The sequence below is a fragment of the Acomys minous genome (genome assembly GCF_964271855.1).
Source record: "Acomys minous genome assembly, chromosome: 7".
Lineage (NCBI taxonomy): Eukaryota > Metazoa > Chordata > Mammalia > Rodentia > Muridae > Acomys > Acomys minous.
Genome location: NC_140488.1, coordinates 49,261,187 through 49,405,365, shown reverse-complemented (window position 1 = coordinate 49,405,365; position 144,179 = coordinate 49,261,187). Strand labels below are relative to the sequence as shown.

Below are 144,179 nucleotides of genomic sequence, written 5' to 3'. Positions count from 1 at the left end.
TCTGGATTTTTAAATGGTCTTGAGGCTGGGGATTTTTGAAGTTGGACTGTGCCATTCACATTATGATGTAGCTACAGGCCTATGGGAGCCAAGGAGTGGAATGTGGTGGTTTGAATGAGAATGGCTTCCATCGACTCAAGTGTGTGAATGGTTGATTCCGTTGGTGGCCTGTTTAGTAAGGATTAGGAGGTGTGGGCTTGTTGGAGAAGGTGTATCATTGGGAGCCAGATTTGAGGTTTCAAAAGCCAGTGCAAGGCCCATTCTCACTTTCTCTCTTCCTCCTACTTGCAGATTGGGAAGTAAGCTCTCAGCTACTCTTCCAACACCACGCCTGTCTGTCTGTCACCAGACTCCTCACCTTGATGCTCCTGAACTAAGCCTCTGAAACTGTAAGCAACCCCCCTAATTAAATGATCTTCTATTTTTTCCCTTGGTCACAGTGTCTCTTCACAGCAATAGAAAAGTAAGAAGCTACTTATGACAGCTGATTGCATTTCTCCCTTGGCAGCTTGCATAGCACCATTGAATACTGTAAGAACTCATTCTTGGGGAAGAGACTTTAAGACCTTTTCCACTTCAATTCCTCCAACTCCTGTGCCTAAAATACATGCTGTCTTCCACAGTAGGGTCATACCTTCAACTCCAAGTCCAAGGGCAATGGCAGTAGCCTGTAATGCTTGGAGAGTTTCTTAGCGTTCCCGAAACTGATTTCAAGAATTTTAACATCCTCCCTGATTTCTTCACTGACCTATTGATCATTGGGGTGTGATATTCAATTTTATCTAGACTGTTTCATTTCTGTCATTTCCCTTGATGGTGATTTATAGTTTTACTGCTTTATGATTGTGTAAGATAGAAAATGCTGCTTTTATTTTTAATAATTTTTTACTTGTTTAGTGACCTAAATTGTTATCTGTATCACAAATTGTCCCATGGACTGCTGAGAGATGTGTATTCTGTAGCTATTGAATGGAATATTGAATGGAAAACTGTCCTAGTTTGCTCTCTTGTTGCTGTGATAAACGCCATAACCAAAAGTAACTTGAGGAGGAAAAGGTTTATTTTACCTTCCAGCTCATAAGCCGGCCTGGTACTTTCTATGTTTTTTATTGACTTAATTTTCAGAATTTCTGCTTGTTCTTTCAAACTCCTTATGGCTTTCTCATCTATATACATGTTCTGAGTTAATTTCCTCACTTCATTCATATGCAGGAAAGTTCTTGAATTTTTTCCAAATATACTTTCTTTTTTAATAATGTATTTAATTCTATGTGCATTAGTGCTTTGCCTGCACGTACATCTGTGCAGGTCTGTTGGATGTCCCTGAAACTAGAGTTACAGACCGTTGTAAAGTTGCCACATGGTGGCTGGGAGTTGAACCCAGATTCTCTGGAAGAGCAGCTGTTGAGCTATTTCTTCAGCCCCCTCAAGTATACTTTCAAACTATTTGTCCAGCATTTTAAACACTTCAGCATTTTTGTTTTTGTGGGGTGTTTTGTTTTGTTTTGTTGGTATGGCATTTGCTGAGATATATTCATTTTCCTTGCATTTTCATATTTTATTTATATTTCTGTGTTAGGATTCCTATGTGATTTTGGATGTGTATGTCCTCAGGTTTACCTTTTTTTCCCACTAGATAACTATCTGTAGAGGGCTCAGTCTTAAGTCCCAAAAAGAAAGAAGAAAAGAAATCACTGTAATAGCTAATTAAACTATACAAATGCAGAGAAAGTATTAAAACCAACTACGGTTCCCCAACAGCTATGATGCAGATACTGGCAGAAATAGTGTAGAGTAAACTGTGAAGTTAAAATTCAATGTGGGTAAAAGGAGAAGCATTAATTGCTAGGAAAAGAGCACATATAATTGGGAGGAGTTTAGAGGTGGGGATGGATCTAGGAGGATTTAGGGACAGGACTGGATTTGAATATGAACAGAATACATAGTATGCATGTATGAAATTTTCAAATAATTAATAAAATGTTCTGTTTTAAAAGTAGGAATAATAATAAATGAATGAAATAAATAAAGAGGATAGCCAAGAGTAGGAAATAGAGCGCTGAGATTTGTGTTGGGATTTTGGTCTCATTGTGTTGTTTTTTTTCTTGGCCAACTGTAGACCACCTGTGAGACGGAGGAGGCTGCTGCCCCTAAGGCCTTCGTGGACCTGAAACTCAGATTCGCAGTTTCCCCAGCATTGAACCATACAGAAGGTAAGTGGTTCTGGACGCAGAGCTGCTCTGCCCCCTCCAGCATGGGATCCTTAGTGCCCTCAGTTATCATTTGGTGCTGGACCTTGCTTATTAACACACATGGGACATGACCTCTGAGTGGTGGCCTCTACATCACAGAAGGATGCGATTCTCAGAGTGTACTGGTCTGTCATTCGCCAAACTCATCACTGCCTTCTACAGGGGTCTCCCACAAAGCTGCTCTGCCAGCTGCTCCTTTTGCAGTTGCTCCTTGTTTCCTTATTTACCCCAACATTTTTATCTCCAGGAGTTGGCCTCTCTCAAGATTGTACCTTGTTGGATAGCCCTCTGAAACAGCAGAGAGGGAAAAAAACTACATTTCCCCCTCTCCACTGCCAACAGCAGGGTCACTGTTGCCAAATTTCCGAGATTGAATTAAGGCTTGTGAGACTCATGGGCTGACCTTTGGGATTGGAGTATCCCCTCCACCGCCCACCTTTTTAAACTGGAGACACATTATATTTGGAAGTGCCTTTTCCTCATTCCTACTACCCTCACCATGGAACTAGTTGGTGCTGGGGCTTTTGAGATCTTGTTACTCTTGGATGAATCAATAGCCCTTCTGTGTTTCAGTACCTTTCAGTCATCCTAGCGTTTCCTTTGTGATTCCTGATGTTTTAATCTTTCTCCTTTTTAATAGTCCATCTTTTCTTACCCAAACTTGTCTTTTACTTGTGGATTTTGAGAAAGAATATCATAGAGCCCATGGTGGATTTTTAACTCACTGTATAGTTGAGAGTATCTTGAACCATCTGCTCCCACCTCCTGATATGCAGTCACACTCAGGTTTTACTCTAACTCTTGCTGTTTACCAGGTAGTATGCAAATACCTTCTAAGGTTATTTTACCCTAGAGTTTCATGGTTTATTATGACTGTCTTGAAATTGTGCAGTTGTGATGTAAATGCCTGCTCTGGTGGCATTCATACTTGCGTCTGTGCATTTTGGTGTGGTAGATATGTTCAGCATAGTGTTTTAGCAGTGGCTAATAAATGATACCTGACACCAGACATGAAGTCCTCATAAGATGCAGGGCTGCTGCTTTAACAGTTCAATTTTATTTCTGTTTTGGGTATGAGGAATATTACTGCTACTCAGATAATCCAATATAAAACGTGTATTTGGAAGAGTACCAGTCCTTCCTCATCCTCCCTACCCTGTTGTTATTTCCTTTTTTCTCCCCCTTCACTGTAGGGATGGATAACATCTCCCTTTACTTTCTTCTCTAATATTACTTGTATTTATTTTGCACAAAGGAAATGTAACGTGCTTTCTCTCATTGCCTTCTTACATGAGAGAATAGGATGCATTTTTTTATTTTTCAACTACCAAAACTTTTTATTAAGTACGTTACTGATTTACTTTATATATCCCAGATTGCAGCTTCCCCTCCCTCTTCTCCTCCTAGTCTCTCCCTCTCACCTCACCTCCCCAATTTCCTCCTGCACTTTCCCTTCAGAGAAGCATGACATCGCATGAGTATTAGCCTACCTTGACATCAGGTTGCACTGGGACTAGCTGCATCTTCTTCTATTGTCCAGTTAGGAGAACGGGATCCAAAAGCAGGCAACAGAGTCAGAGGCAACCCCTGTTCCTGTTTTAGCGGGTCCCACATGAAGATCATGTTGCACATTTGTTACTGGTGGGGGGCTAGGTTAAAGTCTGTTTGGCGGTTCGGTAAGCCTCTTTGGGCCCAGGTTAGTTGATTCTATGTGTTTTCTTGTGGTGTCCTTGATCCCTCCAGCTCTGTTTATCCTTCTACCCACTCTTCTGCAGGATTCCCCAAGCACCACCTAATATGTGGCTGTGGGTCTCGGTATCATTTTCCATCAGTTGCTGGGTGAGGCCTCACTAACAATAGTTAAACTCCTGTTATACTCTCTGACAGCAGGCTCCTGTCTGGTTGTCCCTATAACATGGCACAAACAGCAAATCCTTGAATACATTTCACTAACATTTGTAACATTGTGTGAAATCAACTACTTGGCTTCTTGATACTTCTCAGTCCCTTTGTTTCAAGACTATTTGACTTCTGCTTCACACAAAAGAAAGTTCTTCACAAAGATGTAACTAAACTCTCTTGCACCCTGAGCTATAACTGAAGACCATCTTTCTTAAGACCATGGAACACATTTTCAGCACTGCTTGAATGTTGTGTCCCTGAGATTGAAATCCTGGAAGCCTCAAGAAAACATAGCACTTCTTTGTTCTTAGCTATGGTAATTTTATAGTCATCAAGTTATTTTATCCAAGGACAATGTTGTAATGTGTACTGGATGCTGTAGCAACGTACCATACTAGGTAGGTGATAAGCAACAGTAATTTTCTGTTCTGATGGTTTAATGTTTTGGCTTGGAATTTTTCTTCATTTTTCTTATTCATACTACATTGTTTTATAATTTATCTAATTTAATCATGCTATTTTCTGTTCGTTGGTGTTGTGTAGGCGTTTTAGGGGGGTTGTTGTTGTTGTTGCTGCTGCTGCTTCTGTTCCGACAGTAGAATAAAATCTTAAGAGTGTTGTGACAATCTGGACTCAAAGAAGCAGAAAACTGAGCCCACCAGACAGGTGGATCAGCCAGTCTAGATTTCTGTGAGGCAGCCAAACAGCAGGAAGCAAGATTCTTAATTCTCTCCTTTTGTTTCTTTTCCCATCATTAACAAATTTTCTTGAGTGCTTCTCCTACCCACATCAGTTTATTTTCCCCCAGAGACTGTGTTTTAAGTATTGCAGTTCTAAACCATCCATATAGCTTAATTTATACTCATTTGATATTGATTATTTGTAATGCATATTCATAATACATCTTAATGAGATTCATTGTATTATGTTAATACCAGCTTCTAGCTTACATGAATCATATCCAACTGTGCTTTGCCACCCCAACTCCTGGCACCAATCCCAGATCTTTATCAGATTGACTATCTACTTACCACATGTGAGACAGCATACAGGTTTAAATTGAACAGTTTTTTTAAGTCTCGGCCCTAAACTGTACCCTGTACCCCATTTTTTCTGATTTCTTTTTCATCTTTAGGCTTAATTTGTGACTAGTTTTTCTGAATTTGTTTGAGGACAATAAGCTCTTAACCATCCTTCTTCATGTGTATCTTGTACAGTTTTGGTATAACTTCATCTGCCACAAATATAGTGATAGGAGTATGACAATTCATGGCCTAGCATGTCATTCTTTTTCTTTTTAATCAAATTAATTTGATTCTTTAACATTTTCTGTTGTTCCACTTTCTTTAGATTTATCTTTTATTTCACCATGGCTTGTACACTGCTAAAGGAAAATACCAGGAGCCATGTAGTAGCTAAGTGACCAAAATTTTTTCTGCTTACTTACTACCCATTTCAATTGTGTTTTATCTTATACATATATCATATACATATATCACATATATATGTATATATATGTGTGTGTATATATATATATGATGGAGTAGGCAATCTCCAAAAGGAAGTAAATAGTCACACACATACACACACACACACACACACACCCCTACCTTTTACACTCACAAGTCAATTTCTATTCTGTGTCTATAGTAAAGGTATCTAGTGGTGGCCATCTGAGTCACCATTTAGTTTTTAAATGTTCTACCATTTGTTTCAAAGAAGAGACTGTGTATTTTCCCAGAACTTCTAAATGTTTCTCATCCTGATGTAGGTTCACAAAGATGGATGCAGAGACCCCAAACACACTGCTGAATCTTGCTATGCAGAGTCTGCTGAGCAACGAGTCTGCAGCTATCCAAGCTCTGGGGGATATTCCAAGAGATCTTTTTGTTCCATTGTTCATTGCTGCCTTCGAGGGTGGGCATAAGAATGTATTGAGTGCGATGATTAAAGTTTGGCCCTTTTACTGTCTCCATATTGGGCCATTAATTATACAGGATGCTCAACATGAACTCCTGAAAGCCATGATTGAGAATCTTCCAGTATGTCCTGCACAGAACTCTGCTTCTCGGTAAGATCATATAATAGAGACATAGTAAGACACAGGAGGTTATACCACAGCATACTACTCTCCTGGAAGTAGTAGCTAGTGAATGCTGAAGATATGTGTGTGAGGCTGTTGGCCAAATGCTTAAGTTGAAGACTTAGATCTTCAATATTCGTTATGAAAACTGTTATTAGGGGAGTATTATTGAGGGGTTTATGTAACATGAACTATTACATAAGAGAAAAAACAGGAGCTTTAAGACTAGAGACGAGGGGCTGGAGAGATGGCTCAGAGGTTAAGAGCACTGGTTACTCTACCAGAGGTCCTGAGTTCAATTCCCAGCAACCACACGATGGCTCACAACCATCTATAATGTGATCTGATGTCCTCTTCTGGCCTGCAGGGGTACATGCAGGCAGAGCATTGTATACATAATAATAATAAATAAATAAATCTTTTTGTAAAAGACTGGAGATGATTTAAGGTGTATAAAGGATGGGGGGAGGAGACTAAAATTTCATAGGAAAGAATTGTTGGTAATTAGTATACAGCTATGGATGAAATGATTTGTTCTTGTATGTCATCATTGATCATACTAGGTTTCATTATCATTTGTTATTTCTCAAATATTCTATCTCCTTTTATCCCTACAGGAGAACTAAGTTGAAGATCCTAGATTTAAGGCAGGACACTGACTGTAGGACCACATGCCCTGAAGTCAGCAGCAAATCACCATTCTGTTTTTATTCTTGTGCTTTTTCTGGCCGTTCTATCATGAAAAAAGAAGAACTGCCTTCTACTGTAAATTCAAAGTTCAAGACTCAGTCACCCAAGCCTGTAGAATTACTGGTAGACCTTTCCCTTGATGGCTCCTTAATGGAAAGGCAATTTTTGGTTTTGCTTAAGGGTAAAATCGCAGAGAGTGCAGGGTCTTTGCATGTGTGCTGTCGAGATTTGCAAGTTGAGAACTTGTGTGAGTGCAAATGCACCTTGAAATTTCTTGATCTCAAATGTGTTGATCAGTTGTCAGTGGAGAAGGGCTCGCTGAGTGGTATCACCAGCATCCTGTCTCGGATGGTCCACTTAAAAAGCCTTAGTCTATATAATATCACTTTTAGATCTCTGAATGGGAAAGTCTTTAAAATTTTTCTCAGTCACTTGCAGCGTATGGAAAGCCTCAAGGAACTCAACTTGACTTCATTCCGCCTCAAAAATCATCTGGACAAAGTTCTCAGGTAAGAGTTTGGGGGGTAGATCCCTGGGTTTCCTCAATAGCTTACTTGAGACTGGACAGGAAACATTCTTTTATATACCTAAGCCCCTCAGAGCTTTTTATGCATTCCACTTTGTCACTTATGGGAAAACAAAATGTGAGTACAAAAATCTAAATTTGAAAAAAAAACACTAACCCTCTAGATATGAGGAAGAGGACCGAGATGGAGGAAGACATTATTCCTGTAGCACTGATGCACATAATTATAGATGTCCATAAGTGCATAATGTTAGATCACTTTGCTAATCTAGAATCTCCAAGATATAGGCCATGAAAGAAGAGGTTGTTCTTTGGTCACTGGCCAAAGGGAATTTTCAGTTCTCTGCTCTCTCAACTAAAAAGGTGAACTAAAATCTACAGTGGATAATATTGTGAGTACTGAATTATAGTTCTTAGAACCATCAATTATAATATATTGTACACAATCCTAAAGTTGAAAAGAAATTGTATCTCACTGTTGAAAACTAAACTTACAGCTGGGCATAGTGGCATGTACTTTTAATCTCAGCACTCAAGATGCAAAGGCAGATAGATTCCGTGAGTTCAAGGCCATCATGGTCTACATAGTTCCAGGACACCCAGAACTAAGAAACAAAAATTTCCTTAGTCACAAAACTATTAAGTGAACTAAAGCACTTTGATACTCACATATAATACATGTGGAAAGTACTTTATTCTAGATATAAAGGTATAGTTTTCCTCATTCAGTCTTCGTTCTTCAGAATATTTTTTTTTGTTTTATTTTCTCCCTACAGAGTCCTACCACCTTGTTTGGAATTCTTGTATCTGCCATTCTGTGATCTTTCCTACAGAGACTTCAGATTTCTGTCCCTGAGCCCTCAGGTCACCAGGCTAAAGCTATTGAATCTTAGTAACAATGCAATGTATTGGGATAATGTCGAGCCCATTCACACTCTTTTGGTAAATCTCTCTGGTACACTTCAGCATCTAGAGATAAACCACTGCCTTTTAAATGATTCTGCAATTTCTGTTCTTATCACTGCCCTAACTAAATGTATCCATCTTCGTGTCCTGGCCTTTGCTTCTAACCCCGTCACAATGCCTGTGCTTGTGAATGTCATGAATAATTTGACACCTTTGATGGAACTAAAATACGTGATTTATCCTATCCCTATACATTGCTTTGAACAATGGCATTTTCAGGGCAGTTTAGACAGACAGAAGTTTGCCGTTGTACAACTACAACTGAAGGCAATGCTAGAGCTTGCACAGAGGGGTGACATGAACTGGATCACTTACACTGAGTAGATTTCACAGTCCAAAAGTGTTTCAACCTGATATGTACCACTTAAGTACTATATATTATTCCCTGGGCCAATAGACTCAATCCATAAGGTCCTTATGTTATAGGAAATTATACTTAGGGAGCGTAGGTATGTAACTGCTTCCCATAGAGAATAGCTTAGGAAAAACTGGGGGACTTCAAGAGTTCCTGTGTATTTCTTGTTATTATTGGTATATTTCATTTTACTGACCATGGTGGTGTGTAAATAATATAGGATAATCAAATCCTGCTATGCTATTATCTTTGCCCATCGTGTTTGGTTTGCTGGTGGGCACATCACACAAAGCAGGACAGTGACAGCTTTTCCCTATCTTTGTAGAAAGGGTGGTGGGTTTTGAAGACAATATTTTCATCCCCTGAGTTTTACATTAGGCTGGTTTTGGTTGCTTATGGGAGACTATTGAGATTTAACACTGGGCCAGTAAATAAAGATAGCAGAGGCCCTGAGGTTTGAATATCCCCCCAAGCTACTTCCTTGATGTAGGCTCACTGTAAAGTTTCCACCACTTTCCATTAAGGGTGGGTATCCACCCTTTGTAATTTTGGGTGGTATTTAGGATCTTTGCAATAATATCCCCTTATTTCTTTTAGTTCTCTTACTCTATACAAATTATCTTAATCCTGTACATTTCCTTAGCTATAAGTAAGTCCATGTATGATATACACATATATATGTGTATATGATATCTGTGTCCCATACTACTAACCGCATTTGAGTACTGAGTCCAACTTATTTTAGACTCTAAAATATGGCATAATAATAACTTCAATTCATATACCCTAGACTTACTCAGAAATAGTGTATGTAAAGTCAGTAATTAATAATTTTCACAAGGTTAAGGAACTTGCCCAGTCATCCAGTTGCTTACCACACAAGCATATCTGTGCTTAGATCTCTAGTATTTGTGTAAAAGGTTGAGCACCAAAGTGCACAACTTGTAACTTGAGTGCTGAAAAGGTAGAGAAAGAAAGATCCTTGGGGTGGCATAGCAAATAAAATGCCAGATACCTACTTCTGTCTCCCACATGTACACACACACAGAAGCACATGCATCTTCTTCCACACATGAACATAGATACATAACAATATCTTATATTGTTTGTTTCCTGAAACAGCATAATGTGTTGCAAAGATATCATAAAAACACATTTAGCATTTGTTCATTTCACATATTGAAATGGCAAAATGACTGCATTGCAATGACTGAGTAACAAAAAGAATACAACATAAGTAATAATTTGCATATAATGTTTTCCCATTGACATAAATTAGTAATATTAATGGCATATATATTTTATATTTTCTTTTTTAAGTGAAGTCATACTTGGTTTCGGTCTGACCACAGATAAAAGTAATTGAATTTTGTTTTTGGTAGTAATACTGGCTGGCATATATATCAAACTATATTTTATAGGCATAATATAGTAAGAAAACTGTCAAGGTAGTTAATATTTCTTTTCTATTAATTTTTTGTTATAAGAGATTGTTTTTCCAGGTTAGTAGGAAAAGCATGTTAAAATATGCTATAATTCATTTATTATATTTCCTTTGTGATATAACATTTCAAATATGTTCATATTTTTTGTAATATTTCTATCATGGTATCATGCACAACTTTCAAAGATCTATTGATATGCCAGTGTAATGAACAATTTGCTTACATTGTTTCAAAGTTTAAAATTCGGTTATTTTTGGTACTTTGTAGTAAATAAATGTTATTAAAAATTAAGTTTACCTGGTTTTTTTGCACTTTCTTTTTTTGGTTTCTAGTTTTTCTCATAAAGCTTTTATTATATATTCTCTGAATAAGCTGGGATCTCATTATCTCAAAAGCACAGTTCTCGCCAGTCTGTTAACAGTTGCAGAAAACTGAGGAAAATGCAACAGTATAAATATTGGCATATTTTTGCTCTTTCCTTCATCCTTCCTTGGTGCCATATTTCTCTCTGAGACACTGCACCCGAGGTGAAAGCTAGACCCCAAAATGAAGAGAGAATTTGGAAATCATTATTGTTGAATTGACAGTGTAAATTATATTCTCTGAAATTCCTATTGCAAGAAAGTGCTCTAGATACTTTGTTTTCAATGGATTTGAAATATAACCTAAGTGACTGTACTAGATTCCTTCTATATTGCTGTTATAAAACACTGTCCAAAAGCAACAGAGGGCCAGGGGGTGGTGGCACACACCTTTAATCCCAGCACTTGGGAGTTTGAGGTAGGCGGATCTCTGTGAGTTCAAGGCCAGCCTGGTCTACAAAGCGAGTCCAGGACAGCTAAGGCTACACAGAGAAACGCTTTCTTGAAAAAAACAAAACAAAACAAAAGCAACAGAGGGAAGGAAGGGAGCACTCACAATCGCAGCCCATCATTGGGGGGAGGGGGCGGCAGGAACTTGAACAGGAGCAGAGGCAGGAAAGATGGAGGAAAGCTGTTTGGTGGGTTTCTCTGGCTTGCTAGGCTATCTTACCCAGCCCAGGCTCAGGAGACACTGGCCGTAGTGGTCAGAGCTCTCCCTCATCAACCATTAGTCATGTCCCATGAAAGCCTTCACTTACCAGGAAACTGAGACAGAGGGAAGGACATCCTATTGGGACTCTAGATGACAGAAGCATGGGAGAATGGCAAAGTAGAAGGATCTAGAGGGTCCTAGAAACCTACAAGAAGAACATTATGATAGGCAGATTTGGGCACAGGGGTCCCGCTCAAACTAAGGCACCAGACAAGGACAATACAGGTGGTAAACCTTAAACCCCTACCCAGATCTAGCCAATGGACAGAACACTCTCCACAGTAGAGTGGAGAGTTGAGTCTGACTTTCTCACCAACTCTGGTGCCTCATATTTGACCATGTCCCCTGGAGGGGGAGACCTGGTGGCACTCAGAGGAAGGATAGCGAGTTACCAAGAAGAGACTTGATACCCTATGAGCCTAAACAGGGGGAGGAGGCCCCCCCTCAGTCACAGTCATAGGGGAGGGGAATAAGGGGAAAATGGGAGGGAGGGAGGATACAAGGGAGGGGATGAATAAATTAATAAAATTAAATTAAAAAAGGAAAAAAAAGAAAATGCCCCATAGGCCAATCTGATGGAGGCAATTCTTCAACTATGGTTCCCTCTTCCTCCATATCTCTAGGTGGTGTCAAGTTGACAAAAAACTAACAGTACAGTTGGCCCCTATCAACTTGACACACAAACATAACTATTAAACTATAACCTGTGTTTGTTTATCCCCAGTATCTCATGTTAATATCACAATATAAAACAAGAATATTAAAAAAAAACACCACAGTCTTTATTTTTTCCAGTACATTAAAAGTACAAAGTCTCTAAAAAATTCAAAGATGCTTGACTGTAATTTTCTGTAAAAATTAAAGATAAGTTTGTGAAATTTCCATAATGAAACCTATTATTTTATTCTATAATTTAAATATATATTATATAAATTTCATAAAATACATACATTATATAAAATACATTTAAATTCTATACTGTTCTATTCAACACATTTTAATATTTTGTCACATTTAATATTCAAAATACACCTTTTATTTAAAAGTTATGTTTCTATTTTAATTAGTACACATGGCATATGCACATACATGTGGAGTTCAGAAGCCAGCTTGCAGGAGTTGGTTCTATCTTTCTGCCATGTGTGCCATGTAGGCTCAAGGGATTGAACTCAGGCTGCCAGATGTGGCAGCAGGAGCTTTTACCTGCTGGGCTCCTTCCCACCCACCCACCAGGTGACAGGGTTTCTCTGTGTAGCGTTGGCTGCCGTGGACTTTGTACACCAGGCTGGCCTTGAACTCACAGAGATCCCCCTACCTCTGACTCCCAGAGAGCTGGGATTAAAGTCTTACACCCAGCCCTGGCTCCTTTTAATTGGTGTTTAGTGATCCTCTAGTAAAGGGAGTGGAGGCTGTCTTTGACATGGACTGTGTTGCATGCTCTCTGATCACTTACCCCTGGCAGGGCTGCCTTGCCAGGCCACAGGGGAAGAGGAAGTACTCATGTACTGATGCGACTTGATGAGCTGCTGTGGGTGGGGAGGGGAGAACCCTGCTTTTCTGAGGAGTAGGGGAGGGGCATGAGGTAAGAGGGATGGAGGTGAGGAGGGATGGGGCTACCACCATGATGTAAAGTGAATAAACAAATTAATAGTAAAACATTGTTTTAAAAAAACAAAAAGAATTAAAAGGACCTTCATTTGTAAGACAATATAGATTTATCTGGTTCCAAGTTACGTGTGATAGAGTAATATAATCAACTTACATCTTAATTTGCTATAAATCACTTTGTGTAAACCTACAGCAAAATGTTTTTTTTTTTTAATTTCCTCGGCCTTAATTCCCAGAGTTAACATTTGAAAGTAATGAAAGCCAACTACTTCACTAAGAGAAGCAAAATGAACATTTCAGTATCTCCATTTTAGTTGGACCCAACTGAGATAAAGACTTTCAATAATGACTTTTTCTTCAAGGGCCATACAAAGTGCAGAGAGGGGCTGGAGAGATGGGGCCATGGGCACTGGCTGCAAAGAGGATCTGGGATTGGGTCCCTGCACCTATGTAGACTACCTCACAAATCCTGTAACTCCGGTGCCAAGTTAATCTGACACCCTGTTCTGGAATTTGTGTGCAATTGCACTCACATGTTCAAATACTCACACGCAGACATACCCATATACACATAATTAAACATAAGAAAATTTAAAACTTAGGTTGCCAAGAAAACACAATAATGTTTTTAATGAGATCGTGTAAATTGTACATACATTTGTAGAGAATTTTTATTCCAGTCTTACTGCATCTTTTCCTACTATATTATAAAATATGCTTTTCGTTGTTCAGAGCTTCTTTAGTTGACTTTCAGGAGTTTTGAAACTTTCCCTCTGTTTGGCAAAGCAAAAATCAGCTCCTATAGGAGAACCCAGCAGATAGAATCATATAGCTTCCAGAAGAAGAGCTTTCTCTGCTTTGTTTTGTTTATTTGTGTGTGTGTGTTTGGGGGTGGTGAAGGTTACAAGAGCAAAGGGCAGATAAGAGGGCTGTGAGATGAGTGGGACTCACAAAGAATGATGTGAAACTCATGAAAAATCAACAAACTGAAGTCTAAACTGGCCCAGTTTTTCACAACAGCAGAAGACTGTTCACCCTAAACCAAGGATAGAAAGAAGGCCTTCTGCTTGACCTTGGCAACATAGGTCATTTTATAAGTTAGAGCTTAAAGGAACTTTACTACTCTCAATAATTTAGGAGATCTTTAGGAGTATTTTTTAAAATAGACTTTGGTTTTTAAAGAGCTTTATATTCACAATAAATGAACAAGAAAGTACTACTTCCATCTACCATATTTTCTGGCGTATAAGACAACTGGGCATATAAGATGACCCCCAACTTTGCCAATTAAAATACAGAGTTTGGAATATACTCACCATGTAAGACTACCCCTCTTCCAATGCACACCTTCCTTGTGCAGCAGACGTGGGCATGTGTCTAATTACAGGCAGGGCACAGACAGCCACGCACTTTAGTAAACTCTAGCAGAAAGCCACTGCTAGCCTTCACTGCCCCTTTAGGGGATGCTCCACACTCAACCCAAAGATGCGCAGCCCTCCAAGTCCAATGGGCAGGTTCTGTTGGAGAGCCAATCCACTCTCACATTCTCCTCCTTGAGGTACAGGAAGATGTGTGCAGCTTGCTCCTCCCTCCTTCATGCTCCCCACACAGAGCGGGAGAATCAACCACAGCACCCCCAACTATAAGCGCCAGACATAATGAAGCAAGGGGAAGCAACTGCAGGTAAGTCCCCTACCTATGAGATGACTCCCAACTTTGGCACAGATTTTTCGGGGTTACAAAGTTGTCTTATACTACACCACAAAGTATGGAACTTCCTGCCTCCCTCTTAGATATAGAAACCTGTTAGGTGTCAAAACTCTGCAGCAAGGTGGCTCCTTTGGGCTAATCAAGTGAGAGCAAAGACAAACCTGTCTTCCAGATGGGGAGAATGACAGTTTGATTTTTCCCAGAGGAGCAATATCAAACTTCATGTGTAAGATGATGAAACAACCCAGAATGTGGAGAGCCTTGTAGCTACAAAATTTGAAACTCAGGGGGATCCTTGAGATTAAATAGCAGCAACTACATTATGTTTAATAGTCTGGGAGTAGTTAACAAAATGTTGAATGAAAACACAATCATGTATATTTCAGGCACTCATATAGCTGTTATTATCATGCCAAAAATCTACAAACTAAAGCATGTTAGGGCATAATATATAATCCTGTGTTATGAATGTGAAATTGGAAAGAGGATTGTAGCGCCTTTTTCTCTATTTTAATGGGGCTCTTAGCTCTCTCAACTACTTCCTGCTGGTTAGGGTCCTTGGGTTCCACAGGGCATGCCCAAGCTTCCTTTCAGGATATCTCCAACTTCCTCTCTTCAAACTGCATCAACAGCAATCAGAAACAGCAGGAAGGAGCACCAACATTCCTTTTCATTCTTGGAGCATCCTTGGCTCTCTCTCCCGGCTCTGGCAATTATGCCCTCTCAGAGTCCTCAGAATTAAACTATCTGCAGCTGGCTAAGATCACACCCCTGCCAGAGCACAAGACTATCATAGTTAACAGCTGTCAACAAACTAAGGCAGCCCCATACCCGACACCTGGGATTAAAGCTAAAATGTGTTTATATCACATAACTGAGTTTTTAAAGTAACTAAAATGTCTACTACAGAGGATACACAATGAGAAGAAAGGAAGGTGAAATGGAGGGAAGAGATAACTCTTGTGGCTGCGGGGATGACTTTGGCATCTGAGGAGAGGCTGTAGAAGGTGCTCCATCTTTTGAAACTTGAGTAAGTGTGAAAACTTAATGTGAACGCATTAGAAAACACTTGAATCTTAAAGTTGCCAAATATCCCATGCTTGTTTTCCTTGGATTTCAAGAAACACCTGCAATGATAATACAGGTTATGAACGTTAGTTTCATTTGCCTGAAGAGAATGGAAATCTGTGAAATAAAAGTTAGGAAGGCATTGGTCATTCGCGTAGTCAGCACGTATCTGAGATCCTGGCCTGATGTTGGCTACCTACTGATAGATCTGAGGAGCTTTGTACTGGGGCTTGTGGGATGGGTTGAATGATCCAGGAAAGCTACTACCAGTATCCTGTGCAACCTGGGGTCGGCCGTTAGGCAAACCCTGTGACTTGAATCCCAGATGTGATCTCTCACAGGATATTCCAAGAAAGGCCATGGACATAACTGGATTTCTCAGAGGCATGTGGTAGAAAAGCCCTTATCTTGGACCCAAGACTGGAAAACCTTATTCCCAAGAGGTTGAATGCAGAACACCCAAAGGCATTGCTTCATTAGTGTATGTGCCTGTGTTCTCAGTAGGAGAAGCAATGAGAAATGACTGTCAATATGTCTGACTTAAGCCTCACCAGGCCCCTAATGCTATGCCTCAACATCCAAGAAAGATTTATGTTCATTTGTATCCACGTGTGAGTGCCAGCATGGGTTATGTGCACCATGCCCTCTTGGGATGACCACAGCACCCACAAGACAGCATCAGGCACCCTGGAATGGCAGTTGTGAGCTGAGAACCGAATGTTTGTCTTCTGTACAAGTAGCAAATAATTTTAACCACTGGGCCATCTCTCCAGTCCCCATGTCCCAACATTTAAAGATCCATCTGGGCCCCGGCGGCCCTCTGAGACCCATCCCTAAGGGAAGAGCCTCACTCCAGCTCCCAGGCTCCATCCCCTGGCACCCCACCCCCACCTGCAGTCCAGGAGACCTGAAACCACCAGGGAACAACAGAGCCTTGCCAGCAGAGGTGCAGTCTGCCCCTGGCCATCTGTGCCAGGTCCTCAATCAGCATCCCCATCATCTTTCACGCACCTCCTTCCTTCCATGGCACAGGCTGTTGCTTCGCAAGGAACTGCACAGCCAGCTGCCATTTTGTAATATGGACCCTCAGAGTACAACATCTCTGAATTGACTCTGGAATGTTCTCCAGGGATCTATTTTTTGAATCTTTGTTGTCAAGGTAACATCTTTGGGGAGATGCTATAACTTTGTGAGAGGCTCCCATGCCATCAGACCTGCACCTCTGAAGGGATGGATCTAGGGAACCCTGTCCTGTCTCTTTAGCCTCTGCTCCCTAACCATGAGAGGGCAGACTTTGCTCTACTGTGCACCCAAACCAAATGATGCAAAACCCAAAACAGCAGAGCCCAACAGTCCAGGACTGGAGGTCTCAACACTAGGAGCAAAACTGTCCTTTTTCTCCTTACAAGCCGATACTCTTTTAGTCTTAGGTATCTCTTCCTGCAACAGAAACCTCACCTGCAAAGTCTTCTTTAGACCTATTGGGGCTGTCAGAATAATTAAATCCTGTACGCTCTCCACACAGCTGTGGAGGAGATGCTGCCCATTGGCTAGATCTGGACAGGGGTTCTCAGTTTACTGCATGCATTGTCCTTGGTTGGTACAGTAGTATGAGCAGACCTCCCCACCTCGGGATCTATATCCACCAGCCTTGATTGTCTTCTTGTAGGTTTCTGGGGCCCTCTGGATTCTTCTATTTCCCCATTCTCCCTTACCTCTCTCACCTGCAGTCCCAATAGGAAGTCCCAGTATCTTTCCAAATCTCCTGCTAAGTGAAGAATTTCAGGGGACATCCATGTTGGGCTAGTGTCTAATTATAAGCGAGTATATACCATGTGTTTCTTTCTGAGTCTTGGTGAACTCACTCAGGATGATCATTTCCATCCATTTGCCTGCAAATTTCAGGATTTCCTTGTTTTTAATAGCTGAGTAGTATTCCATAGTGTAAATGTACCACAGTTTCTTTATCTGCTCTTCGAATGAGGGACATCTAGGTTGTTTCCAGGTTCTGGCTATTACAAATAAGGCTGCTATGGACATGGTTGAGCACATTTTAAAAGATAATCTCACTATACCCTCACTGGCCGGGAACTTGCAACAGACATCAAGCTGGACTCAGATTCATAGATATATGCCTATTCATCCATCGTGGGTATTGAAATTAAGAGTGTGCAAAACCGTGCCCGGTTAAACTGGATTTTAAAGGAATTATTATATTTTTATTTCTTTTTTTGGCGTGTAGAATCTAAACCCTGTGTTTGTATATGCTAGCTCAAAAGAGTCTCTGCTACTGAGTAACACTACCATCCCAGAATATTTTCGTTGTTGTTGTTGTTGTTGTCGTTTGCTGAGTCCATGCCAGAGGAGATTTCTACCACCCAGTAACATCCTCAGCACCTGGATGTTTCTTTGGAGCTCTCTGAGCTTTAGCTACTTTGTATCGTCATGCCACCTAGTGGTACAGTCCTGAAGTGCAGCCAGAAGACAACAGCGACTCAGGAAGGAGGGAAGTTCAAAATTTTGAGAGAGGGGCATTGGTGGACTCTAGGGGGTAAAAATTAAGTTCATTTCCTGTATCAAATAAAAAGTTCTGTGCTGCTGGAAGTGAAAAGTCTCTTCTGTTGCTTTTCTGTTTCGAGATCTCTGCATAGAGATCCACAGAAATGAAAGTGAGTGAGTTCCTGTCAGTTTTTGACTTAAACCCACAGCTCTCATCTTAAAGGGAACAAGAGATACTTCATGCTGGAGCCATTATGAGTGACCATGGCCTAGAAACACAGATTTAGGTTACCCCAAACTCCATGGCCCAACGGAGAAACAGGTTCTTATTTTTAAGTTTACAGCACAAAGAAAGTCGTAAGTCAAGGCGAGTTTAAACTACCTTGGTGGGCACAGCAGAGAAGCAGATACATTGAGAAGGGAGAAGGCTTTGTATAGGTCTAAGATGCTGCCCTGTGACGTCCTTCGCTCTTGCGTGGGTGGCAGCTAGTGCTCCGCTAAGTTGGTAGACTCTAAGGGGTTTTGCTTATTCTCACGGAGGATAACTCTAAGCTAATAGCTTCTGGAAGCCTTTGTTCTAAGCGACGTAAGTTCCGATAGATAAGGGGGAAAGGAATGCCTGTTTCTGGAGGCTAAAAACAGCCCAGGATAAAGGAAGTGGCGTCTGAACCTACGGAATTGCGCTATCTCCACAGTACTGAAATCCCAAGGGCCCCAGTGCTCTCTGTGAATGCGGAGGCTCCCCCCCCCCCCGCCCCCGGAGTCTTGTGCTCACGGCCACACACAGGTTCTTATCAGGGGTTTTCTTTCTCAGTCGCGGTAGCTGTGATAGCTCTTCCCACGGCCATATTTACGTAAGACTGTGCTTACCTGGCACCATTTTAAATGTTATCAAAATTTCAGGTTTGAGTTTTATGCCAGCAGGGTGACCCAGAGGGATACTTTGCTCTTTTGTCTTTTGTCTGTTTATGTTTTGTTGGTTGGTTTGGTTTGGGTTGGTTTTGTTTGGGTTTAGGTTTGGATTTTCAAGACAGGGTTTCCCAGTGTAGCCTTGGCTGTCCTGGACTTGTTCTGTAGACCAGGCTGGACTCAAACTCACAGAGATCCACCTGCCTCTGCCTCCCTAGTGCTGGGATTACAGGTGTGGGCCAGAAAGCCCAGGTTGACAGGGATATGCTAATGTCTGTCTCAACAGTGCTCAAATGATGGGGCTGTAGTTTCATTGCCATACTTTCTATTGTCTACAATGATACATCCCGCAAACACTTGTCTACAATGGGATCTTGCAGGTGTTCTTTCAACATCATAAAATCTGTATTTTATATTAATGCATTACATAGGGGAGCCCAATGACAAAGTGTATTTCTGACAAGACAATGAGGAAGTATCTGCTTTCCCTCACACTGGAGGCCATGAGAAGCACTGCTGCCCTGACATGCTAGAAATCATCTTCAAGTAGATTGTTTATAATCTACTCTCAAGCCATGCCTAGGATCCTGTCCTGTGGGTAGGACAACACTTATCATAACGCGTGTTCTTTAGATAGTTCCGACAATGTACAGAGAGAGGCTACCATCCTTTTGGATCTGTGCACTCTGAGGAAGCAGAGTCCACACTGTTGCTGGAGAATGTGGGGGACCCTTGTGCTGGATGCCAAGGGCTACTGGGAAAATTGGACTCCCCCATTTTCAGTACTTAGTCTTGTTAATAAATTAATTGAGAAATGGAGGGAGAAGGAAGCTCAGGGACGATTTTTATTTGGCCTTGAGAGGAGAAGCTCCAGGGTAGACAGGCGTTGGGTCTTACAGGAGGAAGCTACAGAAGCGGGCAGGGGAGAGGGGAGAGAGAAAGCCATGTAGTTTGTAGGCAGTGATATGGCAAAGGGGGTCAGGACAGCCTCGGAGAAGCAGAGAGAAAGCCCAGGGCACAGGAGAAAGCATGCTTAGACCCCAGGGAGCCTTAGAAAGCAGAACACCGGGAGGTTCCACTGTCTGACCAGGTTCTGCAGTGCTGTGGGAGGAAGGCCCTGTGAGCGCCTGCACTGTGCAGGGTGGGCTTTCTGAGAGGGACAGGCTCATCCTAGCTTTATGCAGATAACTCTTCTCCCCATCTCCTTAGCATTGCTTCCGGAAAATCTGCATGCTGGAGAGGCTGCCCTTTTGCCAGGTGACTGACAAGCCCAGGTGAACTAACTCTTGAGGGCCTCTGTGGTTGTGTGTTACAGCCCTTCTTTAGAGCACTTTACACTGTTGGGTTGCCAGCCACAGCCAGAAGTGCATTTCATTCTTTCAGTCAGAAGGAAAAATAGTCTCCCTTAAAGAGCCTCAACACAGTTCCAGTATCCATCCCCAAAGCCCTCCAGGGCTCCTGTCACAACGCACCCTTGGGAGTCCCTAAAATCCTTCAAGAGGTGGGTTAATAATGGGACATGGATACAGGACAATGTTACCATGGAAACCCAGATCCATGGTCAGAGGTGTTCTCCATCAAGGACCATGTCTCAACTGGAACCCCAGTCCTGTCTGCCCATGTCCTTCAAGCAGGGACGATAACTTAGGAGGAGGTGAGAAGCTAGCTTTCCCTTGTGGCATCCCTGGTCAGAAAGCCGAGGAAACTTCCCCTCACTTGGAATGTGGTGTGGACTGGGTGTTCCCTTCCACATCTCTCAAGTCTCCCTCCCCTGATGTTGGGTGCCAGTGGAAGAACTCTGGCAGGGCAGTGACCTGTAAGCAGACACAGAAGCAGAGCCCATGGAGGAACCTTGCTCATTACAGTCCTCTTCAATGTTTGCTCATCCAGGCTTCTGACATCACAGAGAACCACCTGCCCAGGGACGACATCTCTCAGAGAGACCAGGGCTCTTCCACACCAATCATTAACCAAGAAACTGCATCCACAGACTTGCGCTCACTTGGATGGAGGCATTTTGTCAACTGAAGTTTGACTTCAAAGGTTAATATAGCCCATGTGAAGATGACACAGAAACAAACCTACACAGAACACGTTAGATTTAAAGTTATTTTTCTTACCTATTTTTCAGTTGTGCACATACATTTGGCTGTGAGACGACATTCTACAGGAGTTGGTTGACATGGAGATCATAACATATGGGTCCAGGGCACTGAAAGCAGGCTATCAGGCTTAGGGGCTGCGACTTTGCACACTGAGCCACCTCTTGCAACATTCTTATAGGTCTTAAGAAGTTAAAGGTACCATGAGCTGGGTGCAGTGACACACGCCTGTAATCCCAGCACTCGGGGAGGCAGAGGCAGGTGGATCTCTCTGAGTTCAAGGCAAGCCTGGTCTAAAAACTGAGTCCAGGTCGGCCAAGACTACACAGAGAAACCATGTTTCAAAACAAATAACAACAACAATAACAACAAAAACCCAAAAACAAGATGAAGTAGAAGAGGAAGAGGAGGAGGAGGAAGAGCTGGAGGATGTGGAGATAGGGGAGGAGATGGAGGAGGAGGAAGTTAAGTGTACCTTCATTTGGAAGACAGTATAGACATATCTGGTTTGTCAATGGATAGTAAAGTTTGAGTTACTTATGATGAATTAGGATAATCTCTTATATTTCCATTTGTTATTAGTTCATGTAGTGGTCTCCTTTGTAAACCTAAAGTGTGTGGATTTTACTTCTCAGCCTAAATTTTCAGAATTAAGGTTCAAAAGTGCCAAATCCTGAATATACCACTCAAAGGGATCATTTCAGTATTCACAGTTCTGTTGGGCCTGACTGAGAGAATTACTTTGGAAAGTCAAAAAACAAATATAAAAATAAGCAAACAAAAGAGAAAAGCAATAGCCCTGACAGCCATCTATCATCAGTATTGAGTAGGCAAGTCAGGTATACTTTGAATGAGCCAGGTAGAGTAATTTTAAAGTGATGTGAACTTTAAAGATGCGTTAAGATGGGGGCAGAAGGCATGGCTCGGTGGCGAAGAGCACTTGCTGTTCTATCCAGAGACTTGGGTTTGGTGCTCAACACACACAAGAGAATTCACAGCCACCTGCAACTTCGCTGACACCCTATTCTGGCACCTGTGGGCATGAGGGGGCAAGTGTGCAGAAACAAACATGCAGGAAAACACCCATGCACATAACAATAAATAAGTCCAGAAAAATTCACTAAAATGATGAGGCTAAACATGCATTAGTCAGTCACTTTTGGGAATTCTAGAGGCTAAAATTGTGGTTTAGCTTAGGGGGTCATCGTGGTGGCTTAAACAAAAGGTAATGCCACGTAACTATTTCCAGGTAAGCATCCTGGGATGACTGATATGGACTTCCTCCCAGAAAGCCACCAATGAGCAAGCTCTTCCCTCTTGTGTGCTTTAGGTAGCAGCCCTGGAAGGAAGAGGCAAGAGGCATATCTCAGAGACTGGTGTGACCACACTTTATGCGCTTCTCCCAAAAGACCTGTTGGAGATCATATCAAGCCTTGAGGTTTGTGTCATCTTCTGATGTGATTCTCTGTGGTATTTTGAGGCCAGATACCACCTTACACCCCTGGAAACACTCTGCTCACTGGAATCACTCAGAGTGGGCTGGAAGGAGCCAGAGCCATTAGCTCTTCCCTTTGGTGTCCATGGAATGTGCCTGTGGATACATCTGGGAAGGGCTATTGCTTCAGCCATCAGCTTTGCAGCCTGCATGAAGCCAGTTAGCACAGGCACAGGCACACAAATTCACATTAAAAAGTGAATTCATTCAGAGTACACTGTCAAACAGTAAAAGGAGAGGCCAACAGGATATCTCCCTAGGAACCACCAAGATAGCCTAGGATTAGTACTTCTTGAGCCTTCACAAGTTACAACAGAGTTCTCTAAATGAAATTAACTCAGATTAACATCTTAGTAAAAACATTAATCACCATCTCACAATAAAATCCATGTCCTCGTGTTTATTCGAACACCACCCAGCAGAAATAGCATCAACTGGCACGTCTTAGGGGCTCAGGATGAGTACAAACAGCTTTCATACTGCAAACATGGAGTTAAAGATTAAGCCTGTGTGCACACAGATGCCAAACCAAGCTACAGAGAAAAGCAAGCAACATGAGTGTGCTGCCAACAAAATCAGAGTGTCCTGTCACAGAAGCAGCTGTCCAGGAAATGGAAAAGGCCTCCAAATGGACAGGCATTGCACATATACAATTTTTCACGCATTGATACCAAGAGCACAAAACAAACTGGGGTCCATATGGCATGGAGTAGGGGCTGGGGAGTGCAGTGTCGCGATAAGCAATGGAGAAGCCCATCGACAGAGGAAGATGAAAATGCTGCCCGGCCTGTACAGCAAAGGAGCTTGTGTGGGCAAAGCCCAAGAAATACAAAGAGGAGCTGGTTGCCATGTCCATCACGGATAGTGGCCCAGTGTTTTGGAGCATGTGGCGTTTGCCCACTCACTAGCCAACTCCCACGAGAGTGTTCTCCTCCTACACAAGTGGTCCTTATTTCTATCTGTAGCCAGGTGTCCCTGGTCCATTTCTGTGGACCCAGGCAATGGAACCTGAAAGCTTCATCTTCCAAACTGAGGCACATCTGCACCAGCTAGAACGGAGTGGTCAGGAGCTCTCCAGATCACAAACACAAAAACTGAGTTGCATTTCACAAAGGAGCCCAAATCAAAAGCCCAAGAGCATGATTCTGGTAGCAGCTCATCTGAGAGGGTCGTTATGTTTGCTGTGGAAGAAAGAGAGGGGCGAGGACGGGGCGGGTGTGGCCAGAAGGATGGGGTGAGGAGGAAAGGGGGCAAGAAGGAAGCCAAAGAAAAGCTGAAAGGGAGAGGAAAGGAAACAGAAAAGAAAAGCAAATCTCGCGCTACCCCCCACCCCCATCCCTCAGCCCCCAGCCAGAGCCGACTCCGGAATTACTCCATGCGATTCACAGAGAGCTTGTGGAAGGGGGCCCTACCCAGCCAGGATGTTTGTTCTCTACCTGCCAAGGCTGCTCTGGAATCTGGAGACAGACTCTGCTTGACTCGCAGGCTTCTGAGTGAAATCGGGTCACCTGGTTGTAAGCCAAGCTGTTTGCTTTTTGTCCAAGACATGTAACTCCCCTTTGAGTCTATAGATTCCCTTAGCAGAGCTATTTCTCAGAAGTGGAACACATTCCGTATCCAAACCGTACCAAGAATAAACAAAACTTGGCCAGGGAAGCTGATATTTTTACGGGTTGTGTGTAAATGGCTGAACAAATGTTCAAAATGAAAGACCCATATTTATGGAATCAACACAATCGCACAATTCCAATCATAGGAAGTAGTGACCAGGGACCTAATAAAAGCTGTACTTTTTTTTTTCCGAGACAGGGTCTCTCTGTGTAGCCTTGGCTGTCCTGGACCCACTTTGTAGACCAGGTTGGCCTCGAACTCACAGCGATCCACCTGCCTCTGCCTCCCGAGTGCTGGGATTATAGGCGTGAGCCACCACGCCCGGATTAAAAGCTGTACTTCTTTTTCAAAGTACCATAAGAGGATTATACACACATAGCCTTTGACTGTCATTCCTACTTCGGGATGTAAAATCACTTACTGCAATAATGAGCTTGACTGATGAGGAAGGAGCGAAGCTCTGATCTGTGGCAATAGCAGAATGTCTTTGGAAGTCATTTGTTTCTGTGTTTTTAAGAAGGACGGTGATATTTGGTTTCCCTTTTGGCCAATGGCCTTCATAGTCTCAGGTTCTTGGTCCCTCAAGCCCTGACAGCCATGGATGGGTTCCATCTTATGAAGGGGACATTAATTCCAACTAGAGAGGGGTTGGTTGCTCCCACAATGTTTGTGTCACTATTGCACCAACATGTCATGCAAACAGATTACTATTGTAAGTTTTAGGGTTGAGAGACGAGTGGGTGGTTCCTCTCCTCTGGTAGCGTGAAGAGTAACGTCCAGTACCATGAACATTATCGAGAAGGCTGAAAGCTCTTTTTACTCACCTGTTTGACTTCTTTGTGTTTAATGAGATATGTAAGTAATGTCTTCAGTAATAGAGCCTTACTGTGAGATTGTGGAGCGCAATCGGTAGCCTTGGAATAGCCTGGGTTGCTTCTCATGCCCTCTGACCAACAACTTAAGTAGACGCAATCCATTTCTGGCACTGGGGGTTTCGCTCGGTGTTAAAACATTGCCTCTACCATTATTTGGTGACTCCATTTAAATTTCTTTCATGTATGTATGTATTGTAAGAACTTCTTGCAGTAGTCGGTTTCCAAATGAGTCCTCAAATGACCCTTAGTGTTAGTGTTCCCCACTGTGACCCCATTAATGCCCCCTCTGCCTTTAATCCTCCGGCTCCAGCGTCATCCTGTCTCTCCAGGATGCTAGTTCCCCTCACTTGGGAGATTGGAAGGGTGACACTTGATCAGTGTTAGTTGCCGTGTGTGTGTGTGTGTGTGTGTGTGTGTGTGTGTGTGTGTGTGTGTGTGTTCCTGACCATTCTGATGAAGGTGCATGTCTCATGTCTTTTACAAAACCTACAACTCCAGGTTCAAAGCATAGCAGTCACCATCAGTTCTTTTAGAGAAAGCTTGTGGAATTTTATCTCCAGATGACCATGTAGGAAATCAGTTCCTCCTCTCATTATGTTAGTGGAGCTTGCAGACTTAACTGGTGCCTTCATTTTGTTGCATTTGAACCGCCCTCAGATGGACCTGCAGAAACTTAATTTCATGTGACTTTTGTGGTCTATAAGTGAGCAAGAGTGGAAGACCCTTCAGCCAGGAGGATCTGGATGTCCCACTGCCCAGCACCTCAATGGCTTCAGGGTCTTAACCATTACGTGGACTTGTTAGGTGTGTATCATGTACCAGAGCAGACCTGAACGCGATTAAGAAGTGCTCCCACATAATGAGTACCTCAAGGGGAAAAACCCAGAGGGGGCGATCTAAAAATGTATTTCTGGTCCGGGGACAGGTGGGGTCAGGGAAGCAGGAAATCCTGAGCTGTCAGAAACATCAGGAGATGATTCTCTAGCGGAAGGCTCGAGGTAACGAGCAGAAACGCTGCCCACTGCCCTCTCCAGGAAGCTCCCTCCCGAATGGCTTGCAGCTAGCCTGGGCATGGACATACCCTCCAGGACAAGGTAGCAGGCCTAGAGATGTCAAGAATGGCACAAAATCACCCTAAAATGTAGGTGAGCGCACTGGTTTCTTTGGCCATTACAGTTCTGTGGCACCTTCACATCTAGGTGAGCCTTGATGTCACAGCCACACCCGTAAGGTCAGACGTTCTGGCCAGTCTACCATCCCAGGTGTAGCTCTGTGGCTTAACTGACCTTTGACTCGTCCTCCATGTGCCCTCCATGCCGACACATATGGCCATGATCTAAGCTCTGGGCGACCACTCCCGTTTCCTTGCCTACAGCTTGACATTGTGCCTAGAGGACAGACCCTGTCCCATTCAGGGGAGCCTTCGCTCCTCCCCGTTCTCAAAGGCCCTGCTCTTCCCCTCCTCCCCACCTGCCATTCCAGTCGCCATCAATTTGCTGGATCAAAGGAATTCTCTTCGTTATATTCTTGCAGAGGCTCTCTGAGCATTCTCTTTACTCTTAGTGCAAGCGCTTTGCCTGCAGGTTCCTACCCGAGGCCAGCAGTGCTCACAGCAGAAATCATGGCTGCCTGGGCTGCTGAAAACAGCTTCAAGATGTAAATGGTGAGAGATCTGACTACATACACAAAATATCTGGGCAGCACAAATTGGTGTGGAAGGATAAGAGAGGAGAGAGAGAGAGAGAGAGAGAGAGAGAGAGAGAGAGAGACAGAAAGACAGACAGACAGAGACAGAGATGGAGAGAGACAGAGAGAGACTCAGAGAGAGAGATCCAGAAAGACGTGCCCCTTCTCAGAGGCTTCAGCATGTGCTATGAATAATGCCAAGGAAACAGCACTGAGATTTCATTGGAGACATTGATTCCTGTAACTTTTCCAAAAAGCATAGTATGCAAGCAGCAGAGGAATGTACACATGTGTTCATGTGTATGTGTGTTCTGTGTGTGTGTGTGTGCATATGTATGTGGTCGTGTGTAAAGATGGTTGCAGAGGTACAGTTTTCTGAAATATGCCTGTTAGTAGGAGCCCCTGGCATGTGAGGGCTTTTCTCTTCATGGGTGCGTCATGGGGGGGAAGGGCAGAAGACACTATGCAAACTGTGAGGAATGGAGCCCAAAGGACCTCCTTGAAGCTACAGACCACTCACATTAGTGACTGGTGTACAGGATCTGAGGTGCAGATTGTGGTCTAGTCACGGGCGAAATTGTCCATCTTGGCTTATCAGCAGCAGGAGGGCCTCTCCGGTGACATATTCATCATATGATAGGCCACACATTCCTTTACCTCAGAGCTTGGCCTGCAACGCTGAGAACATGAATGCTTCTCGGCATCATTACGTCAGGGAGGGGAAGGACACATGTGGAGAGTCTAGTTGCTTGAAGGACCTGGAGGAAAACTGATTGTTTCAGAAGTGAGGGGTCAGGCCACCAGTGATACTTAGTGCATCTCACACAAAGGGCTGGTGGTCTGGCATGTGGTCTTATGGGTGTAGGTCAAGCTCACACAGTGCCACACAGCACCTCAAAGATAGAGTTGCCTGCTGTGTCCTGTGTGGCTCAGGCCTGTAGTATTATTCCTCAGGCTTCAGGGTGTCTGGCATTAGATCCCACACCACAATGCCTGACATTTCAAATACCTGGGCCCAGGAATTAAACCCAGGGCCTTGCAGATACCAGGCTTTACCATTGACCTACACCAGAAGCCTTGATGTGACCTTTTCATTTGTCGAATGAAATTCTACATAAGAAGGACAGGTCACGGCCCTTTCAGTATTTACTTGGAAGCCTAGATGCCCTCTGTAGGTTTTCCTGTCTCCAAATGGTTAGTAATTGCAGTGTGTGCAGGCCTGCGTGCCTACGTGCCTGTGTGCATGCATGTGCGTGCACGTGCGTGTGCATGTGTGCAATAGCGCGTGCGCGCATGTGTATGTGTGTGTGTGTATGTGTGTGTGTGTGTGTGTGTGTGTGTGTGTGTGTGTGTGTGTTTGTATATTTTTAATCCTTGGGCTAGGTGAAGAGTAACATTGGTAGCCAACTGTGTGGACTCCCACGTCTGCCCTGGTCTCATATACATTGCAGCTCCCCTCCCTAATCGGATGGTGGTTGCTGGAGGAGACTGTGGCACTTGCAGTGTCTTCTTGCCTCAGTGTGATCGTTCACCGGCTCCACAGCCCTGAATAAGATCTGGAGTGGACAATGGTAGTGTGTGCTGAAGGTTTCTATTCTGACCTGGCAGGGTTATGGGAAGTCCAGCAAGGGCAGGATATGCACGTGGCCTGAGACCTCACCTCTTCCATGCCTGTTGGTACAAGAGTAATAAGGTTTCACACTCTGGTGGACCCTGGGCCCTGGCGACTGCCCGCACACATGAGGAATCCGCGCTTCCCTGTGTCCTGCAGAAAGGGGCTGAGGTGTCCCAGGTGCCACTTCTCACAGCTCCCGTAACCAATTAATATAAATTAATGCATGTTCATGTAGCAGGAACAAGGACACAGTGCTCAGAGGCCAGCCCGATTCTAGGGCTCACCTCCTTGTACCACCATCTCCCCCTTCCATTTAAGTCTGCTGCGTAACTAAGGCACACTCACTCTGGTCCACGTACGTTTTTCTTTTTCAGTCATACACCGTGGCCACAGTACCGGTTCCAAGAAGGCCACAGAGTCAGCGGTGTGAGCATTGAGAACTCAGCACTTTTAATCCCAGGACCCTGACCCCAATCGGGTATATGGCCAGGAGGATGGCCCTGAACCCTGAGCCCAGCCTCTCCCAGGACAAGGACAGAAAGAGTTCTGAAGTGAGGGTCTCTTAAGCTCTTAAGCCTGAGGTGACTCACAGCTACCCTTGCAGAACTGGCTTTAGGCAGAAGGGCTCCAGAGCCATGTGGGACATTCCAAGAATTCCTTAGGCAGAGCAAGGCCTTCTCAAACTGTAAAAGGCAGTGGTGAGAAACATCCCTGCTAGCCTGAATGCTAACTGGAAGGGACAGAGAAAGACTCTCTTCCGGGACCACACATTCTGCACCCGCAGATGTTGGACACGAGGTCCTCATAAAGCCAGCTCTGACTAGGGCCTCTTTCTCAGAGACTTCGCCTGCCCCCCATTTCTCATCTTCTTGCGCTTTCTGTGCCCCTTGCCCTCTTGCTGCCCGGGGCCAGGTCAGCCAAAGAGCAGCATCCCAATGGCTCCCTCCCCAGTCCAGGACACTGAAATCATGACTCGCGTTATCTGATGTGAGTCAGTGAACAGAGTAATCCAGACAGCAGGAATTAAGCCACCCTTGGGGCTTGCTTGGTTCTCCTTTGCAGACATTGTCTCTGGTTGGCTGCCAGAGCGAACGGATCACTGCCCCAAACTCAACAGGACCCTGTGGGGTTCCACTGACCATGAGCACCTAGTGAGAGCTGTCGGTCTTCCTGAGTCCTTTTTCTATATGCCCATTGCTATCCTTACAGTGGATCCAAGGTGCAGATTCGGCTTCATCCAGTTGACCCACTGTTGAAGCAGCTCTCCTCCTCCTCCTCCTCCTCTACCTCCTCCTCTCCCTTCTCCTCCTCTTCCACCTCCTCCTCTCCCTCCTCCTCCTCCTCCTCTTCTGCATCCTCCTATTTCTCCTCAGTCAAGTACTGAGATGCACTAGGATGTGCCAGACTTAACCAGAGAATCCCCGTGATGCAAAGGCGGCCATGCTCACTTTAATTTATTTCTCTGTCTGGCCTGGAGGCAACTTGAGCCATCTGCGGCCTTCTTTGATGCTCACTTTCGTCTTTCAGGTTTGGTCGGCTGTGGTTCTAAGCCAGATGGACACTGACTGCATTTAAAGGAGTAAGCCTGCAGTAGGTGAGTCTGGCGGGTCATTATGTGGGCCCCGCCCAGCCTAGCCTCCAAAGGTTTTTCTGTTCCACCGAAGACAGGAGCACCACCAGATGCTGGGATGCCCCACGCTCTGGAGCTAGCACTCTGCACTGTCAATACAGTGTCTGTGTCTCCATGGAGTAGGTGGGCTTATAGAGTTTGAAAGGGGATGAAACTCTGTTTCCTTAAATGTCTGCATTGCCTGAGGAGCCATCCACCTGACCTTACTTGGAGAAAACAGAAAGTTTGCCGTTATGGATGGGTCAGAGTAAAGGACACGGGCAGTTCTCTGCTCTGTATTCCACGTTTTTTTATTATTGTGTGAGTGTGCGCATATTGTGTGTATCTGGCTGTATGCGCTTGTGTAAGGGAGGGGCCTCGGCAAACAAGTGAGCAGGCTAGAGGAGGACGTCAGGTGCCTTCCTCTATCCATCTCCACCTTCTCTTCTGAGACAGGGTCACTCACTGAATCTCAGGGCTTCCATTTCAGCTGGGCTGTCTGGCCAACAAACCTCCAAGATCTGCCTCTCTCTCCCTGCACCAAGGCTGAGGTCACAGGTAACCTTAGCCATGCCTAACTTTTGTGTGGAAGCCTCTCGCTTCCACAGCAAGCACTCTGCCCAGCGAGGCCTCTCCGCACCATGCTGAACTCTTTTTTAAGATATTCCCCCCTTGGTTCCCAAGTGGGAATACCATGGAGCATAGTGAACACGTGAATTGAAAAGCACAGCCACCTGTGAGCACACAGAACCTTATCCTGGGGCTTAAGCCCTAGACGTTTCCTTGGGATTCCAGCACAAGTGGTTGGTATTGCTGGTACCAAGACAAAAAAAAAAGCACATCCTTTAGGAGGTATCAGATGAGCACGGGGCCTTCTGCATAAACAGAGGTTGAAGGGTGGGGAAATCTGGCGTCTGGGGTCACAGAGTGACAGGAAGAGACAAACAGAGAAACACTGGACAGGAGCAGGATGACAGAACCACTTGACTCCCTGATTCCTCTAGAAGCTCTTCAGGAGCGGTGGGCGGGGCTTATCCCACTTGAAGATGGAGAAGATGGAGGCAGTCTGGTGAAAACCCAAGTCCAGGTAATAAAGACCTTGCGTCTAGGCCTACTCTTCTCCATTTTCCATGCTGAGGGGACCATATGGCCCCCACTATGAGAAAGGGATGGAGTTGGTAGGGCTCAGGGACTCGTGACTATGAGGCACACAGGATCTGTGGCTTTATTTGTAGGAGCCTCCAGGTGTTCTTGCTGTGGTTACAGCCTGTGTGAATCTAAAGACACTGCCGAGTTCTAGGCACTTGAGTTTCAAAGCCTAGTTCCATGGCTCTCCAGATGGCTCCTTGCGAGGACTATGGCAGGGCTAGATGACCGAGCAGGACAGGCTCAGACACAGCTCTGCTCGGTGTTTGCCACCCCTCTGAGTTGTGTCCTGCAGGATGGGACTCACTCTGACTTCAGCATCCAGCATGTCTTACATCTGGACTCTCTCAGGAAGATGAACTTGGCACCAGTTAGCTCCAGTCATCCGTATGCTTTGGCCCCAGGAGAAGTGCCCAATCATCCCTTCCCGGGGTCTGCCCTGGCCAGTCTCTGACTGCATGCTCCCACCTAGAGGTCTGGCAGCTCTCAGATGGACCCTTCCCCATGCCTGGTTACTGCCTGTGGGTATTGGGTCAGCAGAGCCTCTGGTGCCGCAAGGGCCACTCTGGTTCCGGGGACCTCCCACATGGGCCACTTTTGTGCATGTTCCCATGCTGAACCATCCTAAGGAGCCTGTCTGGTTTAACCTATTGTTTTCAAATCTGATCCCCTGGCGATGCTTCACTTACAGGTAAGACTCCCTGGGGAACCCTCACTCCTATGTGAGATTTGCTTCTGCAGCTGAACTTGCAGGCGAGTGTCCCCTGTGCCCCCCCAACCTCTCAGAGAGTTATACTTCAGTGGGAGTGTCTCTGGGGCACCTTGACACCCAGATGGGACTCCCTAGTGGAAAGGCACTTTGAGCTGGGCCTGCTTATGTTATCAACTGGGGCTGCTGTCTGTGCAAATGAAGGGTCTTGGTGGTTCTGATCAAGACACAGGCCTAGATACACAGGGAGGTCTGTGCTTGCAGCGCTCAGTACCTTGTGAAAAGGAAGGATGTGCTGAAATGGTTCCCAGGCCGATCGCTGACCTATCCTGGCAAGTTCTCCCCCTGTGGCCTGGGTAGAATACAGTTCCAGACTGTTCTAGAGTTCTGAAGGCTTCTGGTGGCAAAGTTATAGTGCAAGCTGTTTGCAACACCCTTGCTGTAGCATCGCCTTCTCATGAGAAAGCTGTGTTTTGTCAGCAACCAGCTCCACTTGCTGTGTCACTGCCTCAGGGTTTGTGTACAGCGTCCAGTGGAACCCACGCAGACATGAAGGCTGTCTTGCTGGTTGTTTGGCTGTCATCCCTTCACTGAAGACAGCCAGGCCACACTGTGAAAATCTAGCAGCTGCTAGTTAGGAAGCCAATTTTCCTCTGCCCTCTTATTTCTTGGAGTTTTTAAAGAAAAGGGAGATATTTCTTAAAGCCAGAGTTTACAGTGATGGCCTATTGTTAATGTTAACTGTGATTTATACACTAGGTAAACTCCTGCACCAGTGCCCAGGAGTAATTGATGCCTTCAAATAACTGTATGGGGATGGGAGACTAGCAACATGGTTAATATATATATATATATACACACATACATACATACTGTGAAATTCACTTCTTTTCTTTCAGAGTTCTAGAGTGACTGTATTACTTAAAAATTCATATACAGGGAGCCAAAGACAGGCCAATATCTATGAGTTTGAGGCCAGCCTGTTGTACAAAATGAATCCAGGACAGCCAAGGCTATGCAGAGAAACCCTGTCTTGAAAAATAGCCCCCCGAAATTATATACTTAAGCATTAATTTCCACCGTGGTTGTTTTGTGGGACATGGCAGTTAGTGGCCTTTACGTGAGGTCACAGAGGCAGGAAGCTGGTCTGTTGGAGTCACTGTTTCTAGTGAGTAGGATCCTGGGAACCCTCTTTCCACACCCTGCCCTCCTGCCCTCCAAGTGAGAGCACAGTAAGAAGATGGGCGTTCACAAGCAAGGAAGACAGATCTTACATACATATATATCTTACTATAGCTCTGCCTTTCCCAAGGTGTGAGGGCGGGTAACTGTGTGACTTGACCCCATTGGTTCTGTCTTTCTTTCACACACCCTTTAGGATGACATTGCCTGGAGCAGATGTCTTTCCTTTGCAGCATTCCTCAGCGATGGCCAATGGAGGAAGTGTCCACAGGCTGAGGGTCTGTTCACATGCAGGCTGCCGGTCTGTTCCCAGGCAGTAGCATTTTCACCTTTTGACCTGTGTAAGTAAGGCTTCTATGGCAGAAGACCACACTTCAAGGAAACTCTTCATTTTTCAGTGTTCTCGTTAATTCACTTCATTTTGATGGGGTGCCTGTGAGGGTAGGTTGGGCCCACACAAATGGAAGCCTGGGACATTGCTCAGGAAACCATATGCTGTTGCCTGCGTTCTCCTGGTTCCTGGCCTATAGGTGACCCTGTACTCAGAGCAACCCAACCCTGCTACGCCTCAAAGGTTCCCGGTGCTGCTGTGTACCCAGGCTGGCGCTGTGGTGGGACAGTGACTACAATGCTTCACACAGTTGCACCTCAGGGTCACACATGTCTGCCGCCTGCCCTGGTCAGAGGTCCGCACAGCGGCCCTGAACATGAGAGGAGGCTGCCAGGCCCCGAGGCCACTACCCACAGGCACAGCGTGGTTGAGAAGCGGCTACGGCCACGTATCTCACTTAGGTTTCTGCCACTGTTTAGAGCTCCATGGCCCAAAGCAGCTTGGGGCAGAAAGGGTTTCCTTCACCTTACACTTCCTGGTTAGCGTGCATCACCAGGGGAGTCAGGACAGGCACTCTAGCAAAGCAGGAACCTGGGGGCAGGAACTGAAGCAGAGGCTGTGGATGAATGCTGCTCATTGGCTTGCTCAGCCTGTTTTCTCCTAAGGCCCAGGACCAGCTAGGTAGGGGTAGAAACACACACAGGGCAATGGGCCCTCCCACATCAGACATGAAGGAAGAAAATGTCCCACAGCGTTGCCCACAGTCTGATCATATGGAAGCATCTCCTTGATTGAAGTTCCTTCATCTCTGATGATTCTACCTCATGTCAGAGTGTCATAAAACTAAGCAGAAGACTGTAGCAGAATTCTTGAAATTTCTGTGTAGGATCTCCCCAAGAAAGTGCTTAATCTGCAGGTGCCTTTGCCTTCACCTCACATGAAGGTACCACACATGGATGGACACCCCTGAATGGGCTACTGTGAAACCAAGCAGTAGAGAAAAGGAGAAAGTCTTGGGGCCAGGCAGTGGAGGCCCATGCCTTGAATCCTAGCACTGAAGATGCAGAGGCAGGCAGAACTCTGAGTTTGAAACCAGCATTATCTACAGAACAAACTCCAGAACAGCTGGGGCTACACAGAGAAGCCCTTTTTCCAAAAACAAACAAATAAATAAGCATGAAAAAGAGAAAGACAGACGGGCTTCATTGCACTGACGATAGTCATGGTGCCACAAAATGTTGGGAGAGTAAAAATATCCCATACACCTTGCCAGGCCTCTCTGAACTTTGTAGGCTAGAACTTTGTTCCTGTTGTGTTAGGGGTGGGAGCTGAGAAAACTCACGGTAGACAAAGAAGCTTAAAAGGAAGGCTTTATTTTCTGAGTGCAGGGAGGTGGCCAGTTCGGGATCTGAACCATGTCACCGAAGGGAGATTGTACAATATTTTTTTAAGGATGGGAAAGCAAAGCGAGGGGGCGATGTAGCACTGTCCAATCATGTTTTGACTCAAGGGGTTCGGCAACGGGGTTTCGGTCAATCAGGACAGGAGCAGGTGCCTGAGCCTGGGAACCTGAACTTGGTTGACCCTGCCAGGAAGATGGGGAAGTTGTCCTTGAGTACCAGGCCTGCTCAGGATGTGGGCAGAAGCGACAGTAAGGAGGGAATGCATGGGAAGGGAGGCGAGCCTTCCCCTCAAGGCTGCATTGACAACGTAGTAGCAATTTTTATCTTAACTTCACGGGCCAACGCAGGTTTTTCCTGTAACTAGGGAGAGTGCAGCGTAGGGGGCTTCCCGCAGAATTGGGGCAGCGTGGAGATGCTCCAGGCCTTTCATCCCTACGGCTGAGGAGAGTCCGAAGACAAAATGATAGTACTTAGAGTAAGTTTCTTTTGCCCGTTCCCAACACTCCTGTAAGGCTGAGCACTGCCAGATGGTCCACGCCATATGTAACACAGTCCACACCCCACAAAGTGCCTCAAGACCACAGGTCCCCAAAGACAATGAGTCTCAGTCCTCCCCGTTTGGAGGACAACTGGCCCTTCCTCGTGCCTTCCTTCAAACTCACAGATTCTGGGGCCATAGGCTTATGCTGTCAGGCATGGAACCTAGGCTGCTTGCCTGGAGGAGGCCCTAACAGGAAGTGACATTGGTCTCACTGGCTGACCCTCCCAGGCCCTTACCCGTGTCCCACATGGGCTGCTGACTGACCGTATTCCCTTGCCACTGCTCCCTACATGATGGCCAGTAAACACAGGCCAAATTAGGGGCCCAGGGGATGGTGGACTTAGGGGTGCTGTTGCCAGGGACAGACACAGCTTGCAGGCTGAAGAATAGATTCACAGAGGGTCATGGGATGACCTCAGGACACAGATGCAGGCCTCTGGGTGACACTACCTGATGACAGCCTCTAGCGTTCCTGAAGTCCCAGGTGAGGCCCTCTCTGGCACTGGTGAGTTCTTGGTGGTGGAAGCCCTGTGTACCTCAACTCCAGGTAAGCCCAGCTGGCTGCCTGCATTCTCAGATGAGAAGCCGCGGTGCTCCTGGCCTCCTAAGTGAGAATTCCTGGTGCACTGTTCTTCTGCAGTAGACTCAAGGTGCTCCTTCCCCGGAGTAAGAACGCTGTATCCCCTGCACTTACAGTGAGTCTCCCGGGATCCTCTGCACTTCCGGGTGGGTCTGTCATTGCTGTGCAGGCCCCAGCTAGACCCATGCCTACCCCTTTAAGATGAGAGGGCTTAGCAGCCCCATGAACATCAGCAGTTTCTAGGACAGGCTTCTCTTCTGCTAAGGCAGCTTTACCGCCCTCCATGGGTTATTTGACTCCCAGGAGGGGCTAACCCCTGCACCTGACTCCCATAAGGCAGACTGCAGCACTTGCAGTTCCTGGTGAGAATGACCCCACTGAGGACCTGGAATCCCAAGGGAGATTTCTGGGTGCTCACACATTTCAAAGCTCCTGTCCTGGGTGTGTCTGCACTCCTGAATCCCTGCAACACACCTATTGATCACTGAGTCCCACTGGAAAACACACGCACACACACACACACACGCACACACACACACACACTTCCCCAGGAGACTTCCTGGTGAGCTCCTCTTCCTGATGGACCCTCTGCTGACTCGGCATTGTCACATGACAGTCTCTATGCCATTTGACCGTCGGCCACTGATGACTCCTGGTGCATGTGCACTATGGCACATGACAGCAGTACACCTTTGCTTTATGGGAAGTGACGCTGGCGTACCTCCACTCCCAGCACCTTCTCCCTAGTGAACACACACCTTCAGTAAGAGGGCATGCTGCCACTGCACCCCTAGCTGAGTCTAAGACTCTCACCTTATGCTGGTGTGTCCTGCTGCACCACAGCACTCTGCTGCAGCTCTCCCTGTAGTAACCGCACTTTCTGGGAGGCTCCCTGAAGCACCTGTCCTTCCATGGAGGCTTCCTGGTTCACTTGCAGCTGCAGGCCAGAAAGCCTAGGGCAGCTGCACTTCCTCTCATCCTGTCCTTCAAAGCAGGACTCCCAACTGCATCTAGAATCTTGGGTCAGATTCCACGAGGCGCTTCTGTTTCCTGGTTAGAGTCATCCGTGCATCAGAACCTCCCCCCCTCACCTCCCTGTGCCTCTCTGATGTCCCTGCACTCCTGCTACTCAATTTTCGTGCCCAGAACAACACATGACTCACCATGGCCTGGTTTCTAGCTGAGCCTCACTGCCATTAATAGATGCCTATCTGAGCATGCCTACCGCACGTGCACCTCTAAGCCTTGCTCCCTTGTGTTCCAGGCCTCTGAAATCAGCCACCCTGTTGCTCCTGCCTTTCCAGGTGGGCTTCCTAGTTGCCTTGAGCTCGCAAATGAATCCCGCTGCCATACCTGCAGGGCTATAGAGTTTTCAGATGACACACTGGTGCACCCCTCAGGTCTGGTTGACGCGTGCACACTTCCAGGTGAGCAACAGTCGTGCTGATGAACTCCTAGATGAAATAGCATGCTGCCACTTAACACACGGGAGAGACTCACGTGGTACAAATGCAGTTCACCCTGTTACGCCAGCTTCCCGGAGACTGTGCGGCCCAGGAGACCTCCAGGTCCTGCCATGTCACACTCGCATGCCTGTTTTCTCACAGGAGTCTCTCTAAACCTTCTTCGGATCAGTTTGAGATTCTCAAATGTGCAGCCACTGCCAGATGCCACCCCCTGCTGCATCTAATTGCTGCCTCCCTGGGGCACTTGCACTCTCAGGTGAGGCCCCTGTTGCACCAACACCTCCATGTGAAACTTCCTGGGGTACTTGACCCCAGAGGTGAGAATAACTGAGGCACCTGGTGTTTGAGTTGGGGATTCTTGGTGCATCGGAAACTCCCAGTAGCTCTCTCTGGACTCACAAGGAGTCTGCGCCTGTTCAAACCCATGTGATCTCACCTAGGGTGCATCTGCCCCTCCAGCTGAGCCTGTCTCTGCCCGTGCACTCCCAAGTAAGTCACCCTGGAACACCTAACAGGTCACCTCAACCATGGTGCTGCTTCTGCGACTTGCAGGTTACACTCCTTGATATATATACCTGCTTGTGTTGATGGGGACAACTGGCCCTTGTGCATCCAAGTGCTATTGCCTGGTGCCCGTGCACTGCTGGGCAACACAGCCTGCTGCATCTTCCCAGGGATGTGAAAGCTGGTGGTACACCTGCTCTGAGGATGAGGCACACTGGTGAAAATGCATGCACAGGCTGGACTGCTGCAACTGTACATGTGTGCACTTCCCCCTGGATTCTGAATTTCTAAGTGAGCAGCTTGTGCGCCTGACGCCTGTGTGATACTCAGCTACCTGAGTTAAGATGGCTTCACCTGAACTTCCAGCTGACTCTCTTTGCCGCATCTGACCGTCCCCCTTTTGCTCTCTGGAGAAGACGACCCAACAGGTGAGCAACTGGAATAGACACAAACAGAACATGTGGTCGTTGTGTCCTCTCTGAGCTTTATCTCTCCTTCAGTGCGATTAAATTACAGTATTGTTTTATGTTACCTTCATCTACACTGTTTCCCATGCAGACTTTCCAGCCTCTGTGTCTCTGTTTCTGTTTCTGTCTCTGTGTCTGTGTCTCTCTGTCTCTCTCCCACCCTCCCTCCCTCCTTCCCTCTGAAAGAAAGTTAAAAATGAGACATACTGTGCCTTTGTAGCCCCTTTCTGATGCCTCTGCAAAATATGTTCATGTTGCTATCTAACTCCTAGGAAACACGACAGGGCTGTGGCATTCATGAACTCACAACATACATGGCTGCCTGCACAAAGTCAAGCTACTCAGCACTCAGCCCCGAGGGAGGGGGACACTCTTTAGTCCCACCACTAGCTGAGGAGCTGTCAGCAGTTGCTTATGGATGCTGGGGGAGGCAGAGTCAATTATCCTCGGGGTGGAGCCCCTGGTAAAGCTGTCTATGCTCCAGGGGACAGCCCTACCCCCTTGGAATTTGCATGGTAGTTACTACCAGGACTCAGAGGATTGTGAAAAGGAAAGGAGAGGGGGACAGGAGATGTGGGGAGGGGTGTTGGCAATGTGGTTGGAAGGGGTCGAAGAAGGTAGTAAGGGGTATGTGTGACCAAAGTGCAGTGTATTAAATTCTCAAATAATAAACTTGTAGGTTAAGTCTCCCTGCAGAATAATATGCACTGGGCATGGCAGTGCATGACTATTATCGCAATCCCAGCGCTCTGAAAGCGAGGGCAGGAGGACTGTGCGTTAAAGCCACCTTGGGCTACATAATGAAACCCTGTCTTAGAAGACAAAGAAGAAGAAGAAAGAAAGATCCACGCTACATATGCGTGCTTTGCTCGTGGTTTTTCGCTTCTCCACTTCCAGGACTGCAATGGCGAACACAGTGGTTGACGGCGCCTGGCTTCTTTTTGCCACTCCACGCAATCTCTAACTTTTCCTCCTTTCCCCCTCTCTTTCAAACTGAACGGGTTGCAATACTCTTCCCCTGTTATGTCCAGCAGCCCTCAGCGCTGAGGAGCATCAGGGGCTGTTCTCTGGAAGCCCAAAAACGGCTTCCAGTAAAGTGAAGAATTAACATGCAACAATCTTGTTAATCAGCTCCTTACCCTATGACAACCCAGACACACTAGATATATATATTTATAGCGTAAGAACACGATATCTGGGCATTAAAAATCTATGCTGATGCTCCGTTGCCATTCCTCCCCTGGCCAAAATTCCCTTAATATTTGCATTTTTGGTTTTCTCTGGGGTTGGGTCTTTTCTCGTCAAGCCTCCTAGACTCTCTCATGGCAGAATCTCACTTTCTCTTCCTTCCCCACGCCTCGCCGGAAGTGATGCTCCGCGCTATTCTCTCCAATGCCCAGCTACTGGCTGGCCAGCTTTTCTTGGCAAAGCAGACAACGAACTGTGAGCATGTTTGCACAAACCTGAGACAGGAGAGTCTTAGAATAAACCTTACAGTGGGGGACTGAAGCCAGATAGTGGGATAGAGAAATCAGCATTTGAATAAACAGGGTAACTGTACACAGTGTGTGTGATAACATTGTGCCAGCAGCGTCCATTACACACGGAGAGCTTGGAGGTCTCAAGGCCTTGTACACTTTCTGTACCCACACTTTGTGCAGCCCCTCTTCTATGGTTCTCTGTCCCCCTAAGAATCCACCTGCCTGTGTCCGCAACAAACAAGGGAGACCACCTCGATCCCTCTAGTGGTCCTGCGAGTCTTCCATGCAGAATAAGGGGAGCGAGCCCGACTCTGTGGGACAATCACTTGCTTCTTGTCATCTGCTGCCTGAAAAGTGTTCGTCCATTAGTGAACAGCTCGATGTGGAGGGCGTTGCCATTGTCTGTGACCTCACAGCAGAAGTCTCCAATTAAATATTTTGTCCTGTTCACAAAAGGTTGAGTTCTCTATGCCTGACTCTGCTGCATGTACATAGTTCTTTAAATGTTTAAAGTTAAAGGGTAATTGCACCTTCCCCCCTCCTCTCTCCAGCACTACCACGTCATCTCTGCTCCCTAAACATGCGTAGCCTTGTTCCTGCTGAGACCTTGTTAGTGTGACTTGTACATAGACGCTTATGGCTCACCACTTGGTGGTGGATAACCACTTAGGGGGCTCATCCCTGGGAAAGGCTAGTCACCCCTCTGCCTGGCGCTCTCCCTGGGGCCCTGGGAGTTCTCCTCCACCCATGTTGGCATGCCAACCTATGTTGTCAGTCTTCAAGTCCCATGTAAACAGCTGCATTTTTGAGATGTCAAGGGTGTAGGTTCCCTGACATATAGAATAGGCCCAATCTTGCCCCAGACTTTGCTGGACTCTTTTGTGTGTGGCGGAGGGTGGTTGAGACCAGGTATCTCTGTGTTATCCTTGCCTGTCCTGGACTTGCTGGACTATTAACACAATCTCTCCACACCCTCTTCTAGTATGTTCTCTGTGCCTGATGGATCACGGCTGTGTTGTGGAGCCCTGGGGGGCAGGGCGCCCAAAATCAGTTTCCTCTGCATTTTGACCATTGTAGCATCCATTAATGGTCCTGAATGATGGAAAATAGAATCCTCATTTAAATTATTTTGTTTTGTTTTGGTTTGGTTGTGTTCTGTGTATGGGTGTTGTTCCTGTATCAAGGTCTATGTGTGTACCCTGTGAACACTGTGCATGCAGTTCCAGGAGATGCCAGAAGAGGGCATCAGATCCCCTGGAGCTGGGATTGAAGACAGATTTTGTCCAACATGTTGGAGCACAGGAATTGAATTCAGGACTTCTGGAAGAGTTGCAGATGCACTGAACCGCTGAGCCATCTCTCTAGCCCCGGCCACCTGAAAATAAGTTTGTGGTTTGTTTGTTTGCTTGCTTGTTTGATTGATGAGGGGTGAGGCCAATTCTTGTCTGTGGGTATGTGTACATAGAAAGTACTATGGAATTATACTGGTGTAAGAAAGTCGCTGTCTTGTGTTCTCCTGTGAGGTTCTCCACGACCTCACCAGACACAGGTAGTGGGCTACGTCTATAAGAAGAGGCATGGTTTCCCTCCTGTTAGTCAGACCCTATGTCCAACTACGCAAATGTTGCTTCTTCCCCGGGTGTAAATGTAACTATTGCACATTTAGGAATGTGCAGGCCTTGTTAAGACCCATGAGCAACGCTGCAGCATAGATCTACTGATTACTTCCTCCCTGGGCTGCTTGCATAGCACCTTCCCATACTGTGTAAGCTGGACCACAAGGAGAAGGCCTTTGGGTCAGATCTAGCTTGATTCCTCCCAGCTTTATGTCCAATGTCCCTGGTGCCTTCAGCAATACGGACTGCCTTCAAAGTCGGCTGGGCAAGGAAGGGCAACAGAAATTGCCTGCATTGTTTGGGGACAGTCTCTTAGACTCCTCTGAGCAATGACTCAAGAGGACCTTTCTCCTGCCTGGTACTGTGGGTTTAAGTTTCAGAGCACTCTGGCTCTTGGGACAGGCATTGTCATTCCAACTGGCATAATTTTATTTAAACACATATACAACACTATATGATCCATATAATTCTGTGTAACTGTACATGGGTTCGTTGTGGATATTTCAAGTAGCCTCATTGCCGTTCACATCTTGTCCCCCTGGAAGCCCATCCCATTTTTCCATTTCCCTCTTTGTAGCGCCCATCTCATGTTAGGCGCCTGTAGTCCCTTTACACTTTCATGGTTTCTGTGGTAACTCCACAATGAGCATTCACATCTGAAGAAAAGGAGTGAGGAGCCACTGATGAGTGGGAACATGTGGCCTTTGCATTTCCAGGTCTGGGTTACCTCACCCAATATATTTTCTGGTTCAAGCCAGTTGGCTGCACATTTCGTGATTTCATTTGTCTTTACAGCTGAATAGTATTCCATTGTGTACACTACCAAATTATCATCATCCATTAAGGGCGTTTAGGTAGTTGCCATGCTTGGGTGTGGGAATGAAGTGGTAGCGATCGTGGCTGAGCACCTATCTGTGGAGTAGGGTGTTGACTCCTTTGGCACACGCCTGCCAAGGAGTGGAAGAGCTGGGCCAAGGCCACATGGTATGTTCACTTCTAGGTTGCTGGAAAATCTTAAACAGCACTTTCTAGCAGCACAACAAAAAGGGACATGGCGAGCTGCCTGGTGCTTTAAGATGGTCACCCAGTGTCATTGCCTGTGTCTGACCCTGGGCCGACCCAGCTGGTGCCTGATTAAACACAGTAGAGGCATCTCCATTATACTGTTACTAATGCCACCAATGGGAACATTCTTGGTCATGTGCTCTTCCTGTTTCTGGCAAGTCACACTCCTCCTGCCTCAGTTTTCAAAGGGATGGGAGTATGTCGCAACCACGGGGAAAGGTGTGAGGCATGGCCAGAAGAACACTTGCATCTGCCCTTTACTTATATCTTAAACAGTCCCTGTAGCAGCGGAGTACGGCCTGCTTTCCATAGGAGCTGTGCCGTTGTTGCTAATGCTGTCCACCTGAGTGAGGGGACAGGCCTCTGCAAAGACAGGTGGGGTGGACCAGCCTTGGAGCAGAAGGGGCCACATGGGGAGAAGGCCACTCTGCAGCTGCTGGAATACATATTTGTCCTCCTAGAGACTGGGCTTGGACTACTAGATACAGTTGGGGGCCACCATGCTTTTCCATGTTTCTCTTTCTGACCCTTGGCTGCTTGCTTGTTCCTCTTACTTAACAGTTTCCCTGGACACAAGGTCACACTGTCACCCAGTCTAGTTAGCCACCCTTGATCTTCCTGCCTTAGTTTCTGAAGTGTCGCTGTCATAGGCACGGGTCACCACATCACCTCCATCAGACTTGTCACTTGGTTATATGACATATAGCTTGGTCAGGAATATCAGACTTTTTTGTGACATGAACAGGGGGAATTCTCTCTTTGGTGTAAACTCTCCTGCCCTTTTAATTTCCTTTCTGCCACTTTCCCGAACTTCCGTGTATGGCTATAAATTCATAACTCACTACTCCCACCATTTTCAGTCATGGGTTTCAGCTTTTGTGCCATATATAGACACTTTTCTCTCTCCTGGAGTGTAAGGGACTTCCTCCATTGCAAATTCCTCCGGTCAGTCTATGGGTTCACAGCTAAGTACAGCCTGTAATCTGTTGCTATTTGTTTTGAGATATACCAAGGAATTCAAATCCACTTTTCTCCTTCAAATATCCAGGCAGTGTTTTCCAGGATATTGGACTTGACCTGCACCCAGGACTCCTGGGAAAACACCAAAGACTATGCTACCCTACCCTGTGTTCTAAATTCAACTGACTACAGACACACACCCCGCCCCTGTGATTACAGCAGAGCGTTAGCTCTTTTCATCTGCCACGATACTAGGCTGAGAACCTCCAAACACTTGGTTCCCTGAGGATGAGCTGTGGCTCTCCTTCCCACTGACTCATCAGAAGAAAATGCCTGTAAGCCACCTCTCCTGCCAGGCCTTGAGAAGGGGCCCACTGGACCCGGAGAGCCGCTCTCTCTCCTGCAAAGAGGCCACCTTCAAAGGAGCATTTCCTGCCTCCATATTGTCCAGAAGCCCCCGTTGCCAGTCTCCACTGACTGCTCCTTTAACTACCCTTGCTCCTGTCTATAACAGGAAAACTGTCCAAACGTGGGAAGCCTGCGGGTCGCTGGGTCACAGCACTGGCCTGGGCCACCACTCACAGCACGTTACACAAGCCCTTCCAGCTATGGTGAGCCTTTTCTGCTTCCTTGCTCCCCTCCACACTTCAGTAGTTGCCCCTCCAATAAGTAACTGCCCCTCCCCATTACAGAGATCCCTCCTTGCTCCCTTTAACTCCTCCATTCAAACGAAGCCCCTCCGGGTGGAGTCCAGATACGCTTATTTGACAGTGGTGCCATTTCTTAAAGTCCTCTCCCCAGCAACCCGAGACTTCCTCCTCAGTCTGTATACAGTTATCAAGCCAGGCTTTGTTCTCATATCGGCTCCTCTGAATCAATGTGATTTATGTACAGCAGGTATCCACAGCAGCAGCATCCTCTGACCTTCTGCAGCAGTGTTTCTAGTACATTCTTTGTTTCTCCTATCCAGAAGTGCAAGTGGCTTGCCCTTAAAACTCTACTGCTGTAAGGCGGAGCATCTTTCAGGTACATGCCCAAGAGTGGTATAGCCCGGGCTTGAGGTAGCACTGTTTTGAATTTTCTGAGGAATCGCCACATTGATTTCCAATGTGGTTCTATAGGTTTGCACACCCACCAGCAATGGAGGAGTGTTCCTCTTTCTCTACATCCTTGCCAGCATGTGCTGTCACTTGAGATTTTGACCTTAGCCATTCTGACAGGTGTAAGATGGAATCTCAGGGTCGTTTTGATTTTCATTTCCCTGTTGACTAAGGACGTTGAGCATTTCTTTAAGTGTTTCTCAGCCATTTGATGTTCTTCTGTTGAGAATTCTCTGGCTAGCTCTGTACTCCCATTTCTCAGTTAGTTTACTTGGTTTGGTGGTGTTTAATTTCTTGAGTTCTTTATATAGTTTGGATATTAGCCCTCTGTCAGATGTACGGTTGGTGAAGATCTTTTCCCAGTCTGTAGGCTGTCATTTTGCTCTGTTGACAGTGTCCTTTGCCTTGCAGAAGCTCTTCAGTTTTGTGTGGTCCCATTTATTCACTGTTGACCTATGGGTATTCTGTTCAGGAAGTTGTTTCCTGTGTTAATGAGTTCAAGGCTCTTCCCCACAACTATGTTCACAGCAGCTTTATTTGTAATAGTCAGAATCCGGAAACAACATCCCTCAACCAAAGAATGGATAAAGAAACTGTGGTACATTTACACAATGGAATACTACTCTGCCGTATTTAACAAAAAAAAAAAAAAGGAAATCTTGGAAATTTCAGGCAAATGGATGGAACTAGAAACTATCATCCTGAGTGAGGTAACTCAGATCCAAAAAGACATGCGTCGTATACAGTCACTTATAAGTGGATATTAGACCATCATAATTGTCCTCTGAGAGACTTCACCCAGTGGAAGACTGGGACAGATGCTGGTACTCACTGCTGTACCCCAGGGTGGAGCTCTGAGAGTGGTAATGGAAGATGGGGGAATGGAAGGACCCAGAAGGTTCAGGAGCCCCACAAGGAGAACACCAAGGCAGGCAGATAGAGCCAATGGATAGCTCATTCTCCAAGGTTATGGGGAGAGTAAGGACTGCCTCTGACATAGACTCTGATGCTCCCAATTTGAGCACTTCCTCTTGTTGGAGAGGCCGGCAGGCACAGAGAGGAAAGGGAAGCCAGCTATCCAGATGAGACCTCATAGACTATGGTTATATGGTGGGGGAGGAGGTTCCCTTCTGTCAGAGGTCTAGAGGAGGGGAAAAGGGTGGAAGAGGGAGGGATGGTGGGAACGAGAAGATACAATCAAGAGGATAACAACTTTTGCAAGTGAAATTACAACCATGCTGATGGTGTATGTTGAGCTGTGGACCATTTTTACCTCACTCCTCTTCTGTGTATTCAGAAGGTAGAAGAGTGTTTTAATTGTTCAAAGATCCTTGACTGTCTCCTTTCACAGTTTTTCTATATTAAAGAGTCTTCTAGAAGGCCACTGTTTTGGAGTGAGGTCCTTTAGAAGGCCTTAGGAGATAGCTAGCTGCATCCTGCCTGGGTATAATGGTCTGCTGCAATCTTCTGCCTCCCTCAAGAGCAAGCCCCAAACTGGAGGCTCTGTGGCAGCGACAGCTGAACCTCTGGCCAGAACATAGGTAAGAGAGGTACCTGTCCCTAAAGGCTCCCTTGGAACTTGAGCTGCCTCTCCAAGTAAAAGGAGGCAGCATTTGCCCAGTCTCTGGCCCATAGCCTTCAATAGATGCAGTGAGTTCCCAACCCTTTCAAATGTGAATTTCTTTGCCAAGCACTGAGCAGTTTTGTCACTATTGTCCAGGCAGCCTGGGGAAAACATACAGATGCCCCCTGAGGCGCTGCTTGTTGAGATGAAGCCTGGAGATACTCAGTGACAGTTGTCAGGCTATCTGCAGCACTATGGGGGTTCTCCGTCATGGAGGCTAAAGTGCTCTGCTCCAGATGTGCCCCAGAAGTCCGATGACTGAATTTGTAGTCATTAAATCTGTTCTTTGACAGTTTTATTCAGGAAGGTCATTCAGACAGTATCATTCAGGCTTACAGTACATCCTGTTTACTTTCAACCCCATCCTCTCTTATCCCCACAGCCCCCTTCATCCCCCCTTCCTCCTTACAGGCCTCTTTCCCACATGCATGCTTGCACTTTTGTTTTGTTTCCCGACAAATCCTCTGATTTGGACCAGGACAGTCTGCGTGGTCACGGGGTTGGAACTCACTTTCTGGTCCACAACTCAAGGCAATGACTGCCCCTTCCCAGAATCCGGCATTTGGCTAAAGCTCACAGTGAGTGCTGGAGGCCCCATCACCCCCTCCTCACTCTGTGATTTGCTGCTGGCAGGCCCAGCTTTGTACAGGCCCAGTGCAGGCAGCCACAGCTGCTATGACATCATGTTCAAAATGGCTGTGTAAATGGCCTGGAGACAGCATTTCACATCTCTGACACTCTTTCCCCTCCTCCCTCCGCAGTGTTCCCTGGGCCTTAGGGGCTGAGGTATAAGTGATGTGTGAACCACTTCACAGAAGGAAATATGTGCCTGGTACTGTAAGCCCAGTCTAAAGCCCCTGGCAAACACCCGTATGCATAAAATTTTAAAAAGTTAAAATATTTTTTAAAGAAAATAACACAGACTAAGGTGAATGGTACCCACTGGCAGCTGGTGGAGCTGATAAGAAAGTCTTGCTGCCTCCTTCCCAGAAGCCTGGCACATCTTCCCAGTCCTGAAGGTGTTCTTGGTTGGCTCTGCTTTCCCTTTTGACTAGGTCACTTTTACCTCAGATGACAACTCTTGAGCCACTCTGGGGGGAGCAGATGGGGTTTTCAGTCCTGGGAATCCACTGCTCAGTGAGGCTGCATTTCCAAGGACACACAGCGACAGAACCACAGTATCAATACAGGTTTCTCTGTTGGCCCCTTCTTCCCAGATGTCTCTCAATGAGAGAGCTGGGCCCCCTTGCAGGACATGTCATGGGAAGTGACCATGAGCACTGAAGGAAGTTGCAGCCTATAAGTCACAGTGACATATTTGGACCACGCCAAGGTGAGTCATCACTAGCTCTGCAGGGAGCAGTGCAATTTGCTGAATCTGCCACACAGGCGAACTCTGAGATTCCTTCCAGACACTTGCCCCAGTTTGTCGCCCACAGGAACAAGCTGACTGTACCTGGGCTGTAGTTGGGAATCAGCTCTTTTCTGTAGGCAGAAGACCCATTAAGCAGCTGTGGGTCACAAGACTTACCGTCTACTCAGGGCGACAGTCCCAGAGTCACTAGCTACTGTTAAGGATGCTCAGAGGTTCATTATTCCCTGACTCACTTGCTCCCTTAAAAGTGCTGTGTGTCCAGGCGAGGTGGAGCACACCTGTCATCCCAGCACCCAGGAGGCAGAAGCAGGTGGATCCCTGTGAGTTCGAGGCCAGTCTGGTCTACAAAGCGAATCAGGACAGCCAGGGCTACACAGAGAGACCCTATCCTGAAGGGGAAATAGGCTGTGTGCAGCTGGAGAGCACACATCCCAATCCCTGGGCAGAGTCTGGACTCAAAAGTCCAAAATGAGGTACTAGCTGCATCTCCTCAGCTCCTTTCTTGTGGGAGGCCTGAGCCAGCACATCCTGTCTGAGGAATGTAAAGACTGCTCTGTAGGTGGTAATGGGATTAAGGGCTCCCTGGTGGATCTATGCCCAGGAGCAAGCCACACCCTGTTCTGCACTCTTAGGGTTGGGGAGGGGGCAGTCTGAGCATCCCTAAGTTATGAGACAGATAGCCCAGAGTTCAGCCGTGCTGCTCTCCTCTCCTGCTCCTCTGCCTCTGCATAGAGAACCATTTGCTTCTGGCCCTCCCATTGTCCACTGCACCTCCTGCGCAGGAGTCAGGCGCTCTTGGCTTCCCAGACACATGGATCGATCGTGAAGCCCCATTTACGTGGGACTCTAGTACTATCTACTGTGGTGATGGTGTGTGACCCACACAGATCTCCCAGAATGACACGAAGCCAGGATACTCCTAGGACAGGAGTGCATGGCATCTGTGTGGCCCAGTCATTACTTATCACCATTAGTGCAGGGAAGGACTGATCAGCTCCCTGACTGAATTGTCTGCAAACGCGGTGAGGTGGGTCTCCTTTGACCTTCTGGTACGCCCAGTGCCTGCAACTCTGCTGGCCACATGACCGTGATCCTAGTCTAACTTGGCTGCCCTCATCTTCCTGTGCACCCATAGTCGAGAAAAGCCATATATGGTCCTTTCCCCATTCCCTAGTTTCCTTGGCTCTAAGAGACACATCAGGCACTCTGACTGGCTCTTGTCTGTCTCCTATCCTCTGGGGCACAGTGTCAGCAAAGCCTCAGGTTCTAGGTGAGCCAGGCAAGCCAGCTGTGTCACTGTACATGAATTTGTGACGTCATGTCCGGCCAGCCGCATGATCATCCCTTTGTACCCAGGGACAGGGAGGACGATGGGAAAGGGCTGGTTCCAGGGTCTGCAGTGCCCCTAAGGGCAACAGTGGCCTGAAATGTGGAGAGAGTGGTTACCCCTGCCCTGAGGGATGTGCCCCGTGGGCCACCATGCCTAAAAGAGATGCCTCCTTTGAGCTTGGCCACGCCTGGCATTCTCTCCCAGTTGTCATTGTCTGAAGGCTCCTGTCTGAGGACAGCAGTGATACTGTTTAGCATCTTCTGCTAAGCTCAAGAAATAAGACTGGCTACAGTGCATTCACTGAATGAGTTCTGAGTGAGTGTGTTGATATGTGAATGTGTGGGTGTGGTTAAGTAGTGGGTGAGTGACTGCACACGTAGGTGAGTCCTGCAACATCTAAGTTTATAAGGACAAGGCACATTTGGCTCCTCTATCCAGCCAGATACTGGGTTGTCTCTGAGTATTTAGGAATGCTGTGCTGTCACCCACTGACCAAACCAAGCCCCTTCTCTATAGAAGAGAGTCCCTCTTCATGGGGAACAAAGCTGTTGGTTGTGCTTGCGTGATGAGTGGAACTAGAGCCATTCACCTACTCTGTCTCTGACCTGCTACGGTTTCCTGGACAGGTAGTTTTGACCCGTGGTTCCCTCTGTCTATAAAAAGGGCTTGGGGAGGAAAGAGTCATAACGATTGGATGATTTGAAGTTTAGGGGGAGGGCAGGACAATGCCTGGCATCCTTGCAAGTATGCATACGGAGGAATAATTCTGTGCCAGGCACCACTAGTAGCTTCTTGACCGTGTCTGCCTTCTCAGTCTGCAAGGCTATTGCCAGGAAGCTTGACACATTCTGAGCGGAAGTTCTGCACCAGCCATCTACCTCCCACGTTGGCTGCACTGACTCTTCTGAGTCCTTGCAGCAAGGTGCTGCCTCCACGCCTCTATTTACTATCAGCTGCCTAGTTTATCATCTTCTCAGTGGAGTCCCTTTGGCTTTTCTACTGACCTGACTGTCCCCTGGAACCAAGCAGCCAGAATGGCCTGTCCCAAACCTCTCTTCTTCACCCTGCCTTGTCTGTGTATGGCCTGTCCTTTCTCTCGTTTGTCTGTGTGTCTCTGTCACAGATATACTGATGGTTTGCAGAGGTTGCTGTCTGCTACTTCAGCATTTCCTACACACTCAGGGTACATAATCTGTGAGGGACAAAGAAAAAGATGTGGGACTGAAAACTATTTCAGGCAGGGATGAACTGATTGGTGAAGATGGCCAGTCTAGTGTTCCAAGAGAAAGGAAGCTCCTTGTAGTTCAGAGCCTGCCCGAGAGTGGGTGATAGGGTCTACAACAGTGTCGTTGTCCCTTGGGCAGTGACAAGAGAGCCAGAGTAGGTTTAGGACAGAAATTTGGTCGGCATCTGGGCGTTCTCCTGAAGACAGCAGAGAGCCATGAAGTTCCTATGAAGAGCCACTTTGAGACCATGCCTCTTCAGCATAGGGGGGCTCCTTAGGACCTCAGTGTTGGATGGGGGATGACAAGGAGCTGGCCCTAGGCAAGTGGCCACAATGGAGCCTACAGCCACGCATGGTCTGATGGTAAAATAGTCACTGGGAGGGAAAAGCTAAAGCCAGTGCACCCTGACCCTGCTGGACACAAGGCACTAAGCAAGTGTCGCTGCATTACTCTGGGCCATCCCTGGGGCCGCCATGTCCTAGGCCCAGCTGCTGAAAGCATGACACTCTCTACCTCCCTGCTGGAGGCAGATACCTGATGACAGAACTAGGACAGGATGAGGCCCTGGGGTTCCTGCGCTGTGTCCTGTTGTGTGAGAGGGCAAGTGAGCCAGAGGGAGAGGAATGGGTTACAGCAGGCACATCCCCACTAGATGAAGCTCCCCACAGGAGTAGCGCGCTCACTGACAAGGGAGATGCAGGGGGCACTCGGGGCCCCTTTGATTTGGACTGTGCAGGCAGAGAACTCAGCCCTTCCCAGGAAGGGTGTGCTAAAATGCACCCATGGGATCAAATCTACTAGCAGGGCCCAAGCAGAATCCAGGGTACAGTGCCATGAAGGAAGCAGTGTTTGTAGAGGCAGAAGTGCACTTAGGAAACCTCCAGTAAAGTAGACCTATGCCGTTACCCCTGGGCTCTCAGCTCCTAGCCCAGTCCATGGACACAGAGAGAGGGGAGAGATGCATTTTTTAGGATGGATGAGTCAGCCGGGCGATGATGGCACACGCCCTTAATCTCAGCACTTGGGAGGCAGAGGCAGGTGGATTGCTGTGAGTTTGAGGCCAACTTGGTGTACAAAGCGAGTCCAAGACAGTCAAGGCTACACAGAGAAACCCTGTCTCGAAAAACCAAAAAAAAAAAAAAAAAAAGAAAGAAAGAAAGAAAGAAAGAAAAAAAGAAAAAAAGTAAATGAATGGATGAATCAATCCATTTTTTTTTCACCATTGCTGGATCTCCTGAGTCCGCACATCCCATGCTGAGTGGAAATCCTCAGGGCAGTTGTGCTGTTGTCTGTGAGGGTCTGGTTCAGTGAGGAGGGCTTCATGGAGATTACAGGGAGGATGGAGATGGCTTGGTGTTGCTAGTAGTACTAACTGTCACCATGACAGACTCTAGAATTCCTTGGGAGATGGACCATTTATCTTCTTTACGTTAATTGATTTGGTAAAAATCTATTTAATTGTAGGTATCCATTCCTGCTTTGAGATTCCTGACTTCTGTTCCTGCCCTGACTTTCCTGGATGATGAAGTAAAAGTTGTAAGATAAAAAGAACCACTCATCCACAATTATCTTTTGGTCATAGTGTTGTGTCACAACAACAAAAGTCCAAAGTAAGACTTGCCACTGGTTCATTGACTTCAGCTACTCTCTATAACTATGTTTCAAGACTCCATAACCCCCTCAATCTCCATTAGTCTATGTCTGCAAAAAAGTGTCACATTATGACACGGCCTCATTCTACTGCTACCTCAGGATGGAGTCTTATCCCCTTGCATCCCAATTGCATCTTGCATTACTTTTCACTTGCTGTGATTAAGCAGCATAACCAAAAGCAACTTTAGGAAGGAAGGGCTTATTTTGGCTCACAGTTCCAGATAGATAGAATCCTCCAAGGTAGGGAAGTTGTGACATGGTGACAAAGTAGGAAACTGGTTGATCACATATTCATCCGTAGGCAGGAAGAGAGGGAAAGAATAGGAAGGAAATGAGACTATACACTTTCAAATACCATCCCCAGTGCTTCCATACCTAAAGGTTCCATAACCTCCTCCAAACAGTGCCATTAACTGGGGATCAAGTGTTCAAGTACATGAGGTACCACCTTCTGCCTGTGGTTCATGCCTATCTCATGGAGCAAGACACATTTACAATTAGTCCAACTTCAAAAAGCTCAATAACCTTTAGTCGTCAAAAGTGTTCAAAGGTCCAAATTCCATATTCTTTGAAACTCAGGGCAATCTTTTAATTTTAATTCCCTGTAAAATCAAAAACAAACTACATTTTTCCACCAAACACTGTCATGGAGTATACATTACCATTCCAAAAAGGGGAGTTGAGGATATCGTGAGCAAAGATTAGACCAAAGCAAGGCTAAAACAGAACAGGTCAAACACCAAATCCATGTAGCTATATGTCTAGTTCTAGAACTTTAGTTTCAAGGGTCTCAGATGACTCCACCCCTTCAGATTCTGATGTCTGTAAAACACATCTCTCTCTTAGGCTGATTGCACTCCCTGTATGCAGCAAATGTCTCATGGTACAGGCATCTCCAGCAACTAGGTCTTCACCTTCACAGCTTCACTCAGTGGCTTCTCAGGGAGGTAAATCTCATCTCTTGTATCCTGACCTCAGGGGCTCTTTAGAACCACAGAGGAGGAGTCCATGGGTTGCACTTTTCTTCTTTCTAAAACCAGTACCGTGTGAAAGAAACTACCAACTTTGGCTGCCAGCTTGGGATGGACCCTCATGCCCTTGGGCCATAGTTGTATCAGCTTCTGAATCCAGTTGCTTTATGGGAGCAGGGAACTAATTAAGCCCCTTTCCTTCCACAAACTGGACCTGCATCTGAATGAGGGTCCTGCCTTGGGAGTGCCTTTTCCATCCTTTCTGTGTAAAACAGCTTTCTTTTTTCTTTTTCTTTTCTTTTCTTTCTTTTTAAAAAATTTTTCCAGACAGGGTTTCTCTGTGTAGCCTTGGATGTCCTAGACTCACTTTGTAGACCAGGCTGGCCTGGAACTCACAGAGATCTGCCTGCCTCTGCCTTTGCCTCTGCCTCTCCAGGGCTGGGATTACAGGTGTGTGCCTCGGGTATCTTTTTGATCGTCACTGCCTCATATTTTAGCACGTTGCTTTGGGTCTTAAGCTTCCTAGTGATCATTTTCTTTCTGAGCTGTACAATTACTTCATTCTTTCATTCTTATTGCTGGTTTTCATTGTAGATAAGAATAATGAGTAATGGCCATTCACAGACTCAATGCTGTAGTGTCTTCAAATTCCCTCTCCAAAGACATTTGTCTATTGTGATTTAGTTTAAGCTCACATAAAATTTCAAAATACGGGTAGAACACATACATGAAACTTTGTCACTGCTCCTGTGATAACCTAGAGGAAACAATTCAAGATAGAGGCAGTTTCTAAAGAGAATTCCAGTATCACATTGGGAGTTAACAAACTCCAGTATTAATAATACCAGACAATTAGCAAATGCTATTCCATGAAATTAAAAAGCTCATTCACACAGTGGGAAGTAAAAAGGAGAGACAGGCTTAGGAACAGAGGCAGTCCAAGTACGAGGACAGCCCGCTCTACAAAGTGAGTCCAGGACAGCCAGGGCTAATACACAGAGAAATCCTGTCTTGAAAAAAAAAAGAAATTGTGTTTGAAAATGAAAAAAATTGTGCTGGTGGTTCATGCCTTTAATCTCATCACTCGTGAGGCAGAGGCAGGCAGATCTCTGAGTTCGAGGCCAGCCTGGTCTACAGAGTGAGTTCCAGGACAGCCAAGGCTACACAGTGAAACCCTTTCTTAAAAACAAAAAAGCAAAAACAAAACAAACATTATTCTATTTTTAAAACAATTTCAGATGGGCAGTGAATGTCTAGAATAAGGAAAGGACCTTCAAAAATTAAATGCCCTACACCAAATCTTTCAATCAAGAAGTAGCCTGGTAAACTGAAAGGAGAGTTCTCAAATGAAGAAGTACAAATGGTCAATATGAGTTTGTAAATGCACTTAACATCCTTAGTGTTGATGAAATGCAAATAAGAAACAGCTTTTAGATTCCTCCTCATCCCAGTCAGAATGGCTAACATCAAGGAAACAAATAGCTACAAGTGCTGGGACAGATGTAGGCAAAAGGAAACCCTTAATCGCTGCTGGTTGGAATGTAGTCTGTCGTGTTCACTATGGGATTCAGTATGGAAGTTGACCACAGAGACGAAAAATAGAAATACCATGTGACCAAACGACTATATCTGGCTACAGAATCCAAAGAACTCTTAGGTACTATTCCAGAGAGAGTTTCACAGCCATGTTCATTGCTGCCCTGTTCACAATAGTTAAGAAACTGAGCCAACCTAGATGGAGATCAACAAATAAATCAATAAAGAAGGTGTAGTATATATGCATAATGGAATTTTTCAGCCGTAATGAACAATAAAATCATGACGTTGGCAGGAAGGTTGATGAAAAGGAAATTGTTAAGTAACTTAGATTCAGAAAGTCACACAACATATTTTTTCTTTCTTTCTTTCTTTTTCTTTCTTTCTCTCATCCTGACCTGACAGCAGTTTCTCCTACTTCTTCTCCTTCCAGTGCCTCCCTTACCTCCCCTCTCCCCCACATTCACTCCATCTCTGTTTCCCTTCAGAAAAGAGCAGGCCTCCCATGCATATCAACCAGCTATGGCATATCAAGTTGCAGTAAGTGTCCCAGCAACCACACAGTGGCTCACAACCATCTATATTGGGGTTTGGTGCCTTCTTCTGACACACAGGTTCACAGATAGAGAACGCATATGCACAAAATAAATAAATAAATCTTTAAAAAAATTCTCCTGTCATTTTGCTTGGTGGTGGTGAAACCCTTTAATCCCAGCCTTCAGGAGACAGAGGCAGGAGGATCTCTGAGTTTGAGGACAGCCTTTTCTACAAAACAATTCAAGGACAACCAACACTACACAGAAAAAAAAACCCTGTCTAAAAAACAACAACAAAAAAAGCAAAAAGCAAAAAACAAGCAAATCAACAAAAAATTTCAGAAAGTGTTAGTTCACAAGCTGATATGCTACCCTGCTAGCCAATCTGATCTGCCTCTAAGTTGCTTAGCAACCTGACATCATCATCTGTCCCTGGCCACCAGGTGCATGCAAGAGGCACCAATGAATGATTTCACCCAGAAGCAGAAAGAGTCAAATGGTATATACTCACTTATATCTGGACACTAGTCCAAGGGGCATGTCCCATGAAAGTCTTCACTTATCAGGAAAGTGGAACAGAGAGGAGGACATCTTATTGGGACTCTAGGTGAGAGAAGCATGGGAGAATGGGGAAATAGAAGGATCCAGAGGGTCCTAGAAACCTACAAGAAGAACATTATGATTGTTGGATCTGGGCCCAGGGACCCTGCTCAAACTATGGCACCAGCCAAGGACAATACATGCAGTAAACTTCGAACCTCTACCCAGATCTAGCCAATGGACAGGACATTCTCCACAGTTGAGTGGAGAGTGAGGTCTGACTTTCACATGAGCTTGGTGCCCCATATTTGACCATGTCTTTTTGATGGGGAGCCCTGGTAGCACTCAGAAGGAGGATAGCAGGGTACCAAGAAGAGACTTGATACCCTGTGAGCATATACAGGGGGAAGAGGTCCCCCTCAGTCACAGTCATAGGGGAGGGGAGTAAGGGGAAAATGGAGGGAGGGAGGAATGGGAGGATACAAGGGATGGGATAACAATTTAGATGTAATATGAATAAATTAATAAAATATTTTTTAAAAGGACCAACCAGCCACCTCTCTCTGTTTTTCTCTCTCTCTCACTTATACACACACACACACACACACACACACACACACACACACACACACACACGTCTGTCTCTGTCTCTCTCTGCCCTTAGGCCCTAACTCATCTCCCCTTCTCTTCTCCCCCCACCCCAGCCAAAAAATATCTCTCTATATCAGACTGTTGAGTCTCATTGTATTTATTTGAAATGATAACAGTAAAACTAGGCACCTCCTTTTTTATCTTACTGGGGACCATGATAGCATCCAGGCAGACATGCTGCTAGAATTCTATATCCAGAACTACAGGCAGCAGGAAGAGAAAGAATGGGCCTGCCATGCTTCCTCCAAGGCCACACCTACTCCAAAAGGCCACACCTCCTAATTCTCCCCAGTGGCACCACTCCCTAGTGACTAAGTGTTCAAACAAATGAGCCTATGGGGCATTCTTTTTTTTTTTTTTTTTTTTTTTTGGTTTTTTTGAGACAGGGTTTCTCTGTGTAGGCTTGGCTGTCCTGGACTTGCTTTGTAGACCAGGCTGGCCTCGAACTCACAGGGATCTGCCTGCCTCTGCTTCCCGAGTGCTGGGATTAAAGGTGTGCGCCACCATACCTGGCTAAAGTTTTTTTCCCCCTATAGGCATTCTTACTCAAACCACAATGTCCATAGAAGCAAGCCCTGTGGATCTGCTTCAGGATGCCCAGAAATGGGTGTGGTGAAAGTAAAGGTGCAGGGCGCTTTCAGTCCTGACCCCTCTGGATCATAGCTGCCACAGGCAAAGAAGAATCCACGACACAATGAGCAAAGTAACGTTTATTATTAAAATAAACAGTCATCTCTTGGGGGGTATTAATACAAAGGTCAATTGTCCACAGGAGTGGTTATGTTACCTGGTCTACATATTAACTTTGGCCTTGTGATCGGCCAAGCTTACAGCTGGAATCATGGGCAAGGCTTCAGAAACAGAGAGGCAAGAGTGTGGACAAGAGTCATATGACATCCAGTGGCTTGTTTTAAGTCATTCCTTTGAAGAATTCCATTGGGATCTTGTTTTCAGTCTGGAGCAATGGAGTTGAGATGTCAGAAGCGCCCAGTGGCCTGAGTTCCATCCCCTGGTCACCTAAGGCTCAGAGACACCCATCTGTTACCTACTTGATTCCCAGATCTCACCTGGAGTATAGCAAAGACCTTAGCAGCTTGAGTATAGTCCCACTTGTTGTCCTCAAGGCACCTGATGGGATAAAGGCAGATGTACTAGCCACAAATGCTACCTATGCTGCTCATTTTCTGGGCTATGTGTCAGATTTAGTGCCATAATAATAGCAGAGAAGGATCTGTTAGAACCCTGAAGAATTCAAAACAAAGACATAATGGAATTCCTAAGAGCTGTGAAACTTGATACCTATCCACCAACGCCCTTTAAAAGCAAAGCTCAAGAAAAGTCAAAAACAAATTCTCCGCCATAATTATTAAATTAAAATGTATGACACGTGTCAGGATGTCTACTATTTCAAGTGCACATCTTTCGGTCATTTCCTAGCATATTCACAAGGCTCTGGGATAATCTCAATCCCCAAACTGCTCTGTTGGTGCAAAAGAAAACTGCTCTGTTGGTGCTGGAACTTCATCCCTGCTTTCCATGTCTCCGGTACCTGTGAACTGCTACTATGCTTTCAATTGCTACCAATTTTCTCCTTCTAAACATTTTTAATAATTAGCCTTTAACAACTAAAATGGCCTTAGGTGACTGACTCTATTCACTTAGTCTAATAATTCCAAGGTGACCCTCAAGATGAACCATGCCATTCTGACTTACATTTTTCTAATGACTAATAGTGATGAGAAAAAAAATTATGTGTTTGCTGGCCATTGCACATCTTCTTTGGAGAAACAGAAGTCTGTTCAAATCCCTTTCCCCAGTGTCGGTTGTGTTGTTTGCCCTTTTACTGCTGTGGTGTGTGGTCCTGACACATTGACATATCTCCCTCACTCTTTTTGTTACATTTCTGCTGAAGTGTTTTACTCTTTTGGGCAGTGTTGCAAGTGGTCTTGCTTTTCTAAAGTCACTCTTCGGTCATTTGTTGCACTATACAGAAATGCAATTGATGTCCAAACATCAATCTTTCATCGTGCAAATACGCTAGACTTGCTTATTTAGGTATTTAATGTAATAGATTCCTTTGGCTTTTTCAAGTGGAATGTGACACCTTTTGAGAGATGTAGTATCTTTAACATTTCTTTACCTACACTATTACAAAATGATGACTTTTTTTCAGTGTGCTCCCCCTACTCATTTTTTAAGGATCAGAAGTAAATATAAACGTAGTTTGCTTTTTACATGGTATGTGAGATCCCATTCTTCTTTTCCAACTCCAACCCCACTCCCATCCTGTCCACATTTAAAGCACATACTCACTTCTGAGACCACTCAAGTTTCAAGCCCGACTGGGTGGAGAAAACCTGCACCATTCTTTCCTCCTCTTGAGAAAGGACGAGCTTGAAGCTGGGGCATGAGGTGGGCATGGGGATGGCAAGGGTGCCTTGGATATCACCAGGCCTTGGATTCATCACAAAAAGTTGATCATTCACAATGCACAGGCTGGAGGAAAAACAGTCCCTGAGACAACTGGAAGGGGAATAATTCCCTCCCCGCCCCCACTACCCCAGACAGGATCCTCTTTATCCAGTGCTAGTCAGCAATTACATTCCTCTTATGTGCCTGTGTGGTCTGCCTAGTGAAATCATTTGCTGGTGTCAGGGAATGCCACCCTCACCTGCTCCGAGGGATTGTCTATCAGCTTTATTGTATTGGGGACTTAACCCTCATGCATTTAGCCTGCACACTAGAAAAGGAACCTGCTTAGACTCGTTTCCATTTTTAGAGGAAAAATCAGTCTTCTAGGGAGATCAGTTAATTGAGTCAAGGTGGAAGTTAGTGACTGTTGGGGTTAGGAAGAAAACAGGTATTCCAACCCCCAAAGTTCCTCCTCTTAATGGCTAGGCTATGCTGCTCTTTGGATCTGCTTCTTGGCCTTTCACTATACTGAGACTACCCCCCCACCACCCCCGGAGAATGGTACCACCACACTGTCACACTGCTGGCCTCAGGATGGGGTGAGAGTTCTAGCTACAACCCAGCACTTACTTTGGACTCCTGCCAAAGGTAGCAACGAAGATCCGCATGAAGGCACGGATGCATCCTTCAGAGCTGCCGTCCACTTCGAGGGCTAGAAACAGTAAAGCACCTTTACAGTTACACCTGTTTTGCACCATCACAGAACATTCCTCAGCTATGCCCTTATGCTGAAAGGGCCCAGGACCAATCAACTATTGTCTTGGAGTCAAGGGTCTGTGGTGTGAATGAGGAGTGGGGGAAACCAACAAGGACAATAATCCACTCCTATTGCTGGATCTCCTGACTCGTTCTGGACCCTGTGAAAAATAACTTCCGGTGCTCACTTGGGCTGTTTCACATCTGTCTTGGGGGGCATCAATTGGCACCATTTGCAAATGGGGAAATGCAGAGGTTAAGCAACTGGCCCAAAGTCACAGAGTCAAGGATCTGGAACGAGAGCCAACAAACGCTCCAGCCCATGTGCCCTCCCTCACCCCGCAGCTGCGGAGCAGACAGGCAGAGACCTCACTTAGTCAGACCTGGATGGTCTGTGGCCAGGGTGGGTGCTGTGAGTAGGAGGGCACAAGGGAGGAGGAGAAGGAAAGGCGTGCAATGAGGGGGGTGGGGAGAAAAGGGGGAGGGGTGGGGAAGTTCTCAGAGATGCACATCCAGGTCAGGAAGCAAGAAGGGATCTGAAGAGGGGCTTGTGCAGACACTCACCTTCCTTGAACATCCCTTTGACAGAAAAACAGATCATAGTTTCCTGGAAGGGGAGAAGGCACAGGAAGGCTCAGGGTCCTGCGTAGGTTTCTAGCCACGCAGGGACATGACTCGAGGCAAAAGCTGGTGCTCACCATCTGGAAACAGATGTCCACGTGGAAAGAGCTGAAAGCATGCAGGGTTTTGGGCAATGCCTTGAGGTAGTCCACAATGTCTTGTTTTGTGTACTTCAGCAGCTGCCTCTGAATGCCTATAGCGGAGTGAAGAAGCAAAGGCCAGGGATTCACTTATTATGCCCTATGATTACCTCCTCCACGCTCCCAATCCTTGGACTTTACCAGGTCTTCCTCATCACACACTTACGGAACTCCTTGGGATTCTTCCTATCCCTTTCATCCTTGAAGTACCTACACATGCTACTCCTAGGAGAAAAGAGTCTTACGAGGGGAGGTCCAGCCAGATGCTTCCTGGGAGTCAGTTGTGTCTACGTGGTGGGAGGAGTGGGAGGTGGACTCATACTGATCCAGAATGGACCGTGAGCTGTAATACTTACAGATCTGGATCACCGGGGTTGAAGGGAATGGTCAGGGAGAAGCAGGCATGGTCATGGTAAATGTTGAGGAGACCCTGTCGCTCTCCATAGTCATACATCAGGTAATACCTGCAGGGTGTGGATGTGGGTGGAGCAGGCTATTTCAGTGGTCTGGACCCCAAATGTCACCTGAAAAGGCCTCTGTGCTAAGGTGGCCCCAACCTAGCAAGCTCCTTCCCTTCCTCAAGGTCCCATGTGCACTTACTCCTGCAGGAACTGCTGTAGTTGATCCTTTATAGCCTCGGGATCATTAAAGCTTCCCTAGAACACAAAGCCACCTTAGATGATGCTTCTACTAAGCTTCACTGGCAACACCATGAACCTCCCTTGGTCCTTCTTCCCCCACCTTGCAGGGCTCTGTTAACCAGGCTTCTTCATTGTCTATTACAGTTGAATGTGGTAACTTCCTGCCATCCTGAGAAAAGGAAAAGGAAGAGGAAGTGGCTGTGAATGCATGCCAGGGAGGTAGCGCTGGATAGCCATAGAGATGAAGAGGCACAAGGAGGGGAATCTAGGCTCAGAGACCAGGTGTATAGTGGCCAGGGAATTTCCTGGCCTGGAAAATTATAAAGGGTGTCTGAATAATGGGGTACGGTAAACCTCTATCATATGTGGTTCACAGGAGTGATTCTGTGTGCATATCTGTGTGGGCCATGTGGCTTGCCTGTGTGTATAGTTGTGGGACAACATTCAGGTTATTTTTTTCTGGAATCCAAGCCATTGACAATGGATGGCTGTCATGGGCAAACACATTATCTAGGCATGATACAAATGGGCCAGGGATTGAGTGTGGAGGCCAATTATGTGAAGAAGAGGAGACAATGATGAAGGCGAGAACATACCAGGTATGACAACTCCGGGAAACAGTCCCGAACCGCACTGTTCAAAAGCAAAAAGCCACAGAAATGATTGAAATTCCAGATTTGAGCAACATTTCTCCCCTGCCCCCACTCTGCTGGTGGTGCTCCCTCCAGTTCTCTTCCAACTCCTTACCTGCTGCCCAGCCCATGGGTAGCTCCCACCCACACTGCAATGGCCCCTTCTCCAGGGCCACAAGAAGCCACATTTGGAGCCCAGTCTCTGGGGATTTCTTCCTCTCCCTGCTCCCCTTCCCTTTCTAAGAATCTCCCCAGAAGACCCTGCCACACTGAAAAGTGTCCAGGATTCTTTGGGATGCTGAGAGATGGAGAGGGGGCAGGAATAAAGATGACAGAAGGAGATGGCAGGTGGTGGTAGATAGTGACAGAAAGGGATTGAGAGGCAGAGAGGCAGGGAGATATGTGAGAGGCAGGAGAGAAGAGGCCAAGGAGACAAAGCAATGCAAAGAGAATGAGAGATTCTCTGTCTGGTCAGGGTAACCAGAGACAAAGGGGCTCACCTGCTGCTGCCCTTTCGTTCACTTGTGCCTGGCTAGCCCAGGAACCCAAAGCAAGAATGAAAACATGTATGCTACTGAGTAAGGCAGAGAGACCCATAGTGTTTCCTGAGTGAGCTGGGGATAAAGGCGATCTCTGGAGGCAAGAACCATTTTCCAGAAGCTGAAGAAGTGACATGGGCGAGTCAGCAGCTCAGCATGGGATGGAGGCCATGTGGCTCCTGTTATGATCACTTTGTTCTCTCCTGAAGACTCCTGGGCTCCTGGGCCTGCCTGGATGTGGGGGTCTTCTCCAAGGACTCAAGGTTCCTGTCCCAGGCTACCCAAGGCTCCTCTTATATGCCAGGTAGGATGATGAGCAAGGTGGGTTGGTCCATCCGTAGGTAGAGAGGGAAGGGGTGGAGGCCCCGAGGAGGCCAGTCTTTCTTTCTCCTCACCCACTTCTGCCCTCTTCCCTCCCCTCCTCTTCCAGGAAGCCTTCAGCTCCCCAGTCATGGCCCACTCCTGGATCCCTCTGATCTGGAGAGCCCAGGCTTTGCCTCAAGGAAGACAGAGACCTCAGAAGTAGTCCACAAGAAGTGACGTCTGTGTCAGCATCACCCAGGATCCCAGCCCTCAGCCTGGGGCAGGGCAACCTCTAGGGCAGCCTGGGACACATGAGGGGACCATTCTGGAGCAAGATCGGGAGGGAGGCTCCTCTCAGGACTGGGGAAGGGGTCTGGTGCTGTTGAGGTGCACCGCCGATCCTGCTGGAGGAGGCTGAAAGCCCACACAAGCGAAACACAGCCCATGTGAGGTGAGGCAGGGCAGACAGGACAGAAGCCAAGGAGGCCTGTGAGCATAGCCTAGTACAGAGACAGGGGAGAGAGCAGGCCCTGGGGTCCTCCCAGAGGACCAGGGCTGCCTCCTCCCACAGAGAGCAGCTCAGGCCACCAGGGGGCGATGGTATCCAGGAAGGCAAGGAGGTGTTAGCAGGCATGTACCTTACATAGGCAGAGTGGTCAGAGAAGGTGTTGCACAAGGGGTTCCCTTCCAGCCACAGCTCTTCCAGCTTCAGCGCTTTCACCTTCTCTAATTCACCCATTGTTCTTATCTGAGAAAAGCAGGAGAGAAGTGGCAAAGGTATCCCAGGCTCAAGACCCATACCTCCCTCCCTGCTCCCATTCATGGGTTGTTTTGCCTGCCTAATGCTGCCAAGCACCACCGTCTCCACCACCATCCATCCTCAACCTCAATATCTTCTTCTCACCATGTTTTTGGAGAGGTTCAGGATCTTGAGTTGCGGCGCCTTCTCTACCACATCAAACAGGCTATCTAACTGGAACAGTTTGTTACTGCTCAAGTTCAAGGACAGCAGCTTTGGGGAGCAAGAGTTAGAGTAATGGTTACTGTCGAGAGCCTTGGAGACATATTTGCCCCAAACAGCATCCTTTCTGGCCTTCTGGCCCAAACATCAACACCTCAGGGAAATCCTCTCGGATGATTTGAAGGGTGGCAGCCATGCAGCTTCTTCGACTCAGAATCATGTCTATATCGTGCTTCATCAAATCTTCAGGAAGGAGGAGAGAAAGGAATCAGAAGGCAGTGAGGGGTCTGTCCGAACCAAGCCCCGCAAGACTCTCCCCCCCCCCCCCAGGCTACTCAGTGTGGATCTTCTACCTAGGCAGATCTGTGACCAAGATTGATTGCTATGAGCCATACCTGGGTCAAAGCGGAGCTTTTGTAGGTACAGAGCATGCTGGGAAACGTCATATCTTTTCCACATGGCCAGCTGCAGAGACAGAAAGGGTGGCTCTCTGGCTTTGTGGCTCTGTGGCATTGTGGGTCATGGTGTTGGGAACATCAGAGACTGAAGGGAAGGAGAGCTGAGTCTGGGAAGGGAGCATACACAGTGCCTACACACTGCTTTACCTTTAGCTGCTCCATTTGTTCTCCTGTGAACCGATTTTGCACAGAGTAGGGTACATCCGAGGGATTGACAAAAATAGGTATCTGCGGGGAGGAGAGACAGGGTGAGCATCAGGAACTCTAATCCCCAAGATGATGCTCTCAGTCCCTGGCCTGTGTCCATTTGTGCCAGGGCAAGGTACAGAGAGTGTCTCCAGCACACACCTTCTGATAGTTCTCATCACACATCTTATAGCTGACGTTCTTCAACGCAGTGGCAGTGCTAACATACTGGACAAAGAACTGGATCCGGTGTTGGTCACACTGGAACTACACAGCGGGGAGAACAGAAGTGGGAGTGTCAGAGACCACTGGCCCCCTGCTGATCCTGGCCTCCCACTCAGTCACCCAAGCCATCCGCACTGGCTTCACCATCCTCTCTTACATCCACGGCTGTGAAGGGCACACTGCAGAGGCTGTGGAGTGATCTCATTAGCTGCGTCTTGTCAGAATTTCTCCCACATGGAATCTAAACTTGCAAATTAGGAACAAGAGAGAAGAGACACACCACGGCATCTTAGAAGAGAGTGGACATAGCTCAAATGTGCTTTCCTGACCTTCTAGCTAGCCGCGAAGAGCTTGCACGGGACTGACACGGATCCTTGGTTTGTGCCAAACACTGATCTCCCAGACCCACACTCTCTCCACACAGTAGCTCTTCTCCCCCCAGGTAACCAACTTGTCTTGGCTCAGTGTGCTCTTCCTTCTCTTGCATTTCTGAAAGGTCCACTGCAGATGTCACCAAAACACTCACCGTGACCTTGAACCAGGGCCCCAGCATTCCATCTTCTGTGACCTGCCCCATTTTTCTCTTTTGATGTTTGTCATCTCTCCACACGGTGATGTGAATCTGGTCTTCCATACGCTTTTCCACTCTGCTCTTAGGTCTCTCTGCATAAGGGGTGCTATGAGAGAGATAGGGAGTGCCAGTACAGGCTGAGAAATTCTTGTATGCGTCCTCCCTCCCCTCACTGGTAACTCGGGTACAATTGTGATTTCTCAGCCACCACTCCACGTCTACGGAGCACCAGATCTCCAGTTTCCCAGTGAAAGAAGGCCACAGGGGGAGAGGAAGTGAGAGGGATGCACAGTCCCAGGGCCTGCTGGTCTCCAGGGGCTATTAACCAGGCTGCCTGGTCACTTACTATCTTACTGATGAGTTCCAGAGAGCACCTCTCACTCTCACACTTCTGCCATCACCACAGGCTTTTGAAGGCTGAAGCATGCTTCTAGGATGCTCATAATAACCAGTCCTCTTGCCAGTATAATCCAGGGAAGAACCCCTGTCTCTTCTTCCTCCTAGAACAACACAGCTTTCACCATCATAATATTATGAAATGGGAAACAATGCAAGTTTAGAAAGCACATCAGTGACCCACTTACTACATACTACATCAGGGGTAATTAAAAGGCCAGTTTTCCCCCAAAGGACCAATAATAAAAACCTAGTGGGAAAAATCCTGGCACAGGCCCAGCAGATAGATTGCAAAAAGAAGGGCCCATTTTGGCCCTTTTAAACACAGTAGAGCATGATTTGTGAGCAATACTGCTTGGTGTACTTGGCCCGTCGTATAGACTAAATGCAAAGCACGTAGCAGGAAGCTGGCCTAACCTGGCCTTGTCCTAGGATTTCCTAATTTGACAGCCACACAAAGGCTTAGGAGCCTACCCTCCTACATTCCAATACAATCACTCACTGAATTGACTCTGCCAGACAACAACTGGACACATCCTTGCTGCTGGTGTACAAGCGTCACTAGCAATGGAGACTGAGTCTGCTAAACTGTCACCAGGTTACCTGATTGCCATCCACAATGCTCAGGTTTGAGTTACTCAGATCATAGGCTGTCTCTGTCTGGCCTACAGTACTTTCAAGCACAGGGAATTAACCTTCCTAAACCCCATACTTGTGTTACAAAGATCAGAAACAAAGACTGAAATGCTAAGTGTCAGACACAACTTTCAATTGTGCTGCGATCTTGCTGTTAAATTCCTAGTCTGAATTCATTACAGCCACAGAAACTCCCATTTGTAATTGTCTGGCCCCTAAGTGCTGAGGTCGGCCTCCACAAACTAGAAGAGTCTCTAGGTTCGCAAATGCCTCAAGGCAACTGAGAATTAAATCAGTGCCCGTTCTTTGGTGGAGCATTCTACTTATGCCATTGAGCTCCTGTTCCCATATCACGGGTCCTCAGTCCTTTTGGCTCCTTGCTGACACTCTGTCCAGCAACTCTCTAGTGTGTGCGGTGTTGAAGGACTCACCACCATGGCATTACCTATTTCTCCTTTCCTATCCTCCAGCACGTGTTTTGTGTACTCTGAGGCTGTTATTTGCTACATATACATACATGCACGCATGTGCATGTGTGTACACACACACACACACACACACACACACACACACAGAGTCAGAATAATTTTTTTTTCAAAACAGGGTTTCCCAGTGTAGTCTTGGCTGTCCTGGACTCACTTTGGAGACCGAATGGCCTCAAATTCACAGAGATCCACCTGCCTCTGTCTCCCTGAGTGCTAGGATTATAGGTGTGAGCCATCACAGACAGCTTTGGAAGTTTTAAGGATTTCCTCTGGGCTGTTCATTTTATCAAGAGGTAGGAAGGTCCCACTTTGCCTCTCATGGACAACAAGATCCAGCTTGTTAGCCAATGTAGCCCTAGTTGAGTTGGTAAAGTTTTCTTGTTGTATGCCACCTCTCTACTCACATCCTGGAGTTGTTTTCCACCCCATTTCCCTCTCTTACCCTAACCACCCCACCAAGCTTTCCTCCTATCCATCTGATTCAGGAGTGGGTGGCAGACTTGGAATGCTTTCTGCTGTCTGTTTCTTTGCCTTTTCATTATATCTTTGCTGTGCTCTGAGTTACACCAAGGCTATCGTTGTTTTATGCCACACTCACTCAACCTGTCTTCCACACAGCAAGAAGAGTTCTTAGGTTTTGTAAAGCAAATATGAAATCTTGCCCAGTCCTTTTCTCAAAGTCCTGCAACTGGCTTTTGAAGCCCATCCTATTAAGGGTCTGTGAGTTTGATATCCAAAACAAACAAAAAAATAGCAACCAAAGACAACTTGATAAGTGGCATTAGGTGAATGTTAGCAAACCAAATCACTTTCCTGGAAGTTCAAAAAGCAAAAGAAAACATCAGTTGGATATGGGGCAGGGACAGGAGGTGGCATGGTGGAGACAAAGGCCACTCTCTCCTATTCCTAGGAGCCTGGAATTACATAAGTCACCTATGACTCTCGAAAGAGTTGAGAACCATGGTGGACTGGAGGAAATAGTAGACTGCAGTGAGTAGGGTGGGAGCTATTTATGATGGTGCACTGTAAAACCCTCTAAGGCTCTCTTTGCCAGTGGCACAGTGAATTATCCCGGTCTAGATGGTGCCTACTCTATTAGTTTGGGTCTCTATTTCATTTCAGTAAGAATCCTTCATGCCCAGACAGTCACCAGGTCAGTGAGAAATGGGCCACTCAGACTTGAGTGGTGCTTATAAACTCAGATGCCTATAAACCCGGATGCCTCTGTAAATGGAAAGAGCAGTATCTTGTGGGTTTTCTGGGGCTAAAGTGAGGGAACTTACAAGACAAGGTATGGTACTGCTTGGTATTCAAGAGGGGTATGGTATATGGCAGTCTTTCATTAATAAGATAGTATTGAAAAGTCGTGAGTTATGTGGACTCGGTAAGAAGTACTCCATCGCCTCAGCCTGGCATGTCAGTGGTACCCTGCTTTCAATGATGGGCTACTTTGCTCAAGATGACCCTTTGTTATGACTTACAGATCACACTGTGAATTTCCACTCCACTATTCTAGAATTATGCTTATAAGCAGGAATTATCTGTGAAGAAGGAAAAACAGAAGAGATTCTAGTGGGGAGGAAAGCATGGACTACTACGAGGAGATAAATATCAGATGAGTGATTTCATGACAAAAAGAGAAATGACAGTTATTATGTATTATATATATATCCCACTGTCCTTAGTAAATACCAGACAAGAAATTAAATGGATAGAGGAATAAATTCATGCCATCTCAAATTTTGTTCAGGAAACATTAACACATCAGTGGTTCCTGGAATAGGAATCCATTCCCAGGCAACTTGGTAAACATCTTGGGGAGACATGAGAGCTACATGTTGCGAGCTTAGTACCTAAGCACAAATACAGCAGTGTGGAAGTGCCTTTACCTGCGTGTCTGAAGGTCCTCTGCTTCCTTTCAACAGAGCACATCTTTCTTGTCTCCTGGCTTTTGGGATCGTCAGGGGAAGCTTAGAAATGGGAGAAGTGGGAGGAAAATAGATTACTTAAAACTCTTGGTCACACAAAATAGCCTTTAGGGCATTTTTCAACTCCAGGAATGAAAGCACCATGTTGCTTTCTCAGCTTTACTCATTCACTACCACAGTCACAACGTCACAAAAGTCCCAAGGCATCGCTTAAGATTGCAGCTGTACCAGCTCTTCGCACTACCACTTTCTTCAGAAGCATGAAGAGGAAGATTGCAGCAAGAAAACTATGGAACAAAACTGAGTATAGATGATGTAAATCGCAGTGTGTTTCTGGCCTCAGGAGAGCTTGAACACAATAGGATGGATGTCCCTGTGCCAACTGCCCCCATGAAAACTAAAGAATTTCAGCTTACAGAATTCAGAGTGTCTACTTTGTCCCCATGTTGATAAGCTCATTGAAATCTCAAACTTTGTGAAAGCTCCCACTCTCCTTTGCCTCCACCCTCTTTTCCCTCTTCCAATCACTTCCTTCTTCCTGATAACTGTTACAGCCAGAGCAAGTGCTAGGTGAGAAAAGAAGCCAGGGAACAGCAGCCACAAGAGAGGCTGCGGCAAAATGACGACTGCATCCAGCAATCAACTGTGAGAACTGGCTAGAAGGAAGTCTCTGGTAGCCTTAAAAGAAAGGGTCAGAGGAGTTGCAGAGGAGGGGCGTCTCACTGCAGAACAGGTAGAAAAATCCAAGCAGGCGGATGACCCCAGGCAGGAGGACAAGGAAGGGGACGATGGCTCTGCCCTCATTTAGGAGTCCTGCCCTGTAGTGCTGAAGGAATGCCAGTCTTTAAAGCCTTGCTGATGCTGCTCATTCTCATCTCCCTCCCCAGCTCGGCTCATTTGCCTTGTTGTATCTCTTGACTCCGCAAGCCCCTTCTTCTGCCCACCACCAGAACGCCCCTCCCATACTCCACCTGAAAGCCCTCTCCTGGGACTTACCTGTGCTGTGCAGCAGCTGCTTCCTTACCCCTTTAAAGCAGCTCCCTCCCTACCCCGCCCCCCCAGTAAATCCCGGAGATCAGCCAGTAGGCCTCCTACCAGAAAAGTGGTCTAGGACAGTCAGTCTGCAGTACCTTAATGCCTCCTGGGAAACGCGGGGAGTCTAAGCCAGAGTCTGATCAAGCTTCCTCCTTAGCGCGAGGGCAAGGACAACAACTCTGAAGGCCTTCTGCGCAGGTGGAGGCTCCGTAAGTCCACAAGCAAACACAGAAAGGGCCTGGCTTGATTCTCAAGGCTGAGAGGAGGAGAGCATGGTCTTGTGACCGACTGAAGCAAGTGAGCAGGCTTTATGAAGGAGGAGTTTAGGCAATCTCAGCCAGGTTCTGAGGTCTTCCGGAGGGAAGTTGCACATGCTCCCCACGTGCATTTTAGCACGATACCCACCACGTGCATTTTAGCACGATACCCACCACGTGCATTTTAGCACGGGATCACAAGAACAGTAGTTATTGATAGCTGAGGTAGTCCGGTGACTACAAGGATTTTGCCTTCTGAGAGACCGAAGTATTAAAACTCAGCGACTCCTAAACTGCTGGCATAGGCTGCTGATATTGGTGGTGTGGTTGGGGAAGGCTATTTGTGCCTAGTAGGGGCAGAAGCAGGGAGGGAGGCAACAGAAGCTGGATTCCATCAACAGCACTGTACATTAAAAAAAATAAAATTAAAAGCAATGGTGGGGCATGCCTTTAATCCCAGCCAGTACCCAAGAGCTATAGATGGGTAGATCTCTGTGAGTTTGTGGCCAGCCTGGTCTACACAGATAATTCGAGGATAGCCAGGGCCACACAAAGAAATCCTGTCTCACATACATACATACATACATACATTCATACATACATACATACACACATACAAACTGTTTTGGTCCGAGAATTTGGGAAAATAATCCAAGTTTGAAGAAACCAAAAGTATCTTTATTCAAGAGCAGATATATCAGGGATATGGCTGGTTCGGGATCCAAACCCTGTCACTAGGGATGGAGCAGAGTGACTTTTTAAAGCACAAAACAAACAAACAAACAAAAAACTTAAAACAAAATCACAAATTAGGTGTGTGTGGGGGTCGGAGCATCCAATCAAATTGATGCATGCATTGCATGTTCCAACGTATTTCACACCTGGCACCTTACGTAGGTCATACCTGGCATCCTAAGTGGGTTTCTATGTCAAGTATCTCAGGTGGTTTTCTTGATAACCCGCCGATCAGGGCCTCTTCGGCATCCTCTGGGCTTTGGTCCTGACTAGAAGCTAATCAACAAAGCATTGGGTGAGACACTGTGGGCTCCATGTGTCCAGGATATTTGACTCTGAGGCTGTTTCTGGGAATTTAGCTTAGTACAAGATGGAGTTGGAGGCCCCAACAAAACAAATAATAAAATGAAATATTAAAAAAATAAAATAAAATAATTTAACAAAAAGTGAAGGTGCTCATGTTCCCAACAGAGACCATAGGTCTAGGTCAGCCACATGATTTTAGATTATTTTCTTCATGATGGCAACATCCCAATGGCATACAGCCATAGGACTCCATAGCATCTGGATGCCTGGGAAGCCTATATCAGCTCCTTGAAGAATTTTCCAGTTTTGCCCACCACACCTAGGAAAATTAGCACTTATGAAATGATAGCCAGGGACCTAGGTCTAAGCCAACATCCCATATTCAGGGCTCAGAGGATGTTGAATAGTTGTCCTGGTCAACTACTTGGCAACTTTTTCTCTTGATTTAGGGCCAGCCACTGAAACGGAAGCCTAGCTGTGATCAAAAAAAAAAAAAATCCAAGACATCCTCCTGTATCTGACCTCTGACCTGACCAGAGCTGGACTTCTCAAGCACGTGTGCTGGCACTGCTGACTTTTGTCCTGGCTTCTAGTGATTCAATCTCAGGTCCTCATAATTTAGCATCAAGTGTTCTTACCCACTGAGTCACCTTCCCAGCTCTGGGACCTATTGCAATAAGTCCTTGAGATGAGATCAGGTGAGCAAAGAGTAAAACTTCACCCAGAACTGAGAGCACAGTCCTTTTCCCAAGAGCCGAATAACTGGAGCCGATCTAGGCTCCCTTCCTGCCTCCATCCTGACAGAGTTCTGACCATAGAGGCCCTTGGAGGGACAGTGATGGGGAGAGCTAGGACGCACTCAGTGAAGACCTGGGCAGGAGCAGTAGTCCAGGCAGACACCTGGGGAAGAGATAGTCTGCAGTGATTGTGAAGTGCAAACTGTCTGAAAAGCCAAAGCCTGGAGAGCTTGGGGGTGCAAAGCCTTCCATCAGACAGCCCTGGTTGCCTAAACAGTATTTACTGCATCTTGCACAGTAGTGGCCTTGTGTGAGCTGTCTAGGGTTAGAATGTGGAGACCTGATGCTTTTGGAGGGTGGCTCTGGATTGGTTCCCCCCCCCCCCGCCCTCTCTCTCTCGGAGCATAGGCTGGTGAGACACATATCTTTTTAGAAGTGATGACAGAAACTCTGGGGACAGGGCAGAGGAAATCCCTCTTCTAAGGCTCAGCATGTGCCCATGTGCCCATTTGCATGTCTCCCCACAGCCCACAGGGTTTCCATGGCCATTTGAATTCCAGGCAGTCCAAGGCAGTGATGGTTTTTCCTAGGCCCCAGGTGGACAGGCATAGGAGCCCATAGGATCCTGTCACTCAAAGGCCTTTAGCTCATGCTTCTGTACATCCTGAGAATACCTATTTCATTGACACCACCAAAGTCTTCACAGATAAACAAACCAAGAGAAAAGTTATCCTACTGATTATGCCACCGGGGACAGTGGCTCTATCTCCTCTGCCCTGAGTCCGTTGCAGCAGAGTTACTTGTCCTCTTATCACAGGGAAACTCCTCCACAGGGCCTGCTCTCTGTCCCTGCTCCCAACCCCACAGCCACTGTATACTCCCTTCCCTGTGCCCTAAAAAACATTTGCAAAAGATACAGCAACAAAAACCACTTGTGCGATGATCTCAAGTTCCCAGAGGTATATGGGGTCTCCCCACATGAACAAAGAGCACTGAGTGTGTGTGGGGGCATTGATGTTCCTTGGCGCAATGCCGCCCTCCAGGCTACACTCTAACCTAAATTCCCTAGACTCTGCATTCCCACAAGATTACTGGCCAGCCTCTCTCAGGCAGAAGGGCTGCCCACTGGGCCTTTCAGATAACAGCACTCTCCAAGCAGCCTGTCTCTCCTCTCTGAACTCCTGCCTGCCTCTCCAGCCCTTCAGTGTACTATTGCCTGAACTCCTTCCTGAAAACCTCTTCAATCCAAAGGAGAGGCTTGTATAGTTTCCAGCCTTGGGATCCACCCAGACTTATACCATGCCCACCCCGAGGGGCAGTGATATAGCATAAATGGGGCTCTACGGGGCAGCTCCAAGCTAGACTTTGGCTTTGTCAGCTGAGTCCTCTGTGGAATTAAACCTTAGCTGTTTGATAGATTCAAGTGACATTCTCTGCCCCCGGCCTCTGGCTCTCTCTCATCCTTGACATGATGGGAAATACAATTCTTTCTACATAAGTACAGTTTAGGTAGGCGAGAGTCAAACTCGTTGCTTTGAAGCTTCTTTATCTTTATAAGACTATTACTCTAATGAAGGAATTACAGCTGTTTCAGGTTAATAATGCATGCTTAAAAATAAGTCTTCTGGTATGGGGAGAATATTGTGCTAATTGCATTTGTTGTCCCGAACAAATGCTAATAGAAGGGCTTGGTTATAGATTAGCAGTCAATTCTTGGGATATGGCATCCTTAACGATTGTTATTAATCATTCCTTTGGGAGGGGATTCAAGACTGGGCTTCTCTGTGTAGCTTTAGCTGTCCTGGACTTGCTCTGTAGGCCAGGCTGGCCTTGAACTCATAGAGATCAGGCTGACTCTACCTTCCCAAGTGCTGGGATTACAGGTGTGTGTAACCACCTCCAGGTAATCAATTCTTTCTTTTAAAAGTCACTTAGATAAATTTTCTAATTGGTTAAAAGCAAATAATTGAAAGTCACTTTCTGGCAAAAGTAATTGGTAATTCACAGTACAAGAATGGTATTCCTAATTCATTTTTTCAAGTTTCACAATTATATTCATAAGTATAATTCATATACTTCCTAAATATAGCCTTCTATAACCTGAGAATCTTGCATAAGATTCTGGGAGCTCCAGAAAAGAACATCAAACACTTAACAGGTCACATTTTCGGGTTGAATTCCATTCATTATGTGTTCTTATTTTCTTCTCAGGATATGGTGACAGAGCCAGAACTGTAGCATAAAAGGAAACATTCAAATCTTGCTCCTACTTGCTCACTTCTTAGTATCATCCTACTTTTAGGTTGATCAGAATGAGAGCACAGTGTATGCCGACAGTATTTAGTACGGGCAATGTTGAAAGAAGCATAAACAAAAAGTAATGCTACAAAACAGGGGCACATAATTTTAGCAATATTATGTTAAATGCGAAATGCCAAAACAAGGAAATCTCCACAAAGAAGCTGTCTACAGCAACTGTTCCTCATATGAACATTTCTGTAGATCTATGAAATTTTGTGCAACCTATTATAATACAAGAAATAGGAGAAGTACAAATAAATCAATAACCTTTTATTTGCTTTTAGGTACTTGAAATGTTATATCACAGCCAGGAGATGGTGGCCCACACCTTTATTCCCAGCACTCGGGAGGCAGAGGCAGGTGAATCTGTGTGAGTTCGAGGCCAGCCTGGTCTATAAAGTGAGTCCAGGACAGCGAAGGCTACACAGAGAGACCCTACCTTGAAAAACGAAAACCAATAATAATAATAACAACAACAACAACAACAACAACAACAACAATGATGGTGATGGTGGTGAAGATTATGATGTTATATCACAAAGGAACTACTACATGTGAATTACGTGTCATTTGAAAAAGTCATTCTTCCTAACTTCAAAATGTAATCTACAAAACTAGAATCAGTATTGAAAATCTCACTGAGTACCTTATTGTACTCTAGAGTTCACATTTTTCTCTCTGCTCTTTAGCCCTCATAAAATGAGACCATGTCTCTGTGCCACAGACTCTCTCTCTACCATCCTCCATCTACCTTGCCAAAGTCCCAAAGTGATGGGACTAACCACCCATAAAGGGAAACTTCTGAGAGTAAAAAACAAACTTTTCCTCCTTCCACGTCAATTATCTCAGGTATATTGCATGTCAGACATGAGAGAATAAGTTCTTTGAGGAAGAGATAGTTAAGCCGTGAACTTTTGAGTAGATATCCAAAAATGCGGAGCTTACTATATATTGACCAGAGAGTATAGCAAGAAAAAAAGAAGAAAAATTTGGCATCCAAAAGGATAAAATAATTTTACTAAATGGTAACCTAAGAAAAGAGTAGAAGGACAAATAAAACATAAACATTTGGATTCTGAATAGCTTCATATGAAACATTTGTACTATTTGCATTTTAATTCTGAGTGCTTAGAATAATATCCTCAATAGATATTTGAAGTATGACATAGTCTGACAAATGGGAAATGAGATAACACTAGAACTGAATGTGTCAATGCATTATGAAAATTATTTTCCTCACTGTGAGTTCCAGAAGGCTTCTCATAAGTAGACCAGGGGATCCTTCAATATGAATAATTTAAAGTAACTTTGGGAAGCAGGTAAAAGTTTTGTATTCAAAGATGACTCACACTCTACAAACAAGGAAAAGTTGCAATGGTATTAAATTATGTTAGGTATTCCTGGGTAAATGAAACATACAGTATACCATGATACAGTCATTACATATCACATGCTCAAACACTTTAGTCAGTAAGATGAAGACCAAGACCAATAACAAAGAGACACATAGCTCTCCATTTTCCTAGAGTCAGTGCTTTATGTCAATAACTTATGTGTCTATACTTCTTAACTATAGTCTTCTACAGCATAAGAATCTCACATAAGATTCTGGGAGCTCCAGAAAGGAACACTGAACAATTAACAGGTCACATTTTAGCGTTTAAACTGAGTTGAACTTGGGAGTTTACTGAGAATAAGTGATCCAGTTCATGTCACTTCGCTTTGCTTCTTGTAGCATCACCTTCAGCTGTGCTTGGACATCAGCCAGCTTTTGTCTGTCTAAGATGCCATTAAGATGCCATTGGTCATAACAATGTACTGGGATAGGATAAATCACGTATTTCAACTCCAACAACGGTGTTAAGTAATGAAGGATTCTAATGATCATAGGCATCGTAACGGGATTAGAGACAAAGCTAATCACACGGAGATGAGAACACTTAGATATCCCTGGAAGGATAGCAGAGAGTGCAGCATCTGTTAAATGGCAATGATTTATAGCCAAGTGCTGCAAGGTAGCTGAGAGTTTCTGCAAAAGAATCTGAAAGGGCCTATAATCATCCCAATACATGGCATTGTTACTAAGATTCAATAGCTTTAGGTGGGTGGCCTGAGGGCTCTGGGACAGAAATTTGAGATCTCTGTAAGAAATTTCGCAGAATGGCAGATACAAGAAATCCAAATTTGGTGGCAAGACTCTGTAGAGAGAAAACAAAGATAGCATGATGATCAGATGAGAGAAAGTAGTCTGAGGAATCTAAAACGAACTGCTTCACATACAAACATTGCAGCAGCTAACAATACGGGCTCTAACTCACTCAATAGATTTTTGACCCTGAAGTTACTTTTATATCCTCAGAATTTGTATCTTTGAGAATTTTCACAGTATTAAAGAGGCTTGTGTCAAAGATTTAGTGGAAAATATTATCTACTTAGTAACTAGAATATAATTAAAGGTGGGACTAGTTCAGCTGCTTGGAAGAGATAGGGCAGAGGGCGCAAGCAAACGGAAGCTCCCTGTGACCTGCTCACTAATGACAGCCTCCACATTCCTGGCCTGACCTTGGAGATAGCACATTAGGGAAATGGTCTGACCCATAGTCTATGGGTATGCATGGCTATAAATATATGCGCCTGTGTCGCAATATAAACTTTCTCTCAATTCCTCCTCTTCATCTCCTGATGGCTAGAGAAGTACTGCACTGCTCTTTTCACCTTCACTGAACACACTGCCTGCATGCGCTTAGATCACCAGTTTTCTGCAACTCTGTTTTTCTCCTCAGACTAGGAAAGACACTTTTTGGCATGGCTACTTTCAAACTCTCAGGAGGGCAGAGATAGAAGGCAGAAAGAGTTTTTGAGGATCTCAGGAACCCCCAAGAATGATTTCTCCTCTGTCTTAACAGGCAGTTCTGGAATCTCAGGTACATATCCCAAGCCCTCACCTGAGTAGGCTGTCCAGATGATCTGTGAGGCTGAAGGAAGACAAGTTGAGCTCTTTCAGGCAGTTCATGCGCCCAAGACAGTTGAGAAACACTCGGAAGACTCTCCCATGCAAAGATTTACAGGTAATTTTAGACAGACTTAGGCTGTCCAGATAGGTCATATGAGCCATAAGGGCCGTTACTTCGTTCAGGGAAGCCTGATCAACTGCCAGGTTCTGAATGCATGTCAGATCTAGGAACTTGAGAATGTTCTTTGCATAAGAAAATCTATCAATTTGCAAATCCCGACAGCAGAGGTGCAAGGACCCCAAGCTCTGCTCAACTTTATTCAGAAGCAAAGCAAAAAATTCCCTCTCTTTCAAGGTACCGTCAAGGGAAAGATCGACTAATAACTCCATAGGCTGACTTGAGGACTGAATTTCAGGCTTTGGATCCGTAGTGCTACACTGGCTTTCTAACTTCAGAATAGAGCGTAAAGAGTGAGTGCAGCCATGAAAACAAGTAGGTGATCTGATGCCAAATTCTGGGCATGTTGTCCTGCAGTCAATGCCCTGCCTTATATCTAGGATCCTCAATTTAGGGCTCCTGCAGAAAAAAAGAGGAGATAGAACATCTAAGAGGCATCCAAAATTGAATGTAAACCCACAGGATCAACAGTGACATGTAGGAACTTGGTCTGCACTTTGTTGTTTGTTTGCTTTTGTTTTTCAAGACAGGGTTTCTCTGTGTAGCCTCGGCTGTCCTGGACTCACTTTGTAGACCAGGCTGGCCTTGAGCTCAGAGATCCACCTGCCTCTGCCTCCCGAGTGCTGAGATTAAAGGCCCACTATCGGTCTGTGTTCTGAATGTCAACTGTCAGCAAGTGTATCCCATGAAAGTTCAGACTCCTTTAATTATTCCCCCCCAATCTTTTATTTTTCTTAAATCCTCTCCAGTCTTTAAGTTACTGTCCTTCTCCCATGTAATAACACATGCTATGTAAATCCACCAATAGTATCCTCAATAATATAGATTTCATGCCAGGCACGGTGGTTCACGCCTTTAATCCCAACACTTGGGAGGCAGAGGTAGGTGGATCTCTGTGAGTTTGAGGCCATCATGGTCTACAAAGGGAGTCGAGGACAGCCAGGGTTGTTACACAGAGAGACCTTGTCTCAAAACAAACAAACAAACAAACAAAGATTTCATAATGAACACTAAGAATATTAGTCTTTAATGTGTTACCAAGTGTTGGGCCAACAGCTTCACATATAAATCTTTGGCATTCACTAGTCACTACTTTTGGTAGAATAACAGGCTGTAGCATAACTTCTGGTGTCTTGCTACATCTCTCTTATATAGATTCTTACCTAGAAGCTGAGCCCTGGGCAGGAAGGACCTGAAGACTCTCAACCATAGCTTTCAGGAGTTCACGCTGGGGTTCCTGCACACTTAATGTCCCAATGTGGAGACAGGTATAGGGCCAAATCTTCACCATTGCTGTCAAGGTCTTCCTATATCCTCCCACGAAAGCAGCAGAGAACAATGGAATGAAAAGCTCCCTTGGGATCTCCCCCAGAGAATGAATTGCAACAGACTCATTGCTCAGTAGACTCTGTATCGCAAGCTCCAAGAGCGTGGATGGGTCCTTGTCATCCATCATCATAGGCCTGTATCACAATGAGAGATATTTAGAAGTCCTGAGAAGAGATTCACAGATTCTTCTTTAAAACAGATGTGAGCAATGCAGAAAATATATCAGCTGTACAACAAAATGTTGATGAAAACTGGTAGCTACCTCAAGAAAGATCTAGTATAGGCATAGATTAGAGACAGCTTTTTCTGATGATACAAAGGTTCCTGTGTGTGTATACAAATGCATGTATGTGTGTACATGAACGACTACCATTAGAAATCAAGTTAGTAGAAGACAATGTTGGTTACCTATCTATTGGCACCTAATATTTCCTCTCAAAAAATACAAAGCATTTAATAATGGAATTGTAAATAGACCTGATATTGATATAGTCATCATAATATGGAATTGGAAAATAACAAAACATCAAACTGACAATTATCAGAGAGACAAAAGATTGAAATTGCAGCTAGTCCTATTCTATCACAATATATTGTGGGTAGTGAGGCACAAAGACAAAAACTGCAAAAGATACAAATGAAAAATATAATTAGGGGCTTCAGCTTGGCACAAAACTACAGACAGAAAGATTGCACTCAAGACAAGTATAAAATAAGAAAATATGTCCCAACACTAAAGGAAGCAGCTGCCATTTAGAGAAGAGACTCTATTAAACAGGTCAGTTTAAATCCTTAAAGTTATCCCCCGTATTTCAGCACCAAAAAGTAGTCAAACAGAAAGCAGAATAGTGATTCCTGAGGTCTGCAAGGAATGCAACATTGAGGACTGAGAGTGAAAAAAGCATTAGTTGTATATGATAAATGTAAACTAGAAACAGTTGTGAGATACCATAGTGACTCACGTTCTGTTAATACACGTTAACAGCTAAATGGATGGCATTAAGTAAGGGATATGACTAATCTGAACCTTCGGTGTTTGAACAACGGAACTTATGGGGAAGGACAAAGCAGAGATGAGAGAAGCACTGCCAGGCACTTTGGTAATAAGAAAAGAAACAAAATCAAGAAATAAGACTCGTAATATATAAGAAACTAAATCAGAATATTTATACCCTTTCTCTCTACCACAAAAAAATTGGTAAAATAAACTAGACAGCACTAAATGACAGACTGTAGAATGATAGAAATAGGTATTATATAAAATGATGCAATACCATACAAATGAGCAAAATTCAAAGCAAAAGCATTAAAACCATCAGAAAGCAAAAATTCTGTTGCTGGTCACATACCTAGTATAAAGCACACTCAGACACCGTCCTTGGATAGAATAACTTGCCACTCAGACACGGTCCTCAGATAGAATAACTTGCCGACTGAGATTTTTAAAAAATCACCCTGGTCAAAGGCAAAGAAGAATTACATTAAATTGAGCGAGACTTCTTAGGATTGCAATCCCAGGAACCACAAGAGCCAAGCCCTCCTGAAAACCACGTACCTCGGTTTTAAAAATGGGCTCCTTTTACAGCGTATGGAGCAAGAGAGTTTAACTGTGTCCCCTTTGTCAAGAACTGTAATATTTTTTTTGTCTGAAATAAAAGTCAAGCTTGTTTGTAAGACGAACTGGGCAGTCTCACGAAGCAAGGGTGATAATATCACAAAGTGTTGCAAACGCTAGTGAAATTTGTTTCAAAAGTTGAAATTCATGCTAGTTTCCAAGGTCAGTCTGTTCTTTCGTGAGTATGTAAATATTCAGATGGTGCAGTTAAAAATATTAGTTGTAGATGTGCCTGAAGTCTTGTTTAACAAGGGGTCCAGATTCTATTTTAAGTGTCTCAAAGCAATGCTGCTGTTGTGATTTTATTTTTCCTGACAATCTCAGTATCAAAAATATATCTGTTCTCCTTGAGTAGATACATAATTTGGTTCAATTGCAAAAATATCTGCAAACAGTTTATAGAATTAAACAACTTGATTGTCAAGTTCTTACATGAAAGGATATGCAAGAAGAGATAAGTGAAAAGGAAGGCACATGAGAAAGGATGTATACTACACCAAACTGAAATATAAAATCTAGAAAACTTCTATATATACAACATCATGTTATTTCTGTAAGATAGAAAACTAGGAGCTGGAGAGATGGTTCATTGGTTAAGTAGGAGAATTGGCTGCTCTTTCAGACTCAGCTTTGATTCCCAGCATCCATGTGGTAGCTTGCAATGTCTGCAACTTGAGTCTTAAGGGATTCAACACCCTTTCAGACCTCTGTGGGCACTAGGTATGCACATGTGCACAGGCATACGTGCAGGCAAAACACCCAGCCACATAAAATGAAATTAAAAATTTTTTAAAGAATAGACAGCCGAATGGGACAGTCTAGAAATAAAAGTCAGCACCAATGGAAGTAAGTGCATAATAAAGGTGGCATGCAAAAACCACTGGAGCAAAGGGGAGTATGAGAAATTTAGAATAAAATTTAAAGTAGATCCATAAAATGTGCTATTTGCATAATGATACAGAATAATAACATAAGTTGAAGATCTAAGCAAACAGTTAAGCCAAGAGCTGGCAAGATGGCTCAGAAATGGCTGAGAGGACTGAGGACTGAGAACTGAGTTCCAGAGGACTGAGTTCAGTTCCTAGCACCCACATGCTTATAATCACCTGTATAACTCCAGTTCCAGGGATTCCAATGTACTCTTCTGGCCTCTGAGGGCACTAGTTAAACACATGATGCACATACATTCATGCAAAAATACTCCTAAACAAGATAAGGGTAATTTCAAAAGAAGTTAAACCACACAGCTTCTTAAAGAAAATATGGCAGCTCTTCTTTAATCTCACCATATAAAGGGGCTTCCTAAATATTACTCAAATTCTAGAGGCAACGAAAGAAAGCAATAAACAATTCTGTCACATAAAAATGAAAGCATTTCAAAATATAAAGAAATCACAATTAAATCAAAAGGCAACCAAAAGAGTTTTAAGGACCAGTAAACCTCTCAATTAAATAATGTGCTAATTATCTACAGAAATATAAAACTGAAAAACAGTGGACCAGAAATTTTGTATAAAACTCAGGAAACTATGTAAATTAGTAATTCACACAATAATGTATAAGTACAATCCACAAATGAAAAGTGCCAAATTTTAATAATTGTATGTATGTATGTTTGTGTGTGTGTGTGTGTGTGTGTGTGTGTGTGTGTGTGTGTGTGTAAACAATCATTTGCTTATCATTTAATGTCAGGTCACCTACAGGCAAAATTTTAAAAGTAAAGCAGCATGTTCTGTTAATGGGTCTGTGAGGAAACAGTAATTCTCATATATTTCTGGTGGAAGTGAAAACTAGTAAAATGCTTCCAGGACAAAATTTTCAACTACCTAACAAAACTACATAAGATCTTAAATTTGACCCAACAACCCTACTGCTGGGCATATCCTGTGGCAATCTATTTCCATACAAAGTTCATATGCCTAAAGATACACATAGAAACATTACTTATTTTTTAAATATATTTTATTAATTTATTCACATTACATTTCATTTGTTATCCCATCCCTTGTATCCTCCCATTCCTCCCTCCCTCCCATTTCCCCCTTACTTCCCTCCCAGGAAACATTACTTATAATTTCAAAATATTAAAAACATATATAGGTGAATATTTAAATAAAAATACAGTATGGTCATACAAATATGTCAAGCAAATGCAGAAAGGGACGATAAAATCTCTATGAAATGGCATGGTGTCATTCCTCCAGATGTTGTTAAACAAATAGTAAGAAGAAGGATGACTCTTATGTTACCTAACTTTAATGTAAGATAAGAACAAAACGCATAACTTCTCCTTTTGGCAAAATAAATACAGGAGAGAATAATCCCGAAACTGTATGCACTGGTTTTCCCAACAGGGGAATGGAGGAAGGAAGTGGGAAATAAGAACAGGACAGAAAGGAGGAGGAAGGAGGGATGCTTCTCCAAATACACAGTTTTATATAACTTGGATTTTTTGAATAATATTAATGTTCATGTAGCCAAAACACCCTTTTGTATTTTTATTCCTTCATTAACATATTCAGCCCAACACTAATAGAAGATATTCTGAAAATCCTGTCTATAATGACCTTGTACAGGATGCCCCCTTTCCTCTTTTCCTTAAGTGATACAGCACAGTAATTCACATAGTATTCACACTGAATTAAGAACTATAAGTAACTTATAGATGCATTGATGAATAATGAAGAACACAATAGTATACCGTACGATGCACAGATCATGAACTTCCACAGAATTTCTCACTTCTGGGTTCCTGGAACCAGCACATTGTTGACAGCAAGGAAAAAAATAAAACAATAAAAAAAAACAGAATATGGAGGTGTCTGAATTATTAACAAATGAAGCTAGCTGTACTTTGGGGGGCTGGTTCCTGCATGTGTAGTCTTGTGCATGTGGAAGACAGCTACTGACATCAGCTGTCTTCCTCTAGCTCACTCCTCCCTATCAATGAACATAAGGTTTCTCTCTGAGATGGGAGCTCATTGATTTGGCCATGAAGGCTGGCCTATGAGCCGTGGGGTTCGACTTGTCTCTGTCCTCCCCCTCTTTTCTCCCAGTATTCAGAGTCCTGTCTGAATTTTACATTAGTGCAGAAGATACCAACTGAAGTCCCCTCATGCTTGGGTGGCAGCACTTGACCAAGTGACCCACCTTCCCACTCCCCAAACCAACTGTATATTAAATAAATGTAGCTACAATGAAGGAATGGCTAAGAAGATGGTTTGTGAAGAAACTTTGGAAAACAGAGTTAACTTTAGTGTACAAAATAAAGGCTGAAAGAATTGTACACAGACACTTGTTAATGAATCATTTTAACGGGGATATTGGTTAGTAATTTTGAAACTACTCTCTTATATACTGACTAGGAATATATCATAACTATATATATATAGCAGATATATGTGTGTGTATATATGTGTGTGTGTGTGTGTGTGTGTGTGTGTGTGTGTGTGTGTGTGTATCACAGAGATGCACAGTAGATCAGAAAAGGTGGCTTACAGATAAGGGTAGATTCAATTGGAATCACATGTATTTGAGTCCTAAGTTTTATTATCAGCACATACATTTAAATGTAGAAATACATAAAAATGTGGTTGTATAAATATATGCACGGTAAACACAATACATACAACCTCTGTTTGTGGGCAGGACCAGCAGAAGTGAAAGCCAATACTAATGAAGATACAGAAAGACATTAGTTTCTAAATCTTATTCTCAGAAAGGGGGGTAAAACAAGAGCCCTAGAGAACATGGGCCTAGCCGAGCGGTGGTGGCGCACGCCTTTAATCCCAGCAGAGGCAGGTGGATCACTGTGAGTACGAGGCCAACCTGGTCTACAAGCGAGCTCAGCACAGTCAAGGCTACACAAGCAGTGTCTCAAAAAACCAAAAAAAAATATTTTAAAAATTAAAAAAAGAAAGAAAGAAAAGAAAAAGAAGAGGTGGAGGGGAAATGAACATGGGCCTAAGCTAAGACCTAAGACCATGGTGGGAAAATGAGCAAGATGTACTGGAAAATTTTATAGTGCCAGAAAATGAATGTAAGAGATATGCATATAAAACTACCTAAAAGGCAACCCTGATGGCCAGAGCTAGAATAGTTAAAGGAACAAAATGATCTTTTAGTCTGATTATAATGTAAAGTATATTAATTACTCACAACCATATATTAAATAAACTGAAAAAAATGAAGGGGTGAAGAAAAGACAGATCTTCCTTTAAAGGAATTCCAATCAATATATGTAGCAAGAATGAGGAAATCTAATGTCAGCACTCGGGAGGAAGAGGCAGGCGGATCTCTGTGAGTTCGAGGCCAGCCTGGTCTACAAAGCAAGTCCAGGACAGACAATCTAAGGTTACAGAGAAACTTTGTCTCAAGAAACAAGAGGGGGGGGGGGAATCTGAATATCATCATTAAGTAGCATTTATTTCAGGCTAGGTACCTGGTAAAATTCTAAATGTAGTGAGTCAAAGTCTGAGAAGACAAATGATAAGTTATCTTCTAAAGCGTTTTTTTGTTTTGGTTTGGTTTGGGTTTTTTTTTTTTTTTTTTTTTTTTTTTGCTTTTTATTTTTTTTTATTTTGTTAGACTTTTTATTTTTATTTTTTATTTTTTTTACTTTATTAATTTATTCTTGTTACATCTCAATGGTTATCCCATCCCTTGTATCCTCCCATTCTTCCCTCCCTCCCATTTTCCCCTTATTCCCCTCCCCTATGACTGTTCCTGAGGGGGATTACCTCCCCCTGTATATGTTCATAGGGTATCAAGTCTCTTCTTGGTAACCTGCTGTCCTTCCTCTGAGTGCCACCAGGTCTCCCCCTCCAGGGGACATGGTCAAAGTTGAGGTACCAGAGTATGTGAGAAAGTAATATCCCACTCTCCACTCTACGGTGGAGAGTGTTCTACCCATTGTCTAGATCTGGGTAGGGGTTTAAGGTTTACCGCCTGTATTGTCCTTGTCTGGTGCCTTAGTTTGAGCGGGACCCCTGTGCCCAAATCTGCCTATCATAATGTTCTACTTGTAGGCTTCTAGGACCCTCTGGATCCTTCTACTTTGCCATTCTCCCATGCTTCTCTCATCTAGAGTCCCACTAGAATGTCCTCCCCTCTGTCTCAGTTTCCTGGTAAGTGAAGGCTTTCGTGGGACATGCCCCTTGGGCTAATATGCAGATATAAGTGAGTATATACCATTTGAGTCTTTCTGCTTCTGGGTTAACTCACTCATTATGATCATTTCTAGCTCAGTCCATTTATCCACAAATTTCGGGAATTCCTTGTTTTTAATAGCTGAATAGTATTCCATAGTGTATATGTACCACAGTTTCTTTATCCATTCTTCTACTGATGGACACTTAGGCTGTTTCCATGTTCTGGCTATTATGAATAAGGCTGCTATGAACATGGTTGAGCAAATTTTCTTGTTGTGTGCTGGAGCATCTTCTGGGTATATTCCAAGGAATGGAATAGCTGGGTCTTGAGGAAGCCCTATTCCCATTTTTCTGAGATAGCACCAGATAGATTTCCAAAGTGGTTGTACTAGTTTGCATTCCCACCAGCAATGAAGGAGTGTTCCTCTCTCCCCACATCCTCGCCAGCATGTGGTGTCGCTTGAATTTTTTATCTTAGCCATTCTGATGGGTGTAAAATGGAATCTCAGAGTTGTTTTGATTTGCATTTCCCTGATGATTAAGGAGGTTGAGCATTTCTAAAGCGTTTTTTTTCCCACCACGGTTATTTTTTTTTTAAAGGAGGTAACAGTAGCATTGCAATGGCATAACATAAACGCCACAGGTTAATGACTGGACTAAGGTAGACATCACCAGTAATGCAACAAATATATGCAGTATACTCTCTGAAAGGGTGCAAGAGAGAGAACAAAATCTCTTTTGTGGTAATGTGGTAGGAGACTTATAGTGAAATACCAAAGTTGCGAGTGCTTCGACCTCAGGAAGAAAAAATGAAGTGGACTTCCGCTGAACAATAGATTGTCCTTACTGTTTTCACATGGAAAGATGCTCCCTAGCTAAAATAGCCTCTTTCCTTATCAAGTGGACTGCAACATGCTGCCTGTTTACACTTAAGTGGCAAATTTCAATTCTCAACAAGTCCACAGTATTAGTGAAGCCAGAACATCATCTTTCTCTTAACAAGGTATTTCATTACCTTGTTAGTATTAAAAGTGTCCACACAGCAATTGCTTGCTCTCTTCCATGGTGACACTATGTGGTTCTTCCTGACAAGAAAGGATGGACCCCATTAAAAGACAGGATGAGTACAGGGGGAGGAAATCCCCCTCAGGAACAGTCATAGGGGAGGGGAATAAGGGGAAAACGGGAGGGAGGGAAGAATGGGAGGATACAAGGGATGGGATAACCATTGAGATGTAACAAGAATAAATTAATAAAAATTTTTTTAAAAAGACAGGATAAGAAAAACGTTGAACATCACAGTCATTGAAGACATGAAAGGGCAGCTGCATAGCATGGAGGAACAAAAAGGCCACTGCAGCCCAAAGCAAGTAGCACCACAAGACTTCAAGATCAGCTCTCTGACAGGGCTGGTGAAGGGAAAGGTCGCCCAAAATGTAAAATCCATGACTCCAGTGAAGAGACAGATATTTCTATTTTATTCTGCGTGTGTGTTTTGCCTTCATGCATGATGACTATGCACCACACACATACCTGGTGGAGGCCAGAAGGTATAAGATCCTCTGGAACTAGAGTAACTGATAGTTTTAAGCTACCATGTAGGGACTGGAAACTGAACATAAGTGGTCTGGAAGGATGTCTTTTAACCACTGAGCCATTATTTCATCCCAGAGACTGGGGTTTCTATGGAAAAGACATGCCTACCATTTTCTTTTCTTTTTTTTTTCCCTGAGCTATACACAACATTACTTTTATTAATTTGGAAGGAGGGGGTTAAAGCTTAATAACTTTCTTTTTGTTTTAATTTTAAATGTATTCCCCTTACATCCTGATGGTAGCCCCCTCCAATGTTGTTGTCTCCTCCCATTCTCACCCTTCCTCTCTCTTCCCTCTCCTTCCTCCCCTAGTCCTCAAAAAGGGGAACCCTTCTCCCCTACCATCTGACTCCAGCTTATCAAGTCTCATCAGGGCCACCTGTATCCTCTTCCTATGTGGCCTGGCAAGGCTGCTCCATCAGGGGGAAGTGATCAACAAGTGTGCACCAAAGTCCAAGGCAGAGTCAGACCCTAATCCCCATATTATGGGACCCATAAGGAGACTGTGCTGCCTATTTGCTACACCTGAGCAAAGGATCTAGGTCCTCACCGTGTATGGTCTTTGGTTGGTGCATCAGTCTCTGCAGCACGCCCTGGGCCCAGATTTGTTGGCTCTGCTAGTCTCCCTGTAAAGCTCCTGTCCCCTCTGGGTCCTTCTAACTCCCAACTCTACCATAAGACTCCGTGCACTCTAGCCTTAAATTGAATTGGTAAATTGAGGATGACACTTACCTTCTGTATGGTCCAATGTTGGAGAAACTGAGAATCTGAGTTTCAGGTCCACAAAGGCCTTAGGGAGCAGCAGCCTTTTTGGCCTCACAGGTGGTCTACAGTTGGCCAAGAAAAAAAAACAACACAACCAAAATCCCACCACAAGTCTCAGCACTCTATTTCCTTCCTATAGGCTTAAAGACACTTGTAACATGCACCTTGACATGAACATTAGCACACTCATAATTTATAAACCAGAAAGTCTCGCTATGAGGAGAATCTGCTCCACTCATAGCTATCAAAGCAACATGTGGGATGCAAATAAGGGAAGCTCTTAAAAAACTGCTACATTAGCTAACTGATGTTTGACTGGTAGGGGCTCCAACACCAGCCTAAAAGTTACTAATGAATAATCCTTATTCTGAGCTGAACAGATGGCTGAGCAGTTAAGAAAACTGTTGCTCTCACAAAGAACCCAGATTTAGTCCACAGAACCTATTTGGCAGCCCAGAAGCATTTGTTATTGCTCCACTTCTGACCTCCACAGGCTCCAGGACACATGTGTTTCATACAAACCCATAAAAGGACACACAGTAAAATCAAACACTTTTTTTTAAAAAGATACTCCAATTTTAGTTCTCCACTAAGTCCAGCTGGCAAGCTTTGATATTAGTGGACCTAGAAATAAGTCTCTCTAAGACTTGGGCACTTAAAAATGTTTTGTTTTGCCCATTGTGTTTCCTCTTCCCCCCCCTGCTGTGCCTTTGTATCATTTATACCTTACAGCACTTTAAACCTTCTAGTTTTTATTCCTTTGGTTACATTTACCTAGTTTGTTCTTACTAGTGCGCTTCTATCCCTGTCCTTTCCCCTCCACTTCCTAACATGCTTCTACTTTTCCCTTCTCCACTTTCCTTTCTTTTATTAGGCATTGCCTGTCCCTGGGTTCCTCCCACCCACCCAATTCATTTGGTCAGTTTAATATTTCCACTTTGGTCCACATTCAGTTTTAACTCTATGGTTCACTGTGCAGTATATTCGTGACTCCTGTTATTTTCTCATTTGTGCTGTGGTAGTTGGATGTAAGAAACTTTGTGGCTCTTTACAGACATGGTCTATGATGGTGATCCAGTGCTTACTTTTGGTCCTCTCTAAACAGTACTGAAGATTAACCCCACAGGAGGAGGCTGCTCACTAACATCTCCAAATAAACCGTGAAGAGATACCAAAAGCAGGTGATGGAGACATCACAGCACAGATGCATTGGTCATATGAAAACCATGGGGAAAGGTCATAACCTCTCAAATGTGTAAACTAAAAGACAATGAAGTGGTTGGAAGGCTCCACTGAGAATTCAAACGACACACAAAATAGGACTCTGGGGGGGGGGGGACTTTCAGAGAAGACACAAAGTAGCAGCTGAAGGAATTCAACTAAGGGCCTGGAGATGCAAACCAGAAACATGCATGACTACTTCAGTAGGAAATTGTGGGTTTGAAAAAAAATAGAAACATTAGAACTAAGTAACAAACAAACAAAAAGCAGAGTAGAAAGGTTCACCTGCAAACTGTATCAGTTAACCTAAAGAATATTAGGGCTGGAAGAAAGATTCTAGAAAATTCTCCACTTAAACATCAAGATCATATAAGAATTAAATAACCAGGGTGAAACTGGGTAAACCTAACTCAGGTCCTGCAGCATGCTCACCACCCGCAGCAAAGCATCATCTAGGTGGATTCTTATCAGGGACACTGGGTGGTTCAAGCTGCACAAATCACTAAAGGTAATACAGCTCAGAACATAGGATTAGAGCAGAGAGCATGGGATGATCTGAAAAACAGACAGCAAAGAGTGCTGGCTTAAAAAGGACACATCCTAAAAACGGAAGGGCACACAGAAAAGGCCTTGGGGAAAGCTACAGATATGCTCATGACAAAAGCTTTGGAAGTTCTAAGAGCACAGTGCTCGACATGAAACGCTTCTACACGGCCAACTTGTAGCTGAAATTAATCTAACCAGTGAAAACCAGAGGCTACATGACTAACCTGTAGCTGACATTGGTCCAAACTGTGAAAACCAGAGGCCGCTTCATCTAAAGTCAGGGAATAAGACAATGGCGCCTGCTCTCTGAAACTCTTTTCAATATGCTGCTGGAAGGTTTTACCTACAACAATGATACAAAAGGAGGAAGTAAGTGGGATACAAACAAGAAAGGATGGGGTTAAATAATCTCTCTCTGGGCAAGGGAAAAGCTCAAAGGGTTAAAAGAATACAAACACTCAAACACAAGCACTAAGGTGTACCTAATACTTTCACTAATGAGGCCGGATTCACAGCAACATAAAAAACTGTCCAGTTCACACTCACCGAAAACACACACTCCCTCTCCTCTCCCTTTCCCTTTCCCTCTCCTCCCTTCTTCCCTCTCTTCTCTCCTCCCCTCTCCCCTCTCCTTCTCCCCCTTCTCTGTCTCTCTATGTGTTTGTGTAAATGTCATATGAAAACCTGAATTGTGTACATTACGCAAGAATTAGAGTCAAAATTGTCAGAATTTTGAAAAGACCGACTGACTAGTAATCTTCAAGTGTGTCAGAGTTGCGAATCCAGTGAAGATTGAAGAGCTGTTTCTCTGGATGAGACTATAGGAAAATGCTGATGAATTTCAATGAAGTATCTGGAATAATATCCTGGAATACAAAGAAAATATTACTGAAATGCCTCAACAAATGCAAATGAAATCTAGTTAACTTATCAGCACATCAGCAATGTTCTCCTAGTTTGGGTAATCTTATACTTCTTATAAGATGTCTCCACTAAGGAAATGTTTGTGAATACCCTCTTACAAGTCTAAAGTCATTGCAACAAATCATGATTAAAATGTTAGGCAGGGAAGCATACATCTGTTAGGTATAAAAGCATACGTCTGTAATACCAATACTAAGAAGGCAGAAGAGGAAGATGACTGAATTTCAAGCCAATGACACTGAAAACAGCCATCTGCTCTAAAAAGCCCATTATAGGAAATGATATCACACTTAAAACAGGTAGGTGGACATGTATTTGCTCTTCAGGTGTGAAAAACGGTCTTTAAAATATTGAATACAATAGAAATGGAAACAAATATTTATACGTTTTAGTCCTTGCTGCTTTAAAAAATGAGCACATAAAATTAATGGCAAATGCTATGACTATATAGAGGGGGAGAAGGTCCCCCTGGGTCATAGTCCTAGGGGAGGGGAATAGGGTTAAAGCGGGAGGGAGGGAAGAATGGGAGGATACAAGTGATGGGATAACAATTGAGTTGTAATCTGAATAAATTAATTAAAAAAAGAAAACAGGCAATAATAAACTTGAGGCCTTGCTCCGATTTTTTTTAAAAAAAAGTATTAAAGCTCATTAATGTATTGAGAGAGAGAGGGGGGGTTAATAGCAAATAAAACTAAGATATAAATAAGGAATATGCTTCTCACCAAGTTCGTTATCCCAGTTGATGACACAGACCTAGAAATCTTCCTATAGGCCCAGAAATGCCACCATGCCTGGCTCAGAAATACAGATCTTGTACGAAGGGGTGAAAGGATGTGTGGAGAACTTTAAAGAGAAAGCAGGTTTTGGTTAGCTACATACTTGAAGCTATCTCCGCCTTGGAAGAAACTAACGCGCATCACAGTAGCTGGAAGCACTGGGTGATCCATCCAGATCACAGATTAATTCCTCTACCCTGGTAATTTAGCCCCAAACAAGTTTAATTACTCAACAGAGACTAGCAGGGTTTACCTAAATGAGTGGATGCAGAAAGTTTCTTGCCTTTTTCACTCCCTCGGCAGTGGCAGCAGCTCATTTCTGGAAAGAAATATCTGGTGGTGGGCACGCCATAGTCTTTGGTGGCGGCTGTCCCTTAACGGTCCCTCCGTCAATTTAAAGCACCCGCTGGTAATTCTGATTGGCTGTTCAGGGTCAGCTGACTTGTCTCGAGCCCTTCCATGTGATTCTGTAGAGTGAGGCGCCTAACTTCTGCACTACCTCAAGGACAATGACCGGCAGCAGTAGCCATGGGTTGAGATTATATGCCCATCCACCTTTAAAGTTAGGGATTAGGGATTGGGTATTAGGGATTAATTTTAGGTTTAGAGTTAGGATTAGTTTCCAATAAAAGAATAAACAAACCTATGGGTGAGACATAGCCATTTCCTGGCTATAGATTTACTAAGCCAGGTCATAACTTATTGTCGGACTTAGTGGACAAACCCTTGTTCCACTTTTGTCCCACAATACTGATTCTATACTTCTTCCTTTTCCACACTACCATCCAATCAAATACAATAAAGTTTACTCACATTCTGGCATATCTTTTATTGACCCTCTCTCATCAAAGAAAAAAGCTAAAATTCCAGGGGGTAAAAATCTGTGCCCTACCTCATATTTACAATGGAGATCCAAATACATTCAAATAACATAGGGCTTTGAACAGGATGAATGCAGATAATGCAAACATTAGGCTCAGCAGAGCCACTTGACAGTCTGGCTTGTTTTATTTGTATGTCTGTCGGACACATGAATGCAGTACCGAAGGAGACAAGAAGAGGGCACAAGATCCTCTGGATTGGAGATAGAAAAAACTGTAAATCACCAGGTAGGTGGTGAGAATCCAATCCTGGTCCTCTGGAAGAGCAACCAATGATCTTAACCGCTGGGCCATCTGTCTAGCCCCTTAAAATATAGCCATCTGGCACCTCTCCCTCTCCCTCTCCCTCTCCCTCTCCCTCTCCCTCTCCCTCCCCTCCCTTCCCCCCTCTCTCTTTCTCTCTCTCTCTCTCCCTTTCCCTCCTTCCCTCCCTCTCTCCTTCCCTCCATCCTTCCTGTCCCTCTCTCTATGCTAAGGACAATATCATGTATTTTATTGTGACTTCATTATACTTTTCTTTATACCTCGCTGCAATAAATATAGCCCAATGGAAATTTGTCAACAGATTATTTTTAAAAAACCTAGTCCTTGTGAAATAATAGTGACTACCCATTTTTATGTGTATACAGTATATACACTGTCCATGTATATATATGTTTTAATGTGTATGTGTCCACATATGTGTGGATGCATTGAATGTGTACTTATGTATGTGCAAGTGGAAGCCTCCAGTTGAGGTGAGGAATCATTGTCCAACAGGATTCTACCTAATTCATTGAAGCTAAGTTTCTCAGTCAAATCCAGAGCTTGTTGCTCCAGGAATTCCCATCTCTGCTCTCCAAGGCTGGGACCACAGGCATGTTTCCATAGGCAGCGTTTACATGGGTGGTGGGGATCTGAACTCCCACCATCAAGAGGACCGTAAGTTTAAGACCTGTCTGGAGTGCAGAGTGACTTCTAGACTACCTTGGACAAATTCGTCAAAAAGCTTGTCCTAGAAAAAAAGTTTACCATATGTGGGTATGTACTAAACTGGGAGACATCCTAGGACTACAGGTGAGTGGCATCGCACCCCGCTCTTATTTAAAAACCTAAGACATTGAAGCCAGACGTGGTGGCACACGCCTGTAATCCTAGCACTCGGGAAGCAGAGGCAGGGGGATTGCTGTGTGTTCGAGGCCAGCCTGGTCTACAGAGTGAGTCCAGGACAGCCAAGGATACAGAGAAACCCTGTCTCGAGAAAAAAAAAAGTAAGACATTGTGTAAGCACATTTTCAAAGTGTTTGAACCATTTTACACTCCTATGAGCAATGTAAGAATAGTTTCTTTACATTTGCCAAGCTATGGTGCTAATATTTTTAATTTTTACTACTCTAATATGGGCATAATGATTTCTCTTTCCATAGTGTTAATTTTCATTACTCTGACAGCCAATAATATCAGAGAAAATTTTCGGTATTTGCCATCTGTATGTCTTCACTGGTGAAAGCTTTATTAACACCCTTTGATCAATTTATTCTTGAATTGATTACTGCTCATGTTTAAGAGTTAATTTTCTATATACTAGTATTTTTGCTGGATGTTTTACATGCAATGTTTCTTCCGGTCTGTAACTTGAATTTTCATCTATTTTATTGATTATTTCACAAAGAAAAATATTATAATTTCAATGTATTCCAGTTTGATGTACTTTCTCTTTACAACATGACTTTTGAGGTCAAGTCACACAATTTTCCCTAAGCCTAGGTTCCAGAGTTTCTTATACATTCATTAGGAGCATTATACTTTTATCCTTTATATTTAAGTCAGACTTGCTTTGATTCAGATTTTGGATGGTTTGTGATTGGATCAAGGAGTTTGTTTCTTCCCACACTAGGAATAGCTAAATGTTCTACCATTATTTGCTGAAAGTTCTACCCTTTCCTTAGCAAATAGTTTTGTATCTTTCTCAAAATCCGATTGGGAAGACGTGTATAGATGCATTTTCACATCCTATTTCATTGATGTGTATGTCCATGCAAATGTGCTGATTTCTGCAATATGTGTATACTATGTCATATAGAGTGACTTCTCAGTTTATTTTTGATTTTTTAATTTATTATAATATATTTACATTATGTCCCAATAGTTATCCCCTCCCACTTACCTTCCCGTTCCCACCCTCCCTCCCTCTTCCTTCCCATTCCCCCAGACCTCCCAAAGGGGGGCCCTCTTTGCCCACCATTTGGCCACAGTCCATCAGGTCTTATCAGAATAGCCTGTATCCACTTCGTCTGTGTGTGAGCAATGGTACTTTATTCATTTTAAGTAGATATATTTTAGCTATGTAGAATTTGTATATTTCCACATGAATGTAGAAAATATTATCTATATCTACAAAATAGTTGCTATTTCAAAATAGTTTGAAAGTGTATTAAAATTATAAAAGCTTTTGATATAATTAACGCCTTTCTCACATTGAATCCTCCAGTCCTTGAATACATCATGGTGTGTCTCTGATTTGAGTCTGTGATGGTTTCCATTTTTGCTTAGAAATGTACAAACCACAAATACTGTGCACATTTTCTCAGATTCATAATTATATATAAAAGTCTTACACATTTTGAAATGGTATGCTGCTTTCCATTATAATTTTTATTTACACTGCTAGTATAACAGATTAAATATATTTCTGTGTGCTCAACTTTTATTCCAATAGTGTTGATTATTTCTTGTGACGTAAACATTTAAAATTGCCAAAATACTTTATATAGACAAGCATGTCATCTTAAAATAAGAATCGCTGTATCTAAAATATATTTTTATTAACTTTTTGAGAATTTCACACAGGCATGCAATGTGTTTTGATCATATGCACTCCCCAGTTCTTCTCTTAAAAGCCATCATATCCACAGCGTCTCCTGTGTCCTTTTTTGAAACACCAAGTGCAGTTTATCTTGTCCATATATATACATGGTTAACCTACTAGAATCCACACTCCTGAACATATCTTATTCTTCCTCTTCTTCCAACCATCAACTGTCGACAGCTCTTCACTTAGGGACTGGAGCTCACCAGCCCCTCCCTCATCCATTCCAAGCTAGAATGATGACTGGTTTGAATATTGGGGTTTTTTGTGGTGGTTGTTTTTTGTTTTTGTTTTTTGGTTTTTTGTGTTTTGTTTTGTTTTGTTTTTTTGAAGCTGAAGAAAAATTTTATTAGTTTTCAAAAGAAAAGACCCTTCTTTGGGTTATATTTGCACAAATACAGATATAAAATCAACCTACAGAGACCATTTTCCCTTGTGCTTATATAAGGCTATTGGAATGTAGATGGAGAGGGAACATGGGAGGGTTGAAAGACAAAAGATGGGAGGGCTGAAGGGGGCAAGTAAGGGAAGTTATCTATTTCTATTTCAATTTAAAAAGTTTTAATATGGGAAAGACAAAATTCACTTACCTACAAATCAGAAGAAGCTAAATGAAACCTGTACTTCAGCAATTGCCCAGAGGAGTTAAGAAGTGAGAAAAAAATCATCCCACTCATACTGGTATGAAGGCAAGCCACATGGGAGGCAAGGGGACAAGCAGCCACATGGGAGGCAAGGGGACAAGCAGCCACATGGGAGTTGGGGTGACAAGCAGCCACATGGGAGGTGGGGGGACAAGCAGCCACATGGGACTTGGGGGGACAAGCAGCCACATGGGACTTGGAGGGACAAGCAGCCACATGGGAGGTGGGGGGACAAGCAGCCACATGGGAGGTGTGGGGACAAGCAGCCACATGGGAGGTGGGGGGACAAGCAGCCACATGGGAGGTGGGGGGACAAGCAGCCACATGGGACTTGGGAGGACAAGCAGCCACATGGGACTTGGGGGGACAAGCAGCCACATGGGACTTGGAGGGACAAGCAGCCACATGGGAGGTGGGGGGACAAGCAGCCACATGGGAGGTGGGGGGACAAGCAGCCACATGGGAGGTGGGGGGACAAGCAGCCACATGGGACTTGGGAGGACAAGCAGCCACATGGGACTTGGGGGGACAAGCAGCCACATGGGACTTGGAGGGACAAGCAGCCACATGGGAGGTGGGGGGACAAGCAGCCACATGGGAGGTGGGGGGACAAGCAGCCACATGGGAGGTGGGGGGACAAGCAGCCACATGGGACTTGGGAGGACAAGCAGCCACATGGGACTTGGGGGGACAAGCAGCCACATGGGACTTGGAGGGACAAGCAGCCACATGGGAGGTGGGGGGACAAGCAGCCACATGGGAGGTGGGGGGACAAGCAGCCACATGGGACTTGGAGGGACAAGCAGCCACATGGGAGGTGGGGGGACAAGCAGCCACATGGGAGGTGGGGGGACAAGCAGCCACATGGGACATGGGGGGACAAGCAGCCACATGGGAGTTGGGGGGACAAGCAGCCACATGGGAGTTGGGGGGACAAGCAGACACATGGGAGTTGGGGGGACAAGCAGCCACATGGACGATGGGGGGACCAGCAGCCACATGGGAGGTGGGGTGACAAGCAGCCACATGGGAGGTGGGGGGACAAGCAGCCACATGGGACTTGGGGAGACAAGCAGCCACATGGGAGGTGGGGGGACAAGCAGCCACATGGGACTTGGGGGGACAAGCAGCCACATGGGAGTTGGGGGGACAAGCAGCCACATGGGAGTTGGGGGGACAAGCAGACACATGGGAGTTGGGGGGACAAGCAGCCACATGGACGATGGGGGGACCAGCAGCCACATGGGAGGTGGGGTGACAAGCAGCCACATGGGAGTTGGGGGGACAAGCAGCAATATGGGGTTTGGGGGGTCAAGCAGCCACATGGGGGATTGAGCGAAACAGCCAAATGGGAGGTACAAAGACAAGCAGCCACATGGAAGATGGGGGGACGAGCAGCCACATGGGATTTGGGGGACAAGCAGCCACATGGGTGTTGGGGGGGACAAGCAGCCACATGGGAGGTGGGGGGACAAGCAGCCACATTGGAGCTGGGGGGACCAGCAGCCACATGGGAGTTGGGGGGACCAGCAGCCACATGGGAGTTGGGGGGACAAGCAGCCACATGGGAGTTGGGGGGACAAGCAGCCACATGGGAGGTGGGGTGACAAGCAGCCACATGGGAGGTGGGGGGACAAGCAGCCACATGGGAGGTGGGGGGACAAGCAGCCACATGGGAGTTGGGGTGACAAGCAGCCACATGGGAGGTGGGGGGACAAGCAGCCACATGGGAGGTGGGGGGACAAGCAGCCACATGGGAGGTGGGGGGACAAGCAGCCACATGGGACTTGGAGGGACAAGCAGCCACATGGGAGGTGGGGGGACAAGCAGCCACATGGGAGGTGGGGGGACAAGCAGCCACATGGGACTTGGGGGGACAAGCAGCCACATGGGAGTTGGGGGGACAAGCAGCCACATGGGAGTTGGGGGGACAAGCAGACACATGGGAGGTGGGGGGACAAGCAGCCACATGGACGATGGGGGGACCAGCAGCCACATGAGAGGTGGGGGGACAAGCAGCCACATGGGAGGTGGGGGGACAAGCAGCCACATGGGAGTTGGGGGGACAAGCAGCCACATGGGAGGTGGGGGGACAAGCAGCCACATGGGAGGTGGGGTGACAAGCAGCCACATGGGAGTTGGGGGGACAAGCAGCAATATGGGGTTTGGGGGGTCAAGCAGCCACATGGGGGATTGAGCGAAACAGCCAAATGGGAGGTACAAAGACAAGCAGCCACATGGAAGATGGGGGGACGAGCAGCCACATGGGATTTGGGAGACAAGCAGCCACATGGGTGTTGGGGGGGACAAGCAGCCACATGGGAGTTGGGGGGACAAGCAGCCACATTGGAGCTGGGGGGACCAGCAGCCACATGGGAGTTGGGGGAACCAGCAGCCACATGGGAGTTGGGGGGACAAGCAGCCACATGGGAGTTGGGGTGACAAACAGCCACATGGGAGGTGGGGTGACAAGCAGCCACATGGGAGGTGGGGGGACAAGCAGCCACATGGGAGGTGGGGGGACAAGCAGCCACATGGGAGCTGGGGAGACAAGCAGCCACATGGGAGTTGGGGTGACAAGCAGCCACATGGGAGTTGGGGGGACAAGCAGCCACATGGGAGGTGGGGTACAAGCAGCCACATGGGAGTTGGGGGGACAAGCAGCCACATGGGAGGTGGGGTGACAAGCAGCCACATGGGAGCTGGGGTGACAAGCAGCCACATGAGAGGTGGGGGGACCAGCAGCCACATGGGAGTTGGGGGGACCAGCAGCCACATGGCAGTTGGGGGGACAAGCAGCCACATGGGAGTTGGGGTGACAAGCAGCCACAAGGGAGGTGGGGGGACAAGCAGCCACATGGGAGTTGGGGGGACAAGCAGCCACATGGGAGGTGGGGTGACAAGCAGCCACATGGGAGGTGGGGGAACAAGCAGCCACATGGGAGTTGGGGGGACAAGCAGCCACATGGGAGTTGGGGTGACAAGCAGCCACATGGGAGGTGGGGGGACAAGCAGCCAACTTGGGAGGTGGGGGGACAAGCAGCCACATGGGAGCTGGGGTGACAAGCAGCCACATGGGAGTTGGGGTGACAAGCAGCCACATGGGAGCTGGGGGGACAAGCAGCCACATGGGAGTTGGGGTGACAAGCAGCCACATGGGAGTTGGGGTGACAAGCAGCCACATGGGAGGTGGGGGGACAACCAGCTACATGGGAGTTAGGGGGACAAGCAGCCACATGGAAGAAGTGGGGAAACAAGCAGCCACATGGGAGGTGGGGGGACAACCAGCTACATGGGAGTTAGGGGGACAAGCAGCCACATGGAAGAAGTGGGGAAACAAGCAGGCACATGGGAGGTGGGGGGACAAGCAGCCACATTGGAGCTGGGGTGACAAGCAGCCACATGGGAGTTGGGGTGACAAGCAGCCACATGGGAGGTGGGGTGACAAGCAGCCACATGGGAGGTGGGGGGACAACCAGCTACATGGGAGTTAGGGGGACAAGCAGCCACATGGAAGAAGTGGGGAAACAAGCAGCCACATGGGAGGTGGGGGGACAAGCAGCCACATGGGAGGTGGGGCTACAAGCAGCCACATGGGAGGTGGGGGGACAAGCAGCCACATGGGAGGTGGGAGGACAAGCAGCCACATGGGAGCTGGGGTGACAAGCAGCCACATGGGAGTTGGGGTGACAAGCAGCCACATGGGAGGTGGGGTGACAAGCAGCCACATGGGAGGTGGGGGGACAAGCAGCCACATGGGAGCTGGGGGGACAAGCAGCCACATGGGAGGTGTGGGGACAAGCAGCCACATGGGAGCTGGGGGGACAAGCAGCCACATGGGAGTTGGAGGGACAAGCAGCCACATGGGAGTTGGGGGGACAAGCAGCCACATGGGAGGTGGGGTGACAAGCAGCCACATGGGAGTTGGGGTGACAAGCAGCCACATGGGAGTTGGGGGGACAAGCAGCCACATGGGAGCTGGGGGGACAAGCAGCCACATGGGAGTTGGGGTGACAAGCAGCCACATGGGAGGTGGGGTGACAAGCAGCCACATGGGAGTTGGGGGGACAAGCAGCCACATGGGAGCTGGGGGGACAAGCAGCCACATGGGAGTTGAGGTGACAAGCAGCCACATGGGAGGTGGGGTGACAAGCAGCCACATGGGAGGTGGGGGGACAAGCAGCCACATGGGAGGTGGGGGGACAAGCAGCCACATGGGACTTGGGGGGACAAGCAGCCACATGGGAGTTGGTGGGACAAGCAGCCACATGGGAGTTGGGGGGACAAGCAGACACATGGGAGTTGGGGGGAAAAGCAGCCACATGGGAGGTGGGGGACAACCAGCCACAATGACGATGGGGGGACCAGCAGCCACATGAGAGGTGGGGGGACAAGCAGCCACATGGGAGGTGGGGGGACAAGCAGCCACATGGGAGTTGGGGGGACAAGCAGCCACATGGGAGTTGGGGGGACAAGCAGCCACATGAGAGGTGGGGGGACAAGCAGCCACATGCGAGTTGGGGGGACAAGCAGCAATATGGGTTTTGGGGGGACAAGCAGCCACATGGGAGTTGGGGGGACAAGCAGCCACATGGGAGTTGGGGTGACAAGCAGCCACATGGGAGTTGGGGGGACAAGCAGCCACATGGGAGCTGGGGGGACAAGCAGCCACATGGGAGTTGGGGGGACAAGCAGCCACATGGGAGGTGGGGTGACAAGCAGCCACATGGGAGTTGGGGGGACAAGCAGCCACATGGGAGCTGGGGGGACAAGCAGCCACATGGGAGTTGAGGTGACAAGCAGCCACATGGGAGGTGGGGTGACAAGCAGCCACATGGGAGGTGGGGGGACAAGCAGCCACATGGGAGGTGGGGGGACAAGCAGCCACATGGGACTTGGGGGGACAAGCAGCCACATGGGAGTTGGGGGGACAAGCAGCCACATGGGAGTTGGGGGGACAAGCAGACACATGGGAGTTGGGGGGACAAGCAGCCACATGGGAGGTGGGGGACAAGCAGCAACATGGACGATGGGGGGACCAGCAGCCACATGAGAGGTGGGGGGACAAGCAGCCACATGGGAGGTGGGGGGACAAGCAGCCACATGGGAGTTGGGGGGACAAGCAGCCACATGGGAGGTGGGGGGACAAGCAGCCACATGAGAGGTGGGGGGACAAGCAGCCACATGGGAGTTGGGGGGACAAGCAGCAATATGGGGTTTGGGGGGTCAAGCAGCCACATGGGGGATTGAGCGAAACAGCCAAATGGGAGGTACAAAGACAAGCAGCCACATGGAAGATGGGGGGACGAGCAGCCACATGGGATTTGGGGGACAAGCAGCCACTTGGGTGTTGGGGGGGACAAGCAGCCACATGGGAGGTGGGGGGACAAGCAGCCACATTGGAGCTGGGGGGACCAGCAGCCACATGGGAGTTGGGGGGACCAGCAGCCACATGGGAGTTGGGGGGACAAGCAGCCACATGGGAGTTGGGGTGACAAGCAGCCACATGGGAGGTGGGGTGACAAGCAGCCACATGGGAGGTGGGGGGACAAGCAGCCACATGGGAGGTGGGGGGACAAGCAGCCACATGGGAGCTGGGGTGACAAGCAGCCACATGGGAGTTGGGGTGACAAGCAGCCACATGGGAGGTGGGGGGACAAGCAGCCACATGGGAGGTGGGGGGACAAGCAGCCACATGAGAGGTGGGGGGACAAGCAGCCACATGGGAGGTGGGGGGACAAGCAGCCACATGGGACTTGGGGGGACAAGCAGCCACATGGGAGTTGGGGGGACAAGCAGCCACATGGGAGTTGAGGGGACAAGCAGCCACATGGGAGTTGGGGGGACAAGCAGCCACATGAGAGGTGGGGGGACCAGCAGCCACATGGGAGTTGGGGGGACCAGCAGCCACATGGGAGTTGGGGGGACAAGCAGCCACATGGGAGTTGGGGTGACAAGCAGCCACAAGGGAGGTGGGGGGACAAGCAGCCACATGGGAGTTGGGGGGACAAGCAGCCACATGGGAGGTGGGGTGACAAGCAGCCACATTGGAGGTGGGGGGACAAGCAGCCACATGGGAGGTGGGGGGACAAGCAGCCACATGGGAGTTGGGGGGACAAGCAGCCACATATGAGTTGGGGTGACAAGCAGCCACATGGGAGGTGGGGAAACAAGCAGCCACATGGGAGGTGGGGGGACAAGCAGCCACATGGGAGGTGGGGGGACAAGCAGCCACATGGGAGGTGGGGGGACAAGCAGCCACATGGGAGTTGGGGTGACAAGAAGCCACATGGGAGGTGGGGGGACAAGCAGCCACATGGGAGCTGGGGTGACAAGCAGCCACATGGGAGTTGGGGTGACAAGCAGCCACATGGGAGGTGGGGTGACAAGCAGCCACATGGGAGTTGGGGGGACAAGCAGCCACATGGGACCTGGGGGGACAAGCAGCCACATGGGAGCTGGGGGGACAAGCAGCCACATGGGAGGTGGGGTGACAAGCAGCCACATGGGAGTTGGGGTGACAAGCAGCCACATGGGAGGTGGGGTGACAAGCAGCCACATGGGAGGTGGGGGGACAACCAGCTACATGGGAGTTAGGGGGACAAGCAGTCACATGGAAGAAGTGGGGAAACAAGCAGGCACATGGGAGGTGGGGGGACAAGCAGCCACATTGGAGCTGGGGTGACAAGCAGCCACATGGGAGTTGGGGTGACAAGCAGCCACATGGGAGGTGGGGTGACAAGCAGCCACATGGGAGGTGGGGGGACAACCAGCTACATGGGAGTTAGGAGGACAAGCAGCCACATGGAAGAAGTGGGGAAACAAGCAGCCACATGGGAGGTGGGGGGACAAGCAGCCACATGGGAGGTGGGGCTACAAGCAGCCACATGGGAGGTGGGGGGACAAGCAGCCACATGGGAGGTGGGGGGACAAGCAGCCACATGGGAGCTGGGGTGACAAGCAGCCACATGGGAGTTGGGGTGACAAGCAGCCACATGGGAGGTGGGGTGACAAGCAGCCACATGGGAGGTGGGGGGACAAGCAGCCACATGGGAGCTGGGGGGACAAGCAGCCACATGGGAGGTGTGGGGACAAGCAGCCGCAAGGGAGCTGGGGGGACAAGCAGCCACATGGGAGTTCGGGAGACAAGCAGCCACATGGGAGTTGGGGGGACAAGCAGCCACATGGGAGTTGGGGTGACAAGCAGCCACATGGGAGTTGGGGTGACAAGCAGCCACATGGGAGTTGGGGGGACAAGCAGCCACATGGGAGCTGGGGGGACAAGCAGCCACATGGGAGTTGGGGTGACAAGCAGCCACATGGGAGGTGGGGTGACAAGCAGCCACATGGGAGTTGGGGGGACAAGCAGCCACATGGGAGCTGGGGGGACAAGCAGCCACATGGGAGTTGAGGTGACAAGCAGCCACATGGGAGGTGGGGTGACAAGCAGCCACATGGGAGGTGGGGGGACGACCAGCTACATGGGAGTTGGGGGGACAAGCAGCCACATGGGAGGTGGGGGGACCAGCAGCCACATGGGAGTTGGGGGGACAAGCAGCCACATGGGAGTTGGGGGGACAAGCAGCCACATGGGAGTTGGGGGGACAAGCAGCAATATGGGGTTTGGGGGGTCGAGCAGCCACATGGGGGATTGAGCGAAACAGCCAAATGGGAGGTACAAAGACAAGCAGCCACATGGAAGATGGGGGGACGAGCAGCCACATGGGATTTGGGGGACAAGCAGCCACATGGGTGTTGGGGGGGACAAGCAGCCACATGGGAGGTGGGGGGACAAGCAGCCACATTGGAGCTGGGGGGACCAGCAGCCACATGGGAGATGGGGGGAACAGCAGCCACATGGGACTTGGGGGGACAAGCAGCCACATGGGAGTTGGGGGGACAAGCAGCCACATGGGAGTTGGGGGGACAAGCAGCCACATGGGAGTTGGGGGGACAAGCAGCCACATGAGAGGTGGGGGGACCAGCAGCCACATGGGAGTTGGGGGGACCAGCAGCCACATGGGAGTTGGGGGGACAAGCAGCCACATGGGAGTTGGGGTGACAAGCAGCCACAAGGGAGGTGGGGGGACAAGCAGCCACATGGGAGTTGGGGGGACAAGCAGCCACATGGGAGGTGGGGTGACAAGCAGCCACATGGGAGGTGGGGAGACAAGCAGCCACATGGGAGGTGGGGGGACAAGCAGCCACATGGGAGTTGGGGGACAAGCAGCCACATGGGAGTTGGGGTGACAAGCAGCCACATGGGAGGTGGGGGGACAAGCAGCCACATGGGAGGTGGGGGGACAAGCAGCCACATGGGAGCTGGGGTGACAAGCAGCCACATGGGAGTTGGGGTGACAAGCAGCCACATGGGAGGTGGGGGGACAAGCAGCCACATGGGAGTTGGGGTGACAAGAAGCCACATGGGAGGTGGGGGGACAAGCAGCCACATGGGAGCTGGGGTGACAAGCAGCCACATGGGAGTTGGGGTGACAAGCAGCCACATGGGACGTGGGGTGACAAGCAGCCACATGGGAGTTGGGGGGACAAGCAGCCACATGGGACCTGGGGGGACAAGCAGCCACATGGGAGTTGGGGTGACAAGCAGCCACATGGGAGGTGGGGTGACAAGCAGCCACATGGGAGGTGGGGGGACAACCAGCTACATGGGAGTTAGGGGGACAAGCAGCCACATGGAAGAAGTGGGGAAACAAGCAGGCACATGGGAGGTGGGGGGACAAGCAGCCACATTGGAGCTGGGGGGACAATCACCCACATGAGAGTTGGGGGGACAAGCAGCCACATGGGAGGTGGGGGGACAAGCAGCCACATGAGAGGTGGGGGGACAAGCAGCCACATGGGAGTTGGGGGGACAAGCAGCAATATGGGGTTTGGGGGGTCAAGCAGCCACATGGGGGATTGAGCGAAACAGCCAAATGGGAGGTACAAAGACAAGCAGCCACATGGAAGATGGGGGGACCAGCAGCCACATGGGATTTGGGGGACAAGCAGCCACATGGGTGTTGGGTGGGACAAGCAACCACATGGGAGGTGGGGGGACAAGCAGCCACATTGGAGCTGGGGGGACCAGCAGCCACATGGGAGTTGGGGGGACCAGCAGCCACATGGGAGTTGGGGGGACAAGCAGCCACATGGGAGTTGGGGTGACAAGCAGCCACATGGGAGGTGGGGTGACAAGCAGCCACATGGGAGGTGGGGGGACAAGCAGCCACATGGGAGGTGGGGGGACAAGCAGCCACATGGGAGCTGGGGTGACAAGCAGCCACATGGGAGTTGGGGTGACAAGCAGCCACATGGGAGGTGGGGGGACAAGCAGCCACATGGGAGGTGGGGGGACAAGCAGCCACATGAGAGGTGGGGGGGCCAGCAGCCACATGGGAGTTGGGGGGACAAGCAGCCACATGGGAGGTGGGGTGACAAGCAGCCACATGGGAGGCAAGGGGACAAGCAGCCACATGGGAGGCAAGGGGACAAGCAGCCACATGGGAGTTGGGGGGACAAGCAGCCACATGGGAGTTGGGGTGACAAGCAGCCACATGGGAGGTGGGGTGACAAGCAGCCACATGGGAGTTGGGGGGACAAGCAGCCACATGGGAGGTGGGGGGACAAGCAGCCACATGGGAGGTGGGGGGACAAGCAGCCACATGGGAGTTGGGGGGACAAGCAGCCACATGGGAGGTGGGGGGACAAGCAGCCACATGGGAGGTGGGGGGACAAGCAGCCACATGGGACTTGGGGGGACAAGCAGCCACATGGGACTTGGAGGGACAAGCAGCCACATGGGAGGTGGGGGGACAAGCAGCCACATGGGAGGTGGGGGGACAAGCAGCCACATGGGACTTGGGGGGACAAGCAGCCACATGGGAGGTGGGGGGACAAGCAGCCACATGAGAGGTGGGGGGACAAGCAGCCACATGGGAGGTGGGGGGACAAGCAGCCACATGGGAGGTGGGGTGAGAAGCAGCCACATGTGTGTTGGGGGGGACAAGCAGCCACATGGGAGGTGGGGGGATAAGCAGCCACATGGGAGGTGGGGTGACAAGCAGCCACATGGGAGTTGGGGGGACAAGCAGCCACATGGGAGGTGGGGTGACAAGCAGCCACATGGGAGTTGGGGGACAAGCAGCCACATGGGAGTTGGGGTGACAAGCAGCCACATGGGAGGTGGGGGGACAAGCAGCAACATGTTAGGTGGGGGGACAAGCAGCCACATGGGAGCTGGGGTGACAAGCAGCCACATGGGAGTTGGGGTGACAAGCAGCCACATGTGAGGTGGGGGGACAAGCAGCCACATGGGAGTTGGGGTGACAAGAAGCCACATGGGAGGTGGGGGGACAAGCAGCCACATGGGAGCTGGGGTGACAAGCAGCCACATGGGAGTTGGGATGACAAGCAGCCACATGGGAGGTGGGGTGACAAGCAGCCACATGGGAGTTGGGGGGACAAGCAGCCACATGGGAGCTGGGGGGACAAGCAGCCACATGGGAGTTGGGGTGACAAGCAGCCACATGGGAGGTGGGGTGACAAGCAGCCACATGGGAGGTGGGGGGACAACCAGCTACATGGGAGTTAGGGGGACAAGCAGCTACATGGAAGAAGTGGGGAAACAAGCAGGCACATGGAAGGTGGGGGGACAAGCAGCCACATTGGAGCTGGGGGGACCAGCAGCCACATGGGAGGTGGGGGGACAAGCAGCCACATGGGAGGTGGGGCTACAAGCAGCCACATGGGAGGTGGGGGGACAAGCAGCCACATGGGAGGTGGGGTGACAAGCAGCCACATGGGAGGTGGGGGGACAAGCAGCCACATGGGAGGTGTGGGGACAAGCAGCCACATGGGAGGTGTGGGGACAAGCAGCCACATGGGAGCTGGGGGGACAAGCAGCCACATGGGAGTTGGGGTGACAAGCAGCCACATGGGAGTTGGGGGGACAAGCAGCCACATGGGAGGTGGGGTGACAAGCAGCCACATGGGAGTTTGGGTGACAAGCAGCCACATGGGAGGTGGGGGGACAAGCAGCCACATGGGAGCTGGGGTGACAAGCAGCCACATGGGAGTTCGGGTGACAAGCAGCCACATGGGAGGTGGGGTGACAAGCAGCCACATGGGAGTTGGGGGGACAAGCAGCCACATGGGAGCTGGGGGGACAAGCAGCCACATGGGAGTTGGGGTGACAAGCAGCCACATGGGAGGTGGGGTGACAAGCAGCCACATGGGAGGTGGGGGGACAACCAGCTACATGGGAGTTAGGGGGACAAGCAGCCACATGGAAGAAGTGGGGAAACAAGCAGGCACATGGGAGGTGGGGGGACAAGCAGCCACATTGGAGCTGTGGGGACCAGCAGCCACATGGGAGGTGGGGGGACAAGCAGCCACATGGGAGGTGGGGCTACAAGCAGCCACATGGGAGGTTTGGGGACAAGCAGCCACATGGGAGGTGGGGGGACAAGCAGCCACATGGGAGCTGGGGTGACAAGCAGCCACATGGGAGTTGGGGTGACAAGCAGCCACATGGGAGGTGGGGTGACAAGCAGCCACATGGGAGGTGGGGGGACAAGCAGCCACATGGGAGCTGGGGGGACAAGCAGCCACATGGGAGGTGTGGGGACAAGCAGCCACATGGGAGCTGGGGGGACAAGCAGCCACATGGGAGTTGGGGTGACAAGCAGCCACATGGGAGTTGGGGGGAGAAGCAGCCACATGGGAGGTGGGGTGACAAGCAGCCACATGGGAGTTGGGGTGACAAGCAGCCACATGGGAGTTGGGGGGACAAGCAGCCACATGGGAGCTGGGGGTTCAAGCAGCCACATGGGAGTTGGGGTGACAAGCAGCCACATGGGAGGTGGGGTGACAAGCAGCCACATGGGAGTTGGGGGGACAAGCAGCCACATGGGAGCTGGGGGGACAAGCAGCCACATGGGAGGTGGGGGGACAAGCAGCCACATGGGAGGTGGGGTGACAAGCAGCCACATGGGAGGTGGGGGGACAACCAGCTACATGGGAGTTGGTGGGACAAGCAGCCACATGGGAGGTGGGGGGACCAGCAGCCACATGGGAGTTGGGGGGACAAGCAGCCACATGGGAGTTGGGGGGACAAGCAGCCACATGGGAGTTGGGGGGACAAGCAGCCACATGAGAGTTGGGGGGACAAGCAGCCACATGGGAATTGGGGTGACAAGCAGCCACATGGGAGGTGGGGTGACAAGCAGCCACATGGGAGTTGGGGGGACAAGCAGCCACATGGGAGCTGGGGGGACAAGCAGCCACATGGGAGTTGGGGTGACAAGCAGCCACATGGGAGATGGGGTGACAAGCAGCCACATGGGAGGTGGGGGGACAACCAGCTACATGGGAGTTAGGGGGACAAGCAGCCACATGGAAGAAGTGGGGAAACAAGCAGGCACATGGGAGGTGGGGGGACAAGCAGCCACATTGGAGCTGGGGGGACCAGCAGCCACATGGGAGGTGGGGGGACAAGCAGCCACATGGGAGGTGGGGGGACAAGCAGCCACATGGGAGGTGGGGCTACAAGCAGCCACATGGGAGGTGGGGGGACAAGCAGCCACATGGGAGGTGGGGGGACAAGCAGCCACATGGGAGCTGGGGTGACAAGCAGCCACATGGGAGTTGGGGTGACAAGCAGCCACATGGGAGGTGGGGTGACAAGCAGCCACATGGGAGGTGGGGGGACAAGCAGCCACATGGGAGGTGGGGGGACAAGCAGCCACATGGGAGGTGTGGGGACAAGCAGCCACATGGGAGCTGGGGGGACAAGCAGCCACATGGGAGTTGGGGTGACAAGCAGCCACATGGGAGTTGGGGGGACAAGCAGCCACATGGGAGGTGGGGTGACAAGCAGCCACATGGGAGTTGGGGTGACAAGCAGCCACATGGGAGTTGGGGGGACAAGCAGCCACATGGGAGCTGGGGGGACAAGCAGCCACATGGGAGTTGGGGTGACAAGCAGCCACATGGGAGGTGGGGTGACAAGCAGCCACATGGGAGTTGGGGGGACAAGCAGCCACATGGGAGCTGGGGGGACAAGCAGCCACATGGGAGTTGGGGTGACAAGCAGCCACATGGGAGGTGGGGTGACAAGCAGCCACATGGGAGGTGGGGGGACAACCAGCTACATGGGAGTTGGGGGGACAAGCAGCCACATGGGAGGTGGGGGGACCAGCAGCCACATGGGAGTTGGGGGGACAAGCAGCCACATGGGAGTTGGGGGGACATGCAGCCACATGGGAGTTGGGGGGACAAGCAGCCACATGAGAGTTGGGGGGACAAGCAGCCACATTGGAAGTGTGGGGACCTGCAGACACATGGGATTTGGGGGACAAGCAGCCACATGGGAGTTGGGGGGACAAGCAGCCACATGGGAGGTGGGGTGACAAGCAGCCACATGGGAGTTGGGGGGACAAGCAGCCACATGGGAGCTGGGGGGACAAGCAGCCACATGGGAGTTGGGGTGACAAGCAGCCACATGGGAGGTGGGGTGACAAGCAGCCACATGGGAGGTGGGGGGACAACCAGCTACATGGGAGTTAGGGGGACAAGCAGCCACATGGAAGAAGTGGGGAAACAAGCAGGCACTGGGAGGTGGGGGGACAAGCAGCCACATTGGAGCTGGGGGGATCAGCAGCCACATGGGAGGTGGGGGGACAAGCAGCCACATGGGAGGTGGGGGGACAAGCAGCCACATGGGAGCTGGGGTGACAAGCAGCCACATGGGAGTTGGGGTGACAAGCTGCCACATGGGAGGTGGGGGGACAAGCAGCCACATGGGAGGTGGGGTGACAAGCAGCCACATGGGAGATGTGGGGACAAGCAGCCACATGGGAGCTGGGGGGACAAGCAGCCACATGGGAGTTGGGGTGACAAGCAGCCACATGGGAGTTGGGGGGACAAGCAGCCACATGGGAGGTGGGGTGACAAGCAGCCACATGGGAGTTGGGGTGACAAGCAGCCACATGGGAGTTGGGGGGACAAGCAGCCACATGGGAGCTGGGGGGACAAGCAGCCACATGGGAGTTGGGGTGACAAGCAGCCACATGGGAGGTGGGGTGACAAGCAGCCACATGGGAGTTGGGGGGACAAGCAGCCACATGGGAGCTGGGGGGACAAGCAGCCACATGGGAGGTGGGGGGACAAGCAGCCACATGGGAGGTGGGGTGACAAGCAGCCACATGGGAGGTGGGGGGACAACCAGCTACATGGGAGTTGGGGGGACAAGCAGCCACATGGGAGGTGGGGGGACCAGCAGCCACATGGGAGTTGGGGGGACAAGCAGCCACATGGGAGTTGGGGGGACAAGCAGCCACATGGGAGTTGGGGGGACAAGCAGCCACATGAGAGTTGGGGGGACAAGCAGCCACATTGGAAGTGTGGGGACCAGCAGACACATGGGATTTGGGGGACAAGCAGCCACATGGGAGTTGGGGGGACAAGCAGCCATATGGGAGTTGGGGTGACAAGCAGCCACATGGGAGGTGGGGTGACAAGCAGCCACATGGGAGTTGGGGGGACAAGCAGCCACATGGGAGCTGGGGTGACAAGCAGCCACATGGGAGTTGGGGTGACAAGCAGCCACATGGGAGGTGGGGTGACAAGCAGCCAAATGGGAGGTGGGGGGACAACCAGCTACATGGGAGTTAGGGGGACAAGCAGCCACATGGAAGAAGTGGGGAAACAAGCAGGCACATGGGAGGTGGGGGGACAAGCAGCCACATGGGAGGTGGGGGGACAACCAGCTACATGGGAGTTGGGGGGAGAAGCAGCCACATGGGAGGTGGGGTACCAGCAGCCACATGGGAGTTGGGGGGACAAGCAGCCACATGGCAGGTGGGGTGACAAGCAGCCACATGGGAGGTTGGGTGACAAGCAGCCACATGGGAGGTGTGGGGACAAGCAGCCACATGGGAGCTGGGGGGACAAGCAGCCACATGGGAGTTGGGGTGACAAGCAGCCACATGGGTGGTGGGGTGACAAGCAGCCACATGGGAGTTGGGGGGACAAGCAGACACATGGGATTTGGGGGACAAGCAGCCACATGGGAGTTGGGGGGACAAGCAGCCACATGGGAGGTGGGGGGACAAGCAGCCACATGGGAGGTGGGGGGACAACCAGCTACATGGGAGTTAGGGGGACAAGCAGCCACATGGGAGGTGGGGGGACAAGCAGCCACATGGGAGGTGGGGGGACAAGCAGCCACATGGGAGGTGGGGTGACAAGCAGCCACATGGGAGGTGGGGTGACAAGCAGCCACATGGGAGTTGGGGTGACAAGCAGCCACATGGGGGTTGGGGTGACAAGCAGTCACATGGGAGTTGGGGGGACAAGCAGCCACATGGGAGCTGGGGGGACAAGCAGCCACATGGGAGCTGGGGGGACAAGCAGCCACATGGGAGTTGGGGTGACAAGCAGCCACATGGGAGGTGGGGTGACAAGCAGCCACATGGGAGTTGGGGGGACAAGCAGCCACATGGGAGCTGGGGGGACAAGCAGCCACATGGGAGTTGGGGTGACAAGCAGCCACATGGGAGGTAGGGTGACAAGCAGCCACATGGGAGGTGGGGTGACAAGCAGCCACATGGGAGGTGTGGGGACAAGCAGCCACATGGGAGCTGGGGGGACAAGCAGCCACATGGGAGTTGGGGTGACAAGCAGCCACATGGGAGGTGGGGTGACAAGGAGCCACATGGGAGGTGGGGGGACAAGCAGCCACATGGGAGCTGGGGGGACAAGCAGCCACATGGGAGCTGGGGTGACAAGCAGCCACATGGGAGTTGGGGTGACAAGCAGCCACATGGGAGGTGGGGTGACAAGCAGCCACATGGGAGGTGGGGTGACAAGCAGCCACATGGGAGGTGTGGGGACAAGCAGCCACATGGGAGCTGGGGGGACAAGCAGCCACATGGGAGTTGGGGTGACAAGCAGCCACATGGGAGTTGGGGGGACAATCAGCCACATGGGAGCTGGGGTGACAAGCAGCCACATGGGAGTTGGGGTGACAAGCAGCCACATGGGAGTTGGGGGGACAAGCAGCCACATGGGGGCTGGGGGGACAAGCAGCCACATGGGAGTTGGGGTGACAAGAAGCCACATGGGTGGTGGGGTGACAAGCAGCCACATGGGAGTTGGGGGGACAAGCAGACACATGGGATTTGGGGGACAAGCAGCCACATGGGAGTTGGGGGGACAAGCAGCCACATGGGAGGTGGGGGGACAAGCAGCCACATGGGAGGTGGGGGGACAACCAGCTACATGGGAGTTAGGGGGACAAGCAGCCACATGGGAGGTGGGGGGACAAGCAGCCACATGGGAGGTGGGGGGACAAGCAGCCACATGGGAGGTGGGGTGACAAGCAGCCACATGGGAGGTGGGGTGACAAGCAGCCACATGTGAGTTGGGGTGACAAGCAGCCACATGGGGGTTGGGGTGACAAGCAGTCACATGGGAGTTGGGGGGACAAGCAGCCACATGGGAGCTGGGGGGACAAGCAGCCACATGGGAGCTGGGGGGACAAGCAGCCACATGGGAGTTGGGGTGACAAGCAGCCACATGGGAGGTGGGGTGACAAGCAGCCACATGGGAGTTGGGGGGACAAGCAGCCACATGGGAGCTGGGGGGACAAGCAGCCACATGGGAGTTGGGGTGACAAGCAGCCACATGGGAGGTGGGGTGACAAGCAGCCACATGGGAGGTGGGGGGACAACCAGCTACATGGGAGTTGGGGGGAGAAGCAGCCACATGGGAGGTGGGGTACCAGCAGCCACATGGGAGTTGGGGGGACAAGCAGCCACATGGGAGTTGGGGGGACAAGCAGCCACATGAGAGGTGGGGGGACAAGCAGCCACATTGGAAGTGTGGGGACAAGCAGCCACATGGAAGAAGTGGGGAAACAAGCAGGCACATGCGAGGTGGGGGACAAGCAGCCACATTGGAGCTGGGGGGACCAGCAGCCACATGGGAGTTGGGGGGACAAGCAGCCACATGGGAGTTGGGGGACAAGCAGCCACATGGGAGGTGGGGGGTCAAGCAGCCACTTGGGAGGTGGGGGGACAAGCAGCCACATGGGAGGTGGGGTGACAAGCAGCCACATGGGTGTTGGGGGGGACAAGCAGCCACATGGGAGGTGGGGGGACAAGCAGCCACATGGGAGGTGGGGTGACAAGCAGCCACATGGGAGTTGGGGGGACAAGCAGCCACATGGGAGTTGGGGTGACAAGCAGCCACATGGGAGTTGGGGTGACAAGCAGCCACATGGGAGGTGGGGTGACAAGCAGCCACATGGGAGTTGGGGGGACAAGCAGCCACATGGGAGCTGGGGGGACAAGCAGCCACATGGGAGTTGGGGTGACAAGCAGCCACATGGGAGGTGGGGTGACAAGCAGCCACATGGGAGCTGGGGGGACAAGCAGCCACATGGGAGTTGGGGTGACAAGCAGCCACATGGGAGGTGGGGTGACAAGCAGCCACATGGGAGCTGGGGGGACAAGCAGCCACATGGGAGTTGGGGTGACAAGCAGCCACATGGGAGGTGGGGTGACAAGCAGCCACATGGGAGGTGGGGGGACAACCAGCTACATGGGAGTTGGGGGGACAAGCAGCCACATGGGAGGTGGGGGGACCAGCAGCCACATGGGAGGTGGGGTGACAAGCAGCCACATGGAAGAAGTGGGGAAACAAGCAGGCACATGGGAGGTGGGGGGACCAGCAGCCACATGGGTGTTGGGGGGGACAAGCAGCCACATGGGAGGTGGGGGGACAAGCAGCCACATGAGAGGTGGGGGGACAAGCAGCCACATTGGAAGTGTGGGGACAAGCAGCCACATGGAAGAAGTGGGGAAACAAGCAGGCACATGGGAGGTGCGGGGACCAGCAGCCACATGGGAGTTGGGGGGACAAGCAGCCACATGGGAGTTGGGGGACAAGCAGCCACATGGGAGGTGGGGGGACAAGCAGCCACATGGGAGGTGGGGGGGACAAGCAGCCACATGGGAGGTGGGGGGACCAGCAGCCACATGAGAGGTGGGGGGACAAGCAGCCACATTGGAAGTGTGGGGACAAGCAGCCACATGGAAGAAGTGGGGAAACAAGCAGGCACATGGGAGGTGGGGGGACCAGCAGCCACATGGGAGTTGGGGGGACAAGCAGCCACATGGGAGTTGGGGGACAAGCAGCCACATGGGAGGTGGGGGGACAAGCAGCCACATGGGAGGTCGGGGGACAAGCAGCCACATGGGAGGTGGGGGGAGCAGCAGCCACATGGGAGGTGGGGTGACAAGCAGCCACATGGGTGTTGGGGGGGACAAGCAGCCACATGGGAGGTGGGGGGACAAGCAGCCACATGGGAGGTGGGGTGACAAGCAGCCACATGGGAGGTGGGGGACAAGCAGCCACATGGACGATGGGGGGACCAGCAGCCACATGGGGGATTGAGCGAAACAGCCAAATGGGAGGTACAAAGACAAGCAGCCACATGGAAGATGGGGGGACAAGCAGCCACATGGGTGTTGGGGGGGACAAGCAGCAACATGAGAGGCACGGGGACAAGCAGCCACATGGGAGTTGGGGGGACAAGCAGCCACATGGGAGGTGGAGGGAGAAGTAGCCATGTTGGAGTTGGAGGGACAAGCTGCCACATAGGAGGTGGGTGGATAAGCAGCCACTCTGAAAGGAAAGCTTTGTAGAAAGATTAAGAGATCCCAAAATGTTCCAGAAGCCCAAAGCGTTAGGAAAAACGTGCTTGGGAAATTGATATAAAAAGCAGTAATTATATTTTTTCCTGAAAAACATTAAAAAGTAGCAGCCTCATTGGTGGTGGGGGGATAATCAGTCACATGGGAGGAAAAAACAGAGCTCAATAATGTAAATACTGCTAAGACTCCATATCTCAAAAGCTCATAAGCTCCAGGGGGGAACCTAGTATTATTACATTGCTCAATGAAAAGAAACATCTTAGCAAACTATCCTATTACTACCTGTATCCTTCCTGTAGTTCGTGCAAAGCTCAGGCCTCATAAGCTTCTTTTAGCAGTGGATAGTAGTTAATACAGAAACTCAAAACCTGTCAAGGTGCTGAAAATAAATGTTTGTAGAGTTATCGCCATACATGGTACACCTATGTTAAATACTATCCTCCAAAGGCTCATTTTTTTTCTTTCCACTCTCTGTGTTTTTATTTGGGTAATACTGAATTGTTATTTCTTTAAATGACATTAATTTAAATGTTTTCAAATTAAAATCATTTTCATACAGTATGTTTTGATCATATTTGTCCTCTCCGCAAACTCCTCCCAGATCCTCCCCACTAGCCTAAATCACATTCATAACACTCTATTCTTCTTCCATTGTGAGACTCTGATCAAGAGAGTCTATTCTGGAAGCGACCAAATGAGAGGCAGAGGCTGGTTCCATGCAAATTCAAGAGGAAGTTTATTGGTTTGATGTGATGGGGTCCACCTGCACCTGAGTAACCCAAGTAACCAGAGCATTGAGTTCTGATACTTCTTTTAAAGTGAGATTTGTAACAATCCTATTGGCTAACATGACCTTAATTCTATTGAGTAGTTCTAAAACTATGCCTTCACCCTGAGGGGTTGTGGGGGGGGGGTCAGAGGGAACTTGTTTTAACTGTCTCAGGGTGGGGGCCAGTGGGGTAAGTTCCTGTTTGTGCAAGCTAAAACTGTCAGTTCTGCAGGGATGGAATTCCTCAGGGCTTGTCCCCCCCCCCTTTTTTTTACCCTGCTTCAAAATGAAGTTAGGTTGGATCTCTCACCGTAAGTTAAATAAAACCCTCGGCATTTTATTTTGTTTCCATAATTCCCCACCACTAATGTTTGCATTCTATTTCCTGTGAGTCATGTACTTTTGGTAGTCTGCTGATAGGTTCTCAGTGAGTCCACTTATGACTCCATTGATGCATTTTCTATCATAGGCTATTCTTGATCTTACATTCCAAGGTCTGTTGCTGTTGTTTGCTTTGGGGTGAAGGACTTACAGTTTTTAGTTTAATAATTTTCACTTGTTTCTCATTATAATCCAATATAACTCATATATATTTGTAATTTAACACATTAGGTGCACAAAGGAGACAAAATAATTATCACGAAAGATCCAGTTTTAAAGGGTAAACAGTTAACACAACAGTGAAGATTAAACACCTTTAGTAGCTACTATCAGGAAATCAAGAAGATGTTTAACTGAGACGATGAAAAACACTGTGCAGACAGGGACATATGCTCAACCATGTTCATAGCAGCCTTATTCATAATAGCCAGAACATGGAAACAGCCTAAGTGTCCCTCAGTAGAAGAATGGATAAAGAAACTGTGGTACATTTACACTGTGGAATACTAATCAGCTATTAAAAACAAGGAATTCCAGAAATTTGTGGACAAATGGATTGAACTAGAAATTATCATAATGAGTGAGTTCACACAGAAGCAAAAAGAGACAAACGGTTTATACTCACTTGTATCAAAACACTAGTCCAAGGGATACGTCTCATAAAAAACTTTACTTACCAGGAAAGTGGGTCAGAGGAGAGGACATCCTATTGAGACTGTAGGTGAGAGCAGCATGGAAGAATGGGGAAATAGTAGGATCCACAGGGTGCTGAAGACCTACAAGAAGAACTTTATGACAGGCAGATCTGGGTCCTGGGGTCCTCCTCAAACTAAGGCACCAGCCAAGGAGAATGTAGGCAGTAAACTTCGAACCCCTACCAAGACCTAGCCGACTAAGAGGACATTCTCCACCATGGAGTGGAGAGTGAGATCTGACTCTCACACGAACTCTGGTGCCCCTTTTCTGACCACGTCCCCTGGATGGGGAGACCTGGCGGCACTCAGAGGAAGGATAGCAAGTTACCAAGAAGAGACTCGATATTCTAAGAGCATATATAGGGGGAGGAGGTCTCCCTCAATCACAGACATAGGGGAGGGGAGAAGGGAGGAAGTGGGAGGGAGGGAGGAATGGGAGGAAACAGGGGAAGGGCTAACAATCGAGATGTAATATGAATAAATTAATAAAAAAAGTTAAAAAAAGAAAAGAAAAACATTGTACAATAAGTTGCCTTTGAATAAAAAATTCTGTAAAATGTGTTATGCTTATTTTTCTACACTATGGCTCAACTGAGGATATTTCTTCATTGACTTTCTGTCTAAATTATCTATCCACTGAAAAAGTGGGTTATTGAAGTCCCCAACAATTACTGCATCCAAGTCTCTCTCACCTTTTAGATCTAATTTTTGTTTGGTTCCATATTGAAGGCATACATCTTTATAATTGTCATTCTTCCTGATGAATTGATCCTTTTGATGATTTATAATGGCACTTGTTGTTTCACTTTACAGGTTATTTTGTTTTTAATTTTAGACTTGCTTTATCTATGTCATTCTCAACAACATGGCCTGAACTAGAAGTCACTATACAAAGTGAAATGAGCCTGACAAAGAAAGGGTAATACTACATATTATATATCATTTTAGGTAATTAACAAATCATTTTCATGGAAAACCAGAACAGACAAGCTATCTATGAAGGGAATGGTATTATTCAATTAGATGCAATAATACACATCTAAACTGGAGGGTAGAAATCTGATGCGTCCTTAACATGCTCAGATATTGACTGATTCAAGCAATCTATGATCTATTTCTTTTTTTCTTCATTTTTCAAGGCAGGGTTTCTCTGTGTAGCCTTGGCTGTCCTGGCCTCACTTTATAGACCAGGACCAGAATGACCTTGAACTCACAGAGATCTGCCTGTCTCTGCTTCCCAAGTGCTGGGATTAAAGGCTTGTGCCACTGTGCTCTGTTGAGATGTATTTCTAACTCAATAGAAGAGCATGGAATTTCCAACATATAAAAATAATTAATTTATGAAGGCATGCATATGTGTATTACTCTGATTTGATTAATATACACTATAAGCATATATAGAATTACAATATCATATCATATAATGATTTGCCAATATTTTTTAAAGTATCAATTTCAATTAGCTATGTCACTCAGGTGGAATCTATCCTTTGGAAAAACCAATTTGGTCATCATGGGACTAAAAGAACTCAAATCCTATCTGTTTCACTTTCCCTGAGAATGACAGGGTCAATTTCCATAATCTCAGAAAATGAACTGAAGCCTTTGTGAACCTACAACATTTGTGGTGCTAACTACGCCAATGATCATAACTAGTACTTAAGAGCCAAGAGCTGAAGTGGTCAAAACCACGGTGACTGTGCTATCTTTGCATACTCCCAGTACTCCTTCAAGAATAAGGATTCTAAGAAATATGGAAAGAGAAGCATCATTACATTACAGTACAGGACAAAGTCAATAACTGATCTAACTTCCTAAGTGTGGGCCACTGTCAGGGACGCAAATCTGTCTCTGTAGGATCACTTTAAAGAGAGAAATCCTATGTATGTTGAATCTTGGTCTCACTTAAATGTAAGCAGACAATAACAATTTTCATCCTGTTCTCATTTTCACAATGCTCCAAACCATGTGACAAAATAGAATGTAGGAATATTATCATCACTATATCCTTTAAAATTCTAGGGAACTTTGGTAGCAGAATTGTGATTCTGTATTCTCTTTCATTTTGTAATTCAGTAGGTTTCTGAATTCAGAAGCATTTAATGCTAGATAATCTAGTAGATTTTTTATACCCTTCAATAAAAAAATTTTTCACTGAAGGAAATAATACCTTAATACATGTTGGCTATTGCAAAGAAAACTGAGAGCCCAGTGGGTTTTTTTGTTTCAGATTCTTGGGGAAAGGGGCAATAGGCATGGCTTTAGCTGCACCATTTGAAGACACTGAGATTTTTCTTGCAGCTCAAGAATTTATTAATTAAGGGGACAGGGCCACATGGTGTCTATGTTTGGCCCCGCAGTTGCATCCTGGCTGTTAATGAGGAAGAGGGCTGCCTGTAATTGTTGGTAATAGATGACATCATTACAGGAACATACTGAGCCCCTTCTTTGGATTCCTGGTGCCAGGAACTGAGACTAGCATTATCAGACAGGTTTTTCGTCGTTTTCTTCTTCATTCGGAGGAGAGATGATATTTTTTAAGATCTCAGCATAGTATGGATTAAACACCAGCTGATTGTGATGGATCAGATTAACGAATTTCCAGCCTAGTTCTGCCAACTCTGGTTCGATGAAAAGGAGGCCTCCAGGGAAGTCTAGGAGAGACTCCTGCATGCCGCGAATCAAACAGCATTTGAGAAACAAATGTATCCGTTGTTCTGTCATAGGGAAAGAATGAAAAGTAGAAGAAAAGGTTTCAGAAGAAACTCACAGTTTGCTGTCTTCTCACATTATTTGTATTCAGTGTGGTTGTCTGAATAAGAATGGCCCCATAAGCTCATATATTTGAGCACTTAGTAGCCAAGGAGTGGAACTTTTTGATAGAATTAGAAGGGTTAGGAGGAAGTGTGGCCTTGTTGAAGGAAGTATGTCACTGGGCATGGGCTTTGATGTTTTAAAAGCCCAGGCCAGACCCAGTCTCTCTTTCATCTTTGCTTGCAAATCAGGATGTAGTTTTCAGCTATTTCGTCAGCACCATTCCTGCCTGTTGCTATGCTCCCTGCCATAATGGTAACTATATGACCACGCCTCTAAAACTAAAAGTAATCCCCCAATTAAATGCTTTCTAACAGTTGTCTTGGTCTTGGTGTCTTTTCACAGCAATAGAACAGTGATTAAGGCATTCATTTGTTCATTTGTATATGCTATATAAGTTCTCTTTTGGATGAAGAAATGCCGTCAAACACCAAAGGATAATGTATTATCAAAAGATGATAAGCTGGGACCTGAGGTGTAGCTTAATGGCAGAGTGCTTGCATACCCTCAAAACACACACACACACACACACACACACACACACACACACACACACACACACACACTGGTCAAATCAGAGAGATAATTACGGCTTTTGGTAAGCAGGTCATTTCTTTAAACTTTTTTACATATCTATTATTGAGAAGCTAGTTATGTATTTCACCTAACAAGATCATCATAAATATCACACTTGACATTCTAAGAACACTTTAAAACTGGTATACTAAGTTCAGGCCCATGTATACAGATTAGACTATAAGTCAAAGTTAAAAGAAAACTGGCCAAATTTGCTGTGTCTATACCACAATATAGTATGCCCTATTCTATATCATAATTCATCATTAATCCAAGGAGGGGCAGAGGAACGTGTATGGTACCTTAAGTAGGGTTGATTTTACAACATAGGATTTTGTGGTTCTAGCCTATGTGTATATTATAATTTATATATTATAATATATACATAAATATAAAATTGTATTTTGATTCGTCAGACTAAGAGTTCTGTTTCAATAATGCATATTACAAACAAGGAAAGTAACATTAAAATACTTTCCAAATATCATGTCTTACCTTTTGTTTTACGGTTTTTGGTTTTTTGTTTGGTTTGGTTTTTCAAGATAGTTGTCCTGGAACTAACTCTGTAGACCAGGCTGGCCTTGAACTCACTGAGATCTACCTGCCTCTACCTCCCAAGTGCTGGGATTAAAGGCATGCGCCACCACCACCTGGCTCCATTTTTCAAAATGTTCAGTAACTTTTAGGGCAGAGTCTAACTCCCACCTGACATGTTATTGCTATTTCTTACAACTGTGGGGACTCTTACCAATGATGATACGAATGCAATTCTCTTTCTTGGCAATGTTCCGGAGTTGACACACAAGAGATGCTCTATTTTCAGTACTCAAAGCAGTAAGGCCTGTGTCCTGGAGGCCTTGATGGATTTCCTGAGACACTTGTTCACTCACATTTAACATGGACTCTTCTGGCCTGGATAGTTAAGACAAAAAAGAGAGTTTCCATGACATAGGGGCCAAACTAAAAAAAACCCATACAAGAAGGTAGGCTCTTTCTCCCAGGCTTCTCACACCTAAAGTTTCAATAGGATGTCCTCCCCTCTTACCCACTATCCTGGTAGGTACAGTTTTTCATGGGGACGTACACCTTGGACTAGTGTCTCGATATAAGTGAGTATATACCATTTAGCTCTTTTTGCTTCTGTGTGAACTCACTCATTATGACAATTTCTAGTTCAATCCATTTGTCCACAAATTTTGGAAATTCCTTGTTTTTAATAGCTGAGCGGGTCCTGGAAAACTACAGGCGAGTCTGGGCCCTGGGGTCCTCCGCAAACTGTGGCAACAGCCAAGGAAGAAATAGGCAGTAAACCTTGAACCCCTACCCGGACTAGCCGATGGACATTCTCCACTGTTGAGTGGAGAAGGAGATCTAACTTTCACACAAACTCTGGTGCCCCATATTTGAACATGTCCCTTGGATGGAGATGCCTGGTGGCACTCAGAGGAAAGATAATAGGTCACCAAGGAGAGACTTGATACCGTATGAGCATATTCAGGGGGAGGAGGTCCCCCTCAGACACAGACTTAGGGGAGGGGAGGGGAGTAGAGGGGAAGTGGGAGGAAGGGAGGAATGGGAGGATACATGGGATGGGCTAACAACTGAGATGTAATATGAATAAATTAATAAAAAAATGTATAAAATAAAAAAAAATAAAAAAATTTAAAAAATAAAAAATAAAAAAGAAGGTAGGCTCACAGAAGAAGAATTATGACCCTTTCACCATCAATAGACAACATGAATCAATGAGCATGTAAAATAGCTTTGTTATCCTTAAGGTATCAAATTATTCATACATGTAGTACTATATGCCAACTTTAAATGCAACAATATATATTGGTTACATTCTGAGAGTCATTCGATCTTCTTTTCACCAGTGAATGTTAAAAATATTGTTAAAAGATATTCTTAGGTATTTTACATCGTCTTTTTACTTTATGAAAAAACTGCAAATAAATTAATAAAAGTAAATTTCTATTTACCCCTCCTGCTTTGATATGGATTCTCTGTATGCCGGGAATTATCAATCAATATTAATGACTAAATGATTAATTTCTTGGTATAAATAATAACATGCACACAAGAAGCCAGATGTGATGGCACATGAACTGTCCTCACAGCACTAGAGAGACATAGACAGATGGCTTACTGGAATTTGCTAGGCAGCTTGGCCTACTTAGTCAGCTTCAAGTTCAATGAGAGACCATGTTTAAAAAACTAAAGTGGAAAACCAGAAGAAGACCCCTGTACTCAACATATGCATGCACATACGCATGTGCACAGACAGACAGACAGACAGACAGACAGACAGACAGACAGACACACACACACACACACACACACACACACACACACCAAAAATGATCAATGAAACGTACTTGGAATTAAATTCTTCTATGAGACCCTTGGTTATTGCCTTCAGTTTATCCACAAAGTCTGGTGAGCTGAATAAAACACCACAAGAGAAACTTCTTGCCACAAGCAAAACTGAGGCTAAGACTGTCAAGTGGCGTAATTTGGACTTCATGGTCTGTAGTCGTGCTTTATCCGTCAGAAGAGTCTGGTTAGGCAAAAAAGGAACAGGCTGTTAGGAGAGTAGAGTTCTTATGGGGCTTCTAAGTAAAAAACAACTAAGTCAATGCCTGAGCACACATTCCTACCTCAGGGAATTCTTCAATTCCATGGTCCTTGAGAACAAGTGTTAGGTAGCCTTGGTATAACACTGTGGTAAGACTTGGTGGATCTGGGTCAGGTTTTGGAGCTGGGATGGAACTACCTAAGCCAGAAAAGGAGCTCGGAGTATTTCGCAGTGATGTAATAAGGTCTGTAACTGCTCTAGTCATCCATTTGGTGGTACAATCAAGGAGATCTATGAAAGAGAAAGGAACATATGTGTTTACACCCCAAAGCTTAAAGTTGGAGACTTTAAGCCAGTCTCTTGGTGAAGAAAACAGTTATTTTTAAAAGCTGGAAGTCCATTGGTTATTTTTGTGCAGAATAGCTTCCATAGTACAAGAAGGTACTATACAGGCAGCTGGTAGGAAATTCACAACAACCCTGGGGACACGGTTTACCTATATACTAACATTCCAGGCAAGTTCTGGCAACTAGTGAAATACCAACATGACTAATATGGGGGTAATCAAGAACTTTCTAATTGGATAGAAGACCCACTCCATAGGAGGAGGGCAATTGCTTGTCATAGTCTGGACATGACATAGCTATTGCAATCGTAATCTCAAAGCGGTCAAGACAGTTAGGCAGTACTAAGTCTGCATAGGACTGCGTCTGTCAAAACCCAATTATGGGTAGGTGAAGGGCTCATATGGTTGTGCCCTCCTCCAGGAACCACTTTGATGGCCACTGGAGAAGGGGGAGTCATTCAGTGATATACAAGCAAGTGAGATGCTCCTACCCTAGTGGATGGTTCTACATCCATGATGATATAGGTAATCTTCAAACTCAGATGGCCATGAAACAAAAAATCAGGGAAGTAAGAGAGCAGATTCTTCAAAAGGGAAACTGCGGTAGGGAGAAGGCAGAAGAAAAGCTGGCCTTGACACTGATCAGACCACACTGTGTACATGTATGAAAGTATCAAAGAATAAACTTAATTTTTTAAAAAAGAAATTTGTATAGGCCTTTCTGTCTTGAAAATTTTTGCTTCTCTTAACCTTTGATTCAAGAAGTAAACTTTTTATTCAAAAATAGAAAATCCCTGTAAAAAAAGAAAATGAAAGACCAATTTGCCCCCTGTAGTTAAAATTTTAAACATACCAGGCTGCTTATCAAGGAGTTCTTGGAATTGAGCTCGTTCATTTTTAATAGACTGTTCCTGCAAGTATGGGCGAATATTATGAATACTGTAGTTCACCATATCCATTTTCATCAGGCCCAGAACCTGGAAGATGCCCCTGTCACAGACAAATACAGAATATTTAGAGTTTGAAAAGAAATCTAGTGTTCAGGAGTGAAGCTCAAGGAAGGAAAAATAAAATCCCAGCACTGGGAATAAGAAGGAGCTTGTCCAAGTACTTACTTCAATTGCAAATAGGTAGTATTTGAATATGTAATCCAAAAATGTTTACTTGTTTTGAGTAAGGACCTAATGAGAGGTGTTCGCTTCATGGGGGACTCATTTTTACAAATAAGTTAATTCAATTATCAAAGCATGTGAGGCTAAGAATTGAATGTTCCTCTGTTTGACCAGTTAATGCTTTCCATCATGTTATAACATACCAAGAATACCCCTACCAAGTGCAGTCATAACTGGTAGAAGTATAAATACTAAAGGCCATTAGGATAAAGTGTCAAATGAAAATGAAGAGTCTTGTTGGAAAACAGAAAGGCTTATCTTAGGAGAAAGCAGATTATAAGTCATCCTTGATAGGAACTAGCAAATACCTTGACTTGTGTCCATAGTCAGTGTTTTACAGAAGGCAAGTTTTAAGAACAATGCTATGAGATATCAGGGAAATGAAATTTCTCAGCATAATACTAAAGGAGTTACCTGGCTACTTTTAAAACACACACACGCACACGCACGCACACACACACACACACACACGCAAATGCCAATGTCTAGGGGAGCTGTAGGGCAACCTCCCAGTACAGATGATGCAGGTTAGCAACTTGAATTGATAATCATTTCTTGTACAGGATGGACCCAGTAAAACTACAGAAGAAGTTGGGGTGACCAAGACTACTCAGATTTTTTTAAAAAATTATAAAACAGGCTAAGAGATAAATAAATGCACTGTCCAGAAACCAAAGGCCAGAGGGTGAAATGGTAGCACAGCTAAAAACAGTCACATGGCCTGACTTTTCAACAACCATTCTAGACCTCTCTGCACTGTAGCTGCTCTGCTACATTACTAAAAGGGTAGTTAGTGGAAAGAAAAAAAATCACAAAATGGCTAACAATTACATATAAGTGGTTGCAATGTAGACAATTAATTTCTAACTCAAACAAATCCCTTCTTTTTCTTTTCTGGGTCCTAGGTTTTTGGCTGTGAGACACTGAGATTCTTCATTTCTGTTTCTGCTTACAATTTATACTAATGGGATGGGAACCAAATGTTTTGTCTTTGTTATTTACTCACACTGTGATGTTACATTATTAACAACACGAGATAGATTAAAATAGCATGACTAGATTCTTGCCTTAGTAATTGCACTGGATCTTTTAAGGCTCCTAATTCCTGTACAGCTTCATCTCTAATTGGTGCACACATGAGAGCCATCAAGTTGATAATATAACTAGAGAGATGAGGAACATCAAGACTTCCACGCTCTGTTTCTTCCTTGAGAACATTTATGTTCAGTGCTTCTTCAATCTCATTTCTTAGGCGGTTCTGACGTGGTAATAACAGTGACACCAAAATCTATTCACAAGGAAAAACCAAAGGAGTCATATTATATTTAGAATCCTAAACTTGTATCCACTGAACAGTGCTTTCAGGGTAAAGGCATATCAGACTCTGTTTTCCAAGGGTCAAGAAAGTGGGTCTCTAAATTTCTTAAACAGGTTTTTCTCTCTGTTTAGAAGACAATTATAATTCTAAGCTTAATGGAAATTATTTATAGAAATAGTGATTATTTTCAAGGGAAATGACATTAAAAACATTAATAAAATTAAGAGTGGAGCAACAATTAGGTATAGGCTATAATAATATATGCACCTCCAAGAAAAAAATAAAGATGCATTCTCTGGGAAATGTAAGGGCAATTTTAGATTATTTTTACTCCAAAGAGCAAAGGTGAAATAAACAATGCATTCTTTTTGTTGTTTTCAGTTTTGGTTGTTTTTGTTGTCGTTGTTTTGAGACAAAGTCTCACTATGTAGCCCTCTCTGTCCTGCAACTCTTTAGACCAGTCTGGCCTCTGCCTCCCAAGTGCTGGGATTAACAATGTGTGCCATCATCACTGGGCAAGATAGGTATTTTTAAATGGTCATTTGAAATGGCTTTTTTACTCAAAATGTAAATCCTTGTGGGCAATAGCGCTCATTATTTTTCGTGCTCTGGAACACTTAAAACATAGTGAAAGTTGAGTAAAAATATGTTTTATTAAGTCATACATTATGTTACTGAAGTAATACCCTAACCCTCAAATTATATCTCATACAAATAAAGCGGAGTCAATCCGTCCCATATGTGTTCATAAAGCAAGCTACTCAAAACATTAATGCTACTAATATTAGTAATCCAAGCTCTAAGGTTAGGAGATTTGCATCAACATATAGAGGGTTCACTACTCACCTGTTTTATGTTGATTAGAAGTTCAAGAGTACAAGAAAAGTCAGGAGGAGTTTTTGACAATTGTTCTTTCACGTGGTCCCAAAATGCATTGTACATTCTCTCCACAAACTTTCTTTCTGAACTATTAAGAAAGTTAAATGTGAAAATTGATCTTTACCTAGAGACTTGATCCAGGATCATGATCCCTCAAACAGGATTTAAAATCATTAAAAAAAAAAAAAAGACAAGGTGATAAGCCAAGGAGGAGCTATGTTTAGATTTGAGAAGTGCTGGAAAAAAATGTAATCTTGGGTGAAAAAAAAAAGCAAGCCCCTAAAAGAAAACAACCAAAAACCTTGGATTCTCTCAGAAAATACCAGAGTGCAGCTCAGTCTCTGTCTCCCTGCCTCCATGCCCTCCTCCCTCCCTCCCTCCCTCCCTCCCTCCCTCCTTATATCTCCTTGTATCTCTTTCTCTCTGGCCCTCTCAATAGACCTCTGTCTTTGTCTCCCGTCCCTCTCAATATTGTTTCTGCGTTTGTCTATTTCACTCTGATCACTCTCACAATCCCTCTTTCCCTCCATCCGTCCTTCCCTCCCCCGACACTTCCTGCTTTTCTCCTCTCCCTTCCCTCCCTCTACATCCCATTCAGAACCATAAACTAAAATTGAACTCTGACTTCTGACTATAATCCTGCATCTAGCTGATAGTGTGACTTCACTTATATTCTACACACATAGTATGTGCTAATTTTCACCAAGGTCTGAAGTGTAGGAAAGGATTTTTTTTTCATGTTGATAATGCTAAAGGATTTCATACACTTCACAGAAGGACTAAAAATTTATTACTTTCCCTTTTCAGACCTGTTCTTCACCCACCTTATTTCTAAAAATAAAAAAGCTTACTTTTCCCCAAATAAACATTTTTTACAATAAAAATTCACATTTTTCAATACAAATGATACACAAATTTAAAGTTTCTTCCCCAACACACCATTCTATCTTGTGTGAGGTAATCAACTATCATCCACCCATTTGACGTGTTCCAGAGTTTTGAGAGTGTCACTACATTTCGTCCATTTGGTCAACAAATTCCAGAGTCTCTGCTTCCTAAGTCTCTGTAACCCATCTTAGCCAAACATCAAGTCATAATAATCTATTAAGTGATCATCTTCTCCCAAAATGTGACATGTCCTTGTTAAAAATTAATTATTTCCCCAAAATCCAAATCGGCTCATCATGTCCTCTTTATCTTTCAAGAGCTCCATAACACAAGCCAGCTACATCGTGTCAGTGACTCAGGAGGATGCCAATCCATCAAGTCTCCCTAACTTTAAACCCTTCCTTCTCCCAACGCCTTGCACTGAAGCAATATTCATCAGTTTGGATCAAGTAGGAATTATTTTCTACCTTTCCATGCCCTTGAAGAGACATTTCCTCTTTGAGTACCTTTCACAGTAGATCACCTAAAAATGTACCTATTCATACTCTTGAGATTCAACTCAAATGGTATCACTTCAAGACAGTTTTCCTTGATAGTCCTACAAGAAATTCCATAGTAATAAAGAACTCCAGTCACTAGTTGTGAGAGAATTTACCATTCTCCACAATAGCTCTTGGATTATCTGTTCTACAAGGAACCTCTTGATGGCAGAGAGAATGTCTTAGTCGCCTGTATGTCCTCAGCATTCAACATTCTACATTTCACCTACTAAGTACTCAAGAAATGTTTGTTAAATGAAAGACTGGTAATGGTCTTCCCATTAAGAACAGGTAGCTCTAAGTAGTATCGTTCCTAATACTCAATGTAAATTCAGAAAAATAAATATAACTCGGATTCTAGGGACTATGAATTGAATGAAGAAGAACCTCGAATAGGTGTGTTTTGGTGAAAAGTCCATTCATAGAGGGTGTATTTCACATGTTTCACTATGAGTAACAAGCAAAATAAATCCAAGACACCTGGAAATCAGAAGAACCACGATAGAGCATGGTGCTTTAGTAACAGAGTCCCTAAAGTGGCAAAATAAAAGAAGCATTCAAAGTGGGAAAAGTAAAAAGTTATGAAATAACATCCTGTCAAAAAAATGGATTCTCTTAACTCTTTATAACTACACTGTCTGTACACATGTGCACACACACACAAAGTGTCCCACAATCTGTGTGGAGACGAGAAGATGAATTGTACTAGTTGGTTCTCTCCTCCCACCATGTGAGTTCCAGGGATCAAACAGGTTGCCAGGCCCAATGGTGAATGCTTTTACTTTCTACGTCATTTTTCTAGCCCATATGTAACTGCTAACGATCCTTTAGAATCGATCAACTCATGCTCACTGAAAGACTCATTTATGTACTTCAATATCAAGATGATTACGAAGAACTTCATTTTTCCTAGGAAATCAGAAAATATAAATGCTCTGAAATTTCTTCTTTGTGACAAATGGCAATATCATTATTAGAAAAGTTATCTGTGAGATTAGAGAGATGACTCGGTAGTTAAGAGCACTGGCTGCTCGTCTCCAGGGCCAGGATTTGAGTCCCAGCAACCACATGGTGGCTCACAACTGTCTACAACTCTAGACCTAGAGTGTCTAATGTGCTTTTTTCTGGTCTTCTTGGGCACTACTTGCGTATGGTACACAGATGTACCTGGAGGCAAAACATCCACACACAGAAAATGAAATCAAAATTGAAATAAATAAAAGTTGTTTATCTGCATGCACTTATTTTATAGAAAATTCTGGGTAGCTTCTAGCAGCTACATATACCCTTCAAGTCTACCTACCACAACCTGAAATTCTTGACTAAATACCAAGAATTAACATTTTGAAAATGATTACATTGGTTTACTTGGTATTCAATATAATTTGATATTTTGACACTTTCTGCTGTCTATATGTGTGTGATTATTGTTTATGTATATGTAGTATATGTGCTACTGTGGGAGTTCACATATTGAGGCTTGTGAAGGACATTGGATATCTTATTCTGTCACTCTACACCTTATTCCTTTGAGACAGGACCTCTGACTGAACAAAAGCTCAGTGATCCTTTTGTCTCTGCCCCACATATTGCTTGGGTACAGGGTATGGGTGTACAACACCATGCCACATTTTTAACATGGGTTCTGGGGATTTGAACTTATGTCCTCATGCTTGTGCAGTAACTGGTCTTAGCCACTGGGTCATCTCTTCATCCCTACTTGAACATTTTTACTAAATGTTATTTTAAATGCAATTGTGTTTTGCCTGTATCTATGCCTCTATGAGAGTGTCGGATACCCTGGAAGTGGAGTTACAGACAGTTATAAGTACCCATGTGGGGCTGGGAATTTAATCCCTGTCCTCTGGAAGAACAGCTGGTTGCTCCACTGAGCCTTCTCTCTAGCCAATTTTACATTAAACAATCACACTTATTATTCTGCTGTTCTATTTGATACTATTTAAGATAGACGCAAGCCCTGAATGTTTTAATAAAACTAATCAAATATGACCAAAAATCATCTATACTATATAACTATGCTAAGAAGAGTGATAGATACATAGATAGATGGATGGATGGATGGATGGATGGACAGATGATAGCTAAAAATATATACCTTTCTGGAGATAAATCATCCTCCTCTTCTACCACAAACTTTTGGGTTACTGCAATCTTTTGAGCAATACTCAACTTGGAAAGTTGGTTAACTGTCTCTGTCTCTTCAGTAGAACTTACTGTAGGCAGGCTCACTGGAAGCAAAGCATGGTAGTTATCGAAAGAGATTCCCGCACAAATTTGTTATTAGAGAACAAACTATGCACACAAGCAAAATTAGATACTAAGGAAGTATGCAGTATATAATTGTGCTATTGGAATTTTTAGTCTGATTCTTCTTCTCAGTAAGCATTAATTACCTCATAAGAGTTTCCCCATCCACTTCTGGATGATAACTGGTGCTGTTGTGCAGATCTTGTTTAGGTGACTGTATTGTTCTAATTTCCTGGGTACAACTCCTTGTCATATATTGAAGACAGTCCAAATGTCCTGGTTTTCTGGTCCCCCTCTTCTACAATGTTTCCTGAGCCTTACATGTAGAGGCTTTACCACTGACAGGTCATTTGATCCTAAATGGTCATCCTTAAATTATATATATATATATACACACACACACATACATGTATACAACTGCTTTCTCCTTGAGCCAGACATGGTGTCTGTTACTAACAAGGTGGAGAGAGCTCTAAGCTTCCACTGTTCATGGTGGCCTGGCCTGAGCTCTGTGTCCAAAGCATACAGCATAAGAATAACTGGAGAGAAATTTTCCCAACATCATCCACATTCCAGTTTTTCTCACCCCTCCAAGCACCCCAGCCAAAAAGAAATTTACCCATCTTGAGTTACAACCCACTCTTACTTGACCTATGGTTCATACCACATATGTAAAAGCTCTGTCAAAAAAAAAAAAAACCTAGCCATCAGTCTGCTTCCAGGACCCATGGTCTAAGAAGGCCCCGACAGAAACTTAGCACAGAGCAGGCTGCATTCCACTTGTTCTTTTTCCTGGGGTCATTTCAGCTAAGAGGAATTAGGCCTGGCTCTAACTACAGTCTACTACTGTTATCTGATGTGCAGTGAACACTAAAAATGGAAGTTTAAGAGAAAGACTCTGAAACATCATCCAATACACAGGCAAAGCTAAAGAGGAGCCCAAAGTCCCAATCCAGGGTAAACATGAATACAACAGTGGTCAAAAAAGAAAGCTTACAGGAAAGTGGCCTCAGACTAGGGAATTCTGTCAGAAAGTAAACTATAGTCATAACATCTTTCTCATCTGGAAGAATACGCCTATTGAACTTATTGGAATTAGCGAAAACACCATCAATCCCTCCAACTGTGGAGACATACACAAAAGATAATTCATTGAGAGAAACCATGTCATTCCCATGACACTGAAACATTGGCTGAAGGCATAGTTTCTACTTAGTGCTATTCCTTTTCCTTTTTTGTATTTCCTTACTTTTATTTACAATGCTGTACTTTAATTGTTAAGCTCTTGTGTTTTAATCTTTATTTATCCAGGAAAGACATTTATTTTTTGGCTGTCTTTTTTCTACCTATCTTCCCTACCTCTACAACAGTTTCTCTTATTCTCGTAACAATAACAGAACAATTTCATTCTGATGTTACTTCCCCTCTTACCATTTCTTCATTTCACTATTCAAATATTAACAGCATTCAAACTAAAACAAACAAAAGCTATTATCTGCTTGTGTGTTTACTCTCTGCCTTAAACAGCAGTAGAAAACATAAAAAAGGATAGCTCATTAAAAAATTCATGCAAAATAAAAGTGAGAAGATTGGAGAATATAAACAGAAAGGTAATCCAACAAAAGAAATGCACAAAACACACACACAAAGAAACACAAAAAAATGGGGCTGCAAAGATGGCTCAGTGGTTAAGAGCACCACTTGCTCTTCCAAAGGTCCTGAGTTCAATTCCCAGCAACTGCATGGTGGCTCACAACCATCTATGTGATCTGATACCCTCTTCTGCAGATAAAGCATTCATATACAATAAATAAATAAATTTTTAAAAAAGAAACACAAAAATACAAGTCAACAACCTACCATGCCACCTCCAAAAGCTTACAGCTCTTTCATACCAGAAACCAAACATAGTGAGATGACTCAAGGGCTAGAAAAATATTTCAGGGACCATACTTATAAAAAGAATCAATGCCAAGGCTACAAAAGCAGGGTTTTGGAGAAGCATGGCTTAACAATTAGGAGCATTTGCTAGTTATTTTTTAAAAATTTCATATCCCATATATTACATGCCGACCTCAGTTTCCCCTCCCTCCTCTCCCCTCAGCTTCTTTCCCCACCTGTCCTTCAGATCTAACCCCTTCCCTCCGCCTCCTCTCAGAAAAGAACAGCCATCCCGCGGACATCAACCAAACACTGCAGAGCAAGCTACAATAAGATCAGGCACATACTATCACATCAAGACTGGATGAGGAAACCCAGTAGGAGGCAAAGGATCTTCACAAGTGGGCAAAAGAGTGAGGCACAGGCCCTGCTCCCACTGTTAGAATACCTATATAACACCAAGCTAATCAGCCATGACATATATGTAGAGGATCTAGGTCAGACATAAACAGGTTCCCTGATCTCCCAAGTTACCGTAAGCTTTCATCAGTTGATCCTGTGAGTTTTCTTCTGGTGTCTTTGGCCTCTCTTGTTCCTCCAATACTTCTTTCTTCACCTCAGCTGGATTCAGCATGGTCTGTTTTGAGCTTGTCTGTGTGATTCTGAATCGATTTCCATCTGTTGCTGGGTAAAGTTTCTGTGGTCTCTTTGATGGTGTGTCTACTACACTTTGGTCCCAGTGCACTCTGCAGGCACGACAATCTGTAGGGCCAAAGTTTTGTGGCTGAGTTGGTATCCCAATCCCTCCACTTAAGACCCTGCCTTGTTACATAAGATGGCTGGTTCAGGTACCATGTCCCCTATTACTAGGAGTCTTAGCTAGCATTACTCTCATAGTTTCCATGGAGTTTCCATCTTGTCCCTGAAATCTGGCCCATCAGTTTCTCCCAGTATTTTCTCTCCCCCTTTGCCTCATCTTGTTCCTCCTGTTCCCATCCCCACCCACACCCAGTCAACCTGAGAAATCTATTCTATTTCCCCTTCCCAGGGAGATCCTTGCATTTCCCCATGAGCCCTCCTCGTTACTTAGCCTTTCTGGTTCTGTAGATTGTAGCATGATTGTGTTTTACTTTACAGCTAATATCCACTGATGAGTATGTACCATGGACAATTGTTAAAATGATAGTAGGAGACTTCAACATATCATTCTCATCTTTAGATGGGCCTTAGAAAACTTAAAATCAGCCAGGCATGGTGATGCATGCCTTTAATCCCAGCACTCGGGAGGCAGAGGCAGGCGCATCGCTGTGTGTTTGAGGCCAGCCTCATCTACAAAGCAAGTCTAGGACAGCCAAGGCTACACAGAGAGAAACCCTGTCTAGAAAAACCAAAAGAAAAAGAAAAGAAAAGAAAATCTTAAAATCCACAATGAAAATTTTGGAGCTAAATAATACTGTACATCAACTGGATTTGACAGACATCTACATAATAATCCAGGTAAAAGACAGAAAATACAACAAATGAAACCTCAGAAATTCATCACGATAGGACGAAAAGCAAACCAAATAAATTCTACAGTTAACACTAATGAATGTAGAGATCTATGGCTACCCAAGATGCTGAGAATAATAAATGACAGTTGAGAATTCAGTCTTAAAAAAGAGTTCTGTATCATACCCTCTCAAGTTCAGGGAACATCAAGTAAAAGCAAGCAAGGAAGCATGTAAGAACAAAGAGATAGAGTGAGAACTCTGAAATGCCATCCTCCAAAATTTGCTATAACCATTGCAAATATTAACTTATAACTAGGTGTCTTAGTTCCTGATATAGTGCTGTGAAGAGAGACCATGACCAAGGCAACTCTTATAAAATAAAGCATTTAATTGGGGGCCCTGGCCCTGGCCCTGGTATTCACTCATTTTCTACCCCTCCCCCTCTATCCCCCTCCCCCTTCCTCCCTCCTCCTCCCTTCCCTCTCCCCGACTTTTCCCCTCCCCCTCTTCCCCTCCCCCCTCTATTCCCCCTCCCCCTCTGTTCCACTCCCTCCCCCTTCCCCTCTCCCACCCTCACCCCTTCCTCCCCCTCTCTCCCCTCCCCCTTCCTCCTCTCCTTCCCCCTCCCCCCTCTCTCTCTTTCTGGATCTCTGTCTATTGTCTGTTGCCTGTTGCTGTGGATCAAGCTGTAAACCTCCCAGATACTGTTCCAGCATCATGAGAACGTGAGAACCTATAGCAAATATCTTGCACTTAAACAGTAACAAAAACCTACCTGACAGGCAAGATACTTCCAATGGTGCAACAATGACTGTTATGGAGCAAACCAATGGCTGTGTGACTGGAGTTGGGCCTGTTCTATAGGGCATAATTAATGCCTGGGATTATACACCTGGCCAAAAGCCCACAACTAGGGAAGACACAGGCCCAGCAGAACATCTGCTGTACCTCATTTTGCTAAGTGAGTGCTGTCATGATGTCTTCTAAATATTTGTGCTTATAACCAAACATAAGTGCTGCTCTCTTTGTCAGAGAAGTTAATTTGTACAGTGAATGTCAGTTAACACTGATAACTCTCAAAAGGCTGAGAATAAGTGACTGTTGAGTGCTTAGCATTCAATGGAGCATCTTCATCACCTAGTCCAAGGTCCAGCGAAAAGGATGTGGGAAGAATTAAGAGCCAGAGACGGGAGAGATGTACTGTAAAATACTGTCTTCTGGATGTGGTATGGCCATTGCAAGCATGAATCCATAGTACTTACCTGCACAATATCCACCCAAGATCAGGTCCACCAACTTTCCGTGATAGATTGGGAGTGGGGCTCATGAGGTCCCACTCCACTCTGAGGATCTTTGGGCAGTTAACTGACTGCCAGGATGGGGTAGATCTTTTCCACAGTTGGTAAGATCCACCCAAATACCATGAAATATCCCTTACCCATCCTCATTCCAGCAACTCTATGTAAAAGGTTTTAATCACAGAAGTAAACATGAGAGTAGAAGGGAGACTAGCTGCACAGAAGAAATGATTCAACAGGGCAAGACGTAGGACAAAAGAAAATAATAGGAAATGAATTTTATCACAGTACATTATAGCATATGAAATTGTGCATAAAACCTCATATTATGTACATGTATGAAATGGTACTAATTTTTTTAAATCAGAAGCTTGTCTAGATATCAGTAACGAATTTGGAGATAAAGAAACTGTAATCCCACCAAAACAGTCTGAAAAGTGCCTTAGAATAAACTTGTCCAAGTATGTGTAAGATCTGTGAAATGAGTATTACCAAATGCTGAAAATACAAATCAAAGACACTAAAAGCTGGAAAGTCTTCTTATATCCATGGATCAATAGATGACCACAAGAGAAGTGAGGAGTTATTGGTAACTGAGTGTGTAGCCATCCACTGGAGACTGGTTGACCTACAAGGAGCCACATTCTAAAAGAAAACGGATTCTTTGTACCCCTGCAGCTTTCAGTTATCAATAGCTTCACAACTAGGGTGAGACTTTGTTGTTACATCCCCCATTCATGCTGAGAATTTGTCTGGCTTGAGCTTGTGCAGGTCTTGTGCATGCTGTCACAATCACTGTAAGGCCATATGCAAAACTGCCCTGTTGTATCTGTTGTATATAGTAATCATCATCATCATCATCATCATAATAATAACAAGAATTTGGGGCTTTATATAATGATGTTTTGTTATAATAATGCTTTACATAATTATAATAATAAGGCTTCAAACAGATAATCATACTTTTTCTCTAAAATTTAATTTTAATTTCACTTACCAATCAAGACCCTACTCCCAATATGTAAAGATAAAAGTGAAAGGAAAACAAAAATGAATACAAAATCGGACACGCAAAGCAGTGAAGGAGAAGAAATAATTCGTTGCAAAAGGCTTTTTCTATATTCCTGATCTTTTAAGCTGTCATGGTAACTTTGATGACCAACCCACCTGGAGCGTGGACCTTTGAACTGGTCTTATTATCTTCTTGGTTCTGCCTTGATGTTTCCGGTTTCTGGACCCCATTTTCGGACTTTTTGGAGTCTTTCTTGGATGTAGCTTTCTTGGACTTGGGCATGTTGGTAGTTATCTGGAATGGAAGAGAAAAGAGAGGGGAATGTGTGTAACATACTGCTCTGACTCAAGAGCAAAATGGAAGGAACTCAACTGCTCTGGTGGGCCTTCCGGACTAGACTTGCTATTCCTCGCTGAGGGTAAACATGCTTCTAGGGCCTCTAAGAGAAAGAACCAGAGACCTCAAACATACCTTAAGAGTAAGTTGGGACTAGTGGGGCTTCCTTACTAAAACATAAGATTAGTGTTAGCGGTCAACAAGCAAAAGAGAAACCATGATCCAAAAACGGACTCAGAGGAAGGAAGGCGCAGCACTTTTCCGGCCAAATTAGGAAACGATTCTTCCTCTTGAATTGATGTTTTCGGTCTTTCTAGAGGTCTGGCAACCTAAACTTTGACAATAGGGTACATCCAAAAACCCTAAGTACCTTGGTTCCTTACCTCTTTGTGGTCCTAGATGTTTCAGTGCCCTTCCCCGTGATGGCTGCTTCTACTACTGAAAATCCCTCTGCCGTTGAGTCCAGGAGTCCGTGGAACATACCATAGCAAACCAGGAAGAGGGGATACCACCAGGGAAGACTATGCCAGAACCTTCTTCAGAGTGTGCCCCATATAAAGCACAACCCCTAGATGTGACGCTAGGTAAGAGAGCCCAAACTGAGTCACAAAGGATGGTGGACTTCCTGGGAAACAAGGTGGGAGTTATTTTATGCCCAGGGTAGGCCAGAAAACAAGGCAAACAAGCTAACACATTACTACACCATAGAGGCAACGAGCCTAAAATTCCCTGTGTGAGGCCTTCAGGCTGCTATCCTTCTTTTCCACTTAGAATCAATCTCTTTAGATGAGCTTTTGACCTCATCTAAAATCAAGAAACTGGCCAGGAGTGGTAGCTCAGACCTTTAATCCCAGCACTTAGGGAGGCAGAGGCAGGTCGATGTCTGTGAGTTCAAGGACAGCCTGGTGTATATAGTAAGTCCAGGACAGTCAGGACTACAAGAGAAACCCGGTCTTGAAAAACAAACAAACAAACAAACAAATAAGTGAAACTGTTCAAAGCTTTTAATCCCACTCTTCCAGACAAACGCTTATAGCTCAAAAAACTTTTTAAGAAGGAAAAGGAGGCCAGGCAGTGGTGGCCCAAGCCTTTAATCCCAGCACTTGGGAGTTCGAGGCCAGCCTGGTCTACAAAGCAAGTCCAGGATAATCAAGGCTACACAGAGAAACCCTGTCTCAAAAAGCAAATCAAAAAACAAAGAAAAAGAAGGAAAAGGAGCATATTGTTAATTTTATGCCATTCAAATGTCTAGGCAGTGGTGGCCCATGCCTTTAATCCCAACATTTGGGAGGCAGAGGCAAGCTTGCTCTGTGAGTTCGAGGCCAGCCTGGTCTACAGGACGAGCTCCAGAACATCCAGGGCTACACAGAGAAACCCTGTCTCAAAACAAACAAAGAAACTAAGAAAAAAGGTCTTTCTATCTTTCATTGATCATAATAAAACACCAAGAAAGTTAGAAAATTTTAGAATATTTGTTTTTTATTTTGTATAAATGTGTCTACAAAAGGCAGTGGGGTGTTCCAGACTTTAGTAGGCCTTCAGACCTTAGCACAACTGACTCTACAATGGCAGTACCATTCAGGCCATAAAACTCAGCACACAGACAGCTCCACTTTCCAAAACAAAAATAAAGATCTAATCCATCAAAGTCCTTAGTTCTGGCAAAGTCTCTAAACATATCAACATTGCTCTTTGACTTCAATAGTTCTGCTTCTGGCTAACTGCTCTTGTTAACTGAAGTATGTCTACCCAGAATATGTGTGTATGTATGTGTGTAATATATTATATATATTGAAATATATATTAAGGGAGGGAAGGATTTATTTCATTCACAATTCATATAATAGTTCATCATCAAAAGCAGTCAGGGTCGTATTCAAGCAGGACAGGAACATGGAGGCAGGAGCTAATGCAGAGGCCTTTGAGGGTGCTACTTACTGGGTTTTTCTCCATGGCTTGCTCAAACAAGTATGTATGTATGTGTGTGTATATATATATATATATATATATATATATATATATATATATATATATATGTTTGTTTTTTGAGATTGGGTTTCTCTGTGTAGCCTTGGCTGTTCTGGACTTGCTTTGTAGACCAGGCTGGCCTTGAACTCACATCGATCCATCTGCCTCTGCCTCCTGAGTTCTGGGGTTAAACACATGCGCCACCACCGCCCAGCTTAAGAATATATATTTTTGTGTGCTTAAAAGCTCACCCTGAGAAACACTCGAAGCTATACTGGAATCCTAGATACACAATGTAGTCTTTGGTCAGCTAATAAACACTTTGTTTTGGCTTGAACCCTTGTCTGAGTAGTCTTCTCAGAGAGATAAACTAGTAAACTCACATTTTATAAACATAGAAATGAAAAATCATATAAATTTTCTAATAATAGAAGTTACATGGTAAAAGAACCAGATCATGGGGCAGTGAAGGCCCCGGGATTTTTGCTTGTGTTCTTCCAGCTGAACTAACAGCCCTTTCATTGCAGTTCAATTTTAATATTAGTACACCAACATGACTAAACATAAGCTGAACAGGGACAGCAACACACATGATAAAGTGACCTAGGGGTGGGCAAGCTCAGGAAGCCTCAATCCTACAGGAAGAACTCTGGGCAATTAAGGGATGCTGAGAGAGGGATGGACAAATAGTCTTCACTAGGAAAAGGCGTACCAGTTGTTTAACCAATAGCAAATGATCAGCCTCTAATACATAGCTATACAATTAATATTATACAGACTGGCCATGATATTTAGGAATATATATCGATAGTTAATGAAAATAGAAGTCATAAATTTGAAAGAGAGCCAAGAGGAGTATGTGTCAGGGTTTGGAGGGAGGAAATGGGGAAATGATGTAATTATATTATAATCACCCAAAATAAGAGAAATATTTTTTAAAAGACTAGGTGCTCATATAGAACACAGGACGTTAGAGCAACCTGCCTCCTGAGGCACCCGTGCTGCTTACTTTTAACTCTTAGCCTGCTTTGTTGTGCCACTAGCTGGCTGCAAGACAAGAATGGCTTGCTTCATTTATTTCAGGAAAATTTTGTTTTAAAAGATGTTCATCCATTATAATAGTTTATCCTTCATTTACCATCATTTAACTTCTTTTAAAAAGACGTCATTTGTTTTTGTTTTATGTTGTATAGGTGTCTTTCTAGCACGGTGCATGTGTTTCATGTAGTTTCCTAACACATTAACTTATGTTTTTCATAAATGAGACTATGCATTGACCAAACTCTTATCGTACTCACGCCGTGCTATTGATGATAACATAATGTGTGTATTGTAAGCAAGTTAATTCTGAAGAAGAAGGTTATAAGTGATTCAAGAATATCTTAGTCTGAGGAAAGTTCACTCTGTGCTCTTGGCATAATAATATATGAGGGAACGTTGCTGGTAAAGTATCTGTTTAACTGTAGACTAGAACATACGAATATACACTAAATCTTCATTTCTCCTCACCAAGTAGGTAGGCGGGGTAGAGTCGGGAGAGGAGAAAATTGTAAAAATATATTTTATGAAAGATTCAAATGATCTTTAAAACAAGAAATTTTTATTTGGTTCCACACTAAAAGATATTTCCCAAATGGCACAAATTCATTTTCTAACAAAATTACATCATTTAAACAGGCCAGCCAATGATATCTGAAATTTTCTTTAATTCTAATCAACTAAACAGTCTCTTTGAGTATATTTCAACATTAAAGTCTTTTCTCAGGGGTGATGGGGAACATAGATATGTGGTAGCAATATATTAGAAGCAAGGAAATTTGCCTTGGCCCAAACAAAATACCTTACTCATTGAAATTAATACCCATTGTACTGGCTAGATTTTATGTCAATTTGATACCAATTTAGTCATTTGAGAAAAAGGAACCTCAACTGAGAAAATGCCCCCAACTAGATTGGTTTGTGGACAAGCCTGTTGGGACATATTTTGGACTGATGATGCAGGAATGTCCAGTTCACTGTGGGCAGTCCCACCTCTCAGCTAAAGTGCTATAAGAAAGCAGGCTGAGCAAGCCATGAGGAGCAAGCCAGTAAGCAGCACTCCTCCATGGCTTCTACTTCAGTTCCTGCTTCTAGGTTCCTGCCTTGAGTGCCTGCACTGACTTCCCTACATAATTGAAGATGATGTAGAAGTATAATGGAAATAAAACCTTTCCTCACAAGCTGCTTATACTTATGATATTTTATAACAACAGAAACCCTAACTAAGACACATATTATATCTTTTTTAAAAACTATAAATTAACCTTTTTTTTCAAATGGTTTGAAACTCTCAGTAAGGACAACAGTGAAGCACACATGTCCTCTACTACAAATTAACAGCAGCACTGCTGTCAGATCATTGTATTAATTCCTACAGTCAGATTACCCCAAAGGTAGTGGAGAGAGACATAAACCTAACTGAGAACAGATCACCGGAGAGGAGACTCATTTTGTCTCTTATGCATCTGCTGTGATGGGTATATCCCCAGTTTTGTAATCTTCCCTTTCCCCCTTTCTGTGTCATTTTAGTGAGTCTCCTCTCTGGTGATATGACTTCACACACACACACACACACACACACACACACACACACACACAAACACACACACACACACAATATATATATATATATATATTGTGTGTGTGTGTGACAAAAACATTAGAAGGAGCTGGGATAAAAAAAAAAGAACAGAAAATTTATTCAATAAAATTGTACTAGAAAAGTTTTAGACTTAAGAGAAAGACTTGGAGATCCAAACACAAGAAATATTTAGTACTCCAAACACACTTGACCAGAGAAGGACCTCTCCGTGGCATATTATAGGCCATAGGAATTAACCACCCGTTTTCAATAACTTAATGCAAAAGCCCCAAATCACCACTGAAAAGACACAGACTAGCTGAATGTGTTTTAAAAAAAGAAAGGAAGAAGCAATGCCTACCTTTCTTTTGAAACTGAGAAGCATATATATTCCCCCTTACAGTCTATATTGCTTGGCATTAACTAGCCTGTGCAGGGCATGCAGCCTCACCAGCTGCTCTTCATCTAGCCACATGCCAATGCCTTTATACCCTCATTCCCCAGCACTGGCAGGTAGAGTGTGCCCTAGAATCACATCTATTCTTTCTCACAGGGAAGAGATACAGATGATAAACTCCTAGACAGGAAAATCACCTGCCCCTGTGGATAACCATGATCCTTTGTTCTTTCAAGCAATTTTATCCGTGGGGAGGAACCCCCACAGCATGAGGACCTCTCATTCCAGTGCATGAGGTGCTATAAGTGTAACTTGAACACATTCATCTGTTCCTGCCTCAGGGAACTGTGGCTTTGGCTTTGAGGATTTCTATAAACATACCAAAATGGTACTGGGGTTTCTATCACCTACATCTCATGGCATGTCAAATGGCACTGGTGTTGATACATTTCTTCCATAACACTCTATCCTTTTCTCCTCCCTTAATATAATAAAATACTTTATACCGAAGAGAAAACTATTCCTGAGACAAAGCAGCAGAACAAAGAATTAACTTTTGAGAAGAGAACTCAATTCAGATCACATTTACAACAGAACGAAAGGCGCTAAGACCACCTGCCCATGCATCGCTATCCTTGACAGACTTGGTTGTTGCTCGGACTTTAAAAATGTTCTTGTACACGTCCCCCTCCCTGTGCAATCTCACATTGTCTAGGGGCTGGAGAATGATACATTTCAAGGAGAGCTGCCCAAGTAGCAAAATCCTCACACAGCCTTGAAGAGAAAAACAAAACCTGTTTTGTTTGCATTTAAGGAAAAAAAGAGAGAGAAACTTTGCAGAGAACAACAACAACAACAAAAATTTTTGTATGTTAATCTTGTAATTGCATTTTAGGATACAAAAGGCTTTTGTATCCCCTGAAAAACCGGGGAGGGGTACCAAATGGTTAGTTTTTCTTTTCCCTGAAGTACTAAGATACTGGGGTAGGAAAGCGGGAAAGAGAAAGAGAAAAAGAGAAAGAACTTGTCCTGCTCACAATGCCTCCTATTTAACTGTATGGCATCCTCCATAGTCATAGCAAGCCATGCATCTAGAAGGCAATGCTATTACACACCACATTGGGAAGGATGGCTACGTCCATATCTTCCCCATTGATAGTCTATCCTGGTTTACCTTTACATCTCTTAGGTCTCTACTTGGGCACCAAGTGTTGCATGACTTTTCTGGGAAGATATACAATTAAAATATACTCCCAAATGGGAATTACACCTACAGCCTAAAGAATGCCCTGGACAAGTTCCTCTTGAATAAAATTTAGTTGCTAGCATTTTTTATGGGAAGCAGAAGAATATGGACAAGTATTGTAACATCATCAACACCTCCTCATCTTCTGAATTAATAGAAACTTGAGTTTAGAGCACAACATACTATCACAGTGGAAGAGGTGACTAACAGGCTCAGTTAACATAAAGTACAGACAAAGCCAGACTCTGGCAAAGTTGCATGCTGTTGTGTACTGTGCCTGTGCTTTTTGTTGTTGTTGTTTGTTGGTTGGTTTGGTTTGGTTTTGGTTTTGGTTTTTGGAGACATGGTTTCTCTGTGTGGCCTTAGCTGTCCTAGACTCACTTTTTACACTGAGCTGGCCTTGAACTCATAGAGATCCTCCTGCCTCTGCCTCTCTAGTGCTGGGATTACAGGTGTGCGCCACCACCACCACCCAGCCATGCCTGTGCCTTTATCAGGGACTCTGGTGAGCACAGCAAATAATGCCCAATTTGGGATTGTGATAGCTTGCTTTGTTGTGGTCTGCCAGTTAGAAAAGGTGTCACGTGGCTTTAATCCCAGCAATCGGGAGGCAAAGGCAGGCAAGCAGATCACTGTGAGTTTAAGGCCAGCCTGGTCTACAAAGCGAATTCAGGAGAGCCAAGGCTACCCAAAGAAACCCTTTCTCAAAAAACAAAACAACAAAAAAGGAAAAGTAAAATAGCTTGCTGTTAGATGCAGTTTTCTATCCTCCCCACTACTCTCCTCAGCTTCTAGCACCCACCATCAGGTAAGACCAATATCTTTAGATGTTTATATATGACTTCTTATCTCCTCAAAGGACAATATCTTTAGAACTTTTTATGTGACCTAGATCGTGTGGTATTTTTCTTATTGCTCTACCTTTATTTTAACTTTGCGTAATGTCCTCCAATTCCATTGATTTTGTTTCAGATGATCAGACTGCAATATTTTATGGCAGAGTAGTGTTCTGTGATGTATACATATTATATATGCACATATATACACACAAATATAAGCATCACATTTTCATGCCTATTCATAATTCAATGAACACTTAGTTTAACTTCAGTCTGGAGCTGTTGTAAATAGTGCTACAATAAGTACAGAAGTTCAGGTGTCTCCAACGTTTTCATTTCTTTCAGGTAGCAGCTATATTGCTAGATCATATGGTAGTTTTATTTTTAATTTTCTGACGTGCCCCCATACTGTTTTCTTCAATGCTTACAATAATTTACATTTCTCCATAGTATATGAAATCTCTCTTTTCTCTACATCTTTGTTTCCCCTTGTTATTTTAAGTCTTTAAAAATAAGATTCTAATAAAAGTGAGATGATATTTTGCTATAGTTTTTATTCAAATTTCCTGATTAGTAATGCTGAACACTTTTTTACACATGTCTATGGATCATTTACATGTGGCTGTTATTTTGTTTTTAATTTTTATTTTTGAAAATGCCTACGTTGTCGATTGTCCAGTTTTTGTTTTTTCAAGACACAGTTTCTCTGTGTAGCCTTGGCTGTCCTGGACTCACTTTGTAGACCAAGCTGGCCTTGAACTCACACAGATCTGCCTGCCTCTGCCTCCTGAGTGCTGGGATTACAGGCGTGCTCCACTGTGCCCGGCTGCAGAAGGTTTACTTGGTTTCCTGTGCTTTGAGAATTTTACTTAGCAGTATTGGAGATCTGTTAAAGGATGTTTTAAACATAGATCTTAAGCAGAGTGGCTAATAGAAAGGGAGTTGCAGAATGGTTGATAAAACACAATTAAAGGCCAAGCGTGGTGGCACATGCCATTAATCCCAGCACTTTCGAGGCAGAGGCAGGCCGACTGCCGTGAGTTCGAGGCCAGCCTGGACTACAAAGCGAGTCCAGGACAGCCAGGGCTACACACAGAGAAACCCTGTCTCAAAAAACAAAAACAAAAACAAAAACAAAAACAACAACCACCGCCTCCAAGGGGGGAAAAACACAATTAAAGAAGAACAAAAAGCGTAAGACTCCCAGTGTCATTTTGTCAATGGAGTTAGAGTGGCCTAGATAGCAAAAATGGCAAACGCCTGCCCTCTCGTGGACAGTGGAGGAAAATGTTTTTCTGAACATTTCTCTGGATCTTGCTCCACAGTAAAAGGCTTTCTTTTTCTGTCTGTCTGTCTGTTTGTTTGTTTTTTAAGCATTTAATGGGACACCCAACAAGAAAGTGTTGGCCCCTAGGTCGCCAGGGGGTTAAGAAGGAACTTTGGATAGAAATACAAAAGAATGACTCTTACTGATACTTGTCACTTCCTCTGCCTCTCTTGATGTCACAAAAATCTGTATCTGGAGCATCTTTTGGGTATATGACCGGGAGCGGAGTAGCTGTGTCTTGAGGTAGCACTATCCCTAATTTTCGGAGAAATGGCAGATTGATTTACAAAGTGGTTGTACAAGTTTGAACTCCCACCAGCAATGGAGGAGTGTTCCCTTTTCTCCACATCCTCGCCAGCATGTGCTGTCACTTGAATTTTTTAACTTAACCATTCTGATAGGTATAAGATGGAATCTCAGAGTAGTTTTGATTTGCATTTCCCTGATGACTAGGGACATTGAGCATTCCTTTGTTTCTTGGCCAATTGATATTCCTCTGTTGAGAATTCTCTGTTTAACTCTGAGCCCCATTTCTTAATTCAATTATTTGGTTTGGTGGTGTTTAATTTCTTGAGTTCTTTATATATTTTTGATATTAGATCTCTGTCAGATGTTGGGTTGGTGAAGATCTTTTCCCAGTCTGTAGGCTGTCGCTTTGTTCTGTTGACAGTGTCTCCTGCCTTACAGAAGCTTCTCAGCCTCATGAGGTCCCATTTATTAATTGTTGATCTTAGATCCTGAGCTATTGGTGTTCTGCTCAGGAAGTTTGTTCTTGTTTTAGCAGGAAGTGCTGTCTGTGCATTGAGTTTTCCAGCCTGCCTGAATGGTTCCATCAAGGAGTCAGTTGTGAAAAGATCTGAGAGGCTACTAAGATCTGAGACCCTGTTACACTATCCTTTGTTCAGACCAAACAAATGTAAAGATCAAGGAGAAAACATTTATCCACTATGCTAAGTAGCTGATTAATGAGACTAGCAACACCTGGGCCCTGGAAAGGACAAAAGAAGGCTATTTCAAGGATAACGATTTCGTTTGTACACCACATGTTAATGATT

The 144,179-nt window shown here is 45.9% G+C and overlaps 4 protein-coding genes across 8 annotated transcripts in view; 1 reads left to right on the top strand and 3 right to left on the bottom strand.

Annotated features, from left to right (window-relative positions):
- Positions 1-10,272, top strand: part of LOC311601795 (melanoma antigen preferentially expressed in tumors-like) — a 17,693-nt gene extending 7,421 nt beyond the window's left edge. Inside the window, exons 2-6 of the mRNA XM_084789532.1 lie at positions 292-389; positions 2,120-2,213; positions 5,926-6,225; positions 6,855-7,436; positions 8,230-10,272. Coding sequence (XP_084645658.1) covers positions 5,936-6,225; positions 6,855-7,436; positions 8,230-8,743 — 1,386 coding nt within the window. The 5' untranslated portion in view covers positions 292-389; positions 2,120-2,213; positions 5,926-5,935 and the 3' untranslated portion in view covers positions 8,744-10,272. The remainder of the gene's footprint in view (positions 1-291; positions 390-2,119; positions 2,214-5,925; positions 6,226-6,854; positions 7,437-8,229) is intronic.
- A 46,545-nt stretch (positions 10,273-56,817) lies between these two features.
- Positions 56,818-69,292, bottom strand: LOC311602349 (nuclear RNA export factor 2-like). Of its 4 annotated transcripts, XM_084790291.1 has the most exons (22): positions 69,094-69,292; positions 67,925-68,005; positions 64,865-65,018; positions 64,474-64,624; positions 64,105-64,188; positions 63,885-63,989; positions 63,684-63,764; positions 63,474-63,543; positions 63,233-63,321; positions 63,022-63,129; positions 62,756-62,865; positions 61,240-61,276; positions 60,744-60,812; positions 60,603-60,658; positions 60,359-60,466; positions 60,169-60,227; positions 59,940-60,055; positions 59,806-59,848; positions 59,116-59,197; positions 58,387-58,569; positions 57,141-57,201; positions 56,818-57,028 (listed from the first exon to the last, which is right to left on the bottom strand). In XM_084790291.1, exons 2-22 carry the CDS (start codon positions 67,965-67,967, stop codon positions 56,984-56,986), a joined length of 1,854 nt encoding a protein of 617 aa, XP_084646417.1. In that variant the 5' UTR covers positions 67,968-68,005; positions 69,094-69,292; the 3' UTR covers positions 56,818-56,983. The 4 variants fall into 4 exon arrangements, with proteins under 4 accessions (XP_084646417.1, XP_084646420.1, XP_084646418.1 ...); XM_084790294.1 differs by lacking the exon at positions 57,141-57,201 and having other exon boundaries at positions 56,818-57,090; XM_084790292.1 differs by lacking the exon at positions 57,141-57,201.
- Positions 69,293-74,468: 5,176 nt separating this feature from the next.
- On the bottom strand, positions 74,469-90,757 carry LOC311602355 (melanoma antigen preferentially expressed in tumors-like). 2 transcript variants are annotated; one of them, XM_084790304.1, is made up of 12 exons: positions 90,643-90,757; positions 90,336-90,456; positions 89,437-89,552; positions 88,911-89,029; positions 86,887-86,981; positions 85,575-85,644; positions 82,111-82,161; positions 79,350-79,440; positions 79,144-79,249; positions 77,629-77,928; positions 76,280-76,864; positions 74,469-75,532 (listed from the first exon to the last, which is right to left on the bottom strand). In XM_084790304.1, exons 10-12 carry the CDS (start codon positions 77,922-77,924, stop codon positions 75,019-75,021), a joined length of 1,395 nt encoding a protein of 464 aa, XP_084646430.1. In that variant the 5' UTR covers positions 77,925-77,928; positions 79,144-79,249; positions 79,350-79,440; positions 82,111-82,161; positions 85,575-85,644; positions 86,887-86,981; positions 88,911-89,029; positions 89,437-89,552; positions 90,336-90,456; positions 90,643-90,757; the 3' UTR covers positions 74,469-75,018. The 2 variants fall into 2 exon arrangements, with proteins under 2 accessions (XP_084646430.1, XP_084646431.1); XM_084790305.1 differs by lacking the exon at positions 85,575-85,644.
- Positions 90,758-117,685: 26,928 nt separating this feature from the next.
- LOC311602362 (T-complex protein 11-like X-linked protein 2) lies at positions 117,686-135,228 on the bottom strand. Its single transcript, XM_084790312.1, has 11 exons — positions 135,111-135,228; positions 134,547-134,685; positions 131,123-131,350; positions 128,556-128,688; positions 124,980-125,100; positions 123,883-124,103; positions 122,497-122,633; positions 121,380-121,588; positions 121,098-121,279; positions 119,468-119,631; positions 117,686-118,046 (listed from the first exon to the last, which is right to left on the bottom strand). Exons 2-11 carry the CDS (start codon positions 134,671-134,673, stop codon positions 117,814-117,816), a joined length of 1,755 nt encoding a protein of 584 aa, XP_084646438.1. The 5' UTR covers positions 134,674-134,685; positions 135,111-135,228; the 3' UTR covers positions 117,686-117,813.
- Positions 135,229-144,179: the final 8,951 nt, after the last annotated feature.

Coding starts and splice junctions, on each gene's coding strand:
- LOC311602349 (XM_084790291.1), bottom strand. CDS start 67,967: ATGTGCTCTGTTGAAAGGAAGCAGAGGACCTTCAGACACGCAG. Junction 64,625..64,864: donor TGGAACTCATCAGTAAGATA/GTAAGTGACCAG, acceptor TCTCTCTCATAG/CACCCCTTATGCAGAGAGAC. Junction 58,570..59,115: donor ACCTTTGGCAGGAGTCCAAA/GTAAGTGCTGGG, acceptor TTTTTCCTCCAG/CCTGTGCATTGTGAATGATC.
- LOC311602355 (XM_084790304.1), bottom strand. CDS start 77,924: ATGATGATGGATGACAAGGACCCATCCACGCTCTTGGAGCTTGCGATA. Junction 76,865..77,628: donor GCCCAGGGCTCAGCTTCTAG/GTAAGAATCTAT, acceptor TTTTTTCTGCAG/GAGCCCTAAATTGAGGATCC. Junction 75,533..76,279: donor CATCTGGACAGCCTACTCAG/GTGAGGGCTTGG, acceptor TTCTCTCTACAG/AGTCTTGCCACCAAATTTGG.
- LOC311602362 (XM_084790312.1), bottom strand. CDS start 134,673: ATGCCCAAGTCCAAGAAAGCTACATCCAAGAAAGACTCCAAAAAGTCC. Junction 124,104..124,979: donor TTCTAATCAACATAAAACAG/GTGAGTAGTGAA, acceptor CCTTGTGAATAG/ATTTTGGTGTCACTGTTATT. Junction 119,632..121,097: donor ATAGAAGAATTTAATTCCAA/GTACGTTTCATT, acceptor TTAACTATCCAG/GCCAGAAGAGTCCATGTTAA.